At 41.9% G+C, this 144,179-nt stretch overlaps 1 protein-coding gene and 1 non-coding gene across 3 annotated transcripts; both read left to right on the top strand.

Annotated features, from left to right (window-relative positions):
* Positions 1 to 26,185: 26,185 nt before the first annotated feature.
* Positions 26,186 to 93,924, top strand: LOC131234430 (uncharacterized). 2 transcript variants are annotated; one of them, XM_058231292.1, is made up of 6 exons: positions 26,186 to 26,536; positions 32,550 to 32,632; positions 37,023 to 37,265; positions 71,483 to 71,644; positions 87,201 to 87,290; positions 93,421 to 93,924. In XM_058231292.1, the coding sequence occupies exons 1-6, from the start codon at positions 26,259 to 26,261 to the stop codon at positions 93,636 to 93,638; spliced, it is 1,074 nt and encodes a 357-aa protein (XP_058087275.1). In that variant the 5' UTR covers positions 26,186 to 26,258; the 3' UTR covers positions 93,639 to 93,924. The 2 variants fall into 2 exon arrangements, with proteins under 2 accessions (XP_058087275.1, XP_058087276.1); XM_058231293.1 differs by having other exon boundaries at positions 26,189 to 26,536; positions 37,023 to 37,259.
* LOC131235891 (small nucleolar RNA R71) lies at positions 41,866 to 41,972 on the top strand. Its single transcript, XR_009166406.1, has one exon. It is a non-coding gene; the product is annotated as a small nucleolar RNA R71 (small nucleolar RNA).
* Positions 93,925 to 144,179: the final 50,255 nt, after the last annotated feature.

The following is a 144,179-nucleotide window of genomic DNA, read 5'->3' as shown; positions in this document are numbered from 1 at the left end:
TGAGCTATATCATGTTAATATGAACCAATATTTGACTTTAATGGTGCTACAGGTGATACATTCAATCCATGGTGATAAGAATTTTAGTATTGTACTGCGGAATCTTTATAAGTGATACATTCAAGATAAGTAATTTAATGAATCATGATTTTGAATACTGCTATTCTTAACCTATATCAAAATATGTATTGATTTGGTATGCATGCATTTATTCAGCCTCACATGCATATGATAAAAGAGGGAACAGGGGAAAAAAAGGATAGAAAATATCTATTTGATTTTGCAAGTCTCTAAAAGCTCTTATCTCTCATTGTTCATTGCATTAAAAGATCCAGAATCAAAGAATCGTTGGAACTCTTGGAACATCACCAAAAAAAAAAAAAATGGGTAAAAACTATGAAAAAGCATTAAAAGAAAAAGGTTATGAAAACCAATGGTCTACAAAATTCATTTTGGTAACGAACTCTCAATCCTAGACTGCAAAACAGAACCTCTACTAAAGAAAAAGAAAGAAAAGAGAGAGAGAGAGAGAGAGAGAGAGAGAGAGAGAGAGAGGTAGTTTCCATCACTGTCTCCCTTTTTAGTTTTAGTTGATGGTAACCTCAGCTGATAAGTAATTGGGATGAAGAGTGTCTTGACCACCATTAACTTTGGCCATTGAGAGTTTGAGTACTTGTACCACTTCTTCAACTTTGGCAGCCAACGATTTTGGCAACTCCAATAGCAGCAGCAGTTTAGAATTGTCCATCTCTAAGAGCATTCCAATAATCTTCGAACTGTAAATCAAAATTTCTCCCACAGATCAATTCAAGATACATGTCCCAGATGAAAATGAGAAGAGAGGGTCTAGCTCATGGTCTTGGTTTCACCTTATGTTGTTTGGTTTGGTTTTTATAATTTTGAATGAATTTTATACTCTATATTTAAACATATTAGACTCCATTTGGTCGTCACAAATCAAATGGAGCCTAAGCCCCTTTTTAACTCCACCAATGCAACTCCTTACATTGTCGGTCTCAAGCCCGGGTAAAGGAGGAGGGAGAATGGGCATCAAGATGAGTTGTGTACTTTTCCTTCATTTTCTGAGAGGGATTTTTAAAATACTTGATGGTTAATTTCAATAGTTTTCTGGCTTCTTCCACTATCATTTGAGGACCTCAAAGGCCCAACTAACTTGAGATTTTTATATGCAGGCTGATGTATTTTTAGCCCCCACAGATCAATATTGCCATTATAAGGTTCAATATTGAAATGGTAAAGTTTTTAACTATTTATTCTATCTTTTAAATGGTTATTTTTTCACTCAGATGTACCTAAATTTTAGCTCTTTATTTATATTTTCAAATACAAAATTTTCTAGTTGTTGCTTCTGTGTTGCAAATTGGCATTCAGCTTTTATATCCAAGTAAATTTCTATTTTATGGGTGTTGTTTATTAATCTGTCCTGCTAGTGCAGATAAAACCTTTGGTGAAGCCAACCAAAGACATAATGAAAGTTCGTCGCATTAAATATGCTTGGCATGAGTTTTTTCTTGAGGGTACTCATCTTCCTCTTAGTCCATGATATCCTGGCTTTTTGTCATTTCATTCGTATAATTTTTTTGTACTGTCAATGCAGCTAGGTACAACATTGGTGCAGTTATCTTACTCTGGGCAACTGTAGTCTTGGTATGTCTCATTGTTCTTCAATAATTTAATATATCGAGATTTCTTTCCCATCATCATTTATATTTTTCTTCTTAATTGATACTTAGAAGTTAATATAATCATTTACTCTGTTTTATAATCTTTAAAATCTTTATATGTAAATCTGTGCCCATATGCATTGTCGAAGAAACTAAAAAACTTACTCATTCTCAGATTGCATTGTGGAAATGCATCCATTATACAAAGAAAGGGCGACATTCCAAGCACTCACACTTTCTCTCCTTGCTAGCTAAATTGGTGAGTCATCTTTCCTTCATACTATATGATTCATTGATAAAGTGGCCTGGCCATTTGGATAGGCCCATGTTTATATATTATCTCGAAATTGATAAAGAAGATCCGAATGTGTGTCGGAGCTATTCGGATGTTGAGCGGGGGTCCCTGGAAGGTGGGAACCGCTGTTATGATCATGATGAAGTTGTCCATTTCCTATGGACAACAATATGGGTGGCCTGGCCATTTGGACAGGCCCATGTTTATATATTATCTCAAAATTGATGAAGCAGATCCGGATGTGCGTCGGAGTTATCCGAATGTTAAGCGAGGGTCCTTAGAAGGTGAGAACCACTGTTATGACCATGATGAAGCTGTCAATTTCCTATGGACAGCATTGGAAGGGCCTGGCCAATTGGAGCAGGCCGTGTTTATATCTGTATTTGCAGGAACCACACCCTTAACCTAAACCACACCCTAAACCTATAACCTAAACCTAAACCTTAACCTATAACCTATAACCTAAACCTAAACCTTAACCTATAACCTAAACCTAAACCTAACCTATAACCTATAACCTATAACCTATAACCTACACCTAAACCTAACCTAAGCCTATAACCTTAACCTAAACCTAAAACCTAAACCTAAACCTAAAACCTAAATGTATTCTCAAATTCTTAAACCTAAACCTACACCTAATCCTAATCTCAACTACTTAACCTAAACCTAAACTTGAAAACCCAAACCTAAACTCAATCCCGAACCCGAACCCGATTTCCTAAACCTAAACCTTAACCCATTCTCAATTCCCTATAACCTACAACCTATAACCTAAACCTATAACCTAAACCTTACCTAAACCTAAACCTATAACCTTAACCTAAACCAAAACCTATAACCTAAAACGTAACCTATAACCTATAACCTAAAACCTTAACCTAAACCTAAAACCTAAACCTAAACCTAAACGAAAACCTATAACCTAAAACCTAAACCTAAACCTAAAACCTAAATGTATTCTCAAATCCCAAAATATTAACCTACACCTAATCCTAATCTCAACTACTTAACCTAAACCTAAACCTAAACATGAAAACCCAAACCTAAACCCGATTTCCTAAACCTAAACCTTAACCTATTCTCAATTCCCTAAAGCTATAACCTATAACCTATAACCTATAACCTAAACCTAAACCTAACCTAAACCTATAACCTTAACCTAAACCTAAAACCTAAACCTAAACCTAAACCAAAACCTATAACCTTAACCTATAACCTAAAACCTAAATGTATTCTCGAATCCCTAAACCTAAACCTACACCTAATCCTAATCTCAACTCCCTAACCTAAACTTAAACCTAAACTTGAAAACCCAAACTTAAACCTGATCTCAAACCCGAACTTGATTTCTTAAACCTAAACCTTAACCTATTCTCAATTCCCTAAAGCTACAACCTATAACCTATAACCTATAACCTACACCTAAACCTAACCTAAACCTAAACCTAAAACCTAAATGTATTCTCAATTCCTTAAACCTAAACTTACACTTAATCCTAATCTCAACTACTTAACCTAAACCTAAACTTGAAAACCCAAACTTAAACCCGATCCCGAACTCAAACCCGATTTCCTAAACTTAAACCTTAACCTATTCTAAATTCCCTAAAACTATAACCTATAACCTATAACCTATAACCTAAACCTAAACCTAACCTAAACCTATAACCTAAACCTAACCTAAACCTAAACCAAAACCTATAACCTTAACCTAAACCAAAACCTATAACCTAAACCTTAACCTATAACCTATAACCTATAACCTAAACTTATAACCGATAACCTAACCTTAACCTAAACCTAAAACCTAAACCTAAACCTATAACCTAAAACCTAAACCTAAACCTAAAACTTAAATGTATTCTCAAATCCCTAAACCTAAACCTACACCTAATCCTAATCTCAACTCCCTAACCTAAACCTAAACTTGAAAACCCAAACCTAAACCCGATCCCGAACCCGAACCTGATTTCCTAAACCTAAACCTTAACCTATTCTCAATTCCCTAAAGCTATAACCTATAACCTATAACCTATAACCTAAACCTAAACCTAACCTAAACCTATAACCTTAACCTAAACCTAAAACCTAAACCTAAACCTAAACCAAAACCTATAACCTTAACCTATAACCTAAAACCTAAACCTAAACCTAAAACCTAAATGTATTCTCAAATCCCTAAACCTAAACCTACACCTAATCCTAATCTCAACTCCCTAACCTAAACCTAAACCTAAACTTGAAAACCCAAACCTAAACCCGATCCCGATCCCGAACCCGAACCTGATTTCCTAAACCTAAACCTTAACCTATTCTCAATTCCCTAAAGCTATAACCTATAACCTATAACCTACACCTAAACCTAACCTAAACCTATAACCTTAACCTAAACCTAAAACCTAAACCTAAACCTAAAACCTAAATGTATTCTCAAATCCTTAAACCTAAACCTACACCTAATCCTAATCTCAACTACTTAACCTAAACCTAAACTTGAAAACCCAAACCTAAACCCAATCCCGAACCCGAACCCGATTTCCTAAACCTATACCTTAACCTATTCTCAATTCCCTAAAACTATAACCTATAACCTATAACCTAAACCTAAACCTAACCTAAACCTATAACCTAAACCTAACCTAAACCTAAACCTAAACCTTAACCTAAACCTAAACCTATAACCTTAACCTAAACCAAAACCTATAACCTAAACCTTAACCTATAACCTATAACCTATAACCTAAACTTATAACTAAAACCTAAACCTAAACCTATAAACTAAAACCTAAACCTAACCTAAAACCTATATATATTCTCAAATCCTTAAACCTAAACCTACACCTAATCCTAATATCAACTCCCCAACCTAAACCTAAACTTGAAAACCCAAACCTAAACCCGATCCCAAACCCGAACCTGATTTCCTAAACCTAAACCTTAACCTATTCTAAATTCCCTAAAGTTATAACCTATAACCTATACCTAAACCTAACCTAAACCTATAAAACCTAAACCTAAAACCTAAACCTAAACCTAAAACCTAAGTGTATTCTCAAATCCTTAAACCTAAACCTACACCTAATCCTAATCTCAACTCCTTAACCTAAACCTAAACTTCAAAACCCAAACTAAACCTGATCTCAAACCCGAACCCGATTTCCTAAACCTAAACCTTAACCTATTCTCAATTCCCTAAAGCTTTAATCTATAACCTATAACCTTAACCTAAACCTAAACCTAAACCTAAACCAAAACCTATAACCTATAACCTAAACTTATAACCTATAACCTAACCTTAACCTAAACCTAAACCTATAACTTAAACCTATAACCTCAAAACCTAAACCTAAACTTAAAACTTAAATGTATTCTCAAATTCCTAAACCTAAACCTATACATAATCCTAATCTCAACTCCCTAACCTAAATCTAAACCTACACCTAATCCTAATCTCAACTCCCTAACCTAAACCTAAACCTAAACTTGAAAACCCAAACCTAAACCCGATCCCGAACCCAAACCCGATTTCCTAAACCTAAACCTTAACCTATTCTCAATTCCCTAAAGCTATAACCTATAACCTATAACCTATAGCCTAAACCTAAACCTATAACCTTAACCTAAACCTATAACCTAAACCTTAACCTAAACCTATGTTTTGAGTTTAAAAGTCCATCCTAGGTTTAAACAAATTACTCATGTTGGATTTTTTCATAGTTAAAAAGATTTGTACTTACATTTTTTATTTCTTCATATATAAGTGTTTTTTTTTTGTCTTTCTTCCTTTTAAGATGTGTACAAAGGCATGCTTGTTTGATTGTGTCTACAAATGTTGTTTTATACAGGCTGACAAACTACGATGAAATTCATTTTACTCAAGGGAAGGGTTTCAGAACTTGAAAGTGATCTTGTGTCGAAGTCCACAGAAGTTACATCTGTAGTTTCAAGGAAAGAAGAAGCTCTATCTTCTACATTTGCTGAAATTGACCGTCTGAAGGAAGAAAATTCTGTAAAAATGTGAGCATTATTGAATGCATGTGGAGGGTTTTTACTGTGTTGGAGTGTATTTGTTTCTTGCACATGAGGGCACACGTTAGTTGTAATTCTTATGATAGGTTGAGCAAAGTGAAGTATTGTTTATTTAGAAATGTGAATGTAGGAAGCATTGTATGATTTGATTACTATTTGTAATAAACACATCGTTTCATTTCTTTCTGATTGCATTTTATGTATTATTTCTATTAGCATTAAGCTTAGATGAGTTATCAATCACAGCAGGTTCTTGCAATGGAAGCAGGTCGTATTATTACAATTTTTTAAAAAATAGCTACAAATATAATCCGTAGCTATAGCTATGGCTTTTGTCCGTAACTATTAGTATTTATTGTTACAGATATTATTGGTGCAATTGGTATCTATTGCTACGGACATATCCGTAGTACGTCCGTCGCTATTGGTGGGGTAGCTAAAGGTATTGCTATGGATAAAATCCGTAGCTATTGGTATCTATTGCTACGGATATAATCCATAGCGATTGGTATCTATTGCTACGGACTATATCCATAGCTATTGGTATCTATTGCTACGGATATAGTCTGTAGCTAGACCTTTAGCTACCCCACCAATAGCGGCGAACGTGCTACGGATCATATCCATAGCAAAAGGGCTTTTGCTACGGTTTTTTACCATAGCCTTTGCCCATTTTTCTTATAGTGCTAGAACCATTTAAACGTGAGTATTAGACATTGAACTTCTCTATTCGAACTTTTACTCCGATTTGGTTCTTCCGGGCTGCTACAAAAGGAGAAATCCAGGTATTTTACATTTGTGTAAATTTTTTATGCTTTTGGTTTCTTTGAGATTAAGCCAGAAAAATCTCTTAGTCTTGGTTATCTAAGAAGAGCCAGAAAACTCAGAGTATGGGGTTTTTGAATTGTGTAAGCCCATTAGAAAGACACAATTATGAGGGTTTTAGGTGAACCTAAGAAAAACTTATTTTCATAGTGAACGCTAATATCCCCTGTGTGAGGATATTAGGAGTGGAGTAGCAAGCTACGTGGCTGTTATTTAACAGTTAGCGAACACACAGGTGAACCACTATAATTCTTTATGTCTTGTGATTTGAATATTTGTTTATTTGCTATATCTTTTATCATTCAAAGTTTTGGGATGTATGTGTGGATGTGAATGTTGTTATATTTACATTTCAAGCATTGTGGGGAATGTTGTAATAGTTTAGACTTCCATTCTTGCTATTTACTTTTTATTCCTCTTCAATTTGAGATATTGATACTTAAACCATTCTAGTAAGGTTGTCCTCCCATAAACCCTTGGTTTTTATGGTGCAAGGTTGTCCTTAGAACAACATTTATATCAACCTCTCAAGACTTGAATTTTGAGGTTGCTTTACATTTCCATACTATGATTTGTTTAAAGTGCTATCTTTCCTTTATTCATTTAAATTCCACTGTTAAAGATTTAATTTGGCATAATCCTATTCACTCCCCCCCCCCCTATCTAGGACATATAGCTTGGCCTTTTCAATAACTCATTCTGGATTGTGAGATACGCTCGATCCAAGGTCTAACAGTTCGGATCACTTCTGTCGTCGACCGAGCCTTTTCTAATCCATCTTGGCCATAAAATTGTCCGTGACCCACTCTAAATCAATCCGCTCTACTTCAAAAGAACTCATCCTCAAGTTCTCATCCTGCTCTAGTTCATGATACTCGGTAAGGTCCGCGGCATTGAAAGTCTGTTCGATCACCATGTCATCTGGAAGATCAACAACATAAGCATTGTCATTGATCTTTCGGATGATTAAGATGGGTCCAATCTTCTTATTCTTCAACTTGTTATACGTTCCAGTCGGAAATTTCTCTTTACGCAAATAGACTATAACGCGGTCACCCACCTTGAACACCTTTTGTCACCAATGCTTATCCGCTTGTTCCTTGTACTTCTCATTTAAGGCATGTAGCTTAGTCTGCACTTCTGTGTGGATGCCCATGATCTTGTCTGTCATATGTTTTGCTGCAATGCTTGTGCCTGGGAGTTTGGGCAGAGGGACCAAGTCAAATGTGTGGCAAGGCACTCGTCCATAGATAATCTGGAACGGCGATTTCCCTGTTAAGTGGTTCATCATGTTTTTAAATGTAAACTCTGCTTAAGACAAGGCCAAATCCCATTGCTTTGGTTTTTCTCCTGAAATACAGTGAAGGAGGTTTCCTAACTTACAATTCATAACCTCGGTTTGCCCATCAGTCTGAAGCATTGCTAATTTGAAGTTGTGTATCGAATCGAGTCCACAAAGTCCACCAAAAGTTGCTAATGAACTTCGTGTCATAATCAAAAGTAATAGTCTTGGGGACCCTGTGTAACCGTACGACCTGCCTGAATAATAGATTAGCCACGTGTGTTGCATCGAGGGTCTTCTTGCATGGGATAAAGTGCTCCATCTTGGAGAAACGATCAACCACCACGAACACTAAATCCATGTCGTGTTGTGTTCATGGGAGACCGAGCACGAAGTCTATAGATAAATCCACCCAAGGACCATCAGGCACAAGTAACGGCGTGTAGAGGCCCGTATTCAACTGACTCTCCCGGTGGAAAGCTTCCATTTTTTCCACAAGATCACGAATTCATGGATTACCATCCACAGGATTTTGGTCCATACCTTCGTTGTTTGCCATCGATCCGAGGGAAATTTTCGCTTTGATACCAATTGATGCAAGGATGAATGTGATGAGGTCGAGCACTATCTCCCTCAAGAGGATAACTGTTCCGAATCCACGGAACTTCTCGGGACTCCTCACAGAAGCTTCACGAATCCACGAGAAAGAAAGCAAGCAACATTGAAAATAAATTCTATAAAATTTGAAATTGATTAATGAATGAAATAACGAGTTCACATCCCTTTCAATAGGGATACCAAGCAATGGGAGAGAAATCAGAAGCAAACTACAACTAAAACTCCTAGAATTTGCAACTTACTATTTATAGACGGTCATGATGTTTACTAGTGCGCAAGGTTTTCGGCCAAAAATAGTAAGTGTCCTATTTGGCCTCACCAAGTTGTTCTCCTAAATATTCTAAGCTCTTTTCATGTTGGGCGCAACTCCTAAAGCCTAATGGATAAAGAGTTATAATAAAACTAAAAATTACTATTTATAGTAAAAACGAAATTAAAACGGGGAAACGACCGTCGATCCGGGGGTATTTCTCAAATCCGGCTTGCATAACCCAACATAGTGGGGTTGGTTGGCTAAAATAGCTCGTTCTACCCCAAAATCATATATTTTACACCTGATAACTCATTCCGAATTGTGAGATACACCCAATCTAAGGTTTGACGGTCCAGATCACTTCTGTCATCGACCGGGCCTTTTCTGATCCATCTTGTCATGAAACTGTCCGCGACCCGCTCTACATCAGGTTCCCATAGACTCCTTCATGGATTTCTCTTAAGATGTACTCGATCTCGTCCGGTCTTAAGCAACTCAAGTAGGGTAATGAGAACCCTTTCTTATATAATACACTCCCTAGTATTGTGTACCGAGCAGATCGATACTTGACTTTTCGAGCTTTTAGTTTGTCTTCGAAAAACTTGCCCTGTTATAGTTAGCATATGATCAAGTCCATCTAGCTTGGTACATGATTGACATGGAGAGTTTCTTTCTGACCAGGCTAACCAATGGTCGGCTTAAGCAAGAACTTAATTGGGACGGTCCTAATGAGATTGGTGTTGATGGCTGAGGCTAATCTGACTAAGGAGTCTGCATTTACGTTCTTGGACCTCGGAACCTATATGATTTCATACGTTTCAAATTCCTCGAGTACCTCTTGAACCCTGCTTAGATAAGTGACCATCTTTTCAACTTTAGCTTGATATTCAGTGGTCACTTGGTTGACTACAAGTTGTTGTAGATTTTCATCTTTTTAGCTTCTATTGCTTGGTTTAATCTGAGACTGGGTAGGAGTGTTTCGTATTTGGCCTCATTGTTGGAGGCTCAGAATTAAACCATAGGGCGTATTAGATCTTAACTTAGTTAGACGAGGTCAGGATCATTCTTGCTTCACTTCCTTGAGCATTCGAGGACCCATCTATTTCGAGGGTCCATATCTGTGACACTGTGCTCCACTCGATTCCCCCTGTGGGTGGCTGATTGGTAGGGTAAGTAAATTGTACGATAAAGTCAGCGATGGGCCACCCTTTAATCGTTGTTCAAGGTCAATATATGATGTAAAACTCACCAAGCTCAATTTCCAACATGGCGAGTTGCCTTGAGTTTTTGTAATACCTGAGGGAGGGGCTAATTGGTCAAAATGACAATGGTGTGAGCCTGGAGTTAGGGCATGAGTTGTCGGGATGACCTAACAGGGCCAGGGCTAACTTCTCTATCTTGGGGTAGCGCGTCTCCATGTTGGTCATGGCTTTGTTCACGTAGTAGATAAGTTGCTGGACACTTCCATCTTCCCTAACTAAGTTGAAGTTTGTAAGACCCGTATCCTAGACCGTACCATTCCGTATGCCTCCACAATCCTCCCGGTCTAATTTCGGCTACCCACGATCTGTAATCGACATTTGTGCGTGACCCTGAGTCGCATCCTTTCGATCTGAGTCGGCTTGACCCAAGACTTGTACCAGAGCGACCGCGCCGTCGTCGCGATTCTGATGCTGCGTCTCACGCGCCGAAGCGATACTCGGGCCAGGAGCCGTGGGCCCACATTCAGTTCGCGGAAAACACCGCGCATTGTAATTTCCAAGAGAATCTCTACCCTAAACGTCACATCAATCCATTAATCAAGTCTAAGTACACAACCTTACCTAGCCATCCCTTTTTTCACCAACAAGGCATGGCACCCATTCCTTTTTCATGCAAAAGTCAACATGCACCATGTTCCCTCATCCCATCACCCTATCCATTACCACTCCTCTCTCTCTCATTCTCTCTCTCATTTCTCCAAGCAACTCCAACGTCTCAACCCCTCCATGAGAGAAAGCTTGGTGTGGCCCACCTTTCTACCATCCTATCCCACCCTCCATGATCGATCTCAACCGTTGAAGTCCATCCATTGGGGTTCTAGCATGCATTGGTGGAAGAAGGAAGGGAAGATCTAACTGTGGGTGATTCTTTCTCTCTCTCTCTCCCCCTCCTTCCTTTATTTTGAGGCCCACTCAATGAGTGTACATGATGTCCAGACCGTCTATCAAATGGATCCCATAACCATCCAAACCATGTGGGCCCTACCTTATGGTGATGGAAAACCACAAGTATCAGATTGATTCAAATCAGGTGGGCCACGTCCATGAGGGACCCACCTTGATTTTTATATTCAAGTCGTTCGTCCAGCATCCCTGGACGCTAGACGTGGATTAAGTAAAGTGAGAACAGACATTGGGTTTTTTTAGCTTTTTGATGGACCACTCATTCAGGCCCCGCCTTGATCTATGGGATTAATCCACACCGTCCATTCCATTCTCCAGCTCATTTTAGATGTTGAACCAAAAAATGAGGTTAATCCGAGTATCTGGTGGGCCATAGCGTAGAAAACTGTGGTTTACACCGTTGAAATCTACCCTGATGTTTCGATACATCAAAATATATCAAAAATTGGGCTCATTTAGACTGTCTCGAGCCATAAGATCGAATGGGTGGGGTGGATTCACCTGATGCGGACCCCACATAGTAAAAACATCTGAAAAATATTTTTTTAAAATAAAAATAAAATTTGCAAAGATCAAGCCGTAGCGCCTGCTGCTAACATCCTCAGCAGCGTCCTCTGCGCTGAGGACAGGCCAGGGACGTGGGTCCCACTTGTAGGCCCCACCGTGATATGTGTTGGGTATCAACACCATGCATTTGATGGATGCCCTTAGGGTAGTGGGCCACCCCCAAAAATCAGCCATATACACAACTCAGGTGGCCCACATCGCAGGAAACAGTGAGGATTGAACGTCTGTCATTGAAACCCGTTGGGTTCCACAGAAGTTTTGGATCAATTTGAAATTTCTTTCTCCTCTCCGTCAGGGTCTGTGTGACCTTATGAACAATTTGGATGGCAGGTAAACGTTATGGTGGGCCCCACGTGGGACCCACTGATGTATGTATGTATACCACACAGTCATCCATTTGGTAGGATTCCACCGTCATGTATGTGTTCCTGCCGCCCACTCAGCACGTGTGCTGCATCCATGCAGCGTGGGACTCACCTCTGGCATCCAAACCGTCCATCTAGACGGTGGGCTAGTAGGCCACACCTGATGAAAGTGTTTCATCCAACCGTTCATGTGGGGCTGCCTTGATTTGGTGCATTGCACCTGCACCGTCCATTGGCTGGACAAGAGCCTACAATGATGTATGTATTGTAACTCCACACGTCCAGCGGCTGCACGTGTGATGTATGTGTTGTAATTCCACACGTCCAACAGCTGCACGTGTAGGGCCTACCTTTGATGTATGTAATCAGCACCATCTATCTGTTTCATCTAGGCCATCCAGCGGGCCTGGATGATGTGAAAACACAAATATCAGCTTGATCAATACGTGGGGCCCACCTTAAAGGTGTGTTGTACTCAGCACGTGAGACCCACTGCTATAGAAGCAGATTGGCTGGTGTACCTACTGCATTGATGCTAGCAGATTGCATGGGTCTCATCCAAACCATACATTCATGGCCCACCTTGATGTGTTGATGCCACCAAGTTATGTGGGCCACACTATATTGTATTTGCACCATCCACACCGCCCAAATGATCTAGACGGTGCTGGAGTGATTGGATGGTGTTGTGGGTGCAGGCCACCATGAGGTATGTATTTCATCAGTCCATCCATTTGGCCTGACGATTGGGTGTACCCCCCCTTAATATATGTGTGTGTGTGTGTGTGTTATTCATGCCGTCCATCTGATGTGGGCCACACCCACGTGGACACCACCATGTTTTATGTATTTCATCCACACCATCCAGACATGTCTGGACGGTGCTAGACAATAGTTGGACGGTGCTGATATACCTGGACAATGTTTGGACAGTGCTGATCATCATTAGTGGGCCATGTGCCCCATGAAATTATAGTATGCAGCGATACACATGTTGCACCCGCAACTATTGAAATGATTTTAGATGTAATTCCAAGCTCCCATCTGTGAGGCCCACCTCGATATATTTGTAGCCCATCTATAAGGCCCATTAGTGTGGCCCACTGATGCAGCCCACTTGATGTGTATGAGGCCCATGTGCAGAGCTCACCTATGATGCATATTAGGCCCGTGTGTAAGGCCCACCTATTGTGTATTTGAAGCCCATGTGTTGTGGCCCATTGTGATGTATTTTCAGCCCATTTGGCAAGGCCTGATGTGATGTATTTCTGAACCATTTAGTAAGGCCTAATGTGATGTATTTTCAGCCCATGTGAGGTGGCCCATTGTGATGTATTTGAGGGTCATGTACAAGGCCCACTTGTTATGTATTTGTGGTCATTTGGTAAGGCCCATTGTGATATATTTTCGGCCCATATGATGAGTGGCCCGACTCGATGTATACAGGGCTCATTGTGATCTGTATTAGGCCCATGATGAGTGGCCCACTTGATGTATTCAAGGCCCAGATACGTGGCCTATTTGATGTATATGAGACCCATGTGTAGGACCCGCATGCTGTATATTTACGCCCCATGTGCAGGGCCCACCTGTCGTGTATATGAGACCTATTAATGCGGTCCACTTGATGTATATGAGGCCCATTGATGCGGCCCACTCGTTGTATTTGAGGCACATGGGTTGCAGCCCATTATGATGTGTATTAGGCCCTTGGGTTGTGGCCCGTGCGATGTATTTGAGGCCCATGTGCAGGGCCCACTTGTTGTATATATAATTTTTGTATGAGACCCACTGCGATGTATTTAGGCCTTTGTGCGAGACCATGGGCCCACTATACGTTTGGCCCTATGTGGGCCAATCCCTGGGAGCAATGTTGGTTGAATGTCCACATCGATAGGTAGTGATGGTTAAATGTCCACATTATGACCCTCCCTTAGCCCTTGTTAGGCCATTCTTAGCAATGTCGATTGCTGATTGGCGATCGAGGCCGATTATCATGACCGATTGCTGATTTCGATTATTGTGGCCGATTGCCGATTTCGATTGTTGAGGCTGATTGTCGAGGCCTAATGTGATGTATATATAGCCCGTATTAGAGGCCTATTGTGATGAACATTCAACCCATGTTTGAGGCTCAAGGTGATGTATATGTGGCCTGTATTTGATGCCTGTTGTGATGTGTATTCAACACTTGAGTGAGGCCATGGTGTTGTATATTTGGCCCTTGTGTGAGGCCATGGGTCCACTATATATTAGGCTTCATGTGGGTCATTCCTTGGGGGCAATGATGGTTAAATGTTCACATTGTCGAGGTCGATTGTCGATGCCGGTTACTGATATCGATTATGAGTATGTGACAGCATAACATCATGATACATGCCCATACGCATCATCTGCATGTTTGTTATGAGATGTGGTTGACCATTGCATATGACATTGGGCAGGTTGTTATGAGACTCCCAGATAGGTGGAGGTTATCTCACATGAGTGCATGGTATGCACAGGATTGATGTATAATTGGATTGTATGACTCATGCATCTTGCATTATGATTATTGTACGCCTTAGCAATATCAGGGTCGTACCCTCCACAGGCATATCATGGATGGCCAGATGGGACACCAAAAATCTGTTACTAGCATCGGGCTGCCATAGATGGCCTTGGGTGAAAATTCCTAAACCTTCTTGATACCAGAGGACGCCCCAATGTCAAGACCGAGTGAATACATCAACGCCCGAGTGCCGAATACCAAGAGGCCATGTCTCCCACTGTGTCGTGGTCGGTTTGGAGGGGGTGTGGCTTTACCCGCCCGAGCGTAGGAGGCAATACTAGGCTGAGTTTGACCAGCTCATGAATAGGTCCACTATCAACGTGCCGGATAGGTATTGGCAGACTATTAGCCAAGTGGATAGTGAGGTTTCTTACGCTCACTTGGACTATGCCACTGGAAGAGGGGCAGTACCATTTGGAGTGTACAAAACTCCAGTGATAATCCCAGAGAGGAACCGTACTGATATGTGGACCTATTGAGCAGGAGTTGCATACTCATTCATTCATTCATTCACTATCCACTCGGGCTGGTGGTGCACAACTAATTATTGTGTACCTTCGTATGGTCAGGATTTTGGTTGGGTGCGCGACTAACCTGAGATTAGGAGTCTACGACATTGAGTCTGACTATCTAAATTTAGATATAGGACTGGTTTGGATAGAAGTCCCTTGTAATGGACCCCATAGCCTGTGATATTACTTACTATCATCCCGACTTCACACTCCAGCATGGTCATTCCATTCGCACCGCATATTGCATTACATTCGTGGCATTTGACATTTTGGGTTACCTGTGTTTCTGCATTTATATGGTTTAGATAAGGCATCTGATATTTGACTCTTTATGACTCCTCATTTGTATAGTTGATTTGTATCACGTATTCTAATATTGTTCCTCATTTGTATAGTTGATCTGTATTGCGTATTCTGATATTGTTTGACTCATGGACTTGTCAATATTTTCGCTTACTCTGATAACGTATGATTCATGACCTAGCGCCTATTTCGACATTGTATGATTATGACATTGCGTTGAATACTTGACACGTACCTTCTGCACACACTTACACCACCCTCTAAGCTTTCTATAGCTTATGAATGATAGATGCGTGCAGGTGATGTTAGGTTGCAGCAGTGTTAAGCATGGAGCGTGCAGCTGTCTTCTGGAGCCTTGATTTTTATGTATTTCCCTTTCAACATTATATTCAAAATTTATATTAGTAGATATATGATTATGATGTTGCTTTTGTGATTTGGGTAAACTTGTGGTTATGCTTCTTACGAGATAAATGTACATTAAAAAAAATCCTCCTTGTAGGATCCCATGATCGAAATCTGGCGTCTGGACGCTAAGAGCTGAGAATGGGGTACTATGGAAGCTGTCGGCACCGAATTCGACGATCGGGATTCCTGTGAATCCAATTTTCAAGTTTAGGGTGTGACAAAGTTGACTACTATTGGCGAAACAACTAGATATAACAGTAGCTCTTCCCTTTGCGTGGGCTTTGAGAGCAGTGGAGGGGAACCCAGGTAAGCCTTGAGTTGCTAGAATGCCCATTCACATTCCTCTATCCAGATCAGCTAGCTTTTACTCGTCTTTAGCTACTTGAAGAAGGGTAAGCATTTTTTGGTGGCTCGAGATGCAAATCTATTCAGCGTTGCCACTCTGCCCATAAGGCATTGAATTTCTTTCATTGAGTTGGGCAAGCTCATTTATATGAGAGCTCGGATTTTTTCAGGATTATCCTCGATCCGTCACTGATGGACCATGAAACCTAGGAGCTTGCCTGAGCTGACGCCGAAGGTGCATTTGCTTGGGTTGAGTTTCATCTGGTTTCTTCTCAGGATGCTGAACATCTCTCTTAGGTTCACCACGTGGTCTTTGGCCACAGTGCTCTTGACAACTATGTTGTCGACATAGACTTACATGGTTTTCCTAATCTGTTTGGTGAACATTTTGCTCACCCTTGGTATGTTGCTTTGGCATTTTTCAACTCAAAAGGCATTACTTAGTAATAGTACAACCCCCTATATGTAAAGAAGGCAATCTTCTACTTGTCATGTTCATGTATACCAAGTCCATAAAGCTAAGGAGTGCATACCGGACAGTGGCATCTACTAACTGGTCGATCCTCGATAGTGGAAAACTATCTTTTGAATAAGCCTTATTCAGGTCAATGTAATCCATACAGACTCGTCATTTTCTACTGGCCTTTTTCACTAGTACTGCATTGGCCAACTAGTCGGAGTAGTGTACTTCCTTAATGAATTTGGCCTCGAGGAGCTTACTGACCTCCTCGTTAATTCTCGAATATCTTTTTGTGGTGAATGCTCACCTTTTTGTCGAACGGGCTTATGGTCGGGGTCTACATTCAGGCGATGAACTGCTGCTCTTGGGTTTATTTTGGGCATATCCTGGTGGGACCACGTAAATACATTGTGCGTGTTCTCTCAGCAGGTTTTTTACCTCTTCTTAGAGTTGACGTTCAAGTAACGATCCCACCTAAACTATCCGGGATGGGTCAACTTTGGAGAGCTGCACCAAGACGACGTCTTCTACAGGCATTCCTCTCTCGGTGTTTCCTCTCTAGGATTGAGGGAGGCAACCTATATTGTTTGTTATTGCCATGCCCTTCCTTGGAGAGTTGTCGAATAACACTATCGGGGCTCATGTTGGTCACCTCGAACTTTATCGACCCCATGGTCAGTCAGAATTTTCATGGCAAGGTGGTAGATAGAGACTACGACTGCATGGTATTTAAGGACAGTCTATCTAAAATTACATTATATACTGAGGGGCAATCCACGACGAGAAAATCCACCATAGTGGTGATCTAGTTGGAACCTTCTTTCGTTGTAACTACTAGAAGAATGCTTCCTTCCGAGGTCATATTCTATTCTATGAAGCCGAGTAAAGGGGTCCACACAGCTCATGTCTCAATCTCGTGACCGCCATCTTGTCGAAAGTGGCTATGAATAGAATATCTACCGAGCTACTGTATCGACCAACATTCGATGCACTTTATGGTTGGCGTTGGTCATAGTGATAACAAGTGTGTCATTATGGGGGTGTTAAATCCCCCGAGCATCTTCTTCTGTAAAGGAGATCGGACACGAGTCTATTCTGGGCTTTTTCTCAGGTTGGCCAGTGAGGTTTACTTGATGGCTTTCAACAGTGATTCCCATGCTCTGTGCATGGGCTCAATGTGCTCTGTTAGAGTCACCACCCCTAGTGAGGCCACCAAAGATCGTTCGTATTTCCCTAACTAGTTTGTCGTCGTTGTATTCCTCGCACTGCTCCTTCTGGGTAGCTGGTCAATCTTCTTTGCATTTGGCAACAAATTTGCACATATATCCCCTCTGAATGAGGGATTCAATTTCTTCCTTGAGATCAAAGCATTCAACTGTGTTGTGGCCGTGGTCCTGATGGAAGTGACAATATTTATTTTTATCCATTTTTTTAAGGATTGGCCCTCAATTTTTTGCTACCTCATGATTCTTTTTTCTTTAACCTCCATAAGCACCTATTTTAGTGTGGTGTTCAATGGAGTGTATCAGCGGAACCGACTTTCTGGGACTCGATTGGCTCAGGGAGCATTGCTTCGGTCGTTGTCTCTTCTCCTTTTGGAGCTCATGCTGAATCCCTCCTTGTTTTCCTTCCTCTTCTTCTCTCTCATTAAGCCACCTTCACCTTAGGCATCCTTGTGGGTACCAAATAATTCCTTGGCATTAGAATATTTCTGAGCTCGATTAAGGAGGTTGATGAAAGTAGTTGGAGGATTTTTTCTGAGCGAAAATAGGAACTTTCCTCACCCGATTCCATCCATCATTATTGTGAGAGCCACTTGGTCGGAGTAGCCATATACCTGGACAGCCTTGACATTGAACTGGATGATATAATCTTTTAATAGCTCATTCTCCTTTTGGGTTACTGTGAGGAGGTGAGTTATTGGCTTCCTTATATCTTTACCTCCGATGAATTGGGTAGCAAAAGCCCTATTAAGCTGGGCGAATGAGCCAATAGATTTTGGCTTTAGGTTTTTATACCACTTCTAAGTCGCCCCAGTCATCGTCAGGGAGAACACCTTGCACATCACGAGTCTGGAAGCATCATGAAGTTCCATCTATGCCATGAATGATTCCAAGTGCTCCGCCAGGTCTCCTAAACCCGAGTAAGGTGATATCTGAGGCATTCGAAACCTAAGCATCAAATGGGCTTACATAATGTCATATGTAAATGGTAGTTCGGTCTATTCGAGGAGGGCATTCACAGATGTCGGGGCCTTCGCTCGGTAAGCCTGTTGTATATTACAAAGCTGGTCCCAGATTTCTCTAATTTTCACCCTCTTGGAGACTTCATTTTTAGCTATAGTATCCAGAGCCTTTCTCCGGGCTTGCCGCCTTTTGGTCTAGGGTGTGACGCATATATGATTCGACAACTTGGTGGTTTTCGGGGTTTGCATTGGGGCAAGGGTGGTACCCCTAGGTTGGGCATTCCCCTGGTGCAATTTAGGGTGTGATGGAATTGTGTAGGACTATTTGGTTGGTTGGGGATTCATGTTGATTCTCTAGTAACCTCATGATATAGTCTACGTTGCCAGTCAAGGGCCCTACCTGGTTTTTTATGGAGATGAGCCTGTTACCTCAATTTCAAGATTTCTGCCCTACTGCCTGCGAAGGTAGTTGGAATTGGAGCAGTGATTGTGAGACTTGGGCCTCATCTGGCTGGGCTCGATTGTCAGACTCGGCTATACCTAGAGCCTTCCCTTTTCTTTAATCCATCAAGAGGGGGACTGGTGGTGGTTTAGTGATGGTGAGAACTTGACTTCGTTGTCATTTTCCACAGACAACGCCAATTTATTATCACCAGAATTTGGTCGAACGGATGTGATCAATCACGGAGGTGCACCCACTAATGGACTTGTAAAAAGAAAACGGGAGAAATAGACAATGGGCGGAGGGTGGGGGAGAGCCGATAATGGTCGTGGACCCTCTGATGCCTAAGTTTGACTAGTAGGCTTAGATAAAAGGCTTGGGCTTGGGTTTGTTTCTCTTACCTCTCTTTAATTACAATCGTTATACTTATAGGATCCTTGTGCAGTTGCGAGCCTTGCATATCTCTATGAGATACGTTGGATACGCTGGATAGTCCGTAGTTGGATGGGAATCCACTCCTAAAGATATCGTTGAGCCTGCCTTGGTCGCCGTGATCTTCGGGTATAATCACTCTGAATCTCTTCCTTTTTGGTTCAAGGCGGGATTTTTTTCTAGATTTTCCGTCTCACCTCTGGCCATGGTCGACTTGATGAGCTCGGGAGGTCGGGGAGCTCCTGGACCGAGCTTCTTGCCTTAAGGGATTTGTGGCTACATTTTAGAAGAGCTCAGCGAGATGACTCTCCTTCTACCGAGCTCTGCCCTTAGGTAGCTCATCTAGGTCAGATCAAGACTTATCTCTTGATTATCACTTGCTTCATCTTTCGAACTATGCACTCTGTCCGACTATCACTCTTCTCTTATGTTGGTTGCATTTTCCATATGGTAGACCAATTCTGTTTTACCCACAATAGTCTCTATTCCGATGGCCTTATATGTTGTGTTATTCTCCATTAGAACACTTCCACATCATAAGACTTGTAGGAATTGAACCAAGTCCTATCCGGACACATGTGATATAAATATTCTGAATCAAGAATCTATGTGCCTAAGAGATAGCCCGTACCTGAGGAGACCGAGAGGATGTCTCTTTTTAGGCTCTCTTCCGCTACACTGGTTTATTCACCAGTGTTCCATTTTTCTTTTCTTTCTAGGTCATCCTTCCATTTTTGGCAGTCTCTTTTGGAGTGTCCTTAATATCGTAATAGAACATCCCTCATTTGCCTTCGATTTTGATATAGACTTTTTTCTTATCAAACTAAGATTGCTTCATGAATTGCCCGCATCTCTGACCCCCTTTTGCGACTAGCCCTTCCGCCTGAGAGTCATCATCACTCAAATTCTTCCTTATCTCGTTGGAAATGAGTGCCATAATAATTTATTTAAGTTACACTTTATTTTTCTCATACAACATACTAGTGACGAGATGGTCGTATGACATGGGAAGCGATGCTAGAAGTAGCACCGCTTTTTCTTCTTCCTTGGCCGTCTTTCTAAGCCTTACCAACTCGCTATATAATTTTGTAAAAAACAAATTCATGTGCTCCAGGAAATCAGATCATTTCTTCAATTTCAAGCCGAAAAGATATGTTTTCACAAACAACTTATTTGTGAGGGACTTCGGCACATACAGGTCTTCTAATATTTTCCACATCTCTAGGGGAAATTCTTCATCTAGGACATTGTACATAACCTCATCTAATAGGCATAAAGGGATAGTGCTCATAGCTTTCTCTCCAAGATTGCTCTAGTCATCATTCGACATCTTCTTCGATTTTGCTTCCAACAAAGCCTTGCTCCACTCTTGTAAAAATAGAATATCCTTGACCTTCTATTTATATAAGTTAAAATTGTTATTCCTATCAAATTTCTGTATATTCAATTTTAGTTTTAACATCTGTCCTGAATCTCAAATGTCCAACCTAACTCTCTAATATCACTTTATTGTGAGTGAACCGGCTCCTTATCACACTGCAATGATGTAACAAACCTAGATCAAACTCTAGGTGTTAGATATTCGGATCTAACACCACTATCAATCCATGCACTCTGAGGAAGCATGATAAATGAAGATAAAACAATATAATAGAAAAGATAACCAAAGCCAAAAGCAATCAATCCATAAACATATGATATTTTACATGGAAAAACCCTTTTTGAAAAAATCATTACGAAAAGTGACAAAGAATCACTATGATCAAAACTTTTGAGTTGTACTAACCCACCTTTTTCGATTACAAATTTACCCGATCTCCTATTACGATGCACACCCTTAGGAAACCCTAGATCCCTTGAGAAAAATCATTTCCTAAGCCTTACAAGTATAGAAAACCCTTTTGCTTAGTAAATCCTTGCTCCTTAAGAGAAAACAACTGTATTATCTAAGCCCTAAGCTTAAAAGGGAATTAAATACCTGTTTTGCGCAAAATCGTGTAAATTCGACGGTTGCACATCGGTCAATCGAGCTTTCAGCAAAGAGTCTCAATCAACCGGGAAACTCACAGTAAGGTTCGGTCGATCGAATTGACACTGTAGCTAGAATGCAGGACATCCTGCACAACAAATAAAACGCTTGAGGTCCACGCCAAATATAATCTATCTTATTTGCATTTATCTAAGCATAACTTAGTGTAGCCGTAGTTCTAGCATAAATCACTATTGTTTAGTGCCACTGCTATATTATCATAGGAATATCATAACCATATCCACAACCTTCCATTGTTGAATACCAATTAATTGAGTTCTTACTTAGAAGATTAAATACTCTGGTCACATCCTGCTTGTTATTTGCCTAGATCGTCTATTTATACGGATGAATTATGTATTTATCTCTTTTATTTTTTTTAGTTGTTTTTACTTTGTCAATTGTAATGAGCATCAATCGACATTGTTTTAGATTTCTTTCGTTTACTTGTTCATTTTCATTCTTTTAAGAAATATATTAACGATAATTATTTGTGAAAGAAAAGTTCTTAATATAAGGTAAAAAGAATCCATCAGAAAACACTAATCTCTACCTTTTGCAAATAGCCTAATCACTGTTACAACTGGTAGATGAGAGGGCGTTTGAATTTTTGAATCTGGTCTTAATCGATCCATCTAAGCGCAGGGGCATCAACATTTAATTAAACATTGAGTCGAGCATGACTCTAGTAGTGTAGCATTCCGAATTTTCACGACCAGAGTTATACTTGTGTCCAAGAAAATTGGGTATTAATAATGTATAAATTGGATGCTTTAAAAATCGCACTTTATCTATCTATATATATATATATATATATTTCACATCCAGATACATTTATAAAGGTAACATTCACGAGAATAAAATCGATTATATTGATTATTTCATTAGAGTAAAAGAATTCAGTAAATAATCAAATCCCTTCTCAATGGGAGCTTATTGCATTTATCGAGTTTGCAACAGAAGTATAAAATTAAATCATAAAAATATCTTCTTATTCTTTCAGTATAATCTTCCATAGGGAGATAGTCCTCTGCGTCTTCAATCTGTACATCACCCGCATTATCTGTACGGTTGGAGAGGGTCAACGCCCTACTCATAGTGATGGTCATCTTTTAAAATTAACAATAATTCAAGAGATTCATGATAGCAATGTAAGAATTCTAATGTGTCTTATACTCCACAACTACGAGTGATATCAGTATACACAACCAACGTATATATGTATGCATGCCTAACATAGTGTGTGTGGATCATCATACATAGTGATCATCACAATGTGGAATACAATTTATAAGAAACCCGACTCGACCCGCATCCCATAACTATAGATATTCGCCGGCACATCCAATGCTACTGTGGATTTACATGAATACCTCGAGGCAGCACAACATATGAGTCAGATGAATTATGTGACACGATTTATTCATGGAACAACTATTTGCAACATCTAATCTCGAAAGTGATGTAACACGCATTGCGAATCACTTACATCGATTTGTGCACCATTACCCAAACCCATAGAATTACGGGTCGACCAAGAAGGTCTCTACCCAGAGCACATTACGTCCATGATATAATAATTGAATCACTAGTTATGATACCTTCAACACATCACATGCATTAAGGAGAATGTAAACTGAATCATGGGAGTTTTGAAAATCTAGGGTACTTGCTCAAGCCATAAAAGTAGAAAGCGCAAGGCTAACAAAATAAGAAGGAGAGTAGCAATGGCTAACTCAACACAGAGGAGAATAGCAATGGCCAACTCAATAAGGAGAAGAGTAGCAATGGCCAACTCAACAAAGAGGAGTGTGACAATGGCCAACTCAATAAAGAGGAGAGTAGTAAGGGCTAACTCAACAAATCGGTAAAGGCAAGGGCAAGGCTTGTATCCATTACCCCACATAAATAAAGATACTCATAATTAAGCTCAGGCCTTAACCATCATTCCCAAAGGGTAAATGATCATTGGTGGTAAATAGAAAAATTGTAAAAGGGGAGAATCATAATAGCATGATAACAGGGCATATAAAAGACAGAATAAAATATATCGACTTAAATCAAGGTAAGCTTAAAGAAGTCCCTCACCTCCAGTATTGTTTCTTCCTCGAGTGTGGGCATGTGCCGCAGGCTTTGAATTCTAACCTAGTGTTTAACAATTTGAGTGGTTAGTTTTTCTGCATAATCTTTCCTTCTTAGTTACGATCAAGTGCTATGATTTGTCTTGAGTTCTTGGGTTAGGATGTGTCTTACCAATATGGCTATTTAGGTATGAACTTAAAAAGATAGAGGAGTTCTTCGGTTAGTGTTTAACCCTAATCGCCCCGTCTCAAATCCATAACCAGGTTTTCTGGTTGAGTCAACTTGTTTCGACTTGATCTTGAACATCTTAGATCAATTTGTTGAGAAGGAGGAAAAAGAAGTCTAGCAGGGAGAAAAGGACTGGGTGTAAGGCCTACCTCAGGTCTAGCTTGACTTGGCGACTCAGCGAGTTGCTAGTCCATATGGAACTCGGCCTCCTGGCTTCTTCTTCTCCTCCCACTGTCAGATCTCTCTCTCTCTCTCTCTCTCTCTCTCTCTCTCTCTACTATGTGCGTCTCTTAGAGGGAGGGCTGGGTCTTTATAAGACCCCCTGTGTTTCCAGGCATTTCTTGCATAGGGAAAACACTGGGTGCGCGCAAAGTCGAACGGGCTTCTTTGCACAATGTGTAAGGTGGGGCGGTGTCAATCAGATAGTGGAATTTCTTCCTCCGTTCTTACCTAGGACGTTGAGACGTTCGGAAGGGCCATCAGATGGGTGGTTACAATCTTGATCTTGGATGCTAGAATGTCCAGTGATTTATCGAAGAAAGAGGCCCTGTTTTAATGGTGGATCTGTCCCCAGGCCATCTTCCCTCGAAACAATCCTTCTAGACGGTCTGGGATTGCTGTTTGACACTCTCTGACCCACAAAATCTGTGGCCCGGACGATCTTGCAAAGTGGTTTACACGGACGTTGCTTCCGTGTGTTGTAGTTCGCCTCCATGAAAAACAAAGGAACAAGTATTCTCCCCTCCTATCCTTCCTTTTCGGTAGTCTTAGGAGGGATCAAAATCACCTTTTCCGTGGTTTGGACGGCTTAGATTGAAGCTAGGTTCTAGGATTCGGTCATCCTGCGTGCGGAAGTCTGTCCATTTTTTCTGCTAGATGCGTTTGCGAAGGGAGTCCCGGTTTTCTGGGAGTGCGGAGGTCTTTCCTTTTCTTTCGGTCATTGTGGAGGGAGTCGGTTTTCCCTTAGGTGTGGATTGAATGGTCCAGATCGGAGAAGGTAAATACGTGCAAGGAACGAAAGTCTCCCACCTTCGTCAATCGGTTTGGTGCGGAATTTTGTTGGCCCGAAATGGTGAGCACGTCCCTGATCTTCCTTGGGCGTGATCTGTGGGATTTTGGTCGGGGTGGAAGTTGTGTCGGATGAACGGTTTAGATCTTTTGAGGGGGCTGCTGATGGTGGGCTACATCGGTTTCAAATGGATGCTATCCGTTCCTCAAAAGTGGGCGGGAGTATTTCTGTTTGAAAGAAGTCGGGTCAAAGGAGGTTTGATCGTCCTTCAATTTTAGTGTTGTGTGGGTGTGCACCTTCTGTGTGCACCTACTCGATGTGGGGTCCACGTGCGGTTTAGGGTAATCTAATCCGTTCATTTGTTTTGTCAGATCATATCAGGGCCCATCCCAAAGTATGACGCAGATACAAGTCTTAGGTTGGCCATATCAAATGAATATTTGTTTTAACCATTGATCTTGCTGATCCAAGGGCCTAAATTTGACATGTATGGTTAATTTATGATAATTAGACCTGAAATACAATTTCGCATGACACCGATTAGGAGAATCATGTGATTTGGGATTCAAAGATAGGTTAATGGCAATTTTGTAATTATTGCTGATCTAAGGGTTTTGTGGAACCTAGTGGTCCTACATGGTTACATGCACATTCCTAAACAGTTTTTACAAAAAGACTTACATTTAAATTACTATGGATAGAGAATTATTCACCACTTTAATTAAGGGATGGTATATATGTGGAACCACATGATGAATAGTCTTGTCTTAAAATCAACGGTTAGATGACTTGATCTATGAATGAAGATCATTTTTACTAGTTCGATTCATGTTGGAGAGTGGGTATAAAGTTGGAATGGCTTAATTGGTATTTTATATATATATATATATATAATAAGTTAAATTTCACGATAATACTTAAGAACTTTTAATACTTGAGTTTTGAAAAGACCAACTACGTTACGTTAAGAGCAGGCCTGCCCTGCTCCTAACAGTATTTGGTAACTGAAATCAAGTGCTCGTACACCCGTACGGTCTCATGTTAACCGAAATAAGTGGGTGGGCCGTCTTGGGATCCGTGGCTGTTGTCTTAGCCCATAACGGCCTGGGCCTGGTCCATTGATAGCCCTAATAAAAGTTTCGTCTCCCGGAGCGAGCCAGCATTTGAATTTAGGTTGTGGTGAGGATGATGGACAGTGCGGATAGCAAGTGGAGCCCGGAAGTGGAAGATCTTGTGGATGCAGGCGACACTGATGGCGCCATCTCTCTCCTGGAATCTCTCATCTCGAAGTTCGAAACCCTAAATCCCTCTTCTCCTTCAGACGATCGGCGTCTGGCCTGTGCTCTCTCCGATCTCTCCAATCTCTACTCCACACGAGGCTTCTCCATCAAAGCCGACGAACTCCAAAACCGCGCTCTTGTCGTCAGGCTCCGATCTCAGCAGCAGCAGAGCCGCCCACTAGGGTTACTCTCTCTCTCTCTCTCTCTCTCTCTCTCTCTCTCTCTCTCTCCCCTCTTTCCTTTCCGTTTCATATTCTCTTCTCTTGGCCACCACAATGTCGGACTCCATTGATTGGAGCCGTTTGGCTTGTGCGGAATTCATATGGTTGTAAACATGCGATCACTGGCCCATAGTGGGGCCCACCTGTTTCCCGAGCGAGATTTATGGCGCTCCGGCCTCCATGATGGGCTGCCATTGACGAGTGGCTTGGGTAGATCATGAGGACTGATGTGTGACTTAACCGAATGTGTGAGGAAGAAGGATTGAATAAAAAAGATGAGAATTGAGAGAGATAAGAAAGTAGACAAGGAAGAAGGATTAAAAAAGAATTAAGGAAGAAGATGATAATTGAGAGAGATAAAGAGAGAAGGCAAGAAAGAAAGATTGTTGTTTTTTATCTGCCCGTTGAGATTACAATGCATTTGATAGGCCTGGATCTTCTTCTTCGGCCTATGGCTGTATGAACTAAAACAATAGACAAAATAAAGGTTCTCTTCGAGGGGAACCGTCCCTCCAGACACCTCTGTAAAGAGTTGATAGCAAAAGTCTTACCATTCCACTTCCTCCAGACATCTTTTTATACAGGAAAATTTTTGACAAAAAGAGCTAAAAACAGGGAGATAAACAAGCAACAGTTACGGTAACGTTCAACAACGTTACAAAAGACTTATTCAAATCCGAAAATTCCTCTCATAACAATCCTTCCCCCTTAAAAGTAACCTTGTCCTCAAGGTTAAAAGTGGGGAATCATTCCTTGACAGAAGTGAAAGTTTCCCAGGTCGCTTCTTCAAGTGGACAATTTCGCCATTGGATCAATAGTTCAGTAACAACTTTGTTATTCCCTTTTACCATGCGACGATTTAAAACCCATTCTGGTTTCTTGGTTAAGAAGTCTTCAAGTAGCAATGTAGGTGGGGTCGTCTGTAAAGGAACAGCCAGTCATATTCTTCGTTTAAGCTGAGACACATGAAATACTGGGTGAATTTTAGAACCTTCAAGCAAGTCGAGTTTGTACGCAATTAGACCAATCCGCTGCAGAACTTGATAAGGGCCATAGTACTTTGACGATAGCTTCATAGAATGACGTTGAGCGACTGTGCTTTGACGATAGGGCTGTAGCTTAAGATAAACCCACTCTCCTTCCTTGAACTCACGATCGGTTCGACGAGCATCGACAAATTTCTTCATACGATTCTGAGCCTTAATGAGGTTATCTTTGAGAAGTTGAAGAATGACATCCTTTTGCTGTAACTTAGTATCCACAGCTTGCACTTTTGTAGTACTCGGTACATAGCTCAAGAGCGAGGGAGGAGGAACCCTGTAGACAGCCTCAAAAGGAGTCATCTTGATTGCCGAATGGATCGTCGTATTATAATACCATTCAGCCCAAGGGAGCCAGCGAGTCCATTCTTTGGGTTTGTGACTATAGAAACAACGTAAGTACCCCTCCAAGCATCGGTTCAGAACTTCCGATTGACCAATCGGTTTGGGGGTGGTATGCCGAGCTCATGCACAACTAGCTTCCTTGCAAACGAAACAACTCCCACCAAAATGCATTGGTGAAAACTGAGTCACGATCACTGACTAACGACTGTGGCATCCCATGGAGCTTAAAATACATCATCCACAAAAGCTTGTGCAACTGACGTAGCCGTGTAAGGATGACTAAGAGCTATGAAGTAATCGTATTTGGACAGACGATCTATTACCACAAGGATCATAGATTGTCCCTGCGAAAGAGGAAGACCCTCAATGAAGTCCATAGCAATATCTGTCTAAATACGCTTGGGAATTGGCAAGGGTTGGAGGAGACTTGCCGGGGAGGTATTCTCATATTTATTTCATTGGCATGTGTCACATTCTATGATGAACTCTTTTACTGCTCTTCTCATCCCTGGCCAATAAAATTGTTTCTTGATTCGTTGCCACGTCTTGTAAAATCCTACATGACTAGCAGTGGACGAAGCATGCAACTCGGTCATTAATTTGGCTCTTGATTGAGTAGAACCGACAAATAGTCGTCCTTTGTAAAACAAGAGCCCATTAAGCATATCATACCTTTTAGTATCTAGCTGGCCTGTGTTCCAAAGCTGAACGAGGTCATGGGTTACTGGATCACCATGGTAACCTTTCTTAATTTCATTCAACCAATCAGAGATAGGTGTGGACAAAGCTAGGATCTCTCCCACTTCATGCCTTCTAGATAAAGCATCGACTGCAATATTTTCCGCCCCCTTTTTGTACTCTACCTTGTAATCATATCCCATGAGTTTGACAAGCCATTTTTGTTGCGCTGGCATGGCAATCTGCTGCTCTAAGAGAAACTTTAAACTTTTGTAGTCAGTACGGATGATGAACCGTCGGCCAAGTAAGTATGGCCTCCATTTTTGGACTGCATAGACCAAGGTTAACATTTCCTTTTTGTCCGTGGATAATGCTAGACTTTTCCCTTGCAAGGCTTGGCTAATGAAATCAATTGGATGACCATCTTGCATTAAGACTGCACCAATCCCACCACCTGATGCATCACACTCCACTGTAAAGGGCTTTGAGAAATCAGGCAAAGCCAGCACAGGAGGATTTGTCATGGCCTTCTTAAGGTTTACGAAAGCTTGGTTATCTTGCTCATTCCAATGAAAGGAATCTTTTTAGAGGAGGGCTGTGAGTGGACCAGCGATTTTGATACAATCTCTGATAAACTTACAGTAATAGCCTGTCAAGCCCAAGAAGCCTCGTAAGGCTTTGAGTGAGTTGGGCTTGGGCCAATCTAACATGGCTTGAATTTTTTCTGGCTCCACAGCTACTCCAGCACCAGATATGATGTGCCCCAAATATTTAGCTTCCCGTTGACCAAACTTGCATTTGGACATTTTTGCATATAGTTGATGAGACCGCAGAAGGCCCAATACAATGGCCAAATGCTCTAAGTGTTCTTGCCATGTCTTGCTATAGACGAGAATATCTTCGAAGAACACTAGTATAAACTTTTGCAGGTAAGGACGAAAAATATCGTTCATGAGACTTTGGAATGTTGATGGCGCATTAGTGAGGCCGAATGACATCCCCATAAATTCGTAATGACCTTCGTGGGTTTTGAACGCTGTTTTGGGGACATCTCCTTCTGCCACTCGGATTTGATGGTACCTTGACCTCAAATCCAACTTTGAATAATAATAAGAGTCATAAAGCTCATCAATTAGCTCATTAATGACTGGTATGGGATATTTGTCCTTGATGGTCACTTGATTAAGGGCACGATAATTAATACATAATTGCCAGCTACCATCCGCCTTGCGTACCAAGAGCACTGGCGAGGAGTACGGGCTTGAACTGGGCCGAATTATTCCGCTTGCCAACATGTCTCGTACTATTTGCTTGATTTCATTTTTTTGATAATGCGGTTAGCGGTAAGGCCTCGCACTGACAGGTCGTGCCCCATTTTCCAATGGTATTCGATGGTTATGGGACCTAGGAGGTGGCAACCCCTGAGGTTCTTTGAAGACATCTTGATTGGTATTAAGTATAGACTTTAGCTCGGGTGCCGGGAGGGTAGGATCACATAAACCTTCCATGCTACAAAGACGTAGCACCATTCCCCACCCCACTTTCTTAGCTTTTTTTTTATTAAATGTAGATCTATCCACCAATTGGAGCGCAATTTGCATCATACCCTTGATGGTATATTCTTGTTTATCAATAGTGAACCACATCCACATATGTGAGAAATCCCACAAAGTTGGCCTAAGAGTTTGTAACCAATGTGCTCCTAAAACCACATCGCACCCACCTAAGGGAAGTATATAGCAATCAGTGGAGGTAATGAAGTCTTGCAATTGTAATGATAGACTTGTACACTTACCTTGGCTCATTAACTGATCACCATTGGCAACCATCACTTCAAATGCATCCCTGGCCGAAGCAGAAATTCCAACCTTCTTGATGGTAGTAGGGTCCACAAAATTGTGGGTGCTCCCAGAATCAATCAGCACAGTGACCGGATTTTGATATAAATAGCCACAAACACGCATGGTTTGAGGAGTGGGTGAGCCCGCTATTGCTTGAAGTGAAATTTCGGGTGGAGTGCTTGATTCATGGTCGATTTCAACCTTATCTGCATCTTTGGTGTCATCTTCAGGCATTGGTTCCCATGGCCCATCGATCAGGAAAAGCCTTTGGGTTTTGCAACGATGCCCGGGGTGAAATTTTTCATCACAATTGTAACAAAGCCCCTGATCTCAACGCACTTTTGCTTCAGCAGGAGTAAGCCGTTTGATGGGTGGTAATAGTGCCTTAGGCTCTCCTTCTTTGGCAGTCATGGAAGGGGTCCTACTAGAATCTGGTCGGCCCAAACGTCGTCTTGCAGCTACTTTTTCCTCCTGAAGTTGGGCCAAGGCTATGGCTTGCGTTAAGGTAGTAGGACGAAACATTTGGACATCCAAACGGATGTTGTCCTGCAGGCCACAAATGAAGCAACTAATGAGAAAAGCCTCAGTTAGATTGTCTGTCTGATTGGCCAGCCTTTCAAATTCAGTTTGGTACTCCCATAACGAAGAAGTTTGATGTAGCTTGGCAAGTGCTCCAGAGTGATCTTCATATTTGGTCTGCTCGAAACGATCATTCAATGCTGATAAGAACTCCCGCCAGGACATGTAAATTTGTAATATCTCATACCATTGATACCATTGTAAGGCGTCATCCTGCAAATGGAATGAGGTGATGGTTAATCGCTCCTCTATTGGCGTGTGATGATAGGCGAAGAATTGTTCTGCTCGGTAAATCCATCCAAATGGGTCACCTCCACTGAATGTCGGAAAATTAAGCTTTACTGTTCTGGATTAGATGGGTCCTGTGGACCCCAAATGGGATGAGCCATTAGTGTTGCCAAGTCCAACAGTCGTTTCCTTCCCCTTTTTAAGCGAACTAGCAATCTCCTCATAGCGGCCATCAAGAAGAGCGAGCCATTGCATGATATCTGAGAGCGCCTGTTGAACATTGATGTTTTCTGGGGCTTGAGAAGCTCGTGAATCAGCCATTTCATCTGGCTCTGATACCAAATTGATAGGCCTGGATCTTCTTCGTCGGCCTATGGCTATATGAACTAAAACGGTAGACGAAATAAAGGTTCTCTTCGAGGGGAACTGTCCCTCCCGACACCTCTGTAAAGAGTTTATAGCAAAAGTCTTACCATTCCACTTCTTCCAGACATCTTTGTATACAGGGAAATCTTTAACAAAAAGAGCTAAATATAAGGAGATAAACAAGCAACAGTTACGGTAACGTTCAACAACGTTACAAAAGACTTATTCAACCTAGACTTATTCAAATCCGAAAATTCCTCTCATAACAACATTCTCTTATGTAAGCACCACAACAATGCTAGAGATAACCTACAATTAAAAAACAATAATGATAGAGATAATCCACAATTAAAAGAAATAATTTAAAGCAAGAGATTTGAATTTGAAAATGGTCTGCCTTCTAGAATCTAAGAGATAGGGATCTCATCAAGGACTCTCCCTAAAGTTTTGTAGGGCCTGTTTAGATAGGAAGAATCGAAAATGTGGATATGGAAAATCTGGGTGGTATCCCATGGCAGGGTATCCAACTTTTGCATTGCTTATTTTTTCTTGTTGATTTCCATGGAAGTGTTGGAAGGCCGACCGTCAAATGGGTAGGGGAGTCTCTGGCGACTGAGGAAATGGAGATTTAGCAACTTTTCTTCACTAACATTGATTTCCACAAAATTTGAGGAAAATTGTAATAATGAGCGTTGATTTCCACACTTAAATTTTGGCTAAAAAACAGTGGGAGAAGTATATTTTTTCCCAAACAGGGAATTAAGGTCCTTTTGACTGAAGTTTTGCATCTTCCTGTGCACTGCCTGCCCTTTGCTGTTTCCTTTAGTTTCAGTTAGTATTAATTTAATTTAATACTTGATATTTTTCTTTTGGTTTTTATCCTATTGTGTGATTGAAGGGATCTGGATGCTTCAAAGAAGAAGGATTCAGTGGAAAATACGCTTTTGCCTGTTGAAGCTTCACCTTCTTCCGAGAATGATGGTACTCTTTGGTTTCTTCTTCTTCTTCTTCTTATTTTTATTTTTTCTTGATCGTAAGCAATTTTGGGTGAAATATATGCCAAAGGCAGCAAAAAGGAAAAATAAAAAAAGAAAAGAAAAGAAAAGGAAAGAAGGGCCGTACCGATGTTAACTAGGATATGAAAGAACTAGATGAAGGAATTTAAGTAATACTTGTCTACCTTATAAAGAGGATGACTTTTGCTTAGCCATAAATCCTTAAATAGTCATCATCCATGTTCATGGCTAACACATGTTTTTCTCATGGTATCAAACTGAAATGGGTAGTACCAAATCCGAGTTGACTCGGACAGGTTGTATTGGACTCATCTAAGTCTTAAAACCATGGGCTAAGCCCACATATATAAGTCTCCGTAATCAGAATTTTCCTCTGGAAGTTTGATGCAGCCATGATTGAGGGGCTGTTGATTGCACGGCAAAAGGCTGTGATTATGTGGAGGTCTGGATGGGACCTGACAACCATGGTTGTGTGATGGTGCGGACTGGTTGGACCCCACTATAGCTGGATGGTTATTATGGTTTTACAGTTTTCTTTTTTACTCTCTTGACTTGATTGGTTGGGAGTTCTCTCTTGGATTGTGATTGGTGGAGAGTTTAAGTTACTTTTGGGATGAGTAGGTTAGTTTTTGGGTTTCTTTTGGTCAAGTCCTCTCTCCCACGAACTAGTTAGTTTGTAGAGGCAGCTCCCCTATGTTATATGAAAAGTTATTGGGCATGTGATGTGGGTATGTTATTTTTGAATAAAAAATCCAGTTTATTCAAGAGAGTTAAGACAGAAGTGGTTCTCTATTATTTCTTCTGTGGCATGTCAGACGCTTTGCATGGACGCTCATAGTTGGCATCAATTTCAAATTATTCTTGATGAATGGGATGGTTTAATTGAGCAAACAATGGAAATACAAAAGGATACAATCAAAACATAACTACATGGATGACGAACAGGATGCAACTCCAAACACTGAGCCCATAAAATAGCAAGAAAAATCTGAAAAAAAGCAAAGAACTGGAACACCACTGACGACCCCCACAATATCTACTGCCCGAAATCTGATAACCCAACCTCGCTGCAGAGAACACTTTCCGTAGCCAGCTTATCTGCTAGGTCATTAGCTGAATGGAGTGCATGGGTGAATGAAGCATCTAATGCGCCACTGATGTCTTTGGCTTCTTCTAAGATGGTTGCTAACTTCCACAGTTATGTGCCCTTCTTAACCTTGTCTCCTTTTTTGAGTCCCTCTCTATAATTACAATTAACCTCCAGATGCTCAAGTTAGAATTGCTCTTAGTCGCAGCCAATTTCATTTTTATCCATTGGGATGATCCTCCTTAGCCCAGTCATTCGCAGGTTACAGAGTCACAGTCCTCTTATCTTTCCCTTCTGTTTCTCATTGTTTCCCTTTTCTATCGCGTTCCTAACTTCATTATATGAATTTCAATTGGGGATTGTGTCTAGTGGTGTTAGAGCTAAAATTCCTGTAAGATAAATATGTCTTGGTTTTACTTGCTATTTCTCATTGAGATGCTGTTTGAGAAATGAAAGAAGATTCAAAGGATGCAAGAAAGAGAGATCAGAAAACAAAGAACTTGGGTGTATCTCTAGCTAATTGATGAGATTGCATGACATTGATGGAAGTATGTGTCAAATCTTAGTCCATCTGAACCAAGTGCATGGAATTCAATGGAGGTCCAATATATGATGAATCTGATGCTGAGGAAGAAGACATTCTTGAGAGCATTATGATAATGGAAGAATGTGCTCCTAAGTTGATTGATGGATATGCAGATGGATCTAATGATGGATCAATGTCAGATCAATTGAAATAGCTATGCTAGTGAAAAAAATGGTTACGTTGTGGCTGTACAGCCATTACGCGATATGGGGCTATAACACCCAAATTTGTAAAAAATGGCCCGTAATGGGCCAATACGGGCCCGTAATGGGGAAAAGATGGAGCCAATATGTTTTTTCCTTTAAAAAAATTTCAACCATTATAGGGCCGTATCAGCCGTTACGGATCATATCATAACAGTCATAAGGCTGGCCATTACGGCCATAGGGCCCACCTTTACAGTTATTGAATAGCTTGGATATAGCTACTGATAGTTTTGTATTTAGACAAATGAGGCCATGGCATACAAATCAATGATCAGATTGGTGAAATCTGACTAGGAATGTCTCAAAATTAAGATTTATATGTCAATCCAATCTCAACAAGGATTAGAGAGTAAAAGGAAACACTCAAGGTTGAATGTATCCATGCCAATCAAGTATGCAACTATCTCTGTGTCATTTTTATTTGGAGATATTCTCTCGTTGCTGCTATCCTGATCAGATCCAAGCCTATGATTTGCTTGGGGAATGATGTTGAGAAGATGCTGAAGATTCAATGATATATTCTATCCGGAGCCTAAAATTGATTGAGCCTATATGATGCAGAGGATTACGCCAACAACTTCCACCAAAATTGGAAGACATAAGATACAAAGGCATGTCTTGTGCATCATGTTCAACGGTCAATGCCTGTTTATACTCAAGGTCCAGTTTCTTCCAACACAAGGAGTCTGATGCAACCCTGATCAAGGGGACTATTGATTGTATAGTGAAAGGCATTGATAGCTTGAAAGGCCCTGATTGTGTGGAGAGTTAGACGAGAATACACAACTACAATTGTGTGATTGTGTGGAGTCTATGGAGTGTGGACTGGTTGGGCACCACAATAGCTGGACGTTTTGTTACAGTTTGGGAACCATCCTTTTTCTTCTTTCTTTCTTATATATGATTAGTTGAGAGTTTTCTCTCTTGGATTGTGATTGGTGGAGAGTTTAAGTTATCTCTTTAACAAGTAGGCCAGTTTTAGGTTTTCTTTTGGAGAAGACTGTGTGTGTGTGTTTTTGGATCTGGAGATAACCCCCTTCATGTTATATGCAACCCCCTTCATGTTATATGCAAAGTTATTGGACATGTGATATGCAAGGTTTATCTGTTGCAGAATGCAACTCACTTGGGTTCAAAATAGGTAGTACCAGCGAAACCGGTACGAGTCACCCAAAATCAGATGAATTGCAAAATCAAACAAAAATAATTATAATTATTTTAAAATTTACAAAAACCGTAAAAAGATCTTGAGATTAAAAGAAGAGGATTATCTCCATCTGTCACTATCTCTCTGGATTGGATGTTTATCTATGGAAGCCATGCCAATGCATTTCCTATGCAACCTCGTAATGCATTTCAATGTGAGGAATACTTCTTCCAAATGCCCCATCTTCGAGCACGAAACACGCGTCATGACACTTGCTAAATGGGCATGTTTTTGTTTGATCCATGCCACTTTTGAGGTGGTTCCAACAGGTGTATGATTGGTTGGTTTGTTTATCACATTTACTGCATGTGTATGAAGAAACGAACCAACAGTCTACATTTGACATGATGAGTGGGGGCTCCATTTTTATGAGGCATACCGGCACTGAGTAAAAAAGTTACATGAGCGTCCCTGATCACCAAAGGGGAGTTATTTGATACTCTTGCAGGGTGTGATGGTTTATATACATGCACTTGAAGATCACATGGGTGGCCTAGATCAAGTCAATGGATAATGAGAAATCAACCCAAAATCGTCCTCAGAATTCCCCAAAGAAACCCAAGAATTCTTTCCAATGACATCCCTTAAACTGAGAATTCTGGAGGCCCACCTGAACATCCATCCTTTTGCCCTTCGGAAATTGCTTTGACTTCTTCCACTTTGTTGTTGAAGACATGATTTTCTCTCCTTCAAAATGGACCAAAGCACCGATGGGAATAAAATATGCCATAAAACTCATTTTCTTTTGCCACGAAACTCCACGTCCATGCTTAAGTTGCTTGGTTTGTTAAATTCATACCGTTAACATTCTTTGATTTGACAGTTGATTGTATGTTTACAAATCTTTCAGACATAAAATTGAGTCAGCGTAACCTTTGGTTTATGATTCATCTAATAAGAGCCTGCTGTTTGGACAGTTTAATTGTCTTGAATACCATGCATGTAGTCTCTCAGTGCGTGGTTATCGACCATTACATGCTGCTAAACATGTCAAATTTGGAGAGAGAGAGATTTCTTTGTTATTGGTGTGAGATTTCTTATATGTATATCATTAGGATTCTTATATGTATATCATTAGGATTCTCATAAACTTTCATTTAGTATGAGATTTCTTTGTTATTGGTTTCCCTTTTACTTTCATGTGTTTGTTCATGTGATTCCTTTAGTAGCTTGGTATGTCATTCCACATATTTTCTTAATAATACTGAGGATTCATTGCCTGTAAAGAAGAGAATTCTGATGTGCTTGTTGCTTTTGATTAAATGACAGATTGGGAAACTATTGCAGACCGACCTTCAAATGAGTTTTTATCTCCACAAGATGAAGCAGGGGTATCAAACCCTTCTTTGGAACATACAAAGTTTCAAACTCCTAAAAGGCGTGGAAGAGGAGCATTCATGTATGAGAAAAATGGCTTGTATAGTGATCAAGTAGCATCAGTTGCTGCCACTGACAACTCCGACGATGAAGTTCCTCGTCAAAATCCAAAGGAAGCTGCTGAGATAGGTACTTGTAGGTGAACATGAATCTGATACTTTCATCACTTCATTATTGGTACGGACAATCAAAACTAATCGGTGTTTTTTTTTTTTTCCCTTCTTTTCTTCTTTTTTGTTGAGGTAGCCTGGTTTCCTTTGTGATTTTGTTCTATGTTTCTAGCTCATACCTGTATGCTTTGCATGCATCAATTTTCTGAAAGAAGCTGTTGCTATATATGAAGTGATATTGTGAGGCAACAGTTAAGCAAAACTGTCGAGGGGCTCAATCTGAATATAAACATACCAGGTTTAGGGTGAAATTTTCACTTCCATGCACACGGTTGAGTGATCAAGCAAATACGGGCTTGTTGGCATAAACCAAACCGCCTACTAGTTAAGAACTGGTGCACCAATGAATCCAACATTCGTGAAGAATGAAATCAAGAAAAACAATACTAGGAGAGAGAGAGAGAGAGAGAGAGAGAGAGAGAGAGAGAGAGAGAGAGAGAGAGAGAGAGAGAGAGAGAGACTTTAGGCAAAGGAGTGAGTGAAGAACCGAGCGAGTAAATGTCATCGAGACCTCGGTCAGTCCAGAGATCACATGCACCATTCAATAGACATGTAGCCAGGGTTCAATTTTCCAGAGGTTCCTATAGCTTGGCGGAGAAGACTGATGAATATATTCAAGCCAGAGAGGGGGGTTGAACTACTTCCAAATCTCCTGCTTCTCTCTCTCTCTCTCTCTCTCTCTCTCTCTCTCTCTCTCTCGTTATCCTCCCCCGATCACAAAGGAACCACACCTTAGCGAGTCTCTGGGGGCGAGATTGATACCAAGGTTGGCAGGAAGGTTTGGTGCAAGAGCCTCCAAGTCGCTGATGGAGAGAGTTGATTCTCTTTCTCAGCACCGCTATTGGTCTCATCCCTGGGAAGATCATAATGGTATTCTTGGCAAAGCCCTTGCCTTGCCCTTTGCTTCATAGATTGAAGAGGGAGGCTGGGCTACAGTCTCACGGCGGCGACCCCTGACTCTGAATTCGAAGGTGCCTCTAACCACCGTGGCCTTAGCAACCTGCCCCACCTCTCTTGCTGGGCATCTGTTGATCAAAGGTCAATCGTTCAAAGATGTTGCATGGACCTCTCCCTCTGGGTTTCCCAACAACTCATTGGTGTCTATTGCAATGGTTGAAGGGCTAAAAACTCCTTAGATTCAGATCATCAACTCTCCATTGGGTCTAGTAGTTTCTGTAGCTCGGTTAAAGATGGATAAAGCCACAACAACCTTCCTTTGGAGCTTGACAGTAAGAAACCAGGTGGGGGCCTCCATGGCAGACATCAAGGCCTGATTGGAGCTATGTTGTGACCTCAATGAGGGAAATTACGACCTCAAACCACTGGGAGAGGATGATCTTCTCCTCAATCTCAAACTGGATGTAAACATTGACGGCATAATTATGGTAGGGGCTCTACACAACAATGGACTGGAGCTCTCCTTGATGCAATTAGAAGTAGATAGTCGTTGCCCTAATGTCTTGGAGGTGATTTTAACATAATCCGTTTTTCCTTCGAGAAGTGGAACGTCAATAGTCTTACCAAAAGAAATGATCTCATCGACTTTCCTCTCTAGGACGTTAAGTTTACTTGGACAAATGGCCAATCTCCCTCCATTATCTCTTGTCTCGACATATTCCTACTCTCGCTTGACTGGTTGGACTCCTTTCCAATGGTTTCATAGCATGGTTTGCCTCTGCCCACCTTCAATCATTGTTAATCCTAGTTGATTTTGTTGAGGCAAGCTAGGGCCCTATGCCCTTCCGTTTTAAGCTCTCGTGCCTTGAAATTGAAGGTTTTTCCTCGGTGGTCAATAACTAGTGTACTTCCTCATCCGTTTTAGGTCTTCTTGGCTCTGTCCTCTACTAAGAGCTGAAGCTAATGAAAAATAATCTAGCCCTTTGGAGGAAGGAGTCCATGGACAACATTAAGATCTCGTGCCTTGAAATTGAAGGTTTGTCCTCAATGGTCAATAACTAGTGTACTTCCTCATCTGTTTTAGGTCTTCTTGGCTCTGTCCTCTGCTATAAGTTGAAGCTAATAAAAAATAAGCTAGCCCTTTGGAGAAAGGAGTCCATTGACAACATTAAGGTTGACGTTAACGATTGCCATGTAGCCATCCAGTCCCTTGATCCTAAAGAGGAGGCATGCCATTTCTCAAACAAAGACAAAGCTGTGCACGAGGCTCTCTAAACTGTCGACTCTAGTAAAATTAAGTAAGAAGAGATCAAATGGAAGTAGAGGTCTTGTGTCCTCTGGCTCAAGGAAGGAGATAAGAACACTCGATTCCTCCATTGTATGACCAGTGTTAGGGCTCGTTGTAGTGAGATAAGTTATATCTCTATCAATGGTTCTAGAGTAGAGGACAAGCAACAGGTTTGCGATCACATCATCTCTTTTTACTCCAACTCGCTCTTGTCGGAAGGCAAGACCCATCCCAAACTAGACATCCTCAACTTTCCTTATGATACCCACATCCAATAGCTTAAGAACCTTGGCCTTAACCACTTCCTTCATGTTTAGATTTAATCTCCGTTATGGTTGCCAAGAAGTCTTCGCATTATCCTCTAGATAAATGCGGTGAGTATGAATCAAAGGGTGAATTCGCTTGAGGTCCGCAATCGATCATCCAAGGGCTCCTTTGTGCTCAATGAGAGTAGAAATAAGCATACTCTCCTGTTCTTGCTCAAGGTGGGAAGAAATTACCACCGGGTATGTCTCATCTTGACCTAAATAGACACATTTCAAATCAGAGGGCAAAGGTTTTAGGTCAAACTTCGGTGCGTTGAGGTTAGACGGTAGAGGCACTATATCCGTTTGGGATAATTCTTTAAATTGTGGCCTCCACCGGTTAACTTCAAGTACCGGCACAGTATCGAGCATGACACCCGTCTCCCTAATCATATCATCATCTAAATCATAGGAGTGGGCCAAGCACGTCTCTAGAGGGTCAGAGGATAAGGTCATCAGAGTTCTATCTTCTATGAAAGAATCAATCAAGTTTAACATCTTGGGTATCGTCATCATCCTCTGCCCATTTGCTCATATTGAAAAAGATATCGAGCTCCAATGTCATATTCCCAAAAGACAAATTCACGACTCTATTCCTACAATTGATGATTGCATTTGATGTAGCAAGGAATGGGCGACCAAGGAGGACAGGAATTTGAGTGCTCATATCCACGATAGGTTGAGTATCCAGGACGATAAAATCTACTAGATAGTAGAATTTGTCAACCTGGACCAACACATCCTCAATTATCCATCTCGGCACACGAACTAAGCGATCGACCAATTGTAATGTGGTCCGGGTGGGTTTTAATTCACCTAGACCCATTTGTTCGTAGACCGAGTATGGGATCAGATTTACGCTCGCTCCCAAGTTAAGGAGTGCATGCTCAATCCGGTAATTCTCAATTACACAGGCGATGGTTGGGCTACCAGGATCTTTGTACTTTTGTGGCACATCTTGCTTTAGGATAACACTCTTTCTGTTAAGAAGATTTTCTTTTGAATGTTTTGCCATCTTTTGGTCGTACATAAATCTTTCAGAAATTTGGCACATGAAGTTTGTTTTACGGCATCCAGTAGAGGAATGTTGACCTTCACTTGCTTAAGCACCTTTAGAATATCTTGAGAGTTAGAGAGAGGTTTTGGTGCTATCAACCGTTGGGGAAATGGAGCAATCGGTTTGCTTTGAAGTTCCGGTTTTACCTCATTTGAAGCATTGCTAGGTCTATCAGTCTCATCTACATCTGGGTCTTTAGGCTTCTCAGCCATTACCGGAATAGATTTGTCAATTATCTTCCCACTCTTAAGAGTGGTGATAGACTTAGCTTGTTCCATTGGATTTGAAGAGCTTGGTTCACTAACTCCGTATTGCGGTTTAAGATTGGGGATAGGTTGGGCTGGAAGCATCCCTTTCTCCATAACCGTAATGCGTGAGTATATCTTTTGTATAGCCTTTGTGAGTTCTTGTAAGGCTTGAAGAGTACTTCACGGCTTGAGGATTTTGAACCAATTCATCTTGAGGTTTTCCTAGATTTAAGAATTGATTAGGGATTCCTTGAGGTGTAATAGATTGTCCATTCCTCCAACTGAAATTCGGATGATTTCTCCAGCTGGAGTTGTATGTGTTCGAAGTAAGTCCCTTGAAAGGCCTTTGGTAGTTGTTTACGGCGTTTGATTGCTCATTCAATATTTCTTGAAACGCAGGTATTATTGGGCAATTTTCAGTTGTATGAATGTTACAAGCACAAATACCGCAGACAACTTCCTTATCCTTATCCTTCCTAAGTTCCATGGCCTCGAGTTTCCTTGTGAGACCGGCTACTTTAGCGTTGATATCATCTTCCTCTTTCAAAAGATATATTCCACCTCTCTCCTTTGATTGAGTAGGCTTAGACATGATACTCGTTCTTGGGGAGATGTCCCATGATTGTGCAGTTTCAACAAGTTTATCAAAGTAATCCCACACTTCATCAACATCTTTGTTCAGGAATTCCCCATTGCACAATGTCTCGACAAATTGGCGCATGGAAGATGTCAGTCCTTCATGGAAGAAATTTGTTATGCGCCACGTTTCAAAACCGTGTTGTGGGCATAAATTGACAAGATCCTTGAATTGCTCCCAACATTGGAAGAATGTTTCATCTTCCCTTTGGGTGAAGTTCATGATCGACTTTCTGATGGTGTTCGTTTTATGATATGGGAAGAATTTCTTTATGAACTCCCTTGTCATGTCATTCCATCTGCCAATAGATCGTGGACGTAGTGAATGTAACCATGTCTTAGCCTTTTCTTTCAGGGAGAAAGGGAAGAGTTTCAGCCGGATTGTGTCCTCAGACACATTAGGAAAGTATAAAATGACTATGATCTCATTAAACTCTTTCAAGTGTAAATATGGATTTTCAGATTGAAGCCCAAGGAACTTTGGAAGGAGTTGGATCACTCTTGGCTTGATGTCTATATTTCCTGTATTTTCTGGAAAAACCATATAGGAAGGGGTGCTCACCCTCGCCAGTTGTAAATAGTCTCGTAAAGTACGAGGCGGGGGTGCTCGATGCACATCGTTCTCATCTTGGATTTCCTCCACGCTAGGTTGGGGTGGATTTGGAGGTTGATTGGCTAGTTGATTTGCAGCCATAACTTTGGTTAACTCTGTGGATCTCGAGTGGTGTCTGATCCTGTGATGGATAGATAACCCCTGAACCAATCCTTCTTCACTCAAGAGACGTCGAGTGTTGTCACAGACCCACTTGGGCATGAAACACTCTCAGCCCTCGATTTTAGAATCTAACCTAAACCTAAAAAGAAAAAGGGAAATAGAAAGAGAGAATTAGAAAGAAGTTACCAAATTAGAAGTTTCTATGTTAGGATCCTGCAAAAGAAAAAGGAAAGTGAATTAGTTTCTAAAAAGAGAAATAGAAAGTTTCTAAAAATAGAAAAATGGGTTAGTTTCTATAAACAAATTAGGAAAGTTTCTAAACCCAGAAAAAGGAAAGTGAGTTAGTTTCTAAAAAAAGAACTAAGAAAGCAATCTAGTTTCTAAAAAAAGAAAAAGGAAAGTTTCTAGAAATAAAAGGTTAGTTTCTAAAAACAGAAAAGGAAAGTTTTTAAACCTAGAAATAATAAGCTAAGTTAATTTCTAAAATAATTCAGAAAAAACCCTAACCTAAAAACAGAAAGTAGAAAAACCTTAATCTTAAACTAATTCCAAAACTAGTTAATCTCAGAAAAGCGCAACCGTTAGTCCCTAGCAACGACGCCAAAAACTTGTTCACAACCCCAAGTGTAGGGTCGCGATGTAGTAATAACTCGTGAGAACGAGGTCGAATCCACAGGGACTAAACTTGTACGTATTCTAAAAAGAACTAGAACTAGAACTAGAAAAAGTTCTAAATCTAAATATGGAATAAAAGAGAGTAATTGTGAAGGATTTATCAAATATCAAAAGTGAACTAGAGCGCCAAGGATCCACTTGCAGTGATCAGGGAGCCCTTTTACTTGATTCAAGTACCACAATTGGAATTGGAGTCCTATCCTATCCAATTGGAAGATATAACAATTAAGATCAAATTTGAACTTTCCTTGACCTAATTCTCAATGGAGGAGAATTGTGATACTTGGAAGGGATTCCATCACCAAATCATGCACATGGGACGATGGCCAACAACAGGATTTACCAATCCCACAATCTCAAAGCAGGAAAAGAAGATACTTAAAGCTATTGCAGATCTACTTTAATTTGAGTCACAATAAACCATTAAAAACTGAAAGTATTCCTTAAATATCAAATTAGAATAAAAGAAGGTTCAACATGAATATGAATAAAAGCAAGAGAAACATCCCATCACGTTACAGGCTTCACCTCTTAGCCTTAGCTAAGAGGTTTAGCCAAACATAGACATGATTTGACTAAAGTCTTTTAAGAAAAACATGAAAACAACTAAGTAAAAAGAAGAAAAACTCTTGGGGACGGCTTCTCCACCCTTTTGCTCCGCTCCTTAAACCCTAGAAGATGCCTAGGAACATCCTAAGGAGTCCTATTTATAGTTGTGGAACTCCAACTTTTGCACCTAGTTGGAAAACTCTAGAAACCTCCTCAAATTTACGCAGTTTGCTAAAATAGACTTCACTCTGCGCAATTTCACAGAATGACCCAGAGTTTCAGAATATGCTTTTTCAAGACGATTTCAAGATTCTTTTTCTTCACTTTAAATCTTTGATTCTCTTCATTCCTCACTTGCTTTTCTTGGATCTTTGGCATGTGAATTGTTCAATCTTGGTCTCCTAAGATCCATCCTTTGCCTTGGTGATTCTTGAGCATCAAATCCATACTTTTAGCATCCTTTTCAATCTAAGCTCTTAAATTCACCTTGCAACACCTTGTTGGAAAACTCTAGAAACCTCCTCAAATTTACGCAGTTTGCTAAAATAAACTTTACTCTGCGCAATTTCACAGAATGACCCAGAGTTTCAGAATATGCTTTTTCAAGACGATTTCAAGATTCTTTTTCTTCACTTCAAATCTTCGATTCTCTTCATTCCTCACTTGCTTTTCTTGGATCTTTGGCATGTGAATTGTTCAATCTTGGTCTCCTAAGATCCATCCCTTGCCTTGGTAATTCTTGAGCATCAAATCCATGCTTGTATCACCCTTTTCAATCCAAGCTCTTAAATTCACCTTGTAACACAAACATGAGTAAAATAGAACATTAAGCATTATCATGTTCATAAAACCAAGATATAAATGGGGCATAATATGGAATATTTGACCCTCAACACAATTTTCTCCCTTGGCAGAAACCACCTTGTTTCTGGACGGTCTCCCCCTGGCCTTCTTTTGGGCTTTTTGGGAATTGGGATGTGATCAAGTCAGACTTAAATACTTTCTTCTATGACTTCTTCTCTAACAATTGACTTCTTCTTGCTATGGGTGCTTCATTTGTAGCCCTTATTTTGAAAATTGACGGGCCTTCTCATTTGAAGGATTATCGACCCATTGCTGAGGGGTCCATATAAAATCCTCGCTAGAGGTTTGGCTATTATACTCCGTCTTGCCTTCTTTAGAGTCTTTTTTAAAGCTCAAGGTGCGTTCGTGGCCAACCACCAAATCCTCGATTGTGCGCTAATCGCCCACGGACACATTGACTCCCACCATCGGTCTGGGAGAAGTGGAGTAGTCTGTAAGCTTGATCTCAAGAAAACTTTTGACCACATTGATTGGACCTATTTGGATTACATTCTGGGCTGCCTTGGGTGCGGGTTGAGATGGCGACTTGAATTAATGTCTGCATCTCCTCTGCCATATACTCTGTTTTGGTTGATGGCTCTCCCAAAGGTTTCTTCCTCTCCTCTAGAGGTTTGAAGCAGGGTAACCTGCTATCCCCCTTTCTATTTGTCTTTGCTGCTGAAGGCCTTAGTAGGATGCTGAGAAAAGGTGAGTTGATTGGCCTCTTCACCGAGTTTAAGGTGGTAAATTCTTGTCACTCTGTGACTAGTATTCAGTTCGTTGATGTCACCCTTCTCTTCCTACGACACCAAGGAGTCGGCTGAGAACAATGTATACAATTGCATAAGCAATCGCACAATTTTTTTTTGAAAATTAAAAGAGGGAAAAAATAGAAAAAATTGTAAAAAATCTACAAAATTAAGAAAAACATGTAGTTATTAAAAGTGATCCAATTTGTTTGTTTGTTTATTTGTTAGTACCTAAGTTACATAAGTATAATAATCAACAAGTTACACACTTACAGTAAGTCATCTTCTAAGTTCTAATTCACTAACAAGTAATAAATAACAACTTATTAAAAATATAAATTTTTTATTGATAAATTATAACTTAATGAGTTACTTCAAATGATGTACAAAGTACAAACAACAAACTAAGTAACTGTAAAAAAAAAAAAAAAAAAAAAAAAAGAAGAAGAAAGAAAGAAAAAAAGATTACAACTTACAACTTACAAACTTATAATTACAATTTTACAGTTTACAACTACAAGTTACAACTTAAACTACTATATATATATATTTATCCCTCTCCCATTATGGCACATCACCACCACCATTATCATGGGAGTCATCTCCTTCTTTAATATATGTTTCATCTTTTTCTATTTCTTCATCATTGATTTGCACAAGTTGCTCATCCACATCCAATGGTTGGTCATCTTCTGCTTATATCTCTTCAATCTCATTTTCATCTTCTTCAAAAATAGTCTCAACTGGATAATTCACAAGAAAGTTTATCAATGTCCGACCGGGTCTATCGATCCATCTGTCGGCCATTAGCGTACAACCATAGATTTTCCATACTTCTTTGTATTTGGCGATAAAGTTTCTAATAATCTCAACCTCCTTTTTTAGGCAACTTTCCCTCACTTCATGATATGAATGGAGTTTCAATTCAAGTCCAAGTTGATGTATCGCTTCCACCATAACCTTGAAGCTTTTTAATTTTACAGTATTGAAAGCAACACTGGCTTGGTACAACCACTTAGCAATATATTGAATCGTGGTTAATCAAATTTTTTTTTTTTCTTATAGTGGTTTTCTAAAGTGGTTTGTGCGAGTCATTTGCCCTTACCCCTTTTGTTAACCATATACTTAGGATATGGTCTATACCAAATATCCATTGTGATGCAGGACAATTAACCACTTGCTCTAAAAGTTCGAACTGATAGAGCATAGCGAATTAATCCATCTCATAGCCTGTAACACCCCGGTTTTCGAGACCCGAGTATATCACTCATCTCTTGAAAACCCAGGTGTTAACTGATAAGCATAAGGATAATCAAATCCAAATCAAGTGCGATTAACGGAACCAAGCGTAGTATAGATAAAACCCAAGCAATAATAATATCATGGGCCACTCAGCTGGGGCCCATATACAAAACTTTAATTCTCAAGTGAACTGAAAGGTTAATAAACAAATAGGCTACTGATTCAATCCAAAATAAGCAGCTGCCTCCTGGTACGGTTCCTCATTGTAAGCTTCCTCCTCGGCCTCCGTTGCCCCCGGCTCCTCCGCAACTTCCTCTGTCCCTATGTCCTCTGTACGGTTGAATATTGATGAATGAGTGGCCAACTCAGTGTGATCTCCCGCTAAGATTACACACCGCCGCCCTAAACAAGGAATAACATAAAAGCATACAGATAATCCAAAACACAGTAGATGCAGTCTTTTTAAATGCATGAATGTATGAATGCAATCGTCGGCCCAGGTAAAACATCCAGACGGCCTATGTCCCGGGAACAACATCCGGACGGACATTGGGGTCGTCACCCAGGGATAAGACTGGTCATCAGCGCAACATTCAGCGTAATCGCAGGGCATGATAATCTAAGTCAATATCATCATCGAATGACTGGTCATAAGCGTAACATTCAGCGTAATCGCAGGGCAGAGTGATCTAAGTCATCGAAATATGCCATGTATGACTTGTCAGCCCATTATTAGTCCATTTACAAACAACCAATTTAAATAAGCTCACGGTCACTACGGGGAGCACATGGCCCAGCGTAGGCCGACGGCTCGGACATAGTATCCCATTACTACCATCCCCAGCCCATGAGACTACCGTCTTAGGGTATGTGTAGCACCTACTAACATGTGGTCAATCAATTCAACATAAGGGGATACCACCAATGCCGACTAGGGGTGAATGATTGAAATTACCAAAAGTGGCGATTTAAACATGTCGGCATGAATGATTCAAAAATGAGTAAACATCGGTGTTTAGAAGGGTCATGGAGTACATCTCAAGTCAGTTAAGGTGAAACCACACATGAATGGTAAACCCCATGGTCAAGCACCACAACCAAAACCTCCATGTTAGGGGCTTACTCATGTCACAACCAATCTAGTTACACCCCAAGCACGGACTCTCCTTTACTAGGACTTCCCATGGAGAGATTTTAGCAGTATGTGTGTCATAGCAACATATCTTGCAATATGAAAGGGAAATAAGGAATGACATGTATTCCTATCGATATATAACAACTGAATTTATATGACATTAAAGGACTAGACTATTCACTTAAGCAGTTCAGAGAAAATCAAGAATCTAAACAATAGTAAGCAGGAGAATTATCATGTTTAAACAGATAAATCGAGTGAATACAGTTTATTTCCACACACAATTTATCATTAGTCTAGCTAGCCATGTACTCTAATAAAGCTACTATTTCTGGTCTAGTTAAGGGTGGAAAGCTTAAGGGGAAAGAATCATCACCAGTCAATTCGTAGAATGCTCCTGGGGGCCAGTTTCCTTGGGGAGATGGTGCACCTACACCACTCACGTGACTCCCTGCAATTTATTTATAATAAATAATGAGTCACCAATTTGATCAGATAAGAATAGGTGGAGGGTAGGAAGACCCTGGACCGAGGTTGTCTTAGGCTGTACTCAAGGCAACCAAACTCACTAAGCATAAACCCTTGTTTTTAATTAACTGGATCCAGTCAGGGCCCACTTGATCACTAGATCAGCCTCATCCTTCTCCTTAGATCCTTAGGACGGGTTCATCACGTAATATACATGTATACATTACATACGTAGCACATAGCATATATATATATATATATATATATGCATACCTTATATATCTGAGGTATGTATCCATGGCATATAATGTATACACCAAATACATAACATCTCATGTGGTATACATGTACACTGTATACAGTACATATGCATCACACAATGTATCCCTATATCCGTTATGTATATGATATTGCAACCTACAGTACGTACGTACATATATGTGTACCATACATGTATCACACGAGTTCTGTGTGGACGGTGTGGATGTGTGTCCAGGCACACCACATTCAGACCCCGGGACGGTCTGTATCCAGCGTGCACAAAAGTGGGTCTCACACATGTAGGACTCACCATGCAAATATGAATATACGTGCGTTCCTTCACACTTGTGACATGGGTTCTGAATCCGAACGGTCCATAAGATGTGGAATCCCAAGAAACCCTGGGAGGTAAATTTTCATCCTGATCTAAGATTCTGGTGGGCCATAGCAAAGATAAATGCACTTTCAAGGGAAGAAACTGTTTGCATTAACCATGGCTCACCTAAGTTTCGGTTCAACGTAAAAATGGGAGCCAGGGGGTTTTATGAGGTTCTGCTCCAAGTGGACCATTCAGATTTTCCAGATTCATCAGCCATGGGGAGATCTCAAAATTTTGCAGTGGCTTACGTGAACTTACATATCTTCACTCCTTGGGGCATGCATGCACAGCCAATTCACTTCACGTGTGGGTACTGCGTAAACATGGGTGTTAAATCCGAACGGTCCATAAGATGTAGAATCCCAAGAAACCTTAGGGCGTGAGTTTTCACCATGACCCAAGATTCTGGTGGGCCATAGCAAGAATAATTTCAATTTAAAGGAAGAAACTGTTTTCATTCCTTGCGGCCCACCGAAGTTTCGGTTTAAAGTAAAATTTGAAACCAAGGGGTTTTATGAGGTGCTGCTTCATGTGGACCATTCGGATTTCCCAGACTCATCATAGCTGATGAGATCTCAACTTTTTACAAATCAGTTTACGTGAACTGATTGGCAGAGGAGCGTTCGGCGTCCTCTGCTTCCACGTTCTGGTGCACGCACACCACTTATGCACTTCACAGGTGGGCTTTTTGAGGGACGTCCAGCCCAGGGATCTTTGCAATGCCCTTGATGGACGGTTGGGGTGGATCCTGACCTCAGGGTGGGTCTATGACTAGTGCAAGCCATCAGTACATTGGTGGGGCCTACAGTCAGCATAGGGCCCCTGGTTAGTGCAGCCCACTGTCATTTTGGGTGAGGCCCACCTGCAATTTGCAGGGCCCAACGCCAGACAGCCCAACAGCCTTCAGACGTGGAAACCGTCTTCCACCTGCATGTTGTTGGAGTGGTTCCTAGCCCTGATTTTCAGCATGAACGTGGTCCGATCTTGACCGTTATTCAATCCCAAGCTGGGACCATTTGGGTCGTGGATCGGCCTCAAGCAGGGCCCGATGAAAACCTTATCTGGAGTGCAACTCGGCAGCAGTTGAAAGAGCTGGTTTCAGTCCATCTTCACCCCATTGACCAGCCATGATTGCTCAATTGGGAAGACAACCATTGCTTGGCTTGTCTTCACACAACCAGGGCTTTTGCTAGGCTTCATTCTCCACTGCCATCAAGGCCCGTAGTCTGTCTGAAACCCAACCATTGTTTAGCCGTTTCCAGCTCCCGAACAGGGTCGCCATGAGGCCTGTCTTCAGCCCAAAGCAGAGACCAATCCTATTGTTTTTCTTAACTGTTTCACAACCATTGATTGGCTGGTCTCCAACCCGAACCCGAGCTAGTTTCGAAGCTCTACAGAGAGCTCAAAATAAAGCTCCAAATGGGCCTGTTTGAAGCACGCTTCCTGTTCCAAAACAGAGCTCCGCATGACTAACATTTGGTCCTGGTTTTAGCTCAGAACCAAGGCCATTGATTGGCCTAGTTCCTGCTTGAAACAGGGTTTCAGTTGGGTTGGATTTCAGCCCGGAACAGGGCCGTGGGTTGGCTCAGTTTCTAGTTCAAAACAGAGACCAAACATCACTATTCCCTCAGACCGTTCCACAGCCATTGATTGGCTTGATCAGGGTCTGAGACTGGGTTGTCTTCTAGCCTATCTCTTGGTCTGATTTCAGCCATTACTTGGCTAATCTCTGACCCGAGTTACAGCCATCGTTCGGTTCCAGGTGTGCATCACTACTAGCTAATGCTACAAAGGAGAAAAAAATGAGAAACAACCTAAGGAAAAGCTATCAGGAAATGAGAAATGGACAAGACAAAAATGTTTTCCCCCCGGAATGGTTGTAGCCTATCTCACCTTCTCATACTCTCAGCTCCCAACTCCCTGTTTCTCCTACATTCTCTTTCTCTTTCTCTTGGCGTAGATTTTAAGGGCTACAGTGCCCTCCTTTTATAGCCAGTGAGAGAGGGATGGACGGTTGTGATCGTCCTCACCGTGGACGGCCGAGCTTTGCCCTTCCCTAAGAGGAAGTCGGCTTCTCTCTCCCTCTTTTCACAGGCCCTCGGTCGGACTGTTTTTGGCATGGATTGGACGGTGGCGTTCAATCTCCTTCGTCCATTTACAAATGATCAAACGGCTATACCGTTTTGATCGTGTGGGTCCCATGAAAGATTTGAACGGTTTATAATGCTCGGAAAACGGTTGTGGTGGCCCACTTACAGGCTTGAAGTAGGTCGGTTTGAAACAGAGAGCGGAAGATATTTGCAAAATGCTCGGTCAGAGCTAGTTTGACTGAGCATTGGGTTTAGTACACCTTGTGCCCAAGCACCCTTTGTGTACATGCATTGTGTAGGGGTCCGCTGAAATGTGATTACCATGATCTACTCCGTTCATTTGCATTGGGGGATAGTACCCAGGGATCCTGGTTCACTTTGGGTTGATAGTGAGTCCTGGGTGGCCCGTTACATACATCCTTGGGCCATCATTGGCCCATAGGTCGTGATCCACCGATCAGGTGGGCCTGACAAACTTTTTCAACGGTTAATATAGGGTATTAGTTATGATGAAAGCTTCGTTTGTAGCTAACGAATTATAAAGTGTTAGTGATAAGTGTTTTGCATCAGAATTAACTAGCATAATGGCTTTAACTTTGAGTGTTCGAGTGGTCTCACCTTCCTGATTGTCGTAGGGAGTATTCTGGCTCATTGAGACCCTGATGGATGGCTCTAATGTCGACGGGAATCTCCATCCTGCGTATGTCGAGTTCACATTTTGGTTAACCCAAGTAATTCTTAGTTTAGTGTGGGTTTAAAAGGTAACACCCGTGTATTGAAGGTACGGGGTGTTACAGTCTACCCTCCTAAAAAAAAAATTTGGCCCTCGAAATTACCTGAGGTGTGTTACTGAATAGGTGAGGGTACTTTTCCTTGACTTCCGCTTCTTGTTCCCATGTCGCTTCTTCCTCCCCATGATGTGACCAAAGAACCTTGACTAGAGGTATAGTCTTTGTACGTAGGACCTGCTCCTTGTGGTCCAAGATACAGATGGGTTCCTCGGTGTAGGAGGCATCATTTGTCAGCTCAATCTGCTCCCAACTAACGATATGCGATTCGTCTGGTGTATACTTCTTCAGCATGGATATGTGGAAGACATTGTGAATACTGGCCAGTGCAGTAGGCAGTGCAAGGCGGTATGCTACAGCTCCCACACGATCTAAGATCTCGAAAGGCCCGATGAAACGGGGTGCTAGCTTCCCTTTCTGACCGAACCTCATCAGACCCTTCATAGGTGACACCTTCAGAAATACGTGGTCGCCTACTGTAAACTCCAGGTTGCGACGTCGGTTATCCGCATAGCTCTTCTGTCTACTCTGGGCGGTGCGCAGACGTTTTCTGACCACGTCAATGACCTGAGTAGTAGCCTGAACCAACTCCGGACCCAACAAACTTCTTTCTCCTATTTCTGCCCAACATTGAGGGGCTCGGCAAGGGCGACCATAAAGAGCTTCATACGGTGCCATGCCTATGCTGGACTGGAAACTGTTGTTGTATGCGAACTCTGCCAGTGCCAGGTGGTCGTCCCAGTTGCCCTGAAAGTCTAGGACGCATGCTCTTAGCATATCTTCTAAGATCTGGTTCACCCGCTCAGTTTGCCCATCTGTCTGAGGGTGAAACGCCGTACTGAACTTGAGTTCCGTGCCCAATTCTTCCTGCAGTCTCTTCCAGAAGGCAGAAGTAAATCTAGAGTCTCGATCTGAAATAATTTCCCGCGGAACCCCGTATGATCGCACGACTTCCCGAACGTATAACTTTGCCAAGCTTTCAGTGGAGTCTGTCGTGCGGATCGGGAGGAATCTGGCGGCCTTGGTCAACCGATCAACGATGAGCCAGATTGAGTCGTGCTTCCTTTGCGTCCTAGGACGACCAGATATAAAGTCCATAGAAATGCTAGCCCACTTCCATTCTGCCAAGGGTAGTGGCTGAAGGAGGCCAGCAGGTTTGCGATGCTCAGCTTTGATCTTTTGGCACACCATGCATCTTGCCACAAAGTCGGCGATGTCCCTCTTCATATTGCTCCACCAGTACTGCCTTTTTACATCATTGTACATTTTCGTGCTTCCTGGGTGGATAGCTAACTTGGAATGGTGGGCTTCCTTCATTACTTCTTTCCTTAATTTGGCGTCGCTTGGAACGCATACTCGTCCCTGATACCGAAGACCACCGTCGTTGCCAACCCTCCAGTCAGGCATCACTTCATTCTTGCACCTTCCTTTCATTTTGATGAGCCATTCATCCTGGTCTTGTATGGAGATCATGTGTCGAACCAGGGTTGGTTCTGCCGTCAACAGAGCTACGTAGTCATCAGGTTCGTCGAGGGTGAGTTGGATTTCGAAGTCCTGTACAAATTTCATCATTTCCCACTCCTTGATCATCAAGGTGGCTACCAGCTCGTGCCTCTTCTTCCGACTCAGAGCATCGGCCACGGAGTTTGCCTTGCCGGGGTGGTATGAGATTTCGAAGTGGAAATCTTTAAGAATCTCCATCCACCGACGCTGACGCATGTTCAAGTCCCTCTGCGTGAATATGTATTTCAGACTCTTGTGATCGCAGAATAAATGAAAATCTTCTCCGTATAGGTAATGCCTCCATATTTTTAAGGCAAATACCACGGCCGCCAACTCTAGGTCATGAGTCGGGTAGTTCTCTTCGTGCTTCTTCAACTGACGAGAGGCGTAAGCGATTACTTTGTCGTTCTGCATCAGAACGCAACCAAGGCCCAACTTCGAGGCATCGCTGTATACCACGAACTTCTCTCCTTCTTGTGGGAGAGTGAGCACCGGCGCGGAAGTTAATCTCATCTTCAATTCTTGGAACGCTGCCTCTGCATTTTCATCCCATGTGAACCGGGCATTCTTCTTTGTCAGTTGTGTGAGCGGTCGCGCGGTTCTGGAGAATTCCTTAATGAAGCGTCGGTAGTACCCGGCCATACCCAGGAAACTCCGAACTTCGGTTACTGTAGTGGGCTGTTCTCACTTAGATACTGCTTCCACCTTAGCTGGATCGATCGCTATTCCTTCTGCTTTTACTACATGCCCTAAGAATTTCACTTTCCGTTCCCAGAACTCGCATTTGGACAACTTAGCATACAGTTGGTTATCCTTTAGCGTACTTAAGACCGTACGCAGATGCTGTTCATGCTCCTCTTGGCTCTTGGAATAGACCAAGATGTCATCAATGAACACGATCACGAACCGGTCTAGGTAAGGCATGAATACTCGGTTCATGAGGTCCATAAAAACTGCTGGAGCATTCGTGAGACCAAAAGACATAACCAGGAACTCGTAGTGCCCGTAACGAGTTCTGAAGGCCGTCTTCGGGATGTCCTCGTCCCTGATCCTCAGCTGGTGATATCCTGACCGCAATTCTATTTTGGAGAAGTACTTGGCGTCTTTCAACTGATCAAATAGATCATCGATACGTGGTAGGGGATATCTGTTCTTGATTGTTACATCGTTCAGTCTCCTGTAATCTATACAGAGACGCATCGATCCGTCCTTTTTCTTAACAAAGAGGACCGGTGCTCCCTAGGGAGAAACACTGGGACGGATAAAGCCTTGAGCGAGTAGCTCATCAATCTGACTCCTCAACTCTTCCATCTCACAGGGTGGCATGCGAAATGGAGGGAGTGATATAGGAGCAGTCCCTGGCTTGAGGTCGATGCAAAAGTCTATCGCTCTTCTAGGGGGTAGCTCGGGTATTTCTTGGAATACTTCGGGAAACTCTCGGACTACTGGTATCCGACTGATGGTGACTTCTGCTGTCTCGGCTTCCTCTAGAGCCTGTAAGCTCTTGAACTCTCGGCACCTGCCCCCTCCTTTCACGGTGAAGGAGGCACGCCCTGGGATGGATATTGTCACTGTTTTGTTGCGACAATCCATGACTGCACGCACCAACGTGAGCCAGTCCATCCCAAGGATGATGTCAAATTGCTTGATCGGCATGATAATTAGGTCCACCATAACCTCGCGACTTGCGAGCGTGATGGGACGTGCTCTACACATTTTATCGGTTTCTACAAATTTACCCATAGGGGAGGCTACAACTAAGGGGGCATGCATCCGAGTTGTGTTCAATGCTAGTCTAGATACAATAGCAGAATCAATAAAGGATAGAGTTGCGCCGGAATCGAAAAGAGTAAGTACAGGGGTACCGTTAATGTGTGCTGTGCCATGGATAGTCTGAAGAGGGTCCTGCTCAGCCTCTGTGGCGGCGACAGCATATACTCGCGCAGGGGGAGCCCTCGGCTGATGTGGGGGCCTCTGTCTGGGCTGTTGAGGCCTAGGCACTGCCCTTGCTGCTGTCTGGTTCTGTACTGGTCGGTGCATTCGGGGCTGAATACCCTGATCTCTCATTTGCTGGAAGCAAGCCTGGGTGGTATGGTTCGCCTTTCCACAGTAACCACAGCCTCCGCCAGGGGGAAAAGGCGGCGCTCGTGCGACCAGTGGTCTAGGTCTTCCTGCAGGGACAGGTGGGGCAGGAGGAGGCTGTCTCGGTCGGAATGGGGCATCCCGAGTTGGTAGGCGGGAGCGGATGGTGCGCTCAAAGTCTTTTTCTACCCTCATTACTTTATCTACCAATTCCGGGAAGTCTCCGAAATCCCAGGTGCATAGACGGGACTGTATCCCGGGCTTCAGTCCTTCCTTGAACTTCTCCAGTTTGTATTCCTCATCCTCGAGGGCCTTCGGCATGTATCGTGATAGCTCCTCGAACTTCGCCTCGTACTGGGCGACCGTCATATTTCCCTGTTCCAACTTCAGGAACTGTGCGATCTTCGCGCTTCGGTATGAACGTGGGAAATACTTCTCCAGGAACTTTACCCTGAAGCCGGCCCAAGTCCATGCATAACCAGCTGGCACCCCTCTCTGCACGCTGCTCCACCAGTTCTCGGCCTCTCCCTCGAGCAGGTATACGGCTAAGGTGACCCTCTGAGAGTCAGTACACTCTAAAGGCCCCATCATCTTGGCGATTCGCGCTAGCCAGTGCTCAGCCTGCATCGGGTCGGGTGCCCCCCCAAAAGTCGGTGGACGGAGCCTTAAGAAATGCTCGAATATGTCGGCGCCTCGTACCTCCGTATCACGTGACGCTCCCCCACGACTTTGCAGGGTTTCCATCATTAAAGTGTGTGAGTCTTGTTGCTGCTGCATGAAGGCAGCCTGCTGCTGCTGCATAGTTGCCGCCATTTGTGCGAAAGCGGTAGCTCCCATCGGTGTGTCCTCGTATATATTGGCTGAGGGTTCGGCTGATGGTGTTCGTCGCCCGAAGTGTGGTGAGGGCAGCCCTGATGCAAAGATCTGAGGAGAGGGAGAGTCTCCTACACCTTCCGACCTTATGTCCCCATCCGCCATTCCAGGCGGAAGGCCTGGTGTATAAACAGGGCTGTGCTCCCTTCCGCGCTCGGTTGATGGAATGGGGTGGACGTCGACCGTGTGGGCCCGACGTGACCGCGTCGTAGGTGGCATGGTCTCCTGTGAGATCAGATTTCGTGGTTCAGGAATAGATGGGTAAAGAACAGCTCCTAACTAGTATGAAACATTATAAGGGGGAGAATTTAGTAGTTGCATGGCGAGGGAGTTCCTTATTCAGTCAACACTTGTGGTTTGGATTTTCTAAGAGAGCTAAGGTTTTTGTTTCTAAGTTCAGATGACTAACTTATCATTTCTCAAGAAATTCTAAGTTGTTCCTGAGGGGGCCTAAGTATTCTGTTTCTATGTTCATTCATCCCAACTAATTTTTTTTTCTAAGTTAATCCTTTAAGGTTTGTAAGCTGGTCCCACAGCCAGGCCATCTCATACTCCGCTCTGATACCAACTTGTAACACCTCGGTTTTCGAGACCCGAGTATATCACTCATCTCTTGAAAACCCAGGTGTTAACTGATAAGCATAAGGATAATCAAATCCAAATCAAGTGCGATTAACGGAACCAAGCGTAGTATAGATAAAACCTAAGCAATAATAATATCATGGGCCACTCAGCCGGGGCCCATATACAAAACTTTAATTCTCAAGTGAACTGAAAGGTTAATAAACAAATAGGCTACTGATTCAATCCAAAATAAGCAGCTGCCTCCTGGTACGGTTCCTCATTATAAGCTTCCTCCTCGGCCTCCGTTGCCCCCGGCTCCTCCGTAACTTCCTCTGTCCCTATGTCCTCTGTACGGTTGAATATTGATGAATGAGTGGCCAACTCAGTGTGATCTCCCGCTAAGATTACACACCGCTGCCCTAAACAAGGAATAGCATAAAAGCATACAGATAGTCGAAAACACAGTAGATGCAGTCTTTTTAAATGCATGAATGTATGAATGCAATCGTCGGCCCGGGTAAAACATCCAGACGGCCTATGTCCCGGGAAAAACATCCGGACGGATATTGGGGTCGTTACCCAGGGATAAGACTGGTCATCAGCGCAACATTCAGCGTAATCGCAGGGCATGATAATCCAAGTCAATATCATCATCGAATGACTGGTCATAAGCGCAACATTCAGCGTAATCGCAGGGCAGAGTGATCCAAGTCATCGAAATATGCCATGTATGTATGACTTGTCAGCCCATTATTAGTCCATTTGCAAACAGCCAATTTAAATAAGCTCACGGTCACTACGGGGAGCACATGGCCCAGCGTAGGCCGACGGCTCGGGCATAGTGTCCCATTACCACCATCCCCGGCCCATGAGACTACCGTCTTAGGGTGTGTGTAGCACCTACTAACATGTGGTCAATCAATTCAACATAAGGGGATACCACCAATGCCGACTATGGGTGAACGGTTGAAATTACCAAAAGTGGCGATTTAAACATGTCGGCATGAATGATTCAAAAACGAGTAAACATCGGTGTTTAGAAGGGTCATGGAGTCCATCCCAAGTCAGTTAAGGTGAAACCACACATGAATGGTAAACCCCATGGTCAAGCACCACAACCAAAACCTCCATGTTAGGGGCTTACTCATGTCACAACCAATCTAGTTACACCCCAAGCACGGACTCTCCTTTACTAGGACTTCCCATGGAGAGATTTTAGCAGTATGTGTGTCATAGCAACATATCTTGCAATATGAAAGGGAAATAAGGAATGACACATGTATTCCTATCGATATATAACAACTGAATTTATATGACATTAAAGGACTAGATTATTCACTTAAGCAGTTCAGAGAAAATCAAGAATCTAAACAATAGTAAGCAGGAGAATTATCATGTTTAAACAGATAAATCGAGTGAATACAGTTTATTTCCACACACAATTTATCATTAGTCTAGCTAGCCATGTACTCTAATAAAGCTACTATTTCTGGTCTAGTTAAGGGTGGAAAGCTTAAGGGAAAAGAATCATCACCAGTCAATTCGTAGAATGCTCCTGGGGGCAAGTTTCCTTGGGGAGATGGTGCACCTACACCACTCACGTGACTCCCTGCAATTTATTTATAATAAATAATGAGTCACCAATTTGATCAGATAAGAATAGGTGGAGGGTAGGAAGACCTTGGACCGAGGTTGTCTTAGGCTGTACTCAAGGCAATCAAACTCACTAAGCATAAACCCTTGTTTTTAATTAACTGAATCCAGTCAGGGCCCACTTGATCACTAGATCAGCCTCATCCTTCTCCTTAGATCCTTAGGACGGGTTCATCATGTAATATACATGTATACATTACATACGTAGCACATAGCATATCTATATATATATATATATATATATATATATATATATATATATATATATATATATGCATACCTTATATATCCGAGGTATGTATCCATGGCATATAATGTATACACCAAATACATAACATCTCACGTGGTATACATGTACACGCTGTATACAGTACATATGCATCACACAATGTATCCCTATATCCGTTATGTATATGATATTGCAACCTACAGTACGTACGTACATATATATGTGTACTATACATGTATCACACGAGTTCTGTGTGGACGGTGTGGATGTGTGTCCAGGCACACCACATTCAGACCCCGGGACGGTCTGTATCCAGCGTGCACAAAAGTGGGTCTCACACATGTAGGACTCACCATGCAAATATGAATATACGTGCGTTCCTTCACACTTGTGACATGGGTTCTGAATCCGAACGGTCCATAAGATGTGGAATCCCAAGAAACCCTGGGAGGTAAATTTTCATCCTGATCTAAGATTCTGGTGGGCCATAGCAAAGATAAATGCACTTTCAAGGGAAGAAACTGTTTGCATTAACCATGGCCCACCTAAGTTTCGGTTCAACGTAAAAATGGGAACCAGGGGGTTTTATGAGGTTCTGCTCCAAGTGGACCATTCAGATTTTCCAGATTCATTAGCCATGGGGAGATCTCGAAATTTTGCAGTGGCTTACGTGAACTTACGTATCTTCACTCCCTGGCACATGCATGCACAGCGAATTCACTTCACGTGTGGGTACTGCGTAAACATGGGTGTCAAATCTGAACGGTCCATAAGATGTAGAATCCCAAGAAACCTCAGGGCGTGAGTTTTCACCATGACCCAAGATTCTGGTGGGCCATAGCAAGAATAATTTCAATTTAAAGGAAGAAATTGTTTTCATTCTTTACGGCCCACCGAAGTTTCGGTTTAAAGTAAAATTTGAAACCAAGGGGTTTTATGAGGTGCTGCTTCATGTGGACCATTCGGATTTCCCAGACTCATCATAGCTGATGAGATCTCAACTTTTTGCAAATCAGTTTACGTGAACTGATTGGCAGAGGAGCGTTCGGCGTCCTCTGCTTCCACGTTCTGGTGCACGCACACCACTTATGCACATCACAGGTGGGCTTTTTGAGGGACGTCCAGCCCAGGGATCTTTGCAATGCCCTTGATGGACGGTTGGGGTGGATCCTGACCTCAGGGTGGGTCTATGACTAGTGCAAGCCATCGGTACGTTGGTGGGGCCTACAGTCAGCATAGGGCCCCTGGTTAGTGCAGCCCACTGTCATTTTGGGTGAGGCCCACCTGCAATTTGCAGGGCCCAACGCCAGACAGCCCCAACAGCCTTCAGACGTGGAAACCGTCTTCCACCTGCATGTTGTTGGAGTGGTTCCTAGCCCTGATTTTCAGCATGAACGTGGTCTGATCTTGACCGTTATTCAATCCCAAGCTGGGACCATTTGGGTCGTGGATCGGCCTCAAGCAGGGCCCGATGAAAACCTTATCTGGAGTGCAACTCGGCAGCAGTTGAAAGAGCTGGTTTCAGTCCATCTTCACCCCATTGACGAGCCATGATTGCTCAATTGGGAATACAACCATTGCTTGGCTTGTCTTCACACAACCAGGGCTTTTGCTAGGCTTCATTCTCCACTGCCATCAAGGCCCGTAGTCTGTCTGAAACCCAACCATTGTTTGGCCGTTTCCAGCTCCCGAACAGGGTCGCCATGAGGCCTGTCTTCAGCCCAAAGCAGAGACCAATCCTATTGTTTTTCTTAACTGTTTCACAACCATTGATTGGCTGGTCTCCAACCCGAACCCGAGCTAGTTTCGAAGCTCTACGGAGAGCTCAAAATAAAGCTCCAAATGGGCCTGTTTGAAGCACGCTTCCTGTTCTAAAACAGAGCTCCGCATGACTAACATTTGGTCCTGGTTTTAGCTCAGAACCAAGGCCATTTATTGGCCTAGTTCCTGCTTGAAACAGGGTTTCAGTTGGGTTGGATTTCAGCCCGGAACCGGGCCGTGGGTTGGCTCAGTTTCTAGTTCAAAACAGAGACCCAACATCACTATTTCCTCAGACCGTTCCACAGCCATTGATTGGCTTGATCAGGGTCTGAGACTGGGTTGTCTTCTAGCCTATCTCTTGGTCTGATTTTAGCCATTACTTGGCTAATCTCTGACCCGAGTTGCAGCCATCGTTCGGTTCCAGGTGTGCATCACTACTAGCTAATGCTACAAAGGAGAAAAAAAATGAGAAACAACCTAAGGAAAAGCTATCAGGAAATGAGAAATGGACAAGACAAAAATGTTTTCCCCCCGGAATGGTTGTAGCCTATCTCACCTTCTCACACTCTCAGCTCCCAACTCCCTGTTTCTCCTACAATCTCTTTCTCTTTCTCTTGGCGTAGATTTTAAGGGCTACAGTGCCCTCCTTTTATAGCCAGTGAGAGAGGGACGGACGGTTGTGATCGTCCTCACCGTGGACGGGCGAGCTTTGCCCTTCCCTAAGAGGAAGTCGGCTTCTCTCTCCCTCTTTTCACAGGCCCTCGGTCGGACTGTTTTTGGCATGGATTGGACGGTGGCGTTCAATCTCCTTCGTCCGTTTACAAATGATCAAACGGCTATACCGTTTTGATCGTGTGGGTCCCATGAAAGATTTGAACGGTTTATAACGCTCGGAAAACGGTTGTGGTGGCCCACTTACAGGCTTGAAGTAGGTCGGTTTGAAACAGAGAGCGGAAGATATTTGCAAAATGCTCGGTCAGAGCTAGTTTGACCGAGCATTGGGTTTAGTACACCTCGTGCCCAAGCACCCTTTGTGTACATGCATTGTGTAGGGGTCCGCTGAAATGTGATTTCCATGATCTACTCCGTTCATTTGCATTGGGGGATAGTACCCAAGGATCCTGGTTCACTTTGGGTTGATAGTGAGTCCTGGGTGGCCCGTTACACACATCCTTGGGCCATCATTGGCCCATAGGTCGTGATCCACCGATCAGGTGGGCCTGACAAACTTTTTCAACGGTTAATATAGGGTATTAGTTATGATGAAAGCTTCGTTTGTAGCTAACGAATTATAAAGTGTTAGTGATAAGTGTGTTGCACCAGAATTAACTAGCATAATGGCTTTAACTTTGAGTGTTCGAGTGGTCTCACCTTCCTGATTGTCGTAGGGAGTATTCTGGCTCATTGAGACCCTGATGGATGGCTCTAATGTCGACGGGAATCTCCATCCTGCGTATGTCGAGTTCACATTTTGGTTAACCCAAGTAATTCTTAGTTTAGTGTGGGTTTAAAAGGTAACACCCGTGTATTGAAGGTACGGGGTGTTACATAGCCCCGGCCCTAAATCCATGGGTTAGGTCCTCGGTCGAACTTTCCTCGTGGGCCCCAAATCCATGGGCTCCGCCTCACATGAGCCACCCGCCTCACACGGGCCCCAAATCCATGGGTTCTGCGGGCCACCCCACCCCGAGTGTGCCCCTGCATCCCACAGGCCACCCCACTCGAGCTCACTGTGAAAATGCCTTTGCATTAATCACCCCCGGTGAGGAGTCTCGAACACAAGACCTCCCGCTCTAATACCAATTTGATGCAGGACAATTAACTACTTGCTCTAAAAGCTCGAACTGATAGAGCATGGCAAATTAATTCCTTTATCTCATAGCCCAGCCCCAAATTCATGAGTTAGATCCTTGACCGAACCCTCCTCGTGGGCTTCAAATCCATGGGCTTCGCCCCATACAGGCCCCAAATCCATGAGTTTTGTGGGCCACCCATCCCGAGTGTGCCCCTGCATCCCATAGGCCACCCCACTCAAGCCCGGTGTGAAAATGCCCTGCATTACATTGGCCCACTTACGGGTTCTTTTGGGTGACAGTGGTTTAGATCGCTTCGTGGACATAGGTGATATAGTAGCATCCAAATCAATAATATCAATGTCCTCATATGCTTCTTGTTGCACAAACTCTTCTTGTATAATTGCAGTATCATGCCTTTTTCGAGCATGCATGTTCATGCACTCCATAATTTCCTTTCAAATCTCTAGAATAACATTGAGCCATGCTGTTACATTTGATTTTGGGGTGTGTGCAACGTATTGCCTGTGTTGGACAATGCGACTTGAACTTACATACCTGCATAGATTACATTCTATCTACTCCTATTATTTCAAGTACCAATACGACTAAATGTATTAGAAACTTAGAGAGAGAGAGAGATTCGGCGGGTGGTGTTGAGAGACTAGAGGGAAAATAAAAATAGTCTTGATCCTTGAAGAGTCTTTAAGTATCGAAGTACTAAAAAAATGAGTGAAAGAAAGAATCTTAAATCTAGTTCATATTTGATGTCAACTCTTGTCTTGAGTCTTGAATGCTCTTCTCTTGTCTTATGTTCAGGAGGGTCACAACTCAGCTAAACTCTCGCTCATTTCCCACCAATGCATCAGTGACCCCCCGTTCTTGGCTTTCATCAATGAAATACTCCAAGCTAAGAATTGTTCAAGCTTCCTCTTTCTCTTTGGGCCCATCATCTTTAATTGGGTTGAGAGTGATACGCTTACCTTTATACACAGATGTACGCATAGTTTTCTGCCTTGAACTGTTGACCTACAAACCATAACTGATCCATAAGATGTAATTTTCATCAAAATGATATGATGCCAAAGGATTCCTTATACTGGCACCAAGAGAATTTACTAAGCATTGTCTCGTCTGTTGCATGGAGGTTTCTTTTACCCAAGCAATATTATATAACTTAAAACTTCTTTTCTTTCTTGATCTTCAATTTATCGATCATATCCTGCGAACCTACATACATGCTGCTTTCTAAATTATAATGACCTTCATGCCCTTCACACCACAACTCACTCGTGTGGAATATATTGGTTTGCAACCAATCTTCATTGCTTCCTTTGGGCAGTTAAAATTAGCTGTGCTACTGATGCCAACAAAGTTTCTTTTAGGTGAGCACATACTCATCATCATCCCCTGCTGGTTCATCTTCCAGAGTTGCGTCTTCTCTGCCTGTCTCCCTCATTGCATCAATTATCCTCCAGTTCCTTGCAACATTATAAGTTTCGTGTATGACATGCTGATGCAAAGTGGCTTAGCTCTCCACATAAAATAATCACACATTACTTGTTCTTACCTTATTTTGAGCAACGGACTTTCTTTGGCCCTGAAATGTTTGCTGCAGTGTTGACCGTTGATTCCCATCTTTACCACCCATAGATGTTTTCAGGACACTCGTATTATCTCAGGGACAGTGCTGCATGGCATAACTGTGTCCAAAGTGGACAAATGTGGCCACAAACTGCTCAACGTAGAATGCAGTGACCTCATGCTTTGGATGTGTCTAGTTGCTCCTATGCACTCAACGCTGTCTGGTCTGGCTGCTATCATCTCTTTCTGAACATCAGACCTCAATATGTTGCAATATCATGAAACTTGTTGCTTGGCAGTGTTTGTTAACTCTCAATGGGCAAATTTGGGTATAGAAGACTTTGCAGACGGTGGCCTGATTCTTGACTAAGTGCTGGTGTTGGGTTGAAGTTAAAAACAATTGATGGCAGGTTGGTTTTAAATGTGCAAATGGATTATAATTGCATGTTGTGAAAGGATCTTGGGGTTTAGGGTTTAGTTAGGGTTTTTTAACTTAATAGGTCCACCATCGAGATGCATGGGTTGTATAGGGGCTAGGTTTTAGGATTGAGCTCTGTTTATGGCTGCGTATTAGGGTTCGGGGGATGGTGCAAGGTTGTGGTGTGGTAGAAGGGTCAGGGATAGGCTAAACTTTGGGTGTTGGTGTGGGTAAGGATTATGGATAAAGTTTTGGGTGAAATTGAGTCTGCGAATAGATATTTGGGTGTGTTAGGGTTTTATTAGGCTGGAACCTTTAGGCTTCAAGTACAGTTATTGGATCTGTAAGGGCATGGTTCAGATTTCATGTATATATAATGGCTGCAGTTTATAGTTATGGGAATTAGGGTGGAGAATTTGATTTTAGGACTGTAGATGGGTTTTGGACTGTTTAACGGGACCAAGGTATTCTCTAGCGGTAACTGTGGCCGTAATGGCGATCACCGTTACCTTTATGATACGGGGTGTAACGCCATTATGGGACCTGTAACGGCTTTTATGGTTTCTTTTTTCTTATTGTAAAAAAAAAACCCAAAAAACATGTATTGGCCCTGTAATGGACTGTTATAGGGCGGTTACGACTTTTACAGGGGTTGTAACAGCCTTTACAGGTCATTTTTTTTTTCATAACAGCCATTACGACCTTTACGACCCTGCAACGTGTAACATTTGCTACCGTTACCTTTACGTAACTGCCTTTACAGCACACACCATGAACAGGACTGTTCAATGGCCTGCACTTAGATTTTTCAAACTGCTGTAAAGTTTGCTGGTGGGTTAGAGGCTGTATTCAGGTTGGATTACATGTGAACAATGTTTTAAATATCGTTATCGCATAATGTATCACACCCTTGGAATACGGATATATATCGGTTATCGCCTGGGATATATCGGTTGTATCGCGTAATGTATCACTGTTGTTGGGAAACATGGATTTTTTCAATGAAACTTCAGGGATTGTTGAAAAAGGCATCAATACACAATTAGAAATCAAAACATCACAAAAAAGTGCACATAATAGGGGTTTCCTTTGTATGTAGTCCTAATATATGCGTTTTTCAATTGAACTAATGCAAGTATATTCAAAGTCTATTCATATAATTTATAAACGTAAGAAGACATGTATGGAAACATAAGCAATACATTCAAAAGCAAAAGAACTATCACTAGATCTGGTTACATACATGTTTAATTTTGTGTTTGGATAAAAAGATATCAACTGATTTGCGAGAAATTAAGAAACTTTGATTTTTCTCAATTTTCCACAACTTGACCCATCTCCCCAAAATCTCAAAATCGAAGTTCTAAATCCATGATTTTTCATGGAAAACATGAAGAATCATAGATTTGTAACCATTTGACACTAGTTTAACGTGATTTACAACAAATGCAAGTATATTCAAAGTCTATTCAATAGATTTGTAACCATTTGACACTAGTCCTAATATATGCGTTTTTCAATTGCAAACTGCAAGTATATTCAAAGTCTATTCATATAATTTATAAACGTAAGAAGATCTGTTTGGAAACATAAGCAATACATTCAAAAGCAAAAGAACTATCATTAGATCTGGTTACATACATGTTTAATTTTGTGTTTGCATACAAAGATATCAACTAATTTGCGAGAAATTAAGAAACTTTGATTTTTCTCAATTTTGCGCAACTTGACCCATCTCCCTAAAATCTCAAAATCGAAGTTCCAAATCCATGATTTTTCATGGAAAACATGAAGAATCATAGATTTGTAACCATTTGACACTAGTTTAATGTGATTTACAACAAAAACATGGATCGAAAATTGAAAATGCTCACTGGATCGAATAGGTGGGATATATCGGCACTACTTGTGCGTTTTATATCACACAAGTGGGATACAAGATATATCGTGGGATATATCGTCAATATTTAAAACACTGCATGTGAAAAGGGTGGAATTTCGGGTCTGACTGCTTTAAGATGCATGTGTATGGGCTATCAGTAGGTTGGACATGGGCTGTGGTTGGGTAGTTAGGGCTGTACTCCAAATTGGATGGAGCTTTTGGGATATATGCTTGGGGATTGGGGACAGAGATTAGGATCAGTGTTTGGTTTTAGGCTATGGAAAGATCTAGGATACAAACTTAGCAACAAGGGGATGAAAAAAGTAATGACAAACAGAATGAGGGATCCTAAAATCTCTCTCATTCCAAGCCCATGCAGCAAACTCCAAAGAGACTGCATCTGAATTTATACATACACCATTTGGGGTCAAGTTCCCACAACTGTGCCTCATGGTTGACCAATCACACAAGGAACTGTTGGCATAAACCAAATTGTCTACTGGATATGTACTGGTACAAGCTGGCACCTTGTATTCATGAAGAAAACAATGCGGAAAACTTATTCAATTGAGTAGCAGGTCGTGTATATGGACTGTAGACCATAAGCTGTGCAGTATCCACAGACTTAGAACATTCCAGATTCTGTCCTCTAATTGTTTTTCTAATGCAAGAAATAACCAATCAACTTCTGTAAATAGTGAGCAGTGTTTTAATTATCGATACTATCGGCCGATATATTGGCCGATATTATCGTTATTGGCCCCCAGCGAGACGAAACCCATCCAATAACCCTCGGAAGATACAAAAAAACCAAAAATCCGGATCTCGCACGATGTATCGGCGATATCGCACGATATACACAAAATATCATGAGATATCACCGATATATTACACGATAATGCCTGATATGGCAGACGCGCGACATACCACGACATTTTATCTGCATCCCATCCAGAAATTCCAAAAATATATAGAAAAAAATCTATTAACTGTTCAATATACCTATGAGCGGAGCTTTCTACTGAATTTGGTGGGCCGTGGTCAACATTTTTGGGTCACAGGAGAGAAATCTGTCGACGTCCGAAGAAATCCAAGCGAAATCCTCTCTGAAATCTCGAGAAATCATCGTGAGATCTGAAATTTTCTGGATTTGGGTGAGATTTTAGGATTCTGGAAGGCCGAAACCCTCTCCGTGTTGAAAAAAAGGGCGTTCGAGCCCTCTTTAAGTGATTTTGGGTTGGGTGGTGTACCACACACCACCGAACTTATGTGTTGACGTCGTCAAGTTCTGTGGGTCCCATCATAAGGTATTCGTTATATCCAAACCGTTCATCCATTTGGCGAGCTCGTCATAAGGCTTGAGCCGAAAAATAAGACAGATCCAGAGATCAAGTGGACCACACTGCAAACAACAGACAACAGTGGGAGATTGAACTTCTACCATTGAAACCCTTTTGAGGTCAGAAGTTTTGGATAAATATGATATTTATTTTTCCTCTTCATCCAGGTCTGTGTGACCTCATAAATAGATTGGATGGAAAATAAAAGTTATGGTGGGCCCTACGAATGTTTTAACAGTGAGAATCACTGTCCCACTGCTATTTGTGGTGTGGTCCACTTGAGCTTTGGATATTACTTATTTTTGGGCTCATGATCTAAAATGATCCTCCAAATGGTTGAACGGTGTGGATATAATAAATATATTATTGTGGGCCCATATAACTTTGAATCTTGTCCAAGAGGAAGTGGATTGGCTGGTGTACCACACATCAGCTATGCAGCTAGCGGACGTGGATTGCGTACTATCCTCGCCCGTCCCTAGCTCCGAACGGGCAGGTCTGTGGGCGGGCCCACCGTGATGTATTTGTACATCCAAACCGTCAATCCCTTTTCTCATATTATTTTAAGGCATGAACACGAAAATGAGGCATATCCAACGCTCAAGTGGACCACACCAAATAATAAGCTTGGTTGCATTAAAATGCACTAAGCATTAAATGTCAGTTGGATTAAATGCAAGAGTCATCTGTGGTGTGGTCCATTTGATCATTGGATTTGCCTCATTTTTGTTTTGATGCCTTGAAATAATATGAGAAAAGGAATAGATGGTTTGGATGTAGAGATATCATGGTGGGCCCGCCCCCAGACCTGCCCGTTCGGAGCTAGGGATGGGCAGGGGTAGTACGCAATCCGCGTCCGTAGCTGGAGTAGGTACGTTTCGTGCGAAGACGAGCGCTGACGCTCCTCTAGCTCCAAGTTGTACGAACCGTTCAAAGGAGATCAAAGGTACATGGCCCCACAATTATGTATTTATTATATCCACACCGTTTATCCATTTTAAAGATCATTTTAGAGTACTAACCAAGGTATCCCAAATCGGTTACGTATCGGCCGTAACGGCCGATACGTAACGGTAACGGTGGGACCCGTTACGGGCCCTGGAAAAAAAAAAAAAAAAAACCTACCTTTTTTTCCTTTCTTTTCTTCTTCTTCTTCTCTTTCTTCTTCTTCTTCTTCTTCTTCTTCTCGAGCAGCTGCGGCTGCGGCTGCGCCCTGCTGAGTGCTGTGGCTTCTTCCTCTTCCTCTTCTTCCTCTCTCTCTCTCTCTCAATCTCTTCTTTCCCCCTTTCCCTCTTTTTTTCTTTTCTCTTCTTTCCCTCTTTTTTTCTTTTCGTTTCCCTCTCTCTCCATTTTTTTTAATTTGCAGCGGCTAGCTGCTACTGCTGTAGGTACGTGTCACGCAAAGACGAGCGCTGACAGTCCTTGCTCCGAGTTGTACGAACGGTTCAAAGGAGATCAAAGTTATTTGGGCTCCGCAGTGATGTATTTATTACATCTACACCGTTCATCTATTTTCAGAGATCATTTTAGAACACCACCCAAAAAATGAATTATATCCAGAGATCATCTGGACCACACCAAAAATAGCAACAGAGATAATGATTTTCACGGTTAAATAATTTGTAGGGTGCACGGTAATGTTTATTTTCCATATCTGATCAGATCTGAGTGGGCCCCACTATGATGTATATTTTTTATCCATATCGTCCATCCATTTTGCCACGTCATTTTAGGTCAGGATTCAAAAAATTAATAATATCAAAATCTCAGGTGGACCACACCATAGAAAATAGTGGTTATAGAATGCTCACCATTAAAATTTTCTTAAAGTCCACTGTAATGTTTATTATCAATCTAACCTATTAATTGGGTCACATTGACGTGGATGAAGGGAAAACACACATGTCTGCTTGATCTAAAACTTTTCTAGCCCCAATAAATTTTAACGGTGAACATTTAATTATTGTTGTTTTTTATGGTGCAATCCACCTGAGCTTTGGATGTGCCTCATTTTTGGGCTCATGCCCTAAAATTATTTGGCAAAATGGATGGACGGTGTGGATGTAACACATTCATCACGAGTGGGGCCCAAAAAACTTTGACACGTGTGCTACACTTTACATCTGAGTCCCTTCTAATTCAAGCTTTAAAAAATTGTACACGAGACATTAACTTAAAATTTGACAATTAAATTATGGACTGCAATTGCTAACTCACAATGCCAAAATCAAATTATTTGAATAGTTTTAATTGTTAATTTGTGAGCTTTTATTTTTTAAAATAGGGCCTTTTGATTTTTTTTTTTTTTTTTTTTTTATGATTCATTATCCAATAAATGTCCACCAATTTATAAGTGGGATAATGACAACAAATGACATGAATTTGAGGCTGATTTGGAGAATAGATTGGTCCTCCAAGTCAGCCCCAAATTGGCAACGCCATCTACCTGAATTTAATTTCATTTTTTTTAAAGAACTATGGGGAGAAATGATATCAAGTTGTTAAGTATATAAATTACATATTTAAAAAAATTAAATATATGAATTTTGTAGTCAAATTCAAGTTACCTGGTTAAAAATTAATCAGACAGTCCGATACAACTTCTCACCAAAGAGTGGACCGTTACACCATCATAAACATGTTATAATTTATAAATGAATGCATATTTGGAATGCTTAGAATATTCCGGATTTAATCCATATTTTTTCATATTTTTTTGACAAAAAAAAAATTTGCGCCGTTACGGGCCGTTACGACCCCGTATCGCCATTACGCCCCCGTAGCCGTATCGGTTTCGGAGGGCACCGTTACGCCAACCGATACCGATACGGGACACCTTGGTACTAACCAAAAAATGAATCATATCCAAAGATCAACTGGACCACACCACTAATAGTAGTGGAGATAATGATTTTCACCTTTAAAAATTTTGTAGGGCCCACATAATGTTTATTTTCCATCCAATCTGTTCATAAAGTCACAAAGACCTGGATGAAGAGGAAAAACAAATTTTATATTGATCCAAAACTTCCGTGAACCCTTAAAGGGTTTCCAGGGCAGATGTTCAATACCCCCACTACTTTTTTTAGTGTGGTCCACTTGATCGTTAGATCTATCTTCTTTTTCGTCTCAAGTGGACTATACTCAAGGAAACAATGGTTGGTTGAACACGGTACCATTAAAAACTTTTTAGGGTGCACCTTGATTTTCCCTATATTTTATTTGGCACTTAATTTATTGATAACTTCACATAAGTTTGAATGAAGAGAAAAAACAATTATCAGCTTGATCTAACCTTTTGTGGCCCACTAATGGTCAATCATCATTGTTTCCTATGGTATGGTCCTCCTGATTATTGGATCTGCTTCATCTTTTTGGGATAATGTCCTAAAATGATATGAAAAAACGGATGGATGGGGTGGATATTGACTATAGTTGTCTTAGTTCAATCGCACAGCGCATATCTTAGTACAATATGCAAAGGAAACCTATTATGTCCATTTCTTTTTTGAGATTTTCTGATTTAAAAGTGTGTATTAGGGTCTTTTTAAATAATCCATGAAGTTTCATTGAAAAATTCAACAATTTTCCCAATGTTTCCCCATGTTTCCCATAAGTGTGATAAATTATGCGATACAAATGATATATCCCGTGCGATAACCGATACGTATTTGTATCCCAAGGGTGCGATACATTGCGCGATACCGATATTTCGAACACTGATAGTGAGTTTAGTTTTGGAGAGTAAAATTTATACAAACTGCTTAAATAATGCATAATTTCCAACTTAACGACTCCATATACATCTGTTAGGCATCCAAAAACCATACAGTTGTATATACTTAATAAAATTTCTTAGCTGCCTATATATTTTGAAGAATAGAACTGTTGACTGTAATACAATGCTATAGATAGCAATTGATTGATATTGATGCTATCCTATAAAATCGAGTCTGCAAACGCATCACATGGGACCCACTTTGGACTACAGTACGCACGAGTGGCATTTAGCCTGGTTGCATCAACAGCTTAATGTGTCATTATGGTGCTGGAATCTTTATGTCATCCTATTATGATATATTGTCTTAAATATTCGAAAGTCTCAATGCAGGAGTTTTTTCCACTCTTAATAGCATACATGATCCAATTAGTGATTTTCTCCATCATGATTTCAGCAAGGTATGGGACAAGTCATGCTCTTGTTCTTTCTGGTTTTCCACCAAGTACTCGAACAACAGACTTGGAGAAAGTTTTCCAGAACTTTAGGGATCGTGGAGTTGTTATTCGCTGGGTCAATGATACACTTGCACTTGCAGTATTTCGGACACCTTCCATTGGTAAGTTCTTATCTGATTACTTCACAAGATGCAAACTTACATCATACCGGATTTCTTCATTTATCATGCAATGCAATTATTGACAGCCATAATAAGAGTGTTTTGTTTTATGATACTATGTTAAGTGGCTTGTGCACATGTTATTGTTACAGAAATCCTTACATTACTTGATTGATGATGGCCTATTGTTGATGTTATTTGTATGCGATCAGTTGTCCAAAAATGAAGGATCACAGCCAGCAAGTTCTCAAGCCTTCTTGGGCAACACTTCCTGCAACAAATCCCTACTGAGTGCCAGCCTTTATCTGTAATATACTAGCAATTTTGAGGAATAATTTTTTATTTTTATTTTCTAACCCTAGGTCCCATTTTCTATTGAAACCTAGGCTATGATACCAAGTTGTCACACCCCGGCTCTAGAAGCCCGATTTCACTTGACTCAGTCACCGAGTTGAGGGTGTGACTCGATGGGGAGGGGATAATATTATGCACATAACCATAATAATAATTACAAATAGTAAACTTAATTAATCGTCATGCATCCAGTCAAAAATATCAATTATCTACTGGTTGATATCCAGCACAAGTTCATACATCATTATTTAAAAGCAATAAATATAAAATAGAAAATTCTTTATTCTCGCAACAAATCTTCAAGTTCACACCTCTAAAAGTCATCACTTCACATGTGGATACTCTAATTCATTTCCCTGTCTTGGGTGGTTTTCCAATCAACAGAATGAGCTGACAGTCAGCAAGTAGTCTGATCTAAATCTAGGTTGGGTGGATCTTATTTTCCTTAAGTCTCATTCCTTAATTTGGTGATTAGACCCTTGATCAACAGTTGGTTTGGACTTAATCATTAATTTAATGAACCTAACTGTCATTTTGATATCTTATTTAACTTCTACGATCTGGATCTAAGATCATAAGGTCCAAATTGAGCACTGAATGGATCATCCACAAGTCCAAATTTAGACCAAGTTCTAAACTATCCTCTGATCCCGATTTGAGTGTTATCAAGGGTTAAATTTAAAGACTGGTTTTTCTTAAGCCTTTGATTAATGAGTCAAATCTACCAAGATTTTGGGGCAATTAGAAGCCCACGCTTGGGGCTAAATACCGAATTGTCCACTGGTCTAGATTCGAGTCAGATGCAATGCCTTGTTAAGGTTAAAAAAAAAATGGACAGTTTCTAAGGTGGTTCAAAGGCCAAATCTTTGGCTTAAAGTGAGACGTACAATGAAAAAAAAGATTAGATACAAAATAATAATAATAAATAAATAATGTCCACTTGATGTCCAGATTTGTAGGATCAGACAATTGTACATGATGAACAAATTGTAGACTTTCAAACGTACCAACAATGGACATTTTACAAGGCCTGATTATATTCTAAAAAATAAATATGTTTGAGGTTGAATTAACGGTCTGGATTTGACCCAATTCTTGGTCATCTGAAAGTCCAAAAGTGGACAGATTTCATGGGCACTTTGATAGTCTAAACCTGGCCCACTTTTGGGGTTATTTGACGATCCAGATTTTGACAGTTGTTGGACCATCAAATGGTCCCAATTTGGGCATCTTTGTAGTCTGTTCTAATGGTCCATGTTTAGTCAGGTTCCAATGCCATCTAAGGTCTTTAATTCCATCAGATTTGGTAGTCATTGCATGTTCTAGAATTGATCAAATTTGGACTTAATAGAATGTCCAATAAATGGGTAGATTTGAACGTCCCCATGTTGGTACACATGTGCATAGGTTGGACCTCAAATCAATGATCCGGATTTGATCGATTGGAATGTCCAAATGACCCATTCAAAAATGAGAACATGTGGGCCTTGGAAAATACAATATAGATGTTTCTTGATGCACGATGGAGATCAATGATTCTTTAACTTATGTGGGCTGGATCGCGTACCTCTCACTCTCTCTATGTTTAAAGTGTAAGTGCATACGAGTGGTTTGACATGCCTTATAGAGAGGAGCCAAAGCCCTCTTACATTAATACATACGCACATGTAAACATGTGATAAACACATGTTAAGCATTTGTAACTGACGTAGGGATGAACGTGATGAGTTGAGCACTGTCTTCCTCAAGAGGATAACTGTTCCGAATCCACAGAACTTCTCTGGACTCCTCACAGAGACTTCTTGAATCCATGAGAAAGAAAGCAAGCGAAATAGAAAATAAATTCTATAAAATTCGAAATTGATTAATGAATGAAATAAACGAGTTCACAACCCTTTAAATAGGGATACCAAGCAATGGGAGAGAAATCAGAAGCAAACTACAACTAAAACTCCTAGAATTCGCAACTTACTATAAATAGTAAACTTACTATTTATAGACGGTCGTGATGTCTACTAGTGCACAAGGTTTTTGGTCAAAAATAGTAAGTGCCCTATTTGGCTTCACTGAGCTGTTCTCCTAATTATTCTAAGCTCTTTTCATGTTGGGTGCAACTCCTAAAGCCCAACGGATGAAGAGTTATAATCAAACTAAAACTTACTATTTATAGTAAAAACGGAATTAAAATAGGGAAACGACCGTCGATCCAGGGGTATTTCGCAAATCCGGCTTGTGCAACCGGTGTAGCTGGGTTGGGTGTTAAAGAAGCTTATTCTACCCTAAAATCATATATTTTACGTCCGATAACTCATTCCGGATTGTGAGATATGCCCAATGTAAGGTCCGATGGTCCGGATCACTTTTGTCGTTGATCGGGCCTTTTTTGATCCATCTTGGCCATGAAACTGTTCGCGACCCGCTCTACATCAGTAACTCTCATCGTAAGGGTGAGATGTTTTAAGGTGGATGAGGGTGCACACAATATGTGCATATGTGCCATAGAGATGTGGATCCCACAAGTACAGTCTTCTTGATTTAAGCGCATGATTAGATAGTTTATACCTTATGCCATCTTGTAAAAATGATTTTTTGATCAAAATGACCGTGGTTAATTGTAAAGAAATCACAAGTGTTCGTAGAGGCGGTAGTGCATCAAAGATTGTACACATGCGTTCATGTGAAGTAGGGTGTATTAATCGAGTGTGTAGATGCCACGATTGTGTGGGCCATACTAAAAGTTTTTATTTCCAATCAGTATATCAAAATGAAGTTTTTATTACAAAGATCATGGGAAAAATAATTTTAAGGTAAAAAAAATAAGTGTATAATATTATGGGATATGCTCAAATGTATGTTTATAATACTTATGAATAATTTTTTTTTATATAATTTTAGATATGATAAAATAATTTAAAATCATGGTCTTCAAGATCTACTAGAATCATGGAATAAGATGCGAGTATACTCTGCTAGGGTCCACAAAATATGCTAAAATTGACGGTTCAAGAATTCTTGGCCTTAGATTTCAGCTTTTTATCCTTGTTCGAGTCAAGATTTTTTATATGGCGTTGTTAATATTGTGTCAAAGAACATATTAAACGGTGGTCTATAGAAAGATTAAGTGGTCCAATGGGCAATTCTCAAGATCTTGATGATACATATGTCAGATAATAATTTTAATGGTAGATTTGAAAACGAATCAGTTACTATTCAATTTAGATGCTTTGGATCGATGATTCATTGTTTGGATTAGTGGTCCAACCGACGGATTGTCACATACCTTGATTTAAATGGTCTAAGTGACACACCTGATGATCGGTTATGATAAAAAAATTATTTCTCAAAATTGCTAGTATATTACATTCTATCATCCTTAAAAGAATTGTCTCGAAATTCATCGTACCTTAGCCGGTAAAGAGGTCAGGATACTTTTCTCGGATCTCAGCTTCTCATTCCCATGGGGCTTCTTATTTATTGTGGTGACTCCATTGAACCTTGACCAATGGTATCACCTTCATTTGCAACACCTATTCTTTTCTGTCTAGGATGCGCACCGGTCTCATGATATACGATGCATGTTCTTGGATTTTTAATAACTGCCAATCTATTACGTGAGATGGGTCTCTCTCGCATTTACGAAGCATAGAGACATGGAAGATGTCGTGAATACTGGCGAGTTGGGGGGGTTAGTGTTAGTCTGTAAGCAACGGGTCTGATTCTCTCTAAGATCTCGAACATTCCTATAAAACGCGGTGCTAATTTCCCCTTCTTTCTGAATCTCATAACACCTTTCATAGGCGACACCTTCAAGAACACGTGATCGCCAACTTCAAATTCTAAGTCTTTTCTTCTGGTATCTGCATAGCTCTTTTGGCGGCTTTGGGCGGTATGCAAATGTTCTCGTATCACTACGATCTTCTTAGTTGCCTCTTCTACCATTTCAGATTTAAGCAATTCCCGTTCTCCTACCTCCAACCAACAGTTGGGAGACCTACATGGCCTTCCTTACAATGCTTCAAATGGTGCCATGCCGATGATCGACTAATAGCTAATGCACAAATGTTCTTGTATCACTGCGATCTTCTTAGCTGCCTCTTCTATCGTTTCAGATTTAAGCAATTCCCATTCTCCTACCTCCAACCAACAGTTGGGAGACCTACATGTCCTTTCGTACAATGCTTCAAACGGTGTCATGTTGATGATTGACTGATAGCTATTGTTGTAAGCAAACTCTTCCAGATGTAAGTGATTGCTCTAACTTCCCTGAAAATCCATAAAATAGGCACAAAGCATGTATTCGAGGATTTGATTCACTCTCTTGGTCTGTTCGTCTGTTTGAGGGTGAAATGCGGTGCTGTAATCTAATGGTGTTCCCAAAGCTTCTTAGAAGTTCTTCCAAAAGCGCGAGGTGAATCTAGGATCATTATCAGAAACGATGGATACAGGGGTTCCGTGCAAACACACTATCCTTTCAATATACAACTGACATAACCTACTCATCGAGTATGCAGTGGTGCCTACTGGTATGAAATGAGCAAATTTGGTGAGTCTATCCACAATTACCCATATCGCATCATGGCTATTCTTTGATCTTGGCAATCCCATAACGAAATCTATGAGAATGTGCTCTCACTTCCATTTAGTTACTGGTAATGGCTGCAACTTGCCTGCTGGTCTCTTATGCTCAGCCTTAACCGGCTAGCACATAATACATTTGGGCACGTAATGTAATATACTAGCAATTTTGAGGAATATATATATATATATATATATATATTTAATCATAACCGATCATCAGGTCGGTCATTTAGACCAAGGTTTGTGACAATCCGTCTGTTGGATCACCAATCCAAACCATGAATCATCGATCCAAACTGGCAAACCATCTAAATTGAATAGTAACCGATTGGTTTTTCAAATTTACCGTTGAAATTATCTAACAGATGTATCATCAAGATATTGAGAATTACCTATTGGACTACTTGATCTTTCTATAGACCACCGTTTAATACGTTCTTTGACACAATATCAATAACGTCATATAAAAAATCTTGACTTGAACAAGGATAAAAAACTGAGATTTGTGGCCAAGAATTCTTGAACCGTCAATTTTAGCATATTTTGTGAACCCTAGTAGAGTATACTAGCTTCTTATTTAATGACTCTAGTAGATCTTCAAGACCATGATTTTAAATTATTTTAGCATATGTAAAATCATAAAAAATTATCCATATGTATTATAACCATACATTTGAGCATAGCCCATGGTATTATACACTTATTATTATTATTATTTTTACCTTGAAATTAACTTTCCCATGATGTTTGTAACAAAAACTTTATTTTGATATAATGATTGGATATAGAAACTTTTAGTATAGCCCACACGGTCGTGGCATGTACAAACTTGACTAACATACCCTACTTCACATGAATGCATGTGTACAATCTTTGGCGTACTGCCGCCTCTACGAACACTTGTGATTTCCTTACAATTAATTATGGTTATTTTGATCAAGAAATCATTTTTACAAGAGGGCATAAGGTATAAACAATCTAATCACATGCTTAGATCAACAAGACTGTACTTGAGGGATTTGCATCTCCATGGCACGTATGCACATATTGTGTGCACCTTTATCCACCCTAAAACCTCTCACTCTTAATACGAGAGTTACATGTGTTAACATGTGTTTATCACGTGTTTACATGTGCATGTGTATTAATGTAAGAGGGCTTTTGGCTCCTCTATGTAAGGCATGCCAAACCACTCGTAAGCACTCATACTTTAAACATAGAGAGAGTGGGACGTATGTGATCTAGGCCATACAAGTTAAAGAATCATTGATCTCCACCGTGTATCAAGTAACATCTATATTGTATTTTCCAAGGCCCACATGTTTTGATTTTTGAATGGGCTGTTTGAACGTTCAATTGGTCAAATCTGGATCATTGATTTGAGGTCCAATCTATGCACATGTGTGCTAACATGGGGACGTTTAAATCTGCCCACTTATTGGACATTCCATTGTGTTCAAATTTGATTAATTTTAGAACATGCAATGACCACCAAATTTGATGGAATTAAAGACCTTAGATGGCCTTGGAACCTGACTAGAACTGGACCATTAGAGCATATTACAATGCTGCCCAAATTGGGACCATTTGATGGTCCAACAACTGGCAAAATCTGGACCATCAAATTGAAATTGCGGTGGAACCGCTATTGCTGAAGCATGGAAGTATGTCCAAATGTCCTAGAGGGGGATGAATAGGACTTTTCAAAAATTCTTTTCTTATAAGAACAATCAATGCCTCACTTAAATCAAGATGAGTAAGGCAAAGTAACTCTATGGCATTCAGGCCAATAGAGAGTCCAAAAACACATAGGCTTACATAGAATTTACATGTACAGAACAAGCCTATAAGGATAGTGTATGTGATAGTGTGTGGGATGTGATTCCTATCAATACTTATACATTAACTAAAGCATGCATCATAATAATCATTTGATAGACATAAGCATAACTAGATCAATGTACACAAAGCAATCCTAAACACAGTTATATATAATGGTTTGGCTACTTGCCTACTCCACTCCCGGTGGACGCACTCTCTCCTAGAGTGTACCGGATTTCACTATCCAATGGTTTTAAATCAGGTTAACCATGAACCTTCACAACCTACACATGGTTAACTAAGGGACCTACACAAGGTTAACTAAGGGACCTACACAAGGTTACCTTAGGTGCCTACATAAGGCGACGAGTCCTACACAATGACACAACTGGGAGCCTACGCAAGGTAACGCATTCCTACATAAGGCAACGCATCCTTTACACGGAGAACACGTCCTACACAAGGACTACGTATTCTCTTGTCGGAGGCCTACACTGAGGTCTTGGCGAGTTTGTCATTCAAATTCTGAATCCCAATCCTATACAAGGAAAGAGCTTCAAACTCAATGGACTCAATATACTTACAGATAAGTGAGTGAGCTCCTTTCTCGCACAATCTGAAGGTCTTCGATGTTGATGAAGAATTTTTAGCTCCCTTGAATTGCAACCAATTGTGATGCTTTGATCAATGCTCCGAGGTTGTGAGGTTTAGGGTTTTGTTATTCTTCTCTATTTAGATGATATGATTTAAACACACATAGAGAAGGTTCCCATGAGCTATGCATTCAAGAGTTACAATACAATGATTTGCCTATGAGAGCATTTGGAAACTCACTGAATGCTAGAGTTCATAATTCAATCCAAGCAATGAAAATGTGAGTAAATGCTTATGCCAAGGATTGAATGATGAACTCTAACGGGAAAGAGGGAATGAGAAAGAGGGTGTTAATCTTTGAAGCAACTCTCTCAAACTCTCTTAAATTCTAGCTCATTTTACGAGAAGCAAGCCTAGTGTATTTATAAAGTTGAAATCCCAACGGTAAAAAAGGGCAGAATCTAATATTGTCGATGCCATCGAAGGGTATTCGATTCCATCGAAATTTGAATTTCGATGTCATCGAACCATCTTCGATTGCATCGACTTCTTACACCAGATATTCAATTGGGTGTAAAACAAATTCTGTCCAATCTCATCGAGCATCCTTCGATGTCATCGACGTGCACTTCGATGCCATCGAGGGATGTCTCGATGCCATAAGGATTCCTTTTTGAATAATACACAAAGGTTGCTGGATAGTTTTGTCCCCTGTTCGATGCCATCGAACAGACCTTCGATCCATCGATATTTGAATTTCGATGACATCGAACGGTCTTCGATGAGCTCGAAGAAAAATAGATTTTCCTTGAAAGCTTGCTGGACAAACTAGAGTTAGTTTCGATGCAATCGTTAACTTATTCTTGATGCCATCGAGAAGGGTTCGATTACATCGAGGAGTACTTAGAGTATTCTTGCCTTTTGGAAGAAGTAAGTCCAAGGTCGATGCAATCGAAATGCTGATGCAATCGATAATTCCAGCATTTCTTCATTTTGTTGCTGGACAGTATGGACGTGTATTCAATGCAATCATGAGTCCAAACAACTATTCGGAATAAATAAGAATGGCCCAACGAGTCTAGATCAACTATCCAGTTTAAATAAGGCTAGGCCAACTTCCTAACACATTCATAAGTTTGGACAACTATCTAGAACAAATAAGAATGGACTAACTGTCCAATATAAACAAAGAGTCTTAGCTAATTGTTCAAAGTAAACAAGCCTAGTATAATCATAAGTCTGAGCCAAGGATAGAATATCCCCTAGTCCAAACAAGTTCGAACTAATTGTCCGGTGCATAAACGAGTCCAGGCCAACTACTTGGTACATAAACAAGTTGGGCCAACTGTCGTGAATAAATATTAGTCACATCACACATCTTGGTAAGGAGAGCTCTTGAAACAAAGAAGTTGCTAAGTTGTCAAAGGAGGAGGTGGAGAAGGGGAGAGCATTTGTCACACAGCAAGAGGCAAACCGATCAAATACTTCCAACCAGACATCAAAAAATAAATAAATAGGAAGGGCTTCAATCACACATGAAAGAAACTTCAAATCCAGTAACACATGAACCGGATCACCAAAAACTTCAGCCGATCAACAAAGGAGCTTCAAATCTAGCAATGCATGAACCGGATCACCTAAAACTTCAGCCGATCAACAAAGGGGCTTCAAATCCAGCAACACATGAACCAGATCACCAAAAACTTCAGCCGATCAACAAAGGGGCTTCAAATCCTGCAACAAATAATTCAAAATTCTAAAAATTCCAACCGCAAGCTACCCCACTCACAAATTACAACATATCGGTGAGGAAAAGGCCTCGTTACTCTCAAAACAGAAAAAAAGAATGAAAAAGAAAGAATGAAGGGTGAAGGGAAAAGGGTTAATTAGAAGCTATTGTTGTGTAGGAAAGGAAAAAGGGAAAGAAGAAAGAAAGTAAGATTATGAAGGGAAACACTGCTTGTTGAGAAAGATTAGAAGAATAAAATTAAGAGGAAGAAGAAGAAGAGGAAAAAGAAGGAAAGAAAGAAAAAAGAAAAAGAAAAAGGAAGGAAAGAGGGGAACCACTAAAGATTTAGCAAGGGAAACACAAAAAAATACCTAAAAATCTGCTTTAATAAAAAAAATAGTATACCCTAGCTAAAACAACAAAAAAAAATCTGCTTCAACAGAAAAAATCCAGCAAACCTTAGCCAAGTCAACATAAAAACCTGCTTCAATAGGAAAAATCCAACAAACGCTTGGCAAGACAACCAAAAAAAATTTCTTTAACAAAAAAAATAAAATAAAATACAATTCCAGCAACCCTAACCAAGGTAATGCCAAAATTTGGTCCAACAAGAAAAATCCAGCAAACCCTAGGGGCCTGTTTGGTTTTCTAATTACAACAGTAAATGGCTATAAATGGGCCATGGTTATTTACTCTTGTAATTATGTGGTCACATTACTTAAATTTGATTGCAATGATGATTTTCCTACATTGTTTGTTTCACCCAGAGATCACAGTAAAATTGTAGTTTTATAATGTGAAAATGTATGATTACATTTTATTTTACCTCCTTCCTTTACAAGTGTATTTGACTCTCAATTTATGAGCCATAGTTCCCATTTAAAGAAACACCTTCAAATGATAATGATGGCTCATTTACTTTGCATTTCGTAAGAAATTGGAAAATCAAAACAGGCCCCTAGTCAAGACAACACAAAAATCAGCAAGTCCTTCGTAAAAATCTTCAAAAAAAGAAAAAAAGGAAAAAGAAAAAAGAAAAGAAGAAGAATTGGAGAAAATAAGGAAAAAGAAGAAAAATAAAAAAAGAAGAAATCCATGGAACACGTAGGCTCTAATACCATGTTAAAGACTACATTGTGCTAATTTTGAGGGCTTATGAGAAGCTACAATGAGAAGAGAGAGAGAGAGAGAGAGAGAGAGAGAGAGAGAGAGAGAGAGAGAGAGAGATGCCTAGGGTCTATTAAACTCCAACCCTCTACTATTATTTATAATAGTAAAAACGTGAATGGGGCGTATGGCCCTTATTACATGGACTTGGGCCCAGCGAGCCTTATTCAACTATCAACCTTTCAACACTCCCTCTCAAGGTAGAACATCCTAATGAGGCCCAACTTGGAATAATGGCTAAGATAATCAAACCTAAGAAAGAAAGAATTCTTCTTTAACATTTATAATAATAAAAGAAAAGGTAAAATTGCATATATGCCCTTATATAAAGGGAAAAAATAAAGGAAGGCTAAATGAAAAATAAGGAAAGCATGAAATAATGTTTCTAGGCTGTAAAATTATGGGCAAAGGTCCATAATATATAAAACTAAGGTGTGTGTACTTTTGGGCCCAATCATAGGTCCACACACACATACACCTACACTCCCCCTCAAGCTGAGGCGTGGATATCAATTATGCTCAGCTCGCGAAGAACACGTCGTCTAGCTTCCACTGTAAGAATCTTTGTGAGGATATCTACTAACTGCTCGGAGGACGGAACAAAAGGAGTTGCAACAACACCTGCAGCAACCTTCTTATGAATAAAGTGACAATCAACTATAATATTTTTGTGCCCCCCATGAAAAACTTAATTAGAAGCTATGTGAATGGCAATTTGATTATCACAATACATAAGCACAAGAGTCTTCACTGGAAATCTCAATTTAGAAAAAAACTTTTCAACCACATAATTTCACATATCACATTCGCCATAGCACGATACTTGGCATCAACACTATACCGTGTCATAACTGTCTACTTATTTGTCTTCCAAGTAACTAAATTATCATAGAAAAGTACAATAGCCTGACGTGAAGTAACAATCATTTGGAGAACTTGCCCAATTTGCATCAGAGTATCCTTTAATATTGAGTTTATCATGATAGTTAAATAAGATGCCACATTCAGGAGATGATTTGATGTAGTGTAAGATACAACGAACTACCCAAGGTGGTCAGAATGGGAGCATGCATGAATTGATTAACCAAACTCATAGCATGAGATAGATTTGGATAAGTAATCGTTAACTATGTTAATCTCCCAACAAAGCGTTGGTACATGTGATGATAATCAAGAAGCTCCCCTTAAGCTTCTTATTAACTTCCAATGGAGAATTAATAGGTTTGACACTAAGATTAGTAGTTGAAGTCAACAAGTCAAGGGCATATCTGTTTTTTTAATAGATAAAAATATGCCCTTTTTGAAACGCGAGACTTCAATTCTAAGAAAATATTTTAGCAGTCCCAATTCTTTGATATCAAACACCTTGCTCATATATAATTTCAATTTAGAAATGCCATTAGCATGATCATCTGTAATAAGAATATCATTCACATAGACACTCACAATAATGGTCCTCTTCACATGCCTTTTTGACAAACATAGAATGAATACGAGAAAAACCTATATGAATGTAGGGATCATGCATGAATTGACTAACAAACTCACAATGTGAGATAGATCTGGATAAGTAATTGTCCAATATATTAATCACCCAATGAAGCATTGGTACATGCGAGGATTATTAAGAAGATTTCCATCATCTACCTTGAGCTTCTTATTGACTCCCAATGGAGAATAAATAAGTTTGACACCAAGATTATCAGTTGAAGTCAACAAATCAAGGGCATATTTTCATTGAGACAAAACTATACCCTTTTTTTTTGGAAGAAAGAGACTTCAATTTAAAAGAAATATTTTAGTGGTCCTAAGTCTTTGATATCAAACACCTTGTTCATATATAATTTTAACTCGAAAATGCCATCAGCATCATCACCTGTAATAAGAATATCGTTCACATAAACACTCACAATATTGGTCATCTTCACCTGCCTCTTGACAAACATAAAATAATCAGAATGAATACAAGAAAATACAATACGAATAAAGGCTTCGCTGAATTATCAAATCAAGCTTGAGGAGCCTGCTTTAAACCATTTATCGCATTCTTCACATGATATACCTTTTGCTCCTCCTCCTTCCGAGTAAATCTAGGAGGAGGAAGCATATCGATCTCCTCAGTCAAATCACCATTAAAAATTGCATTTTTAATATCCAGTTGTAGGGGCGAATACAAATTGACAGCAAGAGAAATAATAACCCAAACAAAGTTTATCTTAGCAACAAGAGCAAAAGTCTTAGAATAATCCTCAAAGCAAAGGTCTCAGAGCAACAAGAGCAAAGGTCTCATAGCAAAGTGTATACACCTAATGACGACCGAAGGGATTCTTCCCAATAGGTAACACAACCATCTCCCATGTATGATTCTTTTCAAGAGCCACCATCTTATCTTCTCTTTCATTGCTTATTGTCACAGAGGAGAAATAAAAGCCTCTTTAAGATTTTTAAGAATGGTGGAAGAAGAGCACTCGAGTATAAAAACAAAGGACTTGTGCCTGGGAGATAGAATGATAGGAAACAAGCCCTTGAATATGATGAGAGGTGCATTGTCTTCTTGGTTTTCTAACAACAAGAAGTCCATGGAAGGCGTCTAAATTAAGGACAAAGGTCCATGACATATAAGACCCAGGTGTATGTACCTATGGGTCCAATCATAGATCCACATGCACATACATACACCCACAAGAAAAAAAATGGAATCCCAAGTTTTGTTCTTAGACACTTGAAAAATTATGATGATTAGGGATTTCCTTCCTCAAGAATTGAACTATAAACGGGTTAGATTCAAGTCAGATATTGCAATATCCATATCTGATATACGACTTGGATGTGACAGATATGGATTTGGATATTATCGGAATAAGTCAGATATAAATTGGAGATGGATATTATCCAGGGAAATTGGATAGTTGGGTAATTGGATATCCAACTAAAATTTAATTAAAAACTAAAAAAATTTAAATAACCAATAAAATTAGCAAAGATTTGTGAAAATAGAAAGAAAAAGCAATATTTTCACTATCAATACCAAATGAATTAGTAAAAAAATAATTATTTTGATAACATACTTACTGAATATCAAGCTATACCAACTTTGACAAATGATAAAGTCAATTATCATCAGTCACCATGTCAACCTCATTGATATCAATATTAGTAAAGACCATAGAATTTATGTGAGGGTTTCTACCCAAAAATTCCTACCAATTTTTTATTTTCCAAGAAAAAGTGTTGACTTACGGTATTTATGAAAGCATTTCTTTGAATGTATGGATAGGATGTGAAAGACTTGTTTGCCCTTATGTTGAGAATGGAGAGAGACTGTGGCTGAGTATATTCAGTTCATACCAAACCCAAAAGGCACCCCCACATCTACTCAACTGCGCTCGGTACTAATGGGGTTACTTTCGCAAACGGAGAGCCACATGGGTGGAATTTCATGAGATCCACCCCATCCATCACATACATTGCCTAATGTTAACTATGGAACCCAAAAATCATGATGATCCAATACTCAAGTGGGCTACACCGTAGGGAATAGTCGGAATGGACACCTACCATTAGTTTTTATGTAGGGCCTATGTGGTGTTTATATGCCATCCAATCCATTCGTCTAATGTGCCTCATCATGATGAAAGCATTAGTGAAAAATCACAGTAATCCAAAACTCAAGTGGGCCATACCACATTAATTTAAAAGTGTTAGGTATAATTTTATGGGGTGGCCCACTTGAATGTTGAATCAGCCTGACTTTTAGGACTAAGGCCAAACTAAGTGTTGTGTACTAGATGGATGGTGTGGATTTCATACCCGTTATATTGTTTACCCCAAATTAGTGGAAGTCGTCCATACAAAACCCGAAAGGCACGCCCCTCTCCCACCTGTGTTGGACGTTTGCACCATGTGGTGTTTAAGCTCCTTCATGGACAACATCCGGTAAAAGCATTAGACTGTTTGCTGATCTGGTGGTCCACATCATTTGAATCAATAGACAACCAATGATCTAGCTCAACGTACATGTATGGCCATTCAATGAGTGGATCCTGTGTTTGCTTGTTTGTTTTTCCATTTTTTATTTTTATTTTTATTTTTATTTTTTATTTTACTAGGATCACTTGATTACTGAGATGATGATATTGATCATCCAATTTTCCCTTTAAAAATGGACCACACCTTTTAACCATCCATTTAATATCCATTATTTTTCCTTTAGGCATGTTTCGTCAGTGTGAATTTAGATATTTGATCCATCCACAATGGTGCCTACAATTTGAACAGTTTGGATAGCTGAGCATCAATGTCGAATGTGAGGTAGAAGAGTCACCACCATGTTTTAGATGGTCTAAAACTAACCATAGTAAAAGTAAATAAATAAATATTTGACCTATAGTTGACATTAAATTCACATCCCATGAACAAGATTGTCCCACTGGTCTGATTTTTTGGCCACCACACATCCATGTTTGGTAAGTTACATTGCAACTAACATCCATTGTTATGTAGTTTTAGACCAGAGTGCATGGTCGCACCTGCCATTATGGCACTTGTGGAGCTTTTGATTCCTTACTTCATAACTATTCGAGATGCTAAATTTGTCTATGACTTCATTTGGAATGTTTTTATGGATGCTTGTGATCATGTAGATTGTAGACCTATTTGTATTGTGGCAATATGATGGCTACAAATCAAAATAGCTTTTTTCATCAGTCTGCAGAATCAAATGCCGCTTTTACCAACGTGACTCTACACTCAGGATAGGTAAAAAGAACACAATTATCAAGGGATTCTTTCATGTTTTTAAGGTTTTCTTGAAAGACAATAAATAAAGGAAATAAAGAATCCTTTAACACTATGATGACTTGGTATTACTACGTGCATATTTTTGGGAAATAGACGGTTGATCAATTTTTTATTTTGTCTGATTATGTTTATTTTTCAGATTTTATTTTTCAATTTTTTAAGAAAATCAGAAAAAATCTTACGAATAGTATATACGATTTGCGATTTAATATGATTCAACACTATTAGAATTTGTGATTCAATAACGATTTTGACAACATTGCTTGTCCAACGGAGAGTTAAAGTTTGTTTAAGGTGGATCTAAATGATTTTCATAGCATAGACCTTGGTTTGAACTTTTATATTCTTTTTTATAGAAGTTGTGGTTATCTCATTCAATTGATCACTTATGTACTTGTTGTTATGAAATGTGAGAACATATCTTTTGCCATTCAATTCTTTTGAAAAGATCTGGCTTGTTATCTGTATCTTCATTCAAGTGTTGAATTAGTTAGTTTTTTCTCTTTGCTGTAGCACAAGAAGCTCGTGGCAGTATTGATTTTCCATTTGTAGTGCGAGCATTGGATGAGGGTGATAGCCTATTGAGCTCCCTATCTTCAAAAGGTATGTATTTTTTGTTTTTTGTTTTTGTGTTTTGGAAGGTGAGATAGTTGGAAGCGGATTATGTCCTGCCCTCGCCTGGACGATAATTTGTCTAGGCAGGGCTCTGTGGGGCCCAACATGATGTATGCGTTTTATCTACACCGTCCATCCATTTCTCAAAATCATTTTAGAATGTGAACCTAAAAATGAGGAAAATCCACGCCTTAAGTGGTCCACATAGTGGGGATTGAATTACCACCATTAAAAACTTCTTGTGAGCGGCGAAAGTTTTGGATCAATATGATATTTGTGTTTTCCCTTCATCCAAGCCTATATGACGTTATGAACAGGTTAGATGGCAAATAAACATCATGGTGGCCCCTATGAAAGTTTTAACGGTGAGTTTCATTATCGTCGCCGCTTCCTGTGGTGCAGTCCACTTTAGCATCGGACCCGCCTAATTTTTAGACTCATACCCGAAAATGATATGAAAAAATGGATGGACTGTGGGTAAAGCGCATACATCACAGTGGGCCCCACAAAGCCTTTGCTTGGATGCATTAAGCATTTAATGTGTCTAGGCAGGGGCAGGACACAATCCGCTTCCGAGATAGTTAGGGTTTTTAAAAGGTGTGTATTGTGTAAATATTTGGTCACCTTGCTTTCTTTTCTTTGTTGTCCATACTCTGTAGTCCTAGTTTTATTTTATGGTTCACCATTCATTTTAGTTGCATTATATGGTGTTAGTTTTTACTAGCCAATTTGTGTTAACTGGATACTACAAAATTGGGGGTGTTGAATCCATATATGATAGTCAACATTATGGTTTCAACTATTTTTGTTGCCCCACACCCTTGGTATGTCCTTGTAACCAATGTTTTCATATCATTATCAATATATGTGTTGCACCCTTGGGATACAAAAACATATCGGTTATTGCACGAGAAATATCGGATGTATCACATAATATACCACTGTTTTTGGGAAATATGGGGAAACATTGGGTAATTGGTCGGATTTTTTAAATGAAACTATAGGGATTGTTAAAAAGACATCAATACACACTTAGAAATCAAAACATCAGAAAAACAAGTGCACATAATAGGATTCTTTTATATAGGGTCCTAATCTATACGTTGTGTGACTGAATTGATGCAAATATGTTCAAAGTAAAATTCATAATGTAAGAAGACGTATGAAAACACAAGTAATACATTGAAAAGCAAAAGAAGAATTAGAAAACTAAAAATATACTTGTGAATGATGTGCGGATGTGGCTCACACCCACATAGAGCTACGTGGTGGCTCGAAATCATCATCTCCCTTTCAACAGGGCTAGGCATAATATCGCTGCTCTACAAACCGACAATATTGTGCACAAGTCATAGTAGAATGATATCAGTGAAGATACTCTATGACATAACGTTGGCACTCATCCTTGCCAAATTGGACCAGTATACTTATCTGTGAATAATGCGTAATCGTCATAGTTTTTGGCTAATATGGATATGGGGTGGGTGCATATGAAGCTTCTGCATAGCTGTACTCTTGCTCATAGCCATATTATGGATATCCTTACTCGTATGCGAAAGTGAATGTCTGCCTATAGTCGAACAACTGTGTGCTGATATTGCTGGAGTTGCTTCACTCATTCACCATGTCTATAGTCGCCATATGATCTAGATCCATGCGTCTATGGCACAGAACTAGAGCTACCCTACTCTATCTGTGATCAATATCTATACCGTCTCTATGGCACACAATTAGAGCTACTCTGCTTTATCCGTGATTAGCATCCATGATTCACTATGGCATAGAGTTATAGCTACCTTGCTATATCCTTAGCCCAGAACTAGAGCCACCATGCTTATCATGAATACTTGTGGACTTCATGTACCGTGTTAATAGCTCCTCAAAATCAGTAAGCTTTTTGGTCCGCTTCTCCTTTTGTAGACACCAATGCTCATATGCCTCATTATAGACAAGGCGGGGATGTTGTTCTCCTAGACAAGAACCATGGTCTTCGTCTTGGGTGGCGTGATCAAAATCCCTCTTCCCAGTGAACGGGCTAAAAGGCCTTTGAGATTGACTCCTAGCATGCATCTGACTCTGACTTGTAGGTTGAGTCTCGTTGTTGCTGCCACCATCCCCATTGCCATCATCACCAACCTCATCATCATCATCATCGTCGTCGTCGTTACCATCATCACTAGACCTGTCACTTCCATCGCTCTGAGTATATGATAAGGTGTGGCCACCATGTGTCTCATGTGACAACGACTGTTGCGAGTTGCCTTTTGAATTCCTCGTCAATGGATCAAAAGTTTCAAGAGGAGATCTAGCTTCCTGTATATGAGTGTCAACATCGATGCTTTTGACATTGTCTCCTCCATTACATGCGGCTCTGGTCACCCATCTAATGTATCCAAGTCATCTGAGTTAACCTACTAGTAAAGGGGGTCCTTTTTATCATTGTCAACATATGCATGCTGACCAATCATCATCAAGTCCAGCTGGTCCTTTGCTTTTCTTCTTCCTTCTGAACGTAGCAACCTTACTCGTAGCTTCATGTTGTAATGGCGATAGACTAGCTTTTGAATCTTTTCGTAACCCAATTGGTTGCGCTTTTTGGTGTGAATAAGAGAGAAGGTGCTCCAACTTTTGTACAATGAAGAGGACACCCTCTATGCGAGCACATGGACAGCGAGTTGCTGTAATGTCTCACAATCGCTTTCATACATGACCCACCATTCGCCTATGAAATTGATTATTTTTTTCCTTAGTTCCACATGTAGTATTAAAATATGAATACTAGCTTTTAGTTTTAAGAGCTAACTAATGCAACAACTCACATGGCATCATCTCCAACCTTGACAATTGCGCAGCCTCACACCCAAACATATCATTTGCATTGCAAAATTGAATAAGCTATTGATGGCATTTAACATTAATTGTGAGTATAAAGGTTTTGAGGAACTTAGAGAAGAGCTAGGCGCGGAACATGTTTAGCTCATTACTAAAGTTGTCTTTCCTTGGAATGTTGGGGAATAACTTCTTATATACTGCGTGTACTGCCATCTTCAAGCCATTATCATTGAAGAGTCTATGTTCGTAGTGGTATTTGAGATTCATGAAATATGTTGAAACCCAACACGGTGTATATATTCACATATCAGTACAAGAAAAGAACCATATGTACTAAAGCATATGGAAAATTAATATAACTTATATAATTACTTTCCGGCCTGATGAAGTGCCCAAGTGTCCTTTTCCAGCGGCCATCAATTATTGCATGCACCCATTTATATGCATTGAGGGCTTTTCCTTTGATGTTTCTTTCATTAACTGCATGGACTCATATAAGGAACTCATTGACAGATGTCTCATCATCCATGGTCCTTAGCACTATATGTAAGGACTCCAAAATACCTACCACAATGCGCATGCAGTCCTGGAAGGAGCTGCTCAAAACAAGTTCTTGATCCTTCAAGCTACTCTCTTGCGACCCTTATTCCAGTCTATACTCTCTAGAGTTAGAGAGCTCTCTCAGCCCCTACCTGTGTTTTAGGAGGCTGCCCAGGGCAATGTAATTTATGGTGAACCGCATTGCCCTAAGCCGCATTATATCCCCATCACACCTCCCGCACATCTCAGATAGTGACCAGTTGTAGTTGTATTTGAAAATTGTAATTGACCAGGCATCAATAATCGCAACCTTTGTTGAAGGCCTATACCTTATCACCTCCAACATAAGATCTATGCAATGGTTGTGTATGGGGTCCAATACAAGTGATACTTCTTCGTTAACTCCTTCCCCATCTTCACAAATGTTCTCCCATTGTCTGTGATGAACTACACAATGTTCTTCTTCGTAACATCCTTCATGACATCATGTAAGCGTACGAACTGTTTCGGTGCAAATTTGCTACACGCTATCATGTGGGGCCAACTTAGGATCTCCTCGCACATGTGGGCTGAAATTTGACTCCATTGTATACCAATGCAAATGCTTGCAACATGTTGATTATATTCGATGATTTCTTGGTATTATTTTTTTTTTCCCAGTTAGCAAGGCAACATTTTGCATTGCCAATAAATGATTTGGTTAATGAAGGATAGGACATAATAAAGTGCAAAAACTTAGAGAGGGAGGGAGGGTTGGATCAATGTCCTTTGTACTGAACCCAAACAAACGTCAGTTGAAACTAAACTGTAAGTGGCTTTCAGAGCCCTCTTATTACAAATATGCCTTTACGAGGCACTTGCATGTGCTGCAGGCTTTCCCTGCCACATCCTCAAACCTAGGAAGATGGAGTGTAGTGCTTCTGTTTGCTTCTCTCCCTTGGAATCCTCAATCATGTTAACATTGGGAAAATCCCCTGTTAAACAATGGAGCACCATGTTCTTGTTGCTAGAGAGGTGTAGTAAACTATCCAAATGCCCACCAAAATTCTTACTGTTTAATTGATGCACAGGAATAATGGTTGTATTCCTTAGGACAGATGACTTAGTGCTTCCTAGGGCCCAAATATCGAGAGCTCTCACTGAATCTTATGGTCTCGCAGAACCGTCACACCCTTTTCCCAACTGGAAATACTCCCATTCATGACTTCAGTTATGGACAAGATTTAATGTATCAGTTATCGAACTAATACATACCTGTATCGCCCATAAATGGTACAGGGGTATCAGCCCCTGAAACAGCCTGATGCGGGGTGATATGTCGCATTGTCGGTGGTGAGTGATACGTTGTAACCGAACAATTTCTATCCTTGTTGACCGATGTACCACTCCATACGTTTAACTGTATTTTGTTTATTCACTTGGAGCTTGGATGCTCATGGAGATATTTCCTTCTGTTAAGTCAAAGATTGTTTCTATCAAATGATTATCTTTTTCTTTGTTAATTATTTGATCTTTGAATAACCGTTATCTTGAGGATAGCCAACAAAAAAAAAAAAAAAAGTCTGATGAGAAACTCTTTCTTGGAGTTTCCAAAACAAAAGGAGCATTGTGGTCACCGCATTTGTTCCTACCGTCTTGTTCATCTGATTGGTTGAATCTTCGGATGATGCCTTTTGTGGATTCTGTTCTCATTCGTGGCCCCCTGCATTAGTTTTATTTGCTGAAGCTGTTTCTTGCATATGACTGCTCTAAATTGCAAATGATGCAAAGTCAATTGACTGCTGCCTGCATATTCCTTTCCACCAAGTTTGTCAGAGCCTACTTTCCTACAGTTAAGATATGAAAATGTATTTCCCTGGCCATTGCCTTTTTTTTTTTTTTTGGGTCATAAAAAGAGACGGGGCATTATGCCATTTTGCGCTTAAAATCTTTTCTCACTGTAATCATCATCATAGCTTTGTCCTATCTATTTGAGGTCAGTTTTACAGACTCTATTCCACCAATTAATTCTAAGTCTTTATCCCCGGAACGTGAATGGGCCTCATCCCTTCTAATGACCTCTACTGTGGTCTTTCAGGTCTTCCTTTTATCCTCCTTTTAAGCTCATGAAACTTAATCTTTTTATGCCCTTTAGGTAAACTTGCATCAAGGTATTATGTAACAGCATCGGTCAGTAGGATATGGGCCGTAGTGGCAGGTACTGCCCTGTAATGGCTTTTTTTTTTGGTAAAGTTCTTTTAAAAAATAAAAAATAAAAAATCCAAGGATAACAATATGTATTCTTTTTTTTTTTTGGACATGTATTTCATGGTGTAACAGGCCATTCTTTTGGTAAGAATGTTGTTTGTTTACGATGTCAGGTTGACCGTATCACCACGTCAATGAAAAAATGGAAAATATTCTTCTTCCTTTCACCCCACCTTGGAAGAGCAATCCCAAAAGTAACTTAGGATCCAGAACAAATGGAAAAGACGAAAAGTGAATAAAAGAAGGCAGTCCAAAGGCAATGATCAAGGGATTAAAGTATTCTGATCTGGATACTTTTGGGGCATCCCCAAATCCAAGGTGTGCCCATTGGATGAATGGTTTGGATTAGTGAACCATGCCTTTCTATTCGAATTCAGTGTGCCATTGAGGATGCGAATTACTTTATTTAAGAGGTTGATAGTTTCAGAGGTAAATGTGGGAACAGAACATGAGGACAATTGCCACATTTTTCATCTAAACTGTGGTGATTGTTGTTCAGACCTGGAACCTCCAATTCCTCGGCCAAAGACGTCTTCGAGAACTGCTCAGAGGTTGATTGCTCAAGGAATGGGACGGAAGCTATCAACAACGACATTTGGCTCAAATGAGTTGAAGAAACAAGAGGAAGCAAGAAGGAACCGCATTCATACACGGCAAATCATGAGGGATGAAGCCTGGGGTCCTGATGATCCACCCGGGTCTTCTTCTGATATTTGACCCACTGCATTGAAGCGGCCTTTATCATGCATGATTTTATAGATATAGTTAAAAAATGTATACTTGTACGTATTGACTCATTTCTGTTTGGATGTTCCATTTGATTGAGTGCTTTTTTTTTTTACACTGGTTTGGTTCATTTCACCACATACTTGCCAATGCTACGGATGTTGATATATCCACAGGAATGTTTGTTAGATGGGCTGTACTATTATAACTATGTAGCCCTAAGATCTGACCACTATCACCATGTAGATGGGCCACAGATATTTTAAATTTTTTTTTTTTTTTGAAACGCCAAGTGTTAAATCTTGACCATCCATCTTATTCATGCAAGCAATCATTATGGGTAAACATCATCCATTTTGTGTTATGGGAATGCATTGGGAAAAAATAGCTTATGCCCAGTATCCAAATGGCCCCTGACCATGTGGCTGTTTGGATAACTTGTAATTTTCTATTTATTGATCTAGGTTCATGTTATTTGCAAAAATCTATAGAGTCAGGACACATCCATACTTGTCCGAATGGTTCATAGTCAGGGGTGGTAATGGGTGGCCTGGCCTGCCCAACCCTGCTTTTGGTTGGGTTCGGATCCACTAGCTAAATGGCCCGATCAGGCCAGCCTGACGGACCTTTCATTTATATTTGTTATATCTTACAAACATGCGATTTGAAACATAGGTTAGGCAACCATCCAACTTGAATCTAGACCATTGATTTCTTTCCTTTAAAATGCCTATTTGTTTGTGCACGTGTGACCCACTTGATCAGCAAATAGATTAGGAGCATTCATGTAGAAAATGGGGATTCTATCAATTTCCGGCAGGTCAGGTCAGGTCAGGTCAGGTTGGGTCGGGCCCAGGGCCAGCCACTAATTTTTGTGGCCTGGGGCTTTGGCGTCATCACCCCTTTTGGTAGGGATGGCGATGTCGACTCAATCAATTGAAAATAGGGGGGGATGACTCACCGGCCGAGTCATGACTCCATGCAGGACTGAATGACTTGGTCTGAGTCAAGGTTAGAAGCATGTTCGAGAATGGTTTTGTCCTAGTGCCTAGAATGCAATGTGATCTATCAAAATATTTAACATATCAGATCTGGACCTTTAGTTATCAAGCATCTAACATCTCTACATGTGGTAATCACTTAACTGATCTGGACCATTGGTCTATTGGTAAAACATCAGTTACTGCCACGGTTAGGATACCAATTACTGCTCGATCAGCGAACATGTGTTATGGTGGACAGGAAGGATGAGTTTTGGACCATGGTCTGAATGTCTAGCAGCCTACTCAAGAGTTAAAATGAGTGGTGTCTGGCCTACTTATCAACTGGCCCGAACCACTTATGAGCCACATTCTACCCAAGCGAATGGATAGCACGCCGACCTTGGGCAAGAAAGCAAGGCCCAGGTCGGGCTTTTGGCTAATGGGTCATTGGTCTGGTTTAGGCTAGCAGTTTGGAAATCCAGTCGGGCCTAGAATTACCTTGACCCATTGCCACCACAGTTTAAAACTTGCAAAATTCTGAAACTCAACTTCAACGAATCCTTCATCAGTAGTTGTGAATGACTGACTTTTTTGATCTTTTCGACCTTGGTTCTGTAGGAGCAAGTCAGAAAGATTGAGGAATAGAACCATCTGATTTGATTCGTTCTCAACAGCCATGAGATGATCATCTTAGGGTGATCCTTTCGTTGACGGATGCTCCTATTACACACTCAAGGTCCAACTGGGTCAGGTTTACCCGAAGAATCAATTTATAATTACAAAATAAATAAGGATTTTAAATAATATCATCTATTAAAATAGGATGGATATAAAAATAAATAATATCATCTATTAATGTTAGGATGGATCTAAAAAGTTAGCATAGACTTTCAAAGAAGAAATGCATGGCTTGGTGATTGATTCACTTTCGATTTTTTTTTTTTTAATAAATAATTATGAAAAGCAATAGTTCCCTGCTTATTACCAACATGGAACTTCCTTGTTTGGTATATAATCTACACGTGGGGCCATGATTGGTTTATCCAAGCCATCGCCTGTTGTGGATGAACTACATACCAAAAAAAAAAAAAAAAATTTTAAAAAAATAATTAAAAAAAATCTTGCAATTTGCAAGATGATTTAGTCATGATTTAGCCATGGTTCATCCGTGACAAGGGAAGTTGGATCAATGGCTTGGATAAATCAATTATGGGTCCCACATGTACAGATGAGGTATCAAACAGGGAAGTTCCGTGTGGGTAACAAACAGGAAATTGAATTGACAGTGCACTAGAAATCCCCTTAGTGGAAAAGTACTAACATTATCATTTGTGTGGCACATCAACCATTCAAATTCAACTAAACATTAATTAATTAATAAAATCAATCGTCAGCATCTTCTGATTTTGGATATCTTGGTAGCGTAATCCATCTGGAACTAATCCTAATAGACCAATGGTTCTGGATCTCTTTATCATGGGCCCCACTTGCATAAACTGAAAAACCAAGTATACTATATGGCATTACATGTGTATTTGTTGAATAGAAAATCGGCCCCTAGTACTTACATGGATCTTGTCCTAGGAAGACAACGAACAACAACAGGGAGGAGGAAGAGGAGAAATGCTGACTAGTCATGCTTGAGTATAGATCTTGTCCTAGGAAGACAACAAAAAACAACAAAGAGGAGGAAGAGGAGAAATGCTGACTAATGCTGACTAGGCATATGCTTGAGTGTGCTTCTCCACATATGGAAATGATCAGTCAGAGCTGTGTGAGATTGCACGGATTGGTCATGTGATCTTCTTTTTAGAGATTCCATACATAAATTAAGAAATATGATTATCAGGTCCATCTTAACCGTTGATCAATTTCTCTTAAACGTTTGTTTTTCTTATTCATGAGTGCGTCCATATAACGAAGGGAGCACCATGTAGGGAAGAATGTGCATCAGATCCAAGCCGTCAATCAGGTGAGCAGCCACATTTTTACCGTGGATCCTAAATTCAATTCAATCCAAAAGTTAGGTGGGCCAAAGTCATGCCCAAAAATCCTAAATTTATGTGGTGTGGCCTGCATAAGTTCGGAATGTCCTGATTTTCTGAATCCCCGTTCATCCTGATGTGGCTCATCAGATGAGTGGATTGGATGTCATATACACACTACAGGAGGCGCGCCTGATGGACGGGTAGAACTCATCCACATGAACTCCTCCATCCAAATCAGTGGATAAGGGGCCTTAGTTCGACAAGGAGCCTACATGCTTGCCATGGCCTGATGAACGGCTCCAAATCTCTCAAGCGTGTGCTAGTTACCACGTGTATAGCAACCGAGTACAGTTACTACTGCTAATGTAAAAAAAAAAAAAAAAAAAGTATCCAAACCATGGTTTTTGAATCAGAGACTCGAACCGATTCGGTGGTTGTGAGTTGAGTCGACTCGGTCGAGTCAGCTGAATGAACCTCCATTCAAAATCCCTACTCACGGTACTGAACTGGATCGACTCAGAGTCAACTAGGGTGAGTCGCATCCGACTCGGGAGATTCATAAATCCTTGATCCAAATCTGACCGTTAAACAGACAGGATGGGCCCAGCCCATCCAATTCCAAGCGTTGACTGAAAAGTATACACTTTGCTTTTTCAACAGCGATGTGTACCCATTTTCCACCCTACTCAGTGGCATAGATGGACCCCATTTCTGAATGGTGCGTATTCAAAAGTCAACTTATCGGATGATCTCAACCATCCAATTGGTTTCCATCAAATGAACGGCCCATCATTATACAAGAGAGAAATGACCACAATCAGCTTCTTTTCCGTCCTTCCAGCATTTCATACATGTTTGCAACCATCAAGATCACCCTGCTCAGCTCAATCTGCAGCCCATGGTCTGACTCAATCTAATTTTTTTGCCCATCTTATGGTTCGATCATCATGATTTTCACGCCAAGTAATCTTAATTAAATGTCCCACCTTTTGTACGGATCAGATTTCTCACAAGTACCAACCGATGTAGAAAAAAAGAAAAAGGGCTGTACGTGAAATTCCACGTGCAGCTGCTGCATGGGAACATTTTGCAGTTCATAGTGCATTCTTTGCTGTAGGATTGGGACATTCCAATCAGTGCGTTTCCGTACAGTGGGCCATCCAGGATAGGACCATGGGAGAATCCAAATCATTATACCAAAAATGAAAACGTGCGGTGGGGATGGGCAGCTCTCCAATCTTCCTTTAACGGTCCTTAATCATCTAATTTGGGAAAACCACGCGAGCCAGCATTTGCCAACCAAGGAATGCTGAAGTGAAGATCCAAACCGTTCATCAAGCCGATCTTGCTGGATATGATCATCTCCCAACTAAAGGAAGCTAATTTCATAAGCAGATGCGCTTGTACCAATGTCTAATTATCTCGACCGTTCATCCACTATGTAAACGTGGGGGCCCACAGAAGCACTCTGAATGGCCTGGCTTTTGAGTCACGAAATCTAGAAACCGGGGCCAGTCCGATGAACGTCTTAGATCTTGCGCGAGTGTGTCACATGCCACGTGTGAGGGAAAGTGACGCAGACCCAAGTCTAGTAGGAGTCTAGTGATGTAGTGAAAAATCTGCATGAGTAAGTGTTAGTATTGCGTCTGTCGCGACGAGGGATGATGTGTCTGTTGCAGCACCCCGGGGTCCACACGCTCTTCGTATTTCAATGATCGGAACCGTTCATGTTGCGGACTTTCTGCTGAAACAACAAAAATTGAGAAGAAAAGTTCCAACAGCTCACATCGAACTCTAAACATGAAAGGCTATGATCATCATTAAACTGTGATTACGAGAAAACGAAAAAGAAATCGACGGTTCAAATCACCATACCATCTCATCAAATGGACTACAGTGGGTGACCACACATATTTGAACCTGAGTCGCGACAGAGGCAAATCAAACCCACGCAACAGCTAAAACACCTACAAACATCCCTATCATGCAAGGATTTTCATGCCATATGGGCAAGTGTATGCCTACAACTTGTTGTTTAACCCATCCCATCCGTACACTCAACTTGGGAGAACTTTTCCTGTCCAATGGTCAGGTGTTGGACAGCTTTGATCTTCCATTCCCCACTCCAAATGCCCAACCCACCCAGATCAAAAGGGCATGCCTTCCCCACCCAATTCTAATAGAGATGTAATTAATACTCCGGCTATCTATGATGCTTGATAGACAGGCACTCAGAAATTGTACAAGTAGCATATATTAACTCAAATAAACTGACTATATTGTGCAGACCACTGTATCCAAGTGAAAATCTAAATATCTATATATCAGATTGATTAAGCAACACTTTTCTCTGATTCGTGGACACTTTTTTGTTTGGAATCAGGACTGTCCAATAAATGTCTACCAATTCAATGCAAAGGTCATCCAAATAAGCTTTATGTTTGGTAGATGACACATCTATACTGGGTACCATAATTTGGACGGTTTAATTTGATCGATTGCATCTAGCTCACATTTGAAATTTCTAAGTGCATGTGTATCATCCATCACGCTTTGCTAGAGTATTAAAGTTTTTCTCATTCGAATATATGTTTAGCCGCATCTCTATTTGTAGCTTATAAAGCTCTCTTGTTTGTGACTTTGATGTTTTGGGTGTCGGGTGAGGTGGAGGGATTGATGCTAGATGCTCTCACGTACCGACCACTGGTTTTGATAGAATGGACAGCTACCATGCTGTGCTTGGTTCTCCCATTACATGCCACACGTGTCAAAAGTCCACCAATTTATTAAGTAGTGCATATTGGGTGCATGACATGCATGTACATTGAATTTTGACTTTAGACTTTTTTCCTTATTTATTTAGGTCAATCAGTCAATTTTCTTTTTCTTCTTCTTTTAAATATAGGGACAATGTATCTTATCATGCGTCAAGAGTTAGGGTTTTTGGGGAAGTGCAGAAGCACGCAGAGACGAATTAAGCAAACTATTAATCGCACAACTAAGTCCTAACACAAACAATTCAAAGTTTATGTGGAAAAATTCTTGCGTAGAAAAAAATTACAGCACAAAGCGACGAGTATGCACTATGAAAGCAGAAATTATATATATAGTATTACTGATTCAAATAAGTCTCGAATCCACTTCACAAGCCTTAGCTATGCCCTTGAAACCCTTAGGAACGAATTAGAAAGCCTTAAAACTCTTCTACGCCTAAATACCGATTACCCCCGATATATATATATATATATATGGGAAAAGGTTCTATGCGCTCGACCTCACAAGTCTGTCCCATGAGGTCGAGCTGTGTGGGCCCCACCATGATGCGTTTCGAACATCTACCCCATCAGTCAGATGCACCATTCCATCGTGGGCCTAGGTCTTAAAAATCAAGTCAATCCATGACTTGTGTGGGCCACACCACATACAGAACTGGAGAGGGGCCGTGCACCATTAAAACATTCATAATCATTTTTTGGTTCCACCGAGATGTGGTTTGCAAATCCAGCCCATCCATTATGTGTGTCCCACTTGGATGAGGGTTTAGACCAAGTTTCAGATGCATGCAAATTTCAGGTGGGTCCCACCAAGTGCTTTTATATGTTTTAACGGTGTCTTCACATGATTTTAGATGGTATGGCCCACCTGAGTTCCGTACACGACTAATTTTTGGGATATCCCATAATTTAAAGGGGACCCATCAAATACACGGTGTTGATGGTCGACATGCATCACGGTGGGGCCCACACAGCTCGACCTCATGGGAGCTTATCGTGAGGTCGAGCGCATAATACCTTTTCCCTATATATATATATATATATATATATATATATATATATATATATATATATATATATATATATATATATATATATCTATCTTTATCATTTAAAGAAATCCTAACTATCACATACCAAAATCTAACCCCTGAGTATAGTAACTCCGATCCCGAATTTAAAAGTGTGAGAAAAATAATGAATAAATGCTATATATCACTTTCATATTTACTTTCACATTCACATTTGCATTGACTGTCATATCTATATTCACCGATTACTTAATTCTAGAAAACTTATATATATATATATATATATATATATATATATATATATATATATATATATATATTATGTGGCATGAAATCTGAATGGTCCACATGATCCAACACCCTTTGAAACCTCACAAGCCCAACTTTTAGCCTGATACAAAACTCTGGTGGGCCATGGCAAAAGGAAACAATTTCCTCCCTTAATTTGTATTTCTCTTTGCTATGGCCCACTAGAGTTTTGGATCAGGCTGGAAATTGAGCCCATAAAGTTTCAAGGGGTGTTGCATCATGTGGATCGTTCAAATTACATGCCCATGACACGTGTGCAAAGGTGCTCACAGGTGCTCGCGTAAAAAGGTGGGTAGGTGAGCATTCATATATATATATATATATATATATATATATATATATATATATATCAACTACAATATGAATCAAGTTTAAATCATCAATCACTATTCATTAACTTATTAATATATATATATATATATCAACTACAATATGAATCAAGTTTAAATCATCAATCACTATTCATTAACTTATTAAAAAACTTTTCAACAAATAAATTAAATGGTCAAGTTTAGATACTTTATCACATCAATTATTTAACTAAATAAATAAATTACGAAACAAATCTCTAATATTCATTCTTCTTCTAAAAACTTTCCTTTAACTCTATACCTAAAACTAAATATTCTTAAGGAGTGAACTACAAAGTCTACTGAGATAGCCTCACACAATTTGTCACGGTCCAGTTAATTATTAGAATTCTCATAATTCTTTTAATATGATTTGTCAACCTTCCTCAATTCATCACCTAACCTAGTAACGAGAACCTTTCATATAATGCATACCCATTCAAAGGGCATCTAGCTTGACAATGAGAACCTTTTACATATGTACTTATCCATCCAAAGGGCTCACTAGTGACAGACTATTCAATATTGGTCATGCAACACAGACATCTATTATCGAGTCTATCAATGAGAACCTTTTGCAATTCTGACATGCTCACTCATCCGAAGGGTCTATAGTAGAGATTCATTATCGCAATTATGTTTTCAATTATACCTCATGGATCACATGTTTTTGAGTATACAAAGTATGAATTAAAATTAACATATTTTTTGAAACATCGCAAAATACATCTTTTTTGAAGATTTAATTCAAAATATGAGCATAATAACTTAGAAATGCCACTATCTGCTTATAGATTTGAAAGTCTATCAATTGCATTGGATAGAAACAACCTTAGAAATGTCCATCCTTCCTCGACGAGATCGATTTAAGATATCTTATCGTTCGCTTCTAGATTTGAAAGTCTATCAACAACATTGGATAGAAACATGTCTCCTTTCTTAGATATTTCATATCTCTCTCTCTCTCTTTCTCTCTCTCTCTCTCTCCCTATTTTTAAGTATTAGGTCAGGCTTGAGCTCGAGCCAAGCTCGGGTTATGCCCTCTATAGACATTCCAATACAGGCTCGGGATGGACTATTTTAGTCCATCATAGGATTTAAATGAGTTTGGGATTATGTTGAACAATGCGGGCCAAGCTTGAATAGAGCTTGGCTCAACCCTAACTTGATATGTTGACACCCTTAATTTTGTAAGTTTATAAAAGAAAAGGATAAGTGGCGATATAAATGGCAACTAGTCATAATATAAAGGAATAAATGAAGTGGTAAAGATATTAAGATCATAGATAAGCGAATAAAGGCAAAAAATCACATTAGTGTTGTGGTCTATGGAACGCTATTCAACTTCCTTAGAAGAACGAGGAATAACAAATGCTTAAGTTTCTTACTCTTCCAAGACATAAGATTACCACCAACAAACTTATAGAACCTAATAGTAGAACAATGATAATCCGACGAGCTAGCACAATTTAGATCGTAGGAACCTTAAATATTGAGATGGCTATGAGAAGCATAAGTAATACTGTTCTTGAGAATAGTTTTATTATAATGAAGGATGTGATACAAAACATCAAAGTGATGAGCAACATGGAGCCTTAAGAAATTACCTAATAATATTAAGGCAAAGTGAGTAATAAATAAAGTAGCTTACCTACCAAGAAATTATACATTGAAATTATGTGGAATAAGATACCATGACTACGTGCGAAAGCTTAACAAAGCTAAAGAATGATAGCTGTGTCCTATGAAGGGTGATTAACATTAATTAAAATTTTAGCCAATTAAATCCAATTGCTGCCAATCCAATAAAGGGTTCAATCACATAGACTACAAAAGATGCAGTAATTAAGCAACTATTCTATAAACATGATAGTGTACATGTGTGTATGAGATGTTCTACCTATCAATTCCTAGAATTTATTTAATCATGCATACATATAATTAAACATTCATGACATAAGCATAATTAAACAAGTGTTTAAATACAATCCTAAACAAAAGCATGTATAGTGGTTCGGTTTCCCTACTCCACTTCCAGCGGACGCACTTTACCCATGAGTGTACCAAATTTCACTATCAGATGTTTTAAATCAGGTTCATCTCTAACCTTAACAACCCTGCATAAGGACTCTAGCATACACTACTGATAAAGGCAACCCAACAATAGCCTTTGTAAGACCCGTGTCCTAATCCGTACCATTCTGTTAGCTTCCGCGGTCCTTCCGGTCAAATTCCGGCAACCTTCGCACCATATTCGGTGTTTGCGCACGATCCTAAGCCAGGTCCCGCGCACCGACGTCGGCTTGATCCGAAAGTTGTATCATAGCGACCGCGTCGTCGCCGCGGTTCCAACGCCGTGACTTGCGCACCGAACCGATACTCAGGTAAGAAGATGCCGATCAGCGTTTATTCCGAAGAAACACCGCGCGTTGCGGATTTCGAGGGAATCTCTACACAATAAGTCCCATCAATCATCATTAAATGCAACCTTATCTCAAGTACAACAACCCATACCCCTTTCTTCACAAAGTCAACTCTCTCTCTCTTCACCCATCCCTCCTTTACTCACTTTTCAAACAAACCCATGCCCCATTAATTACACCCATCACTCCATCACCTCATATCACTCCCATCCTCTCATTTTCTCTCTCATTTTCTCATATCTCTCCAAGCAACCCCAAGCCCAAACGTCCAAGCTTCCTCTCCCTCTCAAGTGTGGTCCACCTTCCATCATCCATCTACACCCTCCCATCTCTCATCCTCACCATCAAGAGTCCATCATCCTCCATCAAAGTTGAAGCTGAGGGGCATTGGAGTCTAAGAGACCAAGAAGAAGGAAGATAGGGTGGGTGTTTTATAGGCTTAGAATTTGTTTATTTTTGATGGACCAAGTGGGGCCTACCGATTGATGGTATGAATCCCACTTGGAACCCACTTGATATGTGTATTGATGTAGGTATTTGAGGGGCCCATAGTAGCGGGGCCCCTTCATCACTCGCCTCTCTCTCTCTCTCTCTCCCCTTTTCCTTGTTGTGGGCCACCTTGATGTACAATATATCCAGATTAACAATCCAATGGCTCGTCCCAACTGTCTAACTGGGGCCCACCCTTGCTTCTTGTAGGGAAAATACAAATATCACTTTGATTCAAAGCTGGTAGAGTCACACAAATGTGGACCCCACTCTTCTATGTATACACTTGTGTAACACGTCCACACCCTCCTGATCAGAGCCCAGATGGGCAGATCCAACGGCCTAAGTCTGCAGATGAACATGCTCCTGGACTGAAGTCAAGCAGCTATTTAATCTTATATTAAACTATAAAATAATTATTATTATATTATAATATATTATATAATATTGTGGTGGCCCCCCTTTGTGAATGAATCTAAGTCGTCTGCCCACCTGGACGGAACCATGGGACCCACCTTGGTGTATTGTTGTGGCTGCACCATCCAAAGGACGGTGGGCCCTGACGATGTACGTGGGATATATCCATACCGTCCAGCCCTTTGGGCGGTGGACCAGTCCTGATGTATGTCTTCCATACTCTCCGTCCATCTGCCTAGGACGTGGGGCCTGCCCCACACATGTGACACGTGTGGGCAGGTGGGACCCACCTTGATGCAAGTGTTTTCTATCCACACATTCTGGCCACCGTAAAACACCTATACCGTCCAAACTTGGTGGACGTGGGAGCCTACCATGATGTCTGTGTTTCATCCATGCTACTGGACGCCACCATGGTGTATGTCATTATCCACACCGTTAACCTGGTGGGTCCCATCTGAAACCACAATGATGTATCGGTTTTACCGGCACCATCCATCAGGTGGGGCCCACCTTGATGTTTGTGTTGCATAAAAACCATCCATCCATTTATAGTAGGGATGGATGTGCATCACATCTAGACTGTCCATTCCAGGGGCCCTGCCATGATGGAGGTGTTTCGTCCAGCAGCCGTGGACGTTGAAGCCCCCCACACTCCCACACACACGTACATATATTTTAATGTATATAATATATATTAGTGATATTATGTTGGTGGGCCACTCCTACGTGGGACCCACCTTTAAACATGTTATATACACCGAGTATGGCACCTCCTGCCATTGTACAGGGTATAATATGTAATATTATATTATATAGTACATGGCCACTACATGGACCACACCATGAGGCATGGTTCTATCTACACCGTCCAGTTGCTGGACGGTGCAGCAAGTATGGTAGCCACGCCGTCCATCCATTTTACGGGCGGTCCACCGTGATGAAAGCCAAGCCGTCCAGCCATCTGACATGCACACAACCCCACCATGATGTATATTTTGTATCCACACCGCCCATTTGGTGGGCCACTGTTTGGCATGGACCCCCCTCAAAAATCAGGCCAATCCAGCGCTCGGGCGGCCCACATCACAAGAAACAGTGTGAATTGAACTCTACCATTGAAACCCTTTCTGGGTCCACAGAAGTTTCAGATCAAGCTGAAAATTTTTGCTCCCCTCCTCCCTGGCCCGTGTGACCTTATGAATAAGTTGGATTTCAAATGAACATTTCAGTGGGCCTTACCCAAGGTCCAAGTGACCTTATGAATAGGTTGGATTTCAAATAAATATTATGGTGGGCCCTAGGCCCATGTGGTGGAGCCATATTGATGTATTTCTGGCCATTGGGGAGGCCCACCTTGATATATATATAAGGCCCATGAGGTTAGGCCCATTCGACGTATTGGTGGCCCGATGTCGAGGCCCACTCTGATATATATAAGGGCCATGTTACGAAACCCATTGTGACGTATTCAAAGGCTCATGGGTTATGGCCCATTGCAATGTACATAAGGCCCACTAATGCGGCCCACTTGACTTATATAAGGCCCATATGAGATGGCCCATTTGATGTATCTGAGAACTATGGGTCGAGGCCCAATGAGATGTATATTAGTCCATTGCAATGTGTGATTTCCTATGGTTTGTGTAATGGTGCTTTATGGCGGGCTAAGCCTTGGGAACAATGTTGGTTTGACGTCCACATTGTAAGGACAATGTTGGTTAAATGTCCGCATTGTCATACTCCTTAAGGCCACTGATAGGTTCATATTTATACTCTGCAGGCCGTCTAGGCCCATTTCTGTGATACGCAGAGCCCATCCCTATATGCATGTTTAGTATAGATCCATGGTTCATGATCATTCGCATCATATGTATGCCTGACATGAGGAGTGACCGATCATAGCATATGCCTTTGGGCAGACATATGGACTCCCTGATAGGCGGAGTTGCCCCATATAAGTGCATGGTACATACAGACTGTTGCATGACTGATAATGTGACTCATGCACTTGCATTTGTGTGATTATAGTTACTATATGCCCTAGCGACATCAGGGCCATGGCCTCCACAGATACATCGTGGATGGCAGGATTGGAGACCGGAAATATTTAGTTTTAGCATACGGGCGCCATAGATATCTCTGGGTGAAAATCCCTAAACCCGATGGTACCGGAGGATGACTCCAACGTCGAGACCGAGTGGATATACGAGCGCATGAGGGCCGAATACCGGAGGCCGCGTCTCCCACCGTGTCGTGGTCGGTTGGAAAGGAGTGTGGCCTTACTCGCCCGAGGGTAGGGGGCAATACTAGGCCGAGTTTGACCAGGCTCGTGAATGGGTCCGCTATCGACGTGCGGATAGGTATTGGCGGACTATTGGTCGGGCGGATAGTGAGGTTTCTTACGCTCATTTGGGCTGTGCGGCTAGGAGAGCCGCAGTGCCATTTGGAGTGTATTGAACCCGGTGATTATCCGAATGAGAACTGTACTGATATGTGGATGAGGATGGCATGCTTGAGTTGCATTTCACATCGCATGGCCGTGTCTTGGCCGATGGCATTCATATCTTGCACCGCATAGCCTTGGTACGGCTGATTGCATTCATGTGCTCATTACCATGTTTCCACATCACTCTGACCTTGCATTTTGAGTACGTTTATATTGCGCACACACTTACACCACCCTCTAAGCTTTCCATAAGCTTATGCACGATTGATGCGTGCGGTGACGCCAGACGCAGCCGACCATAGTCTCGCTGTAGTTGGAGCGTGCAGCTGAGCTTCTGGAGTTTGCTTCTTTTGTTACATTGTATTTTCCTTTTCTATCGCATTGTACTAAAAAGTTTTTGATCATAGTGGATTTTGTGGTGGTGTTCTTGTGGTTATTAGTTGTGGGTTATGCTTGTGTTATGCTCATTATGAATCAGACTGATGATTTGAAATCCTCCTTGTAGTATCCCAGGATCGGAACCTGGTGAATGGGTGCCGGGATCCGAAAATGGGGTTCTACGGAGGCTGTCGGCGCCGGATTCGGCGATCGGGAATTTTGTGAGCCGGTTTCGGAGTTTGGGCGTGACAGAAGTTGGTATCAGAGCATAACTCGGGAATAACCAAGAACAACATTACATGTCTGCTATGAATGATTACGTCCTAAGTTTGGATAGCCTAGCGATCTTTTATTGCAGACCCTTAACGTGTGTGCCTTCGCGAGCCTTTAAGTTGATAGGCACCTTCGCTCTTTCCTGTAGGACATGGCGCGTAGGAGAGTGACCCGATCGACTCCCGCACCACCTGAGACTTCAGCTCCACCACCTGCGGCTCCCGCACTACCACCTACGACCCCTGCTCCACCACCAGAGATTCCTACTGCCCAGCCTGAGGATGTCGCTCCTCTACCAGAGGTTCATACTGCCCATCCTGAGGATGCTGCACCTCCACCAGAGACCGGTGCGGACCCGACCGTATCCGTGAGGGCAGAGCAGACACTCGGTTGTTTCACCGGCCCAGGCAGAGCAGGAGCGCGCGAGTGCCCTACTTCGAGAGTTTCGACAGTTTGATCCTCCACGATTCCAGGGCGAGCCAGATCCGACAGCAGCTGAGAGGTGGCGCTCCGATGTGGAGAAGATTTTTGATACCATGTCATGTACGACCGAGCGAGTTCGGTTGGCGGTGTTTCTTTTCGGGCGAGGCCGAGCACCGGTGGACCTCGGTTACCCGCGGCCGCAGGACCCGACTATGTCCGGACATGGGATGATTTTGTAGATCGATTCGAGGAGCAACTTCCCCGACCATATTCGACGCCGAGAGCACTAGAGTTCGAGACTTTGGTGCAGGAGGACATGACCTGGCACAGTACGCGGCTCGCTTCGTGGCGCTGTCGAGGTTTGCGCCATATATGATTGATGATGAGGCGAAGGCCCGCCGCTTCGAGAGCGGCCTCGTTACGGCCTTCGAGGCCGTGTGATTGGGCACGAGCTTCCGACCTTTCAGGCTGTAGTGCGGAGGGCTCAGATTTATGAGATCGAGTGGGCCGGGCGCGCAGCCGACAGAGGTCGAGGAGGGGTCGAAGAGGCAGACCCCTCCGAGAGCTCCCAGAGCAGCTAGCCGACTCAAGCAGCCTCTCCAAAGACAGCCAGCCGACCCCATCAGCCGACCGCAGCCCACCTCACCCACCGAGACCTCAGCAGCAGCAGAGGCAAGAGATAGGCCGCCGCAGAGGCAGCAGCAGCACTGTGGACCTCAGAGGGGACAGACACCTCCCCACCCCATGCTAGGTTCTGCGCTGCTCAGCAGGACCCGCAGTCATCCGGAGGAGTCGTCGAGGGTATACTTTCCGTCTCTTCATGCATCGCTCGAGTATTATTTGATTCTGGCGCTTCTCACTCATTCATGTCTGAGGGTTTCTGCCGATCGACTGGATTGCCGACAGAGTCTACTAGTGAGGGATTGATCGTATCGACGCCCTTGGGGAGGACCACAGTATTGGGCCGTTTCTGTCCATCTTGCCCGGTTCTTGTCGGTGATATCTTTTTGCCTGCTGACTTGTTTGTGCTGCCGATGACAGATTTCGACGTTATCTTGGGCATGGATTGGCTTGCTGAGTATCACGCTATCTTGGACTGTTCTGCGAGGACAGTCACATTCTGCATACCAGGCTTGCCGCAGTTCCAGTTCATCGCTGAGCCCCGAGGAGAGCCGTTATCTTGCCTGATGTCCTGCGCTGTCGAGGAGCCTATTGCCTTGTGTATTGATCAGTGGCCGGTTGTCTGCGACTTCCCCGACGTGTTCCAGGAGATTCCCGGATTGCCTCCTCGCCGTCATATCGAGTTTCAGATCGATCTTGTGCCCGGTACTGCGCCTATCTCGAAGGCCCCGTACCGTATGGCACCGATGGAGTTGCGTGAGCTGCAGTGTCAGTTGGACGAGTTGCGTGAGTTGGGATTTATTCGTCCGAGCAGTTCGCCTTGGGGAGCGCCGGTACTCTTCGTTAGGAAGAAGGATGGCTCGTTGAGGCTCTGCGTAGATTACCGCGAGCTCAACCGGGTCACGATTAAGAACAAGTACCCGCTCCCAAGGATAGACGATTTATTTGATCAGCTGCAGGGTGCACAGTTCTTTTCGAAGATTGACCTGCGTTCTGGTTATCATCAGATTCGTGTCCGAGAGGAGGACATCCCGAAGACAGCCTTTCGGGACGCGTTATGGTCATTTTGAGTTTGAGGTCATGTAGTTTCAGGTGACCAATGCACCCGCGGTCTTCATGCGATTGATGAGCGAGGTCTTTCGTCCATATCTCGATCGGTTTGTTGTGGTCTTCATCGATGACATTCGATATATTCGAGGACCCGTGAGGACCATATGCGACATCTAGAGATCGCCTTGCGGACCCTCCGTGCCCACCGGCTATATGCAAAGCCGGAGAAGTGTGAGTTCTGGCAGGAGGAGGTGAGATTCCTCGGTCACGTGGTGATGAGAGAGGGTGTCGCAGTAGACCCCTCGAAGGTTGAGGTAGTGCGTCAGTGGGGCCAGCCCACGACTGCGTCCGAGATCCGCAGTTTCCTTGGTTTAGCGGGATACTATCGATGTTTCATTGAAGGCTTCTCCCTTATTGCAGTCTCGTTGACCAGGTTGACTCGGAAGGGCGCAGAGTTTATTTGGAGTGACGCCTGTGAGCGAGCATTTATGGAGCTGAAGGACCGTCTGACGTCCGCTCCTGTCCTCACTCTTCCCTCTGGGAGTGATGGATTCGTGGTATTTACCGATGCTTCGCGTATTGGATTGGGTGCTGTCCTGATGCAGCACGGTAGACCTGTAGCATTTGCGTCTCGTCAGCTCAAGGTTCATGAGCTGAACTACCCCACGCACGATTTGGAGCTGGCAGCAGTCGTCTTCGCACTGAAGGTGTGGAGACACTATCTCTATGGGGTTAGGTTCGAGCTCTTCTCTGACCACAAGAGCTTGAAGTATCTATTTTCTCAGTCTGAGCTGAACATGAGACAGAGACGCTGGATGGAGCTTCTAAAGGATTATGATTTTGACCTCCAGTACCACCCAGGCAAGGCAAACGTGGTGGCGGATGCCCTCAGCCGTCAGCCACGAGGCCTGGTGGCGCATATGATGATTCAGGAATGGAAGATGCTCGAGGATATAGCAGAGTACGACTTTGATTTTGGTCTGCAGTCTTCTATCGTTCAGTTATCGAGCCTGTCGATTCAACCCTCTCTTGTCGCAAGGGTGATCGAGGCTCAGCAGACAGATGAGTCGTTACAGGATTACCGAGCAGATGCGGCATCTGAGAGTCAGACAGATTGGCAGATGGGTGCTGATGGTGGACTTCGCTTTAGAGGCCGATTGTGTGTCCCGGATATTCCTGAGTTGCGCAGAGATCTTATGACCGAGGCACATCGATCGCGGTTTTCCATCCATCCTGGCTCGACGAAGATGTACCGTGATATGAGGAGGCAGTATTATTGGGCAGGGATGAAGCGCCAGATTGCCAGTTTTGTGGCCGAGTGTGACAGCGTGTCAAGGCCGATCATCAGAGACCCCCTGGTCTATTGCAGCCGTTGAGCGTCCCGATGTGGAAGTGGGAGCACGTATCCACAGATTTTATTATGGGTTTGCCGAGGACTCAGCGCGGTCATGACGCTATCTGGGTTGTCGTGGACCGTCTGACGAAGTCGGCACATTTTCTTGCGATTCGTGCGACTTGGCCCTTGGACCGGCTTGCGAGGTTATTCCTTGAGGAGATTGTGAGACTGCACGGCGTACCAGTCTCGATCGTTTCTGACCGAGATCCGAGATTCACGTCTCAGTTCTGGAGGAGCTTTCAGAGAGCTATGGGCACTGATTTGCAGCTCAGTACCGCGTATCATCCGCAGACCGATGGCCAGACCGAAAGGGTCAACCAGATCCTTGAGGATATGCTTCGGGCCTGCGTGATTGACTTTGGTGGTAGCTGGGATGAGCATCTGCGATTGGCTGAGTTTGCATACAACAACAGCTATCAGGCGACCATTGGCATGGCTCCTTTTGAGGCATTATATGGCAGACCATGCAGATCTCCGAGTTGTTGGACCGAGGTTGGAGAGCGGCGTCTCCTAGGTCCCGAGCTTGTGCAGGAGACATCAGAGGTTATTGATATTATCAGGCAGAGGATGCGCACAGCTCAGAGCCGGCAGAAGAGTGTTGCTGATCGCCGGCGTCGTCCCTTAGAGTTTGAAGTAGGGGACCATGTGTATCTCAAGGTCTCGCCCATGAAGGGCATAGTTAGATTTGGAGCAAAGGGCAAGCTTGCCCCGAGATTCATAGGACCTTTCGAGATCACTGAGCGCATTGGCGCTGTGGCCTATCGGCTTGCCTTACCATCTCAGTTGTCTGGCGTCCACAATGTTTTCCACGTCTCTATGCTGAGGAAGTGTGGGTCAGACATAGTTCCTGTTATTGATTGGCAGCCGTTGGAGGTTCGTGAGGACGCTTCTTACATTGAGCAGCCAGTTCGTATCCTTGATCGGAAGGAGCAGGTCCTTCGAACTAAGGTCATTCCCTTGGTGAAGGTTCAGTGGGGTCACCATTCTGTGGATGAGGCATCTTGGGAGCGCGAGGCTGAGATTCAAGAGCGCTATCCTCATCTCTTTGATGATTGATTGTATGTTGTATGTTATAGGTTGTCTCTGGTATTTATATGGCGATGCCTTGCTTCCTCTTCTATTATGATTTATGTTTTCTTGTGTTGATTGTTTAAATTTCGAGGACGAAATTTTTATTTGGTGGGGAGAGCTGTAAGACCCGTGTCCTAATCCGTACCATTCTGTTAGCTTCCGCGGTCCTTCCGGTCAAATTCCGGCAACCTTCGCACCGTATTCGGTGTTTGCGCACGATCCTAGGCCAGGTCCCGCGCACCGACGTCGGCTTGATCCGAAAGTTGTATCATAGCGACCGCGTCGTCGCCGCGGTTCCAACGCCGTGACTTGCGCACCGAACCGATACTCAGGTAAGAAGATGCCGATCAGCGTTTATTCCGAAGAAACACCGCGCGTTGCGGATTTCGAGGGAATCTCTACACAATAAGTCCCATCAATCATCATTAAATGCAACCTTATCTCAAGTACAACAACCCATACCCCTTTCTTCACAAAGTCAACTCTCTCTCTCTTCACCCATCCCTCCTTTACTCACTTTTCAAACAAACCCATGCCCCATTAATTACACCCATCACTCCATCACCTCATATCACTCCCATCCTCTCATTTTCTCTCTCATTTTCTCATATCTCTCCAAGCAACCCCAAGCCCCAAACGTCCAAGCTTCCTCTCCCTCTCATGTGTTGCCCACCTTCCCTCTTCCATCTACACCCTCTCATCTCTCATCCCCACCATTCATCTTTCATCAATCTCCATTAAAAGTGAAGGTAAGGAGCTAAGGAGTCCAAGGGAGCTAGGAGAAGGAAGATAAGGTGGGTGTTTTATAGGCTTAGAATTTGTTTATTTTTGATGGACCAAGTGGGGCCTACCGATTGATGGTATGAATCCCACTTGGAACCCACTTGATATGTGTATTGATGTAGGTATTTGAGGGGCCCATAGTAGCGGGGCCCCTTCATCACTCGCCTCTCTCTCTCTCTCTCTCCCCTTTTCCTTGTTGTGGGCCACCTTGATGTACAATATATCCGGACCATCCATCCAGTAGCCCGTCCTCACTGTCCAACCAGGGCCCACCCTTGCTGCTGGCTTGGACAGACCCTGATGTAGGGAAAATACAAATATCACTTTGATTCAAAGCTGGTAGAGTCACACAAATGTGGACCCCACTCTTCTATGTATACACTTGTGTAACACGTCCACACCCTCCTGATCAGAGCCCAGATGGGCAGATCCAACGGCCTAAGTCTGCAGATGAACCTGCTGCTGGACTGATGTCCAGCAGCTATTGAATCTTGTATTATAGTATATAATTATTATTATAATATAGTATATAATGTTGTGGCCCCCCCCGTTGTGAATGAATCTAAGCCGTCTGCCCACCTGGACGGAACCATGGGACCCACCTTGGTGTATTGTTGTGGCTGCACCATCCAAAGGACGGTGGGCCCTGACGATGTACGTGGGATATATCCATACCGTCCAGCCCTTTGGGCGGTGGACCAGTCCTGATGTATGTCTTCCATACTCTCCGTCCGTCTGCCTTGGACGTGGGCCTGCCCCACACGTGTGACACGTGTGGGCAGGTGGGACCCACCTTGATGCAAGTGCTTTCTATCCACATGTTCTGGCCACCGTAAAACACCTATACCGTCCAAACTTGGTGGACGTGGGAGCCTACCATGATGTCTGCGTTTCATCCATGCTACTGGACGCCACCATGGTGTATGTCATTATCCACACCGTTAACCTGGTGGGTCCCATCTGAAACCACAATGATGTATCGGTTTTACCGGCACCATCCATCAGGTGGGGCCCACCTTGATGTTTGTGTCGCATAAAAACCATCCATCCATTTATAGTAGGGATGGATGTGCATCACATCTAGACCGTCCATTCTAGTGGCCCTGCCATGATGGATGTGTTTCGTCCAGCAGCCGTGGACGTTGAAGCGCCCCCACACTCCCACACACACGTACATATATTTTAATGTATATAATATATATTAGTGATATTATGTTGGTGGGCCACTCCTACGTGGGACCCACCTTTAAACATGTTATATACACCGAGTATGGCACCTCCTGCCATTGTACAGGGTATAATATGTAATATTATATTATATAGTACATGGCCACTACATGGACCACACCATGAGGCATGGTTCTATCTACACCGTCCAGTTGCTGGACGGTGCAGCAAGTATGGTAGCCACGCCGTCCATCCATTTTACGGGCGGTCCACCGTGATGAAAGCCAAGCCGTCCAGCCATCTGACATGCACACAACCCCACCATGATGTATATTTTGTATCCACACCGCCCATTTGGTGGGCCACTGTTTGGCATGGACCCCCCTCAAAAATCAGGCCAATCCAGCGCTCGGGCGGCCCACATCACAAGAAAAAGTGTGAATTGAACTCTACCATTGAAACCCTTTCTGGGTCCACAGAATTTTCAGATCAAGCTGAAAATTGTTGTTCCCCTCCTCCCTGGCCCGTGTGACCTTATGAATAAGTTGGATTTCAAATGAACATTTCAGTGGGCCTTACCCAAGGTCCAAGTGACCTTATGAATAGGTTGGATTTCAAATAAATATTATGGTGGGCCCTAGGCCCATGTGGTGGAGCCATATTGATGTATTTCTGGCCATTGGGGAGGCCCACCTTGATATATATATAAGGCCCATGAGGTTAGGCCCATTCGACGTATTGGTGGCCCGATGTCGAGGCCCACTCTGATATATATAAGGGCCATGTTACGAAACCCATTGTGACGTATTCAAAGGCTCATGGGTTATGGCCCATTGCAATGTACATAAGGCCCACTAATGCGGCCCACTTGATTTATATAAGGCCCATATGAGATGGCCCATTTGATGTATCTGAGAACTATGGGTCGAGGCCCAATGAGATGTATATTAGTCCATTGCAATGTGTGATTTCCTATGGTTTGTGTAATGGTGCTTTATGGCGGGCTAAGCCTTGGGAACAATGTTGGTTTGACGTCCACATTGTAAGGACAATGTTGGTTAAATGTCCGCATTGTCATACTCCTTAAGGCCACTGATAGGTTCATATTTATACTCTGCAGGCCGTCTAGGCCCATTTCTGTGATACGCAGAGCCCATCCCTATATGCATGTTTAGCATAGATCCATGGTTCATGATCATTCGCATCATATGTATGCCTGACATGAGGAGTGACCGATCATAGCATATGCCTTTGGGCAGACTGTTTATGGGCTCCCTGATAGGCGGAGTTGCCCCATATAAGTGCATGGTACATACTGATGTTGCATGACTGATAGTGTGATTTATGCACTTGCATTTGTGTGATTGTAGTTACTATATGCCCTAGCCACATCAGGGCCATAGCCTCCACAAACACATCGTGGATGGTAGGATTGGAAACTGAAAATATTTGGTTCTAACATACGGGCGCCATAGATGTCCCTGGGTGAAAATCCCTAAACCCGATGGTACCAGAGGATGACTCCAACGTCGAGACCGAGTGGATATACGAGCGCATGAGGGCCGAATACCAGGAGGCCGCGTCTCCCACTGTGTCGTGGTCGGTTGGAAAGGAGTGTGGCCTTACTCGCCCGAGGGTAGGGGGCAATACTAGGCTGAGTTTGACCAGCTCGTGAATGGGTCCGCTATCGACGTGCCGGATAGGTATTGGCAGACTATTGGTCAGGCGGATAGTGAGGTTTCTTACGCTCACTTGGACTGTGCGGCTAGGAGAGCGACAGTGCCATTTGGAGTGTATTGAACCCCGGTGATTATCCAGAATGAGAACTGTACTGATACATGTTGAGGATTGGCATGCTTGAGTTGCATTTCACATCGCATGGCCGTGTCTTGGCCGATGGCATTCATATCTTGCACCGCATAGCCTTGGTACGGCTGATTGCATTCATGTGCTCATTACCATGTTTCCACATCACTCTGACCTTGCATTTTGAGTACGTTTATATTGCGCACACACTTACACCACCCTCTAAGCTTTCCATAAGCTTATGCACGATTGATGCGTGCAGGTGACGCCAGGACGCAGTCGCAGCCATAGTCTCGCTGTAGTTGGAGCGTGCAGCTGAGCTTCTTGAGTTTGCTTCTTTTGTTACATTGTATTTTTCCCTTTTGTCGCATTGTACTAAAAAGTTTTTGATCATAGTGGATTTTGTGGTGGTGTTCTTGTGGTTATTAGTTGTGGGTTATGCTTGTGTTATGCTCATTATGAATCAGACTGATGATTTGAAATCCTCCTTGTAGTATCCCAGGATCGGAACCTGGTGAATGGGTGCCGGGATCCGAAAATGGGGTTCTACGGAGGCTGTCGGCGCCGGATTCGGCGATCGGGAATTTTGTGAGCCCGGTTTCCGAGTTCGGGCGTGACACTTTAGTTGGTTTTCCATTGACTAACCAACAACCTCGGTTCTAATCTAAGGACAAACGTTTACCCCCGTCGGAGGCTTCCTTGGAGACTAACATGTACATACTCATGTCCGGTGGCCAACATAAGGACTGTGATTTATGTCCTATATAAGAACTAAAGTCCTACATGAGAACACAGTTAAGTTTGGTAATTTAAACTCTTACACTCAATCCTATACAAGTAAGGAGTATACGTGGACCCTTACACATGGCGACTTGTTAAATTGAGCCCCTTTTGTAGCGCTTCGTTGGGTTGCTCAATTGATGCTCTCCCATGCTTCAATCAACTTCCATTTGTTCCCCCGATCATGATGTCTATGTGTCACTAATGCTTCAACTCCGGGATCAAACACCTTGCATGTGATACTCCAATGTAATGATCAAGGTGATGAGAGGTAGGGTGAATCTCTTACAACTAATGAAAAGTTATAAAGGCTTGAGGATTCACCTAGAAGGATCTTTTAAAGGATTTATACAAGATATACCTATAGAGGTTGGGTGTAAATTCTAGACAATGGTGAAGATTGAGTTCATCTTCAACATTGAAGTTGAAATCCTCATTAATGAATCAAACCTCATGAAATATGAGGCTTAGGATGTGGGATATGATTAGGGATTCACCTAAGCTTCATTTACACTAAAAGCCATCTTTAATACCTAAAGACTGGATCTCATATATAAAGGAATCGAGTTATAACAGTAAAAAAAGGCAGAAACGGCTAGTCTTTGGTCACACCAAATGTAGGTTCGGTCACATTATATTTAGGTTTGGTCATATCGAATTTAGACAGGCAAGTTGTTGGTCAGACTTTGGCATTTTTCGTTGCACCAAAAGTAGTCTTAGGTGAGACCGAATATGGCACTCGGTTGTAGCCGAATTACCCTGAACTCTGCCCCAGCCCGCTGTCCTATTTTAGCCATTTTCGGTCGAATTGAAGGTTGGTGAATTTATATAGTTTTTCTAATAACGTGAGACCTCTAAAGCCAAACTAAGGATGATCAATTTAAGCTCATATTGTAAGTACTATGTTTTTTAGTTCCTATGATTTTCAAATTTTGTAATGTCAAAACCTCTTAGAATCTATCTTGTGTAGCTTATCTACATATTCAAGACTGTGCATCTCATGTACAAGATCAAAGGTCTTTACCTCAAGAACTACAAATGTAAGATCAAGAGATATACAAGTTCAAGTACAACACCATGTGATAGTTCACTCTTTCAAGCTTCAAAGTTCAAAGTTTCAATGCTTCATCTAAGGCAAGACAATAGTCTTTACTTTGGTACTTAAAGCTCAAGGTAAAGTACAACTCAAGTATCTTAAGCTCAAGCTTCAATGTATTTCAAATTCTAGCTTCAAAATGTCTCAAGTTCAAGCTTCATCATATGTCGAGATCTCAAGCTTCGTGAACTTCAAAGAATGACTATCATCTGAAGCAAAAGAAGATTCAATGTTCTTATATCGCTTATAAGGTATGAATGACCCTAGATTGACCATAGGTTAGGTCATTTTGAATACATAATTTAATTGGGTCATTTTATGAGTGTATAGTCTGTTTCTCAACTAGTCTTAGACTATGTTCGACTAGTCCTAGTATTGGCTCGACCAGTCCAAGAAATCCTCGACTAATCCTAAGTTTGTTACTAATTTTTGAGATTTTTTGTTATTGCCTTGACCAGTCCTGGAGACTGCTTGACCGGCCTAGTGAACAGTGCTCGATCAGTCCAGCAGGCTCGACTCAAAGTCCAGCAACTAAAATAAGTCCCACACGACCAGTCGTGGACAGGACTCGACCGGTCGTGGAGGCCACTCGACCATTCGAGCAGGTCCCTTAACCAGTTGTGGAACAACCTTATCTTATCGCGCCCGAATTTTTAAAAGTTTGTTGGTCCTTCGACTAGTCGAGCTGACCTCTGGGCCAGTCGAGTGAACAGTTTCTGTAACTATAAATAGAGCACGATTTTCAGAGTTTTTCATTAACTTTAAGCAAAATCAAGACACCACTCTGAGAGATAAGTTAGTGATATCTTAAACTATTTAGTGCTCATTTTATATTCTCTTTAATTAGATTTTTTTGCATTTAATTTTGTATTCTACATTTTAATTTTATTTGAAAGAGGGATTGGAGTTTTCAATTTTCTTGGAATCAAAATCAAATCAAGCTAGCCCAAAGTGATTTAATCTAAAATCGATTTAGAACTTAGAACCTTTTCATAAGTGAGTGTGGACATTGAACATATACGTTGAGCTTCTACTCCGAATTGGTTCTTCCAGGCTGCAACAAAGGAGAATATCCAGATAAGTATTTTACAGTTTTGTAAATCAATTATTCTTTTGAATTTTTTGAGATTGTACTAGAAAAATCTCTTTCTTTTAGTTTGTCTGAGGTGATCCAGAAAACTCAGAGTGTGGGGTTTTTGAATTGTGTAAGCTCACTTGAAAGACACAATTGTGAAGGTTTTATGTGAACCTTGAAAAACCTATTTCATAGTGAACGTTAATATCCACTGTGTGAGGATATTAGGAGTGGAGTAGTTGTGTGACTGTTTTTCTAAACAGTTGGTGTACATACAAGCGAACCACTATAACTTTTGGTCTTGTGGTGATTGATTGATTATTTCATTGTGTGGATGTTGTAATTTCCCTTTATACATTTATGGAGAATGTTGTAATCTTTTTATGCACGTGTAGAAATGTTATAATAGCTTAGTTACTTTCTTTGCTATTCTTTTCTTTATTCCTCTGTATCAGTTTGAGTTTTTGATACACAGACCGTCTAGAAATCAAGTTTTCCTACCATAAGCCATTGGTTTTTAGTGTAAGGTTGTCCTTAGAATAACATCTGTATCAACCTCTCAATACTTGTACATTTGAGGCTGTTTTACATTTTTGCATTGTGAGATTGTTTAAGTGCTATCTTTATTTATATTTGTTAAATTCCACATTTTAATTTTAATTTGGCATAGTCCTATTTCCCCCCCTGTAGGACTCTTATCTCGGCCTTTTCACATATGACTTAAGGGATGATTAATAAAAAGGTTTACCTCTTAGGTTAAAGATCATCTAGAGATTTAGGTTGTTTTAGGCCAAGAGTTAGGGTCACCAAGGCACTTACGTCTTCAGTCTTCGACTTACAAGGGCTCAACCAATTATATGACACAAGGACTCATGTGATTGACAAATAGGGTACATAAATCAATGCACTAACATACATCTCACGGTTAAGAAGAGAATCATTTAATAAATAAACAATCAATGATTGACCTTAATCAGAAACTCAACCAACTTAGAGTTCAACATATTAGTTAGTAGTAATAGATTTAAGATATATTTATGTTGGGAAATTAAAATATCCTTTAAACAATGGATAACTTCAATCCTAAGAAATTAATAGAGATGGCCGATAATTTTATCTCAGAATATTTTTTTCAAAAATATCTTAACAATCGATATGTCATAATCATTTTTGCTTACACAACCCCAAGTGTAGGGTCATGATGTAGTAATAATCTCGGTAAGACTAAGGTCGAATCCACAGGGACTGAAACTTGTATGTCCCTGAAATTAACTAGAAGTAGAACTAGAAGAAGATTGAAACTAATTCTAAGTTATTTGAGAGAGTAATTGTGAATAGAGTAATTAAAATTAAGAATTTAAAGGTGGGAATTAGGGTGCCAAGGTCCACTTGTAGTGATCAGGGAGCCCTCCTGCTTGATTCAAGTAACACAATTAGAATTGGAGTCCTATCCTATCTAATTGGAAAATATATCAATAAAGCCAATCTGAACTTCCATTGACCTAATTCTTAATGAAGGAGAAATATGATAATTAGTAGGGATTCTATCACCAAACTATGCCCAAGAGACAATGGCAAACAATGGGACTTACCAATCCCATAATCTCAAAGCAGGAGAATTGTGAAGATTATGAAGGATTCCATCACCCTGCCATGCTTAAGGGACGATGGTGAACAAAAGGACTTACTAATCTCACAATTTCAAATCAGGAAAAGAAGATACTCAAAGCTATTACAAATTTATTGTAATTTGAGTCACAATAAACTATTAAAAACTGAAAGTATTCCTTAAATATCAAATTAGAATCCATGGAGTTCAACATAAACATGAATCAAAGCAACAAAAACATCCCATTATGCTACAAGCTTCACCTCTTAGCCTTAACTAAAGGTTTAGCTAACCTTAGACATGATTTGACTAAAGTCTCTTAAGAAAAACATGAAAACAACTAAGGAAGAAGAAGAAGAACTCTTGGTGACGGATTCTCCACCCTTTTGCTCCACTTCTTAAACCCTAGAAGATGCCCAGGAACATCCTAGGTAGTCTTATTTATAGTTGTGTAACTTCAGCTTTCACACTTAGTTGGAAAACTCTAGAAACTGCCTCAAATTTACGTAGTTTGGTAAATTAGCCTTCACTCTACAGTTTTTCAAAATAGACTTCACTCTGCGTAGTTTTTCAAAATAGACTTCACTCTACGCAATTTCATAAAATGACCCAGAGTTTCAGAATATGCTTTTTTAGGATGATTTCAAGATTCCTTTTCTTCACTTTAAATCTTTGATTCTCTTCTTTCGTCACTTGATTTTTTTGGATCTTTGGTATGTGAATTCTTTAATTTTATTCTCCTAAGATTCATCCCTTGCCTGGTGATTCTTGAGCATCAAATCCATGCTTTTAGCACATTTTTCAATCCAAGCTCTTAAATTCACCTTGCAACACAAACATGAGTAAAATAGAACATTAAACAGTATTATATTCATAAAATCAAGATATAAATGGGGGATAATATGTAATATTTGACCCTCAACACAACCCCCTACTAGTATTTTGCCAGTCTCGAGCAAAGTATGTAAAAAATATTTCGAGAATCACAGGATAATTTTTATAAGCTCAAGTGGTTTTTAAAAAATAATCCAAATAATAGAATTCTAAAATACATCAATATTGTGTATTACCTTCTCTTAAACTCTAGCATTCGGTAAGTTTCATAATCAATTTCAAACCATTAATCCTCTGATTTGAACAATTCCAAACATTGAGTTCTATGGGTGGGTTTAATTCTTCACTTTCATGATAACATTGATAATTAAAAGAGCATTCAGGGCAACTAAAACTTAAACCGAAACTTGTCTTACAGTTCATCTTTTAATTCCTTCTTTTATTCCTCCAGCTTTTGATTTTTCCATCGATGGCTTTCAAGTTATGTCAACCTTTTTAAAGATCTTTAATAGGTAACTTTTTTTAAGACAACTATTTTTTAGCTGGGTATTATTATTATTATTATTATTATTATTATTATTATTATTTAAACATGATGGACAAATTCTCTAGGTGGGTTCCTTTTATGCTAAATAATCACCATGTTAACAATTCAATGTTGACTGAAGCTTTAATGTGACTGCTAGATGTGGCATGTGAAATCATGACTCGATCAATGTTTAAAACTTCTACTTATGGATTAATGACTTAACTTAATTTTGAGACCTCCCAAGTGACTAAACTCTAAGAGACATAATGCATTAACATTAAGCATCTTGTAATTCTAATTTTTTAAAATCTTTCTAATTTTCCAGAATTTTTGCTCAAAGACTAAGAAAACACTGATTAGCTTATCTACTCCACTCCTCATGTAAGACCCGTATCTTAGACCGTACCATTCCGTAGACTTCCGCGGTCGAATTTCGACAACCTTCGACCCTTAATCGGTATTTACGCATAACCCTGCATTACATCCTGTCAACCTGAATCAACTCAAACCGAGACTTGTACCCTTGCGACCGCGCCATCGCCGCGGTTCCGATGCCATGTCTCGCGCGTCGATCCGATACTCTTGCCAGGAGATGTGGGCCAGCGTTTGGTGCGAGGAAAACGCTGCTCGTGTGAATTCTGAGAGAATCTCAATAATATGTCACATCAATCAATCTTATCATGTCAAGTACATGTCAAGTACATGTCAAGTACACCATCACCTCTCACCCATCCCCAAGCAACCCCAAAGTCAAAAGTCTCTTACACCACCCATACCTTTTTTACACCAAGTAACCACAAAAGTCAAAAAGGCCTTACACACCCATCCCTCTCTCTCCCATCCATCACTCCATCACACATCACCTCTCCTTACAACTCTCTCTCTCTCTCTCTCTCTCATTTCTCAACACACTTTCCCAAGCAAGCAAGAAAATCCCACGTCCAAGCCTCTCCAAGCCCTCCCAAGCAACAAGTGTGGCCCACTTTCCTACCCTCTCATCTCCCATCTCAACCATAAAAAATCCATCTCCTCCGTTAGGATTGAAGCTAAGGAGCAAAGGAAGCCAAGGGAGCAATAAGAAAGTGGTGGGTGATCTTAGATTTTGTTTTGCATTCTTTTTTATGATTTAAGGGTCCATATATGTGGGACCCACCTTGATGTATGTTGGTATGCAAGAGGGGCCCATAGTGACGGGGCCCCTCCATCCTCACTGATGTCTCTCTCTCTCTCTTGTGTATGATGGCTTGTGGCCCACCTTGATGCATAAGATCATCCGCCCTGTCCACCCATCCAAAACAGTGTGGCCCACCTTGATCATGTCGTTTAATTGGCGCCATTCACCTGTTTTATTTAGGCCATCCAGTGGGCCTAGAGGGTAAGAAACACAAATATTAAGATCAAGTGGGCCACGTCCGTGTGGAACCCACCTTGAATTGTACGTGAACCCAGTCCGTCCAGCGTCCCTGGACGCTGGACGTGTTCATGGAGTGTAAGCCGACAGTGAGGTATACTCACAGTAGGCATTTAACCTTTGGCTTTTGGGTGGGCCACTTGTACAGGCCCCACCCTGATGTGCCGACTCAATCCATGCCGTTCATCCTTTTTCCCAACTCATTTTAGGCGTTGAGCCAAAAAATGAAGTTGATCTGCTAAACAGGTGGGCCATACCATAAAAAACTGCATTTCCTACCATTCAAGGTTAGTAGGACCCACCTTTCTGTTTCTACACGCCAGACATGCCGAACATTAGACTTGTTTGGTGTGTTTTGAGTCCTAGAACCGAATGGGCGGAGTGGATTCTCAAGACGTGGGCCCCACATGTGAAATACTACGGGAAAAAAAAAAAAAGAAGAAGATGCAGTAGCAGCAGGCGCTGCCTGTGCACTGGCGGACGGACGGACGGGCAGTAGCCCACGGGCCCAACCGTGTACCCCACCATGATGTATGTTGATTATCCACACCGTTCATTGGGGCAGCTTCATCCATAACTCAGGTGGCCCACATGGTAGTAAACAGTGGGGTTGAGCGTCCGTTATTGAAACCCTTTGGGCGCAGAAGTTTTGAATCACTCTGAAATTTATTTTTTTCTTATTCACCAGGGTCCATGGGACCCACCCACGTCATCCATCCATTTTGGTGGGCCCCCTTAGTGCATGTATTATATCCTAACCGTCCAGACGGTGGGACTCACGTCCTTGTGGGGCCCTCTTTGGTGCATGTGCACACCCAGCTCCATAGCTCAACTAGCAGACTGAGTGAAGGATATCTCATTTCACACGTGAGGTCTTGGCACCGTTTTCCTAGTGGGGCCAGCTGACAGCGAAGTGTGACCTGACGGTAGGTCCATGGGACCCATCCTCACCGTCCATCCACTAGGGTGGACCACGCCGTAATTGTCCAGGCCGTCCAAAGGCCTAGACGTCACTTAGTGATATAATATAGATATATTGTATATATTATATATGTGCTTTTGAGAGGGTGGGCCCTACATGGGGGCCCACCTCTGCCATTTGGAGTGGAGTAAGCTGCTTGCACAGCAGCTATGTAGCTGCTCCTCTTGTCAGCAGCCAGCCCACAGGCCCCACATGATGTACGTGTCTTATCTACACCATCCACAGTTTGGATGGTGGGGCCCACCATGATGCATGTGTTGCATCCATACCGTCCAACCATTTATGAGATCGTTGTATGGCATGGGAGAATGGGTGAATTAGATCTAAAGTTCAAGTGGACCCCACCATTTAAATAGTGGACCGTGGCATCCACCGCTCAACTTCTAAGGGCAACATTAGTTTCCAATTAAGTTGATATTTGTTTTCATTTCATCTATCTCTATGTTAGCTTGAGAATAGGTTGGATTTCAAAAATATATGAGGGTGGGCCCGATTTGATAGGCCTGAGGCCCATTTGATTCGGCCCATCCGACTCGGCCCATATGAGTAGGCCCATCTTGATGTAGTTATGGCCCATCCGTTGAGGCCCACCTTGATATATATGAAGCCCATGTTATGAGGCCCATTTGATGTAACTAAGGCCCATGGGTCGAGGCCCAATTGAATGTACACAAGTCCATTACTATGTATAACTCTACCATGGTTTGTGTAATGATGTTTATGACAGTCGTGCCTTAGGAGCAATGTTGGTTTGACGTCCACATTATAAGAATAATGTTGGTTAAATGTCCGCATTATGACTCTCCCTAGGGCCCATTGTTAGGCCCATACTTGTAGGCCATCTAGACCCATCTTCGTTATGAACAACATCCACCACCATATAACATGTTCAGTATAGTTCCATGATTCATGATCATACACATCATATGTATGCTTGATATGAGAAGTGACTGATCATAGCACATGCCTTCGGGCATATTGTTTAGGGACTCCCGGATAGGTGGTGTTGCCCTACATGAGCGCACGATATGCGCATGATTGCTGCATGACTAGATAGGGTGATTCATGCATTCGCATTGTGTGATATGGTATGGTACGCCCTAGCGACATCAGGGCCGTAGACTCCACAGGAGTATCGTGGTTAGCATGATTGGATACCGAAAATCTTGTTCTACATGGGGTGCTATAGATATCCCTGGGTGAAAGTTCCTAAACTCTTATGGTACCAGGAGGTTGCTCCACCGTCTAGACTGAGTGGGTACATGAGCGCCGAGTGCCAATTACCAGAAGGCCGCGCTTTTTACTGTGCCATGGTCGGTTGGAAGGGGGTATGGCCTTACCCACTCGAGAGGAGGGGACAAAGCTAGACTGAGTTTGACCAGCTCGAGGAATGGGTCCGCTATCGATGAGCTGAGCCCAATATTGGCAGGCGGATAGTGAGGTCTTTTCCACTCACCTTATTGCACGCGATGGGGCGGCAATCCGGCTTGGAGTGTACTAGACCCCGGTGATATTCCAGAGTTGAGCTATATTGATATGTGGACTTAGATGAGGATTCGCATGCTTGAGTTACATTTCGCACCGCATGACCTTATTATGGCCGACATCATTCATGCCTTGCATCGCATAGCTTTGGTATGGCTAACGGCATTCATGGATTCATCAGCATATTTCGCATTACTCTGATACTGCATAATTGTAATACTACCTTACGCACACACTTACACCACCCTCTAAGCTTTTCATAAGCTTATGCACGACCGTTGCGTGCAGGTGACGTTGGACCACAGCAGCGCTGAGGCAGGAGTGCATAGCAGATCATCTTGAAGCTTTTGTCCATTATCATTGTATTTCCCTTTATGCTCATTGTACTTATAAAGTTTTTGATCATAGTAAAAATGTGATGGAGTTTTTAGTTGTTGTTTGTAGGTTATGCCTTTGGTTATGCTTATTACGAACTAAACTGATATTGAAAATCCTCCTCGTAGCATCCTAGGATCGGAACAGGGCGAATGGGCGCTGGGAGCCGAGAATGGGGTACTACGAAGGCTGTCGGCGCCGGATTCAGCGATTGAAAATTTCGTGAGCCCGGTTTCCAAGTTTGGAGCATGACAGAAGTTGGTATCAGAGCATAACTCGGGAATAACGAAGAACAACATTACATGCCTGCTATGAATGATTAAGTCCTAAGTTCGGATAGCCTAACGATTTTTTATTACAGACCTTTAACAAGCGTACCTTCGAGAGTTTTCAAAGTTGATAGGCGCCTTCACTCTTTCCTGTATGACATGCCGCGTAGGAGAGTGACCCGATTGACTCCCTCACCACCACCTGAGACTCCAACTCCACTACCTGCGGCTCCCGCCCTACCACCTATAATCCCCACTCCACCACCAGAGGTTCCCACCGCCTATCCTGAGGATGTTGCTCCCCTATCAGAGACCGGTGCGGATTCGACTGTATTTGTGAGTGCCTCTCAGTTGCAGCAAATGTTGAAGGCTGTGATGGCCGCACTTCAGGGGCAGGGCAGATACCCCATTGTTTTACCGGCCTAGGCAGAGCAGGAGCGCGTGAGTGCCCTTCTTCGAGAGTTTCGACGGCTCGATCCCCCGCGTTTTCAGGGTGAGCTAGACCCGACGGTAGCTGAGAGATGGCGCGTCGATGTGGAGAAGATATTTGATACGATGGGATGCACGACCGAGCAGCGAGTCCAATTAGCCGTATTTCTTCTCCATGGTGAGGCTGAGCATTGGTGGACATTAGTCTCCAGAGCAGCAGGCGCCGATTTTGCGTGGATATGGGAGGACTTTGTGGATCGGTTTGACCGGTATTTTCCCGATCACATCCGATGACAACGGGCGTTGGAGTTCGAGGCCTTAGTGCGAGGTGATATGACGGTGGCTCGATACACGACTCATTTTGTAGCACTTGTCGGATTTGCACCATACTTGGTGGATGATGAGGAGCAGAGAGCCCGCCGATTCGAGGATGACTTGCGTTACGGTCTTCGAGGCTGTGTTATTGGGTATGAGCTCTCGACTTTTGAGGAGGTGGTACGGAAGGTGCAATTTTTGAGGCCGAGTGAGCCTGTTCTCAGAGTAATTGCGGTTATAGGAGAGACCAAAAGAGGCAAGCTCCCTCCGGTGACTCCCAGCAGCGTCGATCACAACAGAGGCACATAGGTCACCCAGCCTTCGGCGCGCGGCACTTCAGTACCATCTCGAGGTAATTCATCGGCACCTATTTTAGGTGCGGTGCGACGGGGCACCGTATGTGGGAGTGTCCCCGCCCCCAGTAACAACAGTAGCAGATAGGTCCACAACAGCTTCTACCACAGCAGCAGAAGAGACCCCCACAGCACCAGTGACAGCAACCCCCACCACCGAGGCCACCTCGGCGGCGGCATCAGTACCGGCCTCGAGACCGCGAGAGAGGCGATTTCGACCACCTCGGCGATAGTAGCAGCAGCACGCTCGGAGGGGACAGACACCTCCCCAGCCGGCTCAGGCTAGGTTTTATGCGGCTCAGTAGGACCCGCCGTCATCCGGAGGAGTCGTCGAGGGTATACTTTTAGTATCTGCATGCATTACACATGTGTTGTTTGATTCTGGTGCATCGCATTCTTTTGTGGCTGAGAGTTTCTACCGATCGACTGGTTTACTATTAGAGTCTGCTCGTGAGGGTTTGTCAGTATCGACTCCCTTGGGGAAGACTACAGTATTGGGCCGATTATGCTCGTCTTGCCCCGTGCTGGTTGGGGATACCTTTTTGCCTGCCGATCTGTTCGCATTACCGATGTCTGAGTTCGATGTCATCCTGGGCATGGATTGGCTTGCCGAGTACCACACCATATTGGATTGTTCTGCGAGGATAGTCACGTTTTGTATACCCGGCATACCGCAGTTCCAGTTCATTGCTGAGCCCAGAGGAGAGTCGTTGTCTTGTATGATGTTGTGTGCCATAGAGGAGCCCATAGCTGTGAGCATCGACCAGTTGCCTGTGGTTTGTGATTTTTTCGATGTGTTCCAGGGGATTTTGGGATTACCACCTCGCCGACACACTGAGTTTCAGATCGATCTCATGCCTGGTACCGCACCTATTTCGAAGGCCCCGTATCATATGGCATCGATGGAGTTGCGTGAGATGCAGCGTCAGTTGGACGAGTTGCGTGAGTTGGGATTCATTTGTCCAAGAAGTTCACCTTGGGGAGCGCCAATACTCTTCGTTAAGAAGAAGGATGGCTCATTAAGGCTCTGCATAGATTATCACGAGCTCAACCGGGTCATGATCAAGAACAAGTACCTACTCCTGAGGATAGACGACTTATTTGACTAGCTGCAAGGTGCACAGTTCTTTTTAAAGATTGACTTGCATTTCGGTTATCATCGATTCGGTCCGAAAGGAGGACAATTCAAGACGGCTTTCGGGACGCGTTACGGTCATTTTGAGTTCCAAGTCATGTCCTTTGGGTGACCAATGCACTCGCGGTCTTCATGCAATTGATGAACGAGGTCTTTCGTCCGTATCTCGATTAGTTTATTGTAGTCTTCATTGACGACATCCGATCTATTCGAGGACCCATGAGGAGCACGAGCGGCATCTGGAGGTTACATTGCGGACCCTCCGCGCACATTAGCTCTATGCGAAGGCTGGAGAAGTGTGAGTTTTGGCGGGAGGAGGTGAAGTTCCTCAATCACATGGTGACTAGGGAGGGCGTCGCGGTGGACCCCTCGAAGGTTGAGGCGGTGCATCAGTGGAGCCAGCCCACGACTGCGTCCAAGATCCACGGTTTCCTTGGTTTAACGGGCTACTATCGGCGTTTCATTGAGGCTTCTCCCGTATTGTAGCCCGTTTGACCATGTTGACTCGGAAGGGCGCAGAGTTTGTTTGGGGCGACGCATGTGAGCAGGAATTCACAAAGTTGAAGGACCGTCAACGTCCTCCCCTGTCCTCACTCTCCCCTCCGGGAGTGATGGATTCATTGTATTAACTGATTCCTCACATATTGGTTTGGCTACTGTCCTGATGCAGCACGGGAAACTAGTGGCCTTCGCATCTCGCCAGCAAGATCCATGAGCCGAACTACCCCACGCATGATTTGGAGTAGGCTACAAATTATCTTCGCACCGAAGGTGTGGAGGCACTATCTCTATAGGGTTAGGTTCGAGCTCTTCTCCGACTACAAGAGCTTGAAGTATCTCTTCTCGCGATCGAGTTGAACATGAGGCGAGGCGCTGGATGAAGCTCTGAAGGACTATGACTTCGATCTTCAGTACCACCCGGCAAGGCGAATGTGGTGACGGATGCCCTCAGTCGTCAGCCACGAGGCCTAGTGGCGCATATGATGATTTAGGAGTGACGGATGCTTGAGGATGTAGCAGTATATGACTTCGAGATTAGTCGGTAATCTTCTATCGGTTATCGAGCCTGTCAATTCAACCCTCTCTTGTCGCAAGAGTGATCGAGGCTAGGGTGATGAGTCGTTGCAGAGTTATATGACTGAGGCGCATCCGAGAGTTAGGTAGATTGACAGATTGGTACGGATGGTGGACTTCGCTTGAGAGGCCGATTATGTGTCCCGGATATTCTGAGTTACGCAGAGATCTTATGACCGAGGCACATCGATCGAGGTTTTCTATCCACCCTGGCTCGACGAAGATGTACCATGACATGAGGCGATAGTATTTTTGGGCAGGGATGAAGCGCCAGATCGCCAGTTTTTTGGCTAAGTGTGACACATGCCAGCGTGTCAAGGCTGATCATCAGAAACCCCTTGGTCTATTGCAGTCGTTGAGTGTCCCGATGTGGAAGTGGGAGCACGTGTCGACAGATTTCATTATGGGCTTGCCGAGGACTCAACGCGGTCATGACGCCATCTGGGTTATTATGGATCGTCTGACGAAGTCGGCACATTTTATTGCGATTCGTGCAACTTGGCCTTTGAACCGGCTTGCGAGATTATTTATCGAGGGTATTGTGAGACTGCATGGCGTTCTAGTGTCGATCGTTTCTGACCGAGACCTGAGGTTCATGTCTCAGTTTTGGGAGAGCTTCCAGAGAGCGATGGGGACTGAATTGCAACTCAGCACCGCGTACCATCCGCAGACCGATGGCCAGACCGAGAGGGTCAACCAGATCTTTGAGGATATGCTTTGGGCCTGCGCGATTGATTTCGGGGGTAGCTGGGATGAGCATATACGATTGGGTGAGTTCGCATACAATAACAGCTATCAGGTGACCATCGGCATGGCTCCATTTGAGGCACTATACGGCAGACCATACAGATCACCAAGTTGTTGGACCGAGGTTGGAGAGCGTCATCTCCTAGGTCCCGAGCTTGTGCAGGAGACGTCAGAGGCTATTGATATCATCAGGCAGAGGATGTGCACAGCTCAGAGCAGGCAGAAGAGTTTTACTGATCGTCAGCGTCGTCCCTTGCAGTTTGATGTAGGGAACATGTGTATCTCAAGGTCTCGCCCATGAAGGGCGTAATTCGATTTGGAGCAAAGGGCAAGCTTGCCTCGAGATTCATAGGACCTTTTAAGATTACTGGGCGCGTTGGCGTCGTGGCCTATCGGCTTGCCTTGCCATCTCAATTATATGGGGTCCACAACATTTTTCATGTCTCCATATTGAGGACCTGTGGGTCAGACATCATTCATGTTATTGATTGACAGCCGTTAGAGGTTCGTGAGGACGCTTCCTATATTGAGCAGCCAGTCCGTATCCTTGATCAGAAGGAGCAGGTCCTCCGGACCAAGATCATTCTGTTGGTGAAGGTTCAGTGGGGTCATCATTCTGTTGAGGAGGCTTCTTGGGAGTGTGAGGCTGAGATTCGAGAGCGCTATCCCCATCTCTTTGATGATTGATCGTGTTATATTTTGTATGTTATCTCTGATTTTATATAGTGATGTTATGTTTCTTCTCCGTCATGAGTTATGAGTAGTTGCGATGATTGTGTAAATTTCGAGGATGAAATTTTTCTTAGGAGGGGAGAGTAGTAAACCCGTATCCTAGACCGTACCATTCCGTAGACTTCCGCAGTCTTCCTGGTCAAATTTCGGCAACCTTCAACCCTTAACCGGTATTTGTGCACAACCCTGAGTCACACGCCGCCAACCCAAGCCTACTCGACTCAAGACTTATACCCTAGCGACCGCGTCGTCGCTGCGGTTTCGATGCCGCAACTCGCGCGCTAATCCGATACTCTAGATAGGAGATGTGGGCCAGCGTTCAGTGCGAGGAAAAACGCCGCGCGTGTGAATTCCGAGAGAATCTCTACGACTTGTCACATTAATCAATCTTATCATGTCAAGTACATGTCAAGTACACCATCACCTCTCACCCATCCCCAAGCAACCCCAAAGTCAAAAGTCTCTTACACCACCCATACCTTTCTTACACCAAGCAACCACAAAAGTCAAAAAGGCCTTACACACCCATCCCTCTCTCTCCCATCCATCACTCCATCACACATCACCTCTCCTTACAACTCTCTCTCTCTCATTTCTCAACACACTTCCCCAAGCAAGCAAGAAAATCCCACGTCCAAGCCTCTCCAAGCCCTCCCAAGCAACAAGTGTGGCCCACCTTTCCTACCCTTTCATCTCCCATCTCAACCATCCAAACCTCATCTCCTCCGTTGGAATCGAAGCTAAGGAGCAAAGGAAGCCAAGGGAGCAAGAAGAAAGCGGTGGATGAACTTAGATTTTGTTTTTCATTCCTTTTTTTGATTTAAGGGTCCATATATGTGGGACCCACCTTGATGTATGTTGGTATGCAGGAGGGGCCCATAATGATGGGGCCCCTCCATCCTCGCTGATGTCTCTCTCTCTCTCTCGTGTATGATGGCTTATGGCCCACCTTGATGCATAAGATCATCCGCCTTGTCCACCCATCCAAAACAGTGTGGCCCACCTTGATTATGTCGTTTAATTGGCGCCATTCACCCATTTTATTTAGGCCATCCAGTGGGCCTAAAGGGTAAGAAACACAAATATTAAGATCAAGTGGGCCACGTCGGTGTGGAACCCACCTTGAATTGTACGTGAACCCAGTCCGTCCAGCGTCCCTGGACGCTGGACGTGTTCATGGAGTGTAAGCCGACAGTGAGGTATACTCACAACAGGCATTTTACCTTTGGCTTTTGGGTGGGCCACTTGTACAGGCCCCACCCTGATGTGCCGACTCAATCCATGTCGTTCATCCTTTTTCCCAACTCATTTTAGGCGTTGAGCCAAAAAATGAAGCTGATCTGCTAAACAGGCAGGCCATTCCATAGAAAACTGCGTTTCCTACCATTCAAGGTTAGTAGGACCCACCTTTCTGTTTCTACATGCCAGACATGCCGAACATTAGACTTGTTTGGTGTGTTTTGAGTCCTAGAACCGAATGGGTGGAGTGGATTCTCAAGACGTGGGCCCCACATGTGAAATACTGCGGGCAAATAAAAAAAAAAAAAAAAAGATGCAGTAGCAGCAGGCGCTGCCAGCGCACTGGCAGACGGACGGACGGACGGGCAGTAGCCCACAGGCCCAGCCGTGGGCCCCACCATGACGTATGTTGATTATCCACACCATTCATTGGGGCAGCTTCATTCATAACTCAGGTGGCCCACACGGTAGTAAACAGTGGGGTTGAGCGTCCGCCATTGAAACCCTTTGGGCGCAGAAGTTTTGAATCATTCTGAAATTTATTTTTCCTATTCACCAGGGTCCATGGGACCCACCCATGTCATCCATCCATTTTGGTGGGCCCCCTTAGTGCATGTATTATATCCTAACCATCCAGACGGTGGGACCCACGTCCCTGTGGGGCCCTCTTTGGTGCATGTGCACACCCAGCTCCATAGCTCAACTGGCAGACCGAGTGAAGGATACCTCATTTCACACATGAGGTCTTGGCACCGTTTTCCTAGTGGGGGCGGCTGACAGCGAAGTGTGACCTGACGGTGGGGTCCATGGGACCCATCCTCACCGTCCATCCACTAGGGTGGACCACACCGTAATTGTCCAGGCCGTCCAAAGGCCTGGACGTCACCTGGTGATATAATATAGATATATATTATATATATTGTATATATTATATATGTGCTTTTGAGAAGGTGGGCCCTACGTGTATAACTACCCACCTCTGCCATTTGGAGTGGAGCAAGCTGCTTGCACAGCAGCTATGTAGCTGCTCCTCTTGTCAGCAGCCAGCCCACAGGCCCCACATGATGTACGTGTCTTATCTACACCGTCCACGGTTTGGATGGTGGGGCCCACCATGATGCATGTGTTGCATCCATACCGTCCAACCATTTATGAGATTGTTGTATGGCATGGGAGAATGGGTGAATTAGATCTAAAGTTCAAGTGGACCCCACCATTTAAATAGTGGACCGTGGCATCCACCGCTCAACTTCTAAGGGCAACATTAGTTTCCAATTAAGTTGATATTTGTTTTCATTTCATCTATCTCTATGTTAGCTTGAGAATAGGTCGGATTTCAAAAATATATGAGGGTGGGCCCGATTTGATAGGCCTGAGGCCCATTTGATTCAGCCCGTCCGACTCGGCCCATATGATTAGGCCTATCTTGATGTAGTTATGGCCCATCCATTGAGGCCCACCTTGATATATATGAAGCCCATGTTATGAGGCCCATTTGATGTAACTAAGGCCCATGGGTCGAGGCCCAATTGGATGTACACAAGTCCATTACTATGTATAACTCTACCATGGTTTGTGTAATGATGTTTATGACAGTCGTGCCTTGGGAGCAATGTTGGTTTGACGTCCACATTGTAAGAATAATGTTGGTTAAATGTCCGCATTATGACTCTCCCTAGGGCCCATTGTTAGGCCCATACTTGTAGGCTGTCTAGGCCCATCTTCATTATGAACAACATCCACCACCATATAACATGTTCAGTATAGTTCCATGATTTATGATCATACGCATCATATGTATGCTTGATATGAGAAGTGACTGATCATAGCACATGCCTTAGGGCAGATTGTTTAGGGACTCCCGGATAGGCGGTGTTGCCCTACATGAGCGCACGAGACGTGCAAGATTGCTGCATGACTGGATAGGGTGATTCATGCATTCGCATTGTGTGATATAGTACAATATGCCCTAGCGACATCAGGGCCGTAGCCTCCACAGGCGTATCGTGGTTGGCAGGATTGGATACCAAAAATCTTGTTCTACATGGGGTGCTATAAATATCCTTGGGTGAAAGTTCCTAAACCCTTATGGTACCAGGAGGTTGCTTCACCGTCTAGACTGAGTGGGTACATGAGCGCCGAGTGCCGATTACCAGAAGGCCGCGCTTTCTACTGTGTCGTGGTCGGTTGGAAGGGGGTGCGGCCTTACCCGCCCGAGAGGAGGGGGCAAAGCTAGGCTGAGTTTGACCAGCTCGAGGAATGGGTCCGCTATCGACGAGCCAAGCCCGATATTGGTAGGCGGATAGTGAGGTCTTTTCCACTCACCTTATTACATACGATGGGGCGGCAATCTAGCTTGGAGTGTAGTAGACCTCGGTGATATTCCAGAGTTGAGCTGTATTGATATATGGACTTAGATGAGAATTCACATGCTTGAGTTGCATTTCGAACCGCATGGCCTTGTTATGGCCGATATCATTCATGCCTTGCCTTGGTACAGCTAACGGCATTCATGGATTCATCAGCATATTTCGCATTACTCTAATACTGCTTAATTGTAGTACTACCTTACGCACACACTTACACCACCCTCTAAGCTTTCCATAAGCTTATGCACGACCATTGCGTGCTAGTGACTTGGATCGCAACAGCACTGAGGCAGGAGCACATATCAGATCAGCTTAGAGCTTTTTGTCTATTATCATTGTATTTCGCTTTATGTTCATTATACTTGTAAAGTTATTGATCATAGTGGAAATGTGATGGAGTTTTTGGTTGTTGTTTATGGGTTATACCTTTAGTTATCCTTATTACGAATCAAACTGATGTTGAAAATCCTCCTCGTAGCATCCTAGGATCGGAACCTGGCAAATGGGAGCTGGGAGCCGAGAATGGGGTACTATGGAGGTTGTCGGCCCTGGATTTGGCGATCGAAAATTTTATGAGCTCGGTTTCTGAGTTTAGGGCGTGACAACCCCAACCTAAAATCTACATTATCCTTAATGTAAAAGAAATAAACATGTAATGTAAAAGAGGCAATGGAAAGAAAAGGGAAGTGATGGGAAGATAATACCTAAAGAAAGAATTTTTTAAGCTTTTCCAATGATCTCAGTGTGAAGATGGGTTAACACAAAAGACTCAACAGACAATAAGCAAACTATCCTAAACAGTGGAAAACAAACTATTCTAAAACCGCGGAAAGCAAACTATCCTAATCCTAAATTCTTTGAGAGCAGTAAACCTAACTAGGAAAATAGGGAAAAGCTACTCAGTCATGCCCTAAGGTTCCTTCTTCGGCCAATATCTTGATAAATTTCTCAGTAGATTTCTCAACAAGATCATCTAAAATCCCTTTTTGCTATGGGCTTAGATGCCTTGGAGCATGATTTTTGAGAGAAATTTGTGGACCTCAGCATAAAGTTTTCTTTTAATCTCTTGAGGTGTCCAAAGTACATATGATTCAGCCGAGATAGAGAAAGTTTCAGAGTTACTGCCACATGGTGAATCAGAGACTATAAGTAGAGAAAATTCAGAGAAATTCTCAATAGGTGATGTAGTCTCAACATATTTTGAAGTTTCAAGCTTTGGTTCAACTTTCAGCTCCTCTTCCTCCCTTAATGGCAAACGTTCAAGATCTGTGGAAGGATGGGCTTCAGAATAAGGGTTCTCTCGGTTAGTAATAACCATCGAGATATTATTTTGCAAGGCATTCATTATTTCTTTTATCATGAGATCATTTGAATCTACAAAATATGCCAAGCGATCTTTCAAAGAGTTGAGATAGTCAGTTGAGAGAGGCTCATTTTTCACATTGAGGTCTGTGATGATATGCCCAATGATTCTTTCATCTTCTTTTAGAATAGAGGGAAACATGATCTCTTGCTCTTCACCTTGGTGAGAGTCAATTATCACTAGATACATCTCGCCTTACCCTGCATAGACAGATTGTGGATTAGTAGGCACATTGATGTGAAGACTCTGTTCATCGTTACTACTTAATAGTGGCATTATATCGTCAAGTGTTGACGGCTCAGAAGGTGGCCTTAACTGAGTGGTTTCAAATTCCAGAGTCATCTCGGGTAACTTGTCCATCTCCTTAATCATATTATAATCTAAATCAGGGGAGTGGTCTGCATACGCCTCAAAAAAGTCATGCGGTTCACTTGGAAGAGACTCTTCCTCCACATGTAAATCAAACATAACAGATGGGTGGAGTAGATCATTATGGTTGACAATGTCCTGTAGCTCGTGATCACTTTCCTGAACCATAATTGAAATCAATTCCAGTGAATCTTGGGCTGTAAACTCATAATTCTCATCCCAATACTTATCATCTTCTAATTTAGTGCAGTTCACAAGTGAGATGAGATCACTTTCCTCATACTATATTCCTAGGTTGAGTTGAGGCTCGAATAAACTAACATCTTCCTCCTCATTGAAGTCAAGTGTGTCATATGACTGGAGCGTGTCAGTATCATTATATTTGAAAGACACCCATGTCTCTTGATCATTCATTTAGACAGTCATCGAGATTGACTCTTTGGTAAATTGAGCCGTATGCTCGTTAACACATTCGAACTCTTCATTCTCAATTTCAGTACTCTCCACAAGCGAGTTGGGATCACTTTCTTCACATTATGTTTCTAGATCGGGTTGAGATTGTGATAACTTAGCCTCTTCAACCTTATTGAGGTGCAATTCAATCGCTTCCAATGATTTCATCATGTCCGTGACAAGTTGGTTGAACTGCTCTTGATAGTCCGTGAAATTCAAACGTGAATCTTCTTGGATCGTTTCTGGTTGGATTTCAAAGGTAGGGGATCCAAGAGAATAGTCACTATAATTAATTGTTGGTTCATCTCTCCAACGTTGATGTTTCCACTGATCATAGTCGTACGGGTCATAGGTGGGAGAGTCTGATGGTTGTTGGTATATATTATCACCCATAATATAATATCTCATTGTTTTCTTCTTATTTTCTAATCGATAGATTAATACTTTCAATTTAACCATGAACTTTACCATGCGCTTGAGTTTAGGAGAAGGTAATGCCCAACATTGATGTATCATGGAATTCTATGATCTAAATTGCTTTTCAAAAATTGCTTGAGTTTATAAAAATTTATCCGCTAGTTCTCAAATTATTTTTCGCATACTATGCTCAGGACTAGCAAAATGTTAGTTGGGGATTGTGTTGAGGGTCAAATAATGCATATTAGACTCCAGTTATTACTTGATTTTACGTATATGATAATGTTTAACGCCCTATTTTAATCATGTTTGTGTTGCAAGGTGAATTTAGGAGCTTGGACTGAAAAAGGGTATTAAAAGCATGGATTTAACACTAAAAAATCACCAAGGCAAGGGATAGATCTTATGAGACTGAGATTAAAGAATTCACATGCTAATGATCCGAGAAAATTAAGAAATTATTGGTAAAGAGGCCTGAAAATCATCCTAAATGCAAGATCATAGGGTTCTCACTATCCGTTTGGCTCAAAACTTTATATCTGGCCTGAAGAACCTAAATTAACCGTACACATCGAAATTTGGCCATTAGATCTTTGTGAAAGTGGCCCAACGGATAAATCAGCCACTAAATCACTGATTTGGGGCCCACCTGATATCTGGATATGCTTCCATTTTGGTCTCAACCCCTTAAATTGGATGGAAGGATGAATGAACGGAGCAGATTTATCAAAAACATCAAGGTGGGACCCACTTTGTGGGAGTGCGTGTGCACAACACATGTACACCCACTGTGCATCGAGTTAGAGAGACCAGTCAATAGAGAGCTGACCCGACCGATTTTAAAAAATAAACAGAATCCCGCCTGCGGGAGGAAATAAGGGTTCGGACGAATCATTGTGGGCCACCATCTTGACCCATCAGGCCGATCCAGACCGTCCATTAGAGTCCCAAAGCCCCTCTTATCACAACCTAGCTGACCAAATTCCAAGAAACCACGAGGATGGGTTCCTAACCCTTCAAACGTAGGTCGGATGGCTGTAAGATAAATCAGGTGGGCCACATCAAAAGCAATCTAAAACCATCCGTTTTCGACCAAAATCGCGCTAGGAATCTAATGGACGGGGTGAATTTCTCCGAAAACATCATTGTGGGGCCCATCGAGCTTCACAGCGTAAGAAATTTCGCAGGCCCTGCATCTGAGAAAACCGGCCGTTGTGGGTTGTTGTGTGATCCCGATCATAGTCGGATCAGTGATCCGGATCGTCCAGAAGAATAAGAGGGTGGTCACGAACCCAACCATGGAGTCTGAATTAGAGATTGGGACAGTCAACCATCCCAAACTCAATCCAAACGCAACTTTATTTGTGTTTTCTTACTGCGCAAGAAGCATAACACCACCTATTGCTGCGTAACTTGTTTCAACCTTACTACGTCCTCCACTCATCCGACCTACACCTCCTATAAAAGAGAGAGAGAGTGTGTGTGGAGAGGAGGGGAGATCATCCGATGTGCATCATCCTAGGACATGAGCAGCCATGGAGGCGTAGACGTGTGGAGCGTGGCATCAAGAGTTTTTTTTATTTATTTAAATCATGTTTTTCTAAGAGTTTTAGTTGATCATGTCTGTAATTAGCTGAACCTCTTAGCTAAGGCTAAGAGGTGAAGCTTGTAGCGTGATGAGTCACTTTCTACGGCTTTGATTCATGTGATGAACTCTCTTTGATGCTATTTTGATTATAAGATATACTTTTAGTTTTTAATAGTTTATTGTGACTTAAATTACAATGAATCTGGGATAGCTTGGAGTATGTTCTTTTCATTATAAGGATTGTGAACTTGGGAACTCTATTGTTCACCATCGTCTCCTGGGCATGGTTTTGTAATGGAATCAATTCTAGTTCATCTCTATTTTATCCATTGAGAACTAGGTCAAAGGAAGTTCAGATTTGGATTTTAAGGAATTATCTTCCAATTGGATGAAGATGGGACTCTGAATCTAGTTGTGTTTATGAATCAAGCATAGATCTCCCTGATCTCTACAAGTGGATCCTTGGCACCCTAGTTTCCCACCTTTGAATTGTACAAGTTTTAGTTTAATATATTTCACCATTATTCTCTTAAATTTTCCTGATTTAGATTACATCTTCTTCTAGTTTTAGTTCTGTTTACTTTCAGATTACGTATAAGGTTCAGTCCCTATCGATTTGACCTCGATCTCACTGAGATTATTACTACATCGCAGCCCTAAACTTGGGGTTGTGAACATAAACTTCACCCAATCCAAACTCAAACCGATTGAAGTCCGAGTTGCCCAGTAACTCAACCCGAAACCCAACTCGTTCAGACTCTACTCGATCCGAAACTTGACTCGACTCAGTTCGGGTATATATATATATATAAACATAAACATAATTTTCTTAACTCTAACCCTACCCATCGCACCCGGCCTGATCCCAAGCTCTCTCCCTCCCTCATCCTCCTCCTCTCCTGAGCCCTATAGCCACCCACCACCACCACCACCACTCTCTCTCTCTCTCTCTCTACACTCCCTCCCTCATCTCTCAATCTCGGGCCTCGTCAGTCGCTCGTCTCGAGCCTGACAGCGCCACAATAGCTCGTCCGGATGATATGCACCCACCCGGGCACTCGACTTTGCCTAATCAAGGTAATTTACTAAACACTATAGTTTTATTTTATTAATTAATTTTTCGTTTGGGAGGGTTTATGAAATTGGGGTCAGGTATGTTTGACAATGTGGTGCGGACGGGCTAGTTGTGGTGTATATGGGCATAGTGTGGATTGTGTGGTGCATCAAGCTGGCTCTGGTGCGATCGGGATGGCTGTGGTGCATTCAGGCTAGCTTGGACAGAGCCATTTTTAAACCCTAAACCCTAAATCTAATCCCAAAACCTAATCCATAAACTCTAAAATCTAAACCCTAAACCCTAAACCTAATCCAGAAGTCCTAAACCCTAAATCCTAAACCCTAAAACCTAATCCCTAAACCCTAAACCCAAACCCTAATTCTTAAACCTTAAACCTAAACCCTAAACTCAAACTCTAAACCTTGAAACCTAATCCTAATCCCTAGACCCTAAACCTAACACTTAAACCCTAAATCCTAAATGGCTAATGTGTTTTATTTTTTTGAATTAAATTAGTGTTTTATTTTTATGAATTACGGATTATATTGCTTATTACTTAACTTATTATTGCGCATTAAATAGTTAGCCTATTACATTGCTTATTGCTTAGCTTATTATTGTGAATTAGACAGTCAGCCTAATTTAGTTTATATTTGTGAATTAGACAATTAACTGGTAAAAGTCAAAAGCTCGTGAATCATAGTACCATGTGCTTTCGTTAATAGTATGTGACATATTATTAATTCCAATTTCAACCGTGACGTTAGAATCTGCTTTTAGTAAGAGGAGTGGGGTCATGAATTAGTATCGAAGCTCACACTGGAATCAGTTGAAGCACTCATTTGTATATAGGATCGGCTATCTCCGATTTGAGGAAAAGGGAACTCTATTGATGAGGAGTTTGAGGAAGAGGAGAGTGAGAAGCAGGATGAGACAGTACCTACAACAATTGCATGAAGCAGGATGAGACGCCGCCTTCTTACATTCGCTTACGACAATTTGATAATTATTATTGGTGGTCTTGAATTGTTACATTTGATGGGTGGATGGATATTTTCTATGCTTATCACCTATCATCTTATGTATTTTAATATATATATTTTTTAAAATAGTTTTCCTCTTTTCATTTATGTTTTTAAATGACTTAATGTTGCTTAAATCTCATATGGTTGGCCAGTTGCATTTATTTATCTTAATTCCTTAATTATTTATGTTGTCTCAACATAACCAAATATTCCTTTTTTTTTATTTTAAAAAATATACATTTGTAAATATGTCATCGGAAGATGATCCATCGATAGATATTTGGGATTATGGAGCTTAAGTCTATTCTCAGGATAGAAAGATAAAGTTATAATGTAAGTTGTATGGAAAATAATTTATAAACAAAATAAATTGATTAAAATTACATTTGGCTTGTTGGGGAGGAGACACTGCCCCATGTAACAAAGCTCATCCAAAAGTCTGGAATTTATTTCGAGCCATTCTTAACTCAAATACAAAGGCTTTCACCACCCATTTCCCTACAGCCAATACAACTAGGCATATAGAAAATATATAAGTAGGCCTGTTATAATTGAAGAAGGGTCAAGTAGATAAACTACCCCCACAATTAGTAGAGAAGAAGAAGATAAACTATCAAGGGAATAAGAAGAGTGAAATTATAAAGAAGCCGTAAAACAAAGCTTGAAATTGACATTCAGCACTAGACACCAACATCAACTCCCTATGAGACCACATGTGTCACACCCCAAACTTAGAAACTAGGCTCACAAAATGCTCGATCACCGAATCTGATGTCGACAGCCTCCGTAGTACCCCATTCTCGGCTTCTAGCATCCATACGCCAGATTCCGATCATGGGATCCTACAAGGAGGATTTTTGAACATACTTTTATCTCGTAAGAAGCATAACCACAAGTATACCCAAATCACAAGAACAACATCATCATCACATATCCACTAATATAAACATTTAAATACAACGCTGAAAGGGAAATACATATATTAAAATCAAAGCTCCAGAAGATAATCGCATGCTCCATACTCAACGCTGCTGCAACCTAACGCCACCTGCATGAATCTATCGTGCATAAGCTTATAGAAAGCTTAGAGGGTGGTGTATGTGTGTGAGCAGTGTATGCGTGCTCAGAATGTAATATCAGAGTAAACAAAAATACTGGTAAGTCCACGAACCATTCAATATCAAAGTAAGCAGAAATACTGACAAGTCCATAAAAATATCATCAATCTCATCCAGGATGTGAGATAAAAAGACATAGGAAGCCAATGTTATATACTGAGAAAGTAATGTAAATCAGCTATGTAATGCGAAAACATAATGAACTAGATATCACATATCGAGGATGTAATACAATATGCAATTCGGAAGAGCTACGAATACCATCAGCCTCATCTAGGTCATATAAATGCAGAAGCATAGCAACCTAAAATGTCATATGCCGAGAATGTAATGCAATATGCAATATATGGTGAGAATGAAATGACTAAGCTACAGTGTGAAGTCGGGATGATAGTACGTGGTATCGCAGGCTATGGGGCCTATCACAAAGGACTTCTATCCAAACCAATCTCATACCTAAATTTGGATAGATAGACCCAATGTGGTAAGCTCCTGATCTTAGGCTAGTCGCGCGCCCCAACTGAAATCCTGGCCATTGCGAAAATACACATAACAAATAGTTGCGCACCACCAGCCCGAGTGGATAGTGAATGAATGAATGAATGAGTATACAACTCCTACTCCACAAATCACTACTTTACATCTTTGGGATCATCACCGGGGTTTAATACACTATACATGCAATCGTCCCACACTGGATGCGCAACCATGCAAGTGGAAGAGACCTCATTATCCACCTGGCCAGTAGTCAGCCAATATCTACCCGACACATCGATAACGGATCAAATCATGAGCTGGTCAAACTCAGCCTAACTATGCCCCCTACCCTTGGGCGGATAAGGCCACACCCCCTCCCAACCGACCACGAATAGTGGGAGACACGACCTACTGGTATACGGCCCTCATGCACTCCTATATCCACTCGGTCTCGACGTTGGGGCATCTCCTAGCCTCGGAGGTTTAGAAATTTTCACCCAGGGCCATCTATGACAACCTGATGCTAATAACATATTTTTGGGGTCCCATCTGGCCACCCACAATATGCTTGTGGAGGCTACGGCCCTGATTTCGCTAGGGCGTATAGTAATCACAATACACAATGCAAGATAGATGAGTCATACAATCCAGTCATGCATTAATCCTGCGCATGCCAAGCGCTCTTGTGAGATAACCTCCGCCCATCAAGGAGTCTCATAACAACCTGCCCAATGACATATGCAATGGTCAACCACATCTCATAACAAACATGCAGATGATGCATATGGGCATGTATCATGATGCTATGCTATCACATACTCATAATTGGCATTGATAATTGGCCTACATGCAAGGCGGGGTCTATAGATGAACAGCCGATCTAAACCATAATATAGTGGATCCATGACCTCACACAAGGGCCTAATATACAACACCATGAGCCTTACTCAAGAGCTTAATATACATCACGATGGGCCTCTTGCATGGGCCTAATATACATCACAATTGGCTCCATTGCCTGGCCTTCAAATGCACCACAATTGGCCTCATCACATAGGTCTCATATACATCACATTGGGCCTTAAACATGGGTTGAATACATATCACAATGGGCCTCAAATACGGACCTCATATACATCACGTTAGGCCTCAAACATGGGCTAAATGTACATCACAACAGGCCTCAAATACAGGACACATATGCATCTTATTGGGCCTCGACAATCAGAATCGGAATTAACAATCGGAATTGGTATCGACAATCGGAATCAGCCTTGATAATCAGCCTCGACAATCAGAATTGGAATCGTCCTTAACAATTAGCCTCAACAATCAGAATCGGAATCGGCCCTAACAATCGGCCTCGACAATCGGAATCGGAATCGACCTTAACAATTGGCCTGGACAATCGAAATCGGCCTCGATAATCAGAATCAGAATCAGCCTCAACAATCGGCCTTGATAATCGGAATCAGTATCGATAATTGGAATCGACTTCGACAATAGGAATCGAAATCAGCCTCAACAATCGAAATCGGAATCGATAATCAGCCTCAACAATCAGAATCGGAATCGGCCTCGACAATCAGAATCGGCTTCAATAATCAGAATCGGCCTCGATAATCAGAATTGGTCTCAATAATCGG

Source organism: Magnolia sinica, chromosome 19 (assembly GCF_029962835.1).
Source record: "Magnolia sinica isolate HGM2019 chromosome 19, MsV1, whole genome shotgun sequence".
Classification (NCBI taxonomy): Eukaryota; Viridiplantae; Streptophyta; class Magnoliopsida; order Magnoliales; family Magnoliaceae; genus Magnolia; species Magnolia sinica.
The sequence above is the reverse complement of the archived record's forward strand: the minus strand, read 5'-3'. Positions and strand labels throughout refer to the sequence as shown.

Coding starts and splice junctions, on each gene's coding strand:
- LOC131234430 (XM_058231292.1), top strand. CDS start 26,259: ATGATGGACAGTGCGGATAGCAAGTGGAGCCCGGAAGTGGAAGATCTT. Junction 37,266..71,482: donor AGCTGCTGAGATAGGTACTT/GTAGGTGAACAT, acceptor TCATGATTTCAG/CAAGGTATGGGACAAGTCAT. Junction 87,291..93,420: donor GAGCTCCCTATCTTCAAAAG/GTATGTATTTTT, acceptor ATTGTTGTTCAG/ACCTGGAACCTCCAATTCCT.